Below are 121,896 nucleotides of genomic sequence, written 5' to 3'. Positions count from 1 at the left end.
CGTGTGGTGGGGGATGTCCCCATTTTGCTGAGCTCCAGCACTGTGGTTTTTGGATCTAACAATGGATCTGGGTTGTGTCAGGACCTCCTGCTCCCCAGCAGCACAAAGCTGGCTCAGCAGCCCAGCTCCTGGAGGCTGCACACATCCCAGGCAGGAGGAGAGCTGGAATGACACCAGGTGAGAGGCAACATCAGGATTCGAGGCTCCAAACTCCTCCAGGGACTGCAAATGCTGTGACACAGCCCTGGGAGTGCCCTGGTCATGGTTTCTCTAGGCAGCAGTGGTCTGGGACCTCATTTGTGAAACAAGCTATTTAAGAGGAAGCTAATTGAGGTACATAAATCCTGAAGAATATCACATCAAGCCAAGATACTATTATTAGCCCAACCTAGATAATGTTATAGAAGTGCATTAAGAAACCTCAATAAAAAAATTACTAGGAAACATTCCCCACTTCAAGATCCCAAGAGATAAATTCTCTCATGCAGAATAATAATATCCAGAATAATAAAACAAAAAAAGAGTACTAAAAATGGATGTGGAGAAGGAAGGTAGAGACAGCACAAGTTCACCTAAATGGGTCACAGCCTGTTCCTAACATTCATGGCTGTGGAGGTAAGCAATCACAGCTATCTAACAGTGGCACCTGAAAGGAAAATTAAGCCCTAATTCTGCCACCAAATTATTTTTTTAATTACATGCTACTTATGTTAATGTAAATGTTGATGGAAAGTTAATGGACCCAGAAGCATTTCTAGCAATGTGTTCTGATCAGCTCTGGTCTTGTTCCTCCATTCCGTGTCCAAAGTATATTGAATTTTCCCCTCTGCCAATTTCTACTGATCCTACCAGACAGAAAGAGCATCTATGGGCATTTCCATCCTTGTGATGTGAGCAGGCTGGAGCACACCTGGGTTTCTGCTCCAGTCATCACAACCCATGAGCACTGTGCTGATGTGGAGAGAAAGCAGAGAGACTAAAAGCAACCAGGTTAAAAAACAAAGCAAACAAAACAAACAAAAACAACCATACATACACCAAAAAAAAAAAAAAGAAAAAAAAAAAAAGGAGAAAAAGGAAGAGTGAAGTGGTAAAATGTGTGCAGTGAAGAGTGAGATGAAACAGGACAAAATGCTAAATCCCAAACAAGTCTTTAAAAATGCAAGCACTGCTGTGACCTTAGACTGGGTCATTAAGAATGAGCTTAGGTTGCAATCATTTACCATCTTCCTTTATTCTCCATCAATAATAAAGCAAAGTTACTCCAGGAACAGCAATCTTGCTTTCATAGAAGATGAAACCTGGACATTTTTAACGTGACAAAGAAACCCCACAAACCAATAGAAATTGGATTTCCATGTCACTAGGTCAGTAAAAACCAGCTGACTTCCAGGTAAAAGTAGAGGGCAATGTCCAGTATTCATTAACCTTAACATGCCAGTGATTCAGGAGGCACAGCCATTTTTAATACTGATAATAATTTTCTGTAAGCTGAATGCCAGGAAGTTGGTTCACTTCAAAGGACTCCTTACAATTTTGGTACTGGTGCACAGGAGTTAGAACAGCTATTTATAGTTATTCCAACTAATACAGAGTTATCATGAACCAGCTTTTGGTTTTGTTCAGCGCAAAGATGAAACAAACAGAGCCATGGAAAAATGTGCTCAGCGAGTCTCTGCTCTGCCAGGCTGCCACTGCAATGTTTGCAGTGTGTGTCCTGCTGCTCCTGCCCAGCACAGGGTCAGGACAGCCAAGGCTCATTCTGCCTGACCCAGGGAGGTGCAGAACACCCAAGTGTGCTCAAACCTCCAGCTGAACCAGGCAGAAACACCCCCAGCACTGCCAAAGGTGGGCTCTTCCTTCCCCTGCCAGCAGGTACACAAGTGAACACTGATACAGGGACAAGCTCTATGGGGCATTACAAAACCTAAAACCCCAACCTTTTCAGGCTGAAACTACTTCTGCATCACAACAACTCTCTCCCAAACCCCCAGACCTGTCAGCACCACAGTCCAAACAGCCATTGGTGATCAGCACTGTCACATCTCAGGTGTCTCTGGCTGCTCCTGATCCATATGGAGCTCTAAGAGGTGTCTTCTTCAGAAATCCTGAGGAAGCAAAGTACTCTGAACTCAGGGAAGCAAAAGTCAGATGAAGCAAATTTATTGTTCCAAATGTTGAAATTAGGGAGTATTTGAAACCAACAGCCACACACTTGATGAAAACCCAGCGAGTATGAATGAACAAATCCAGATAACCCTTAAATAAGTTACAAAGCTGTTGTGGGAGGGTGGATATATACCAGAGAGCCTTGTAGGTAAGCCACGGTTTAGAAAAGATGCCCTCTGCACAAAGGACAGGCAGAGAACAGCATCACTGAGGTACAAGTCCCATTTCTCTCAGGCAAATTACTGCATAGATATCTAAGGTTTCTGAACAGCTTTTACAGCATATTAAGATAACATAATGAAAATACATTGTATTTGAAACCAAAGAGCAGCATATTAGACATGCACTGGTAGAAAACATCCTTTGTGCCACTAGAGATGTTAAAAGTACCATACACAACTTGGATGTTCATCTAAAAGCATAATAATTCCCTTTGACTTCATCTTCTGTGGAAAAAAGTCTACATGATCATAAATCTGGAATTCTCAACATTCAGCTGTGGTGGGTATGACATGAACATAGAGGGTCTTCATGTTCAGGTTCTTCATAGAAATGTCCTTTGTGATCTCTGAATGAAGGAAAGAAGAGAGAAACAACAGTTAGTGCTCTTGCTTACCAAGAGAACTATGATTTTTTTTAAATTTGCTTTATTCAGACATTTTTGCTGGTTTCACCACAATGGGACTGGAACAGAAACTGCTCAGCTCAAAATTCCCTTCTGTTAAAGTCCAGGGCACAAAAGAAAGTCACCACATGTCAGAAGTGACCCTGCAAGAGCAGGAGAGCCTGTTTTATGTTCCCAAGTAGAACTTTTTGAAAGTCTCCATCAGCCCACACATCCTGACAGAGCAGCAAACTAGTTCAGAAAAGTCTAACACCATGATATGAAGTCAATATGAACAGTACAACACAATGTACTGGAAGCCAGAGTCCCTCATAAACAGTTCATATGTAAAGCAAGGATTGTACCAGTATCTGCTAAAAAACTACTGCTGGAATCTTGCTGAGTATGCCTGAAGACTTTCTTACCATACAGGAAAATACCCTAAGTCTTCTCACAGCTACATGCAGAGAGTTTGGAAAGGATAAAATCCCAACAAACCTCTGAAGGACAGAGCACACTTCCAGCAGGCTGACTCATGGGTTGTAATTACTCAATAAACACAAACACAGAGGAATCCCACTTGTGTCTAGGGAAAGTCACCTGCAGAGCTTGCAGGAACTGGAAATCTTTCACTATTACATTGTGAAATGTCAGGTTTTCCCCAAGAAAAACTTGGTGCTTGCTGACTTTGCTTTCAGCACCCATCAGCTGCCCCACTGAGAGCAGAGTGTTTGGAATACTGGGAAGTAGAGCCTTGGAACGAAAGTCACCCCAGTATCAAACACCCCAGAGGCCTCTGCACTAAGAAAGTTCAGAATGATAAACTTGGCAGGTGTAAGCACAGGAACACTGGTGGAACCCAGATTAACAAGGACTGACTGGGGTCACGGTGTCACTGCACCCCGGAACCCTGCTGACAACCCCAGCAAATACAAGATCATATAAAGATCTGGCACCAGTGTTAGCACAAAGGACACATTAATAACACCCAGACTGGCTGGGGGTTTTCAGGAGGAACCCTTTTGCAGTGCCCTGCCCCATCCTGCTTTGAAAAATGTTTCATTTTTAGACTAAACACACAGAATCTGTACTGATTTTAAAAGCCATCTGTTAATTAGAGAACTGAGAAGTCCTCATGGATCACGGTGTTTTTCAGGAGTTCTCTTCCATTGTAATACTACCCTTTAAGCAGCTGAATATCTATCCACAGAGCTATAATCCAATTCAGCAATTAGGGCTTTATTCCCAGGAACATGTTCCATCAGGATGTAAGAGTCTGGTCTGCAGAAGCAGCCAAGCAAATTATGAACTTAGGTCTCCAAATCTCTTATTACATATTTATTTTTAAGATGCTGAAAAATGAGGAACTTACATGAACCTATTTCCAACAATATTTATCACAACAATTATTTTTAAAAACTGGAAATTGATCAACCGACTGTAGGGACACCTTCCTTTCTGTGCCAATGGCTCCATGGAAGGGCTTTGCAGGGAGCACATGAAGTGTCCCCACCATCCCCAGTGGGGAACAATCAGGTACCTGAAACCTGTCTCTCCAGCTCAGGAATAAGCAACATTCACCACCTGGACATTTATTTTTGTAATATTTTCCAACATTACAAAGGGGAGTGAAAACCATGTTTTTTTCTGAAAAGCTGGTGAGTTTCTGTGCAATAGATAGCAGATGCCCAACTGCCTGGACCACAACATTTATAAAAATAACCTCTTCAAAACCAATAACTCATTTTCCAACAAGTGATTGTTTTTTCCTTTTTATTGAACAGGCACCAACCTTCCAATTTGTGGGTTATTTTCATCAAACGTTTCAAACTGTTAACAGCAAATACATTTTTATTTTTAGAATAAACCACAGAAAACCCACTCAAGAGACTGAACTTTGTTGTTCTGAAGGTAAGACCTTGAAGAGATTGATCAGAAGATGAATAGGGGATTACAAAGCTGCAACAATATAGATAAACACTAATTGACCTAATGTTTTCTAGAGGCATCAAAGTGTTTTATATGCAGCACTGATTTGTCATACAAAGAGATGTGAAGATAAAATACATCTATGCCAGCGCTTAAACTTAAAAAGTGTTATTCAAGGAGGTGAATGCTGAGAATTAAATCTGAGATAGCAGAAGTGTGGCTACAAGGCATTAGCTACACAAATAAACCTCTGGGGCCAAAATCTCTGTGTTCTGAGTTTAAAAAAGACCAAATCTGTTGTTTTGGCCTTGGAGGAGTTATCAAATCTGATCTTTCACATCACTGTGAATTGCCACTTCATACCCTTTAATTAAAATTTAAACAGTTCTAGACAATCCATGCTACAAATGTTCCAGTGATTTAATCCATTTCCCTTTCACGTGAAGGCATTTTAAAAATCCTCACTTCAACTGAGCCTTAACAGCTGTTTTGCCTGTCTGTGGATTTTCCTGTCCTGTCAGCTCCTTGCCTCTTTCAAAGCTCTGCAGTTTCCTACAGTGGTTATTTCAGTGTCTGAACAGAATCATCTGGTGTTGAACCAAACAGGAACTGTGCCTAACATCCCTTGCTCCTGAGTGCCTGAATCCCCAGGTGGGCAAGGCTGCACACAAAAATACCTTTCAGTTCATGAAAAGCAAGTGTGGTTCATCTACTTGGTTTTTACCCCTTGTGCTGAAACATTCCAGGCCCCAGTTCCCTGTTAACACCACTCAGCACGTTATTTTTGGCATTTGCAGAAACTATCACTAGAAAGTTCCATCAACATCTGAAAATCCATTTGAATTACAAAAATGGCTTCTGAATAAATATACTCCAGGTCATATGAAGTGAAAAAAAAAAAACAACAAAACAAAAAAAAAAAAAAACCAACAACAACAACAACAAGCAACCAAAACTTCACAACAAAACCCCCCACCCCTCCTTGCTCAGACTTCCACGTATCCCACCTGAATCCTCAAGGGCAGCTGAGTGACCCCAGCTCTCAGCAGCTGCACCACAGCTGCCCTCTCCTGCCGTCTCACTGACAGCACCTCCTGAGGAAGCTCAGCCCACCTGAGATGAGCAGTTTGAGCAGATGTCCAACTTCTGGACAAGGTAACATGTGATAATCCAATAAATGTCATGGATCCCTCCCAGACAGCTTGTAAACCCCATCACTGTGACACACTGCAGACAGAATCCTTAGCATCACTTCATTCAGAGAGCTGAATTCTCCTGAATACAGAAATCCCTGTTTGGAGTTGTCTAGGTTTTTACCATATAGCTTGCAATCCATTCTCTCTATCAAAAGAAGTCCCAAATCACTCTGGTCCAATTTTTCAGCACCACAGGTGGCTCAGGCTTCAGTCATACTTTCCTCATGAATCAGAGATTTTTGCTTCCCATCTGTCAGTGGTTTTGGGGGGTTCTTTAGCATTTCAGATCTTTGAGCAGGTGCTGAAGCTTCCTGCTTCCCAGGTATCCCAAATGGCTGGGCCCCACCGAGTCTGACCCACCCACACTGCTCTAACAGAGATCCAACACTCTTCGCCAGCCACTATAATTCTCCAAGACAATGCAACAACATGAATGTTAAAAGTTTGAACAGATTCTTAAAATAACCCTACTGTAGACCCACTTCCAGGAGGAGAGTCACTATTCAGTCACTCAGCAGGGCACTGCCATTCTCACTGCTGAGTGACCTTTACTGCAAGAAGAAAAAGCTTTCATAACTTGCCTTGGCCATTTAATGAAGGGAATGCATTACAGCTTAGAACTTCTACATCTGTATGTTTGCCTAAAGGATTTTACTATGCTAATATTGAATTACTGGGCAAAATTATAATCCAGTGTGTGAATAATGTGGATTTAGTAATTAAACTGGATCTCGGGTTACATGAGCTGCTTCTCAACAACAAATTCCAAGGATCCTCAGATGAGCAAACCAAAGATTTGTGCTTACCATGAGTTAGTGCTTCATCCAGGAACAACTTTAGCCTCCTGCTTCTGAGCCCAAAAACTTTTGCTGTCTCATGCAGAAGACCTTTGTAGGTTAATCCATTCTGACCAACAGGGTTTTCCATTAGGAGAGTTCCCACTGTTCCTTTCTGGCATTCTGGACAAGACAGAACAGCTGAGTCACTATTGGTAAGAAATGAAATTACTTCCTTTTATCTGGGTAAATTGAAATTTAGGGTTTCTTCTTCCATTTCACCTCTAATTACTTCATGGTACTGAGAGACAAATTAGCAATACTAACCTATAGATAGTCACTAAGTTCACAAATTATAAAACCAGAAATGTAAGTGATGACTGACAGCTTGATCAACAGAAGAAAACTTCTTTACATGGGTCTACTGGATAACAGAGTCTGGGAAACATGAAATATTTCAACAAGACATAGAAACCACTGTCACCAAGCACCTACTGATGATAAAGTCCCCTGTAAAAAACACATTTTTTGGTTCCTGCAAGCTCTCAGTAGTGTTAGAAAGGACTCACAGCAAGGCAAGTTACTAAAACAACTCAGCTGCTCCCACATGAGCTTTAAGAGTGCCAGATTAGCAGGTGGAAAACAGAACTACACGCACACATATATTTATAACCCTGAAAAGGTGAATAATACAATTAATTTTGCTTTTAAATGAAATGTTTCACAGGCTGTTTCCAATGTCCTGGTAAAGAGCCGGCTCTTCATTCAAACTTGGTCTGTTTTAGGCTCAGCCTTTTACAAAAAGCTGCACAGGCAAGCTGATGGTCAGAAACAGGGAAACAATGCCCAGTGGCTCATGTTTAACTGCTGCCCCTTATCTCAAACTGGCTCTCCTTTTTCTGTTAGGAGAAGAGGAAGAAAAGCAAAGTATAAATGTTGTTTTTATCAGAAAGTACACACTAGGAAAAAAATAAACAAAATCACCATGTACCAATGAAAACCTACACCTGTGCAGCAGAACTTGAATGGCAGCAAGCCCAGGCTGTGAAGGAGCAGCCCAGGAGCCCACATACCTTGTGGCTTTGCATTGATCAGCTGCAAGTTGATGTACTGGCAGAGCAGGGCACTGGGGGAGCTGGGCAGGGCAGGGGCTGACCCTGCTGTCACGTGCAGAGTCTTCCCACTGAGGCCCAGCAGGTCCGTCTGGTTGATCAGCTCTGCAACAGAAAGTGACACCAGTCAGGGAACCCAGGACTGACAAGGAGGCTGTCTCACTCCTGTCCCCACTGCAGCAGTGCCTCCTCTCTCATCAGCCCTCCAGAAAGGGCTTCTCTGTTGGAAAAATGGAATTTGTGCAGAAATATTTGGTTTTCATAATAACACAAAGGGGGTGCTTAGTTTGCTATGGAAGTTAGCTCCTATATAACATTTCTTATGCATAGTGACTTATGCTACAATAGTTAGCTAACTTCAAACAAGCAAGAAATTATTCACCCAAGCCAACCATTCCTATCTCATTACATGAAAAGCTGTGATCTTTGCTTGCACCCAGACTTCCCTGGCCAAAACAGCACTGGGAATGTGTTACTATGCAACATCGGGATATTTATTAATATTAAATATATTAAACTCCAGAAAAAACAAACAAACAAAAAAAATCAAGTCATGGCTCATTAATAAAGCCCCCTACATGAGGATCTGGGTGTAATGCCAGCACAGCTCATGATCCAGCACATGACTCCAGCCAGGCAGATAGAGAGACTGGGGGAAGGCCAGACCCAAACCAGGAGCCCTGTCTCCAAGGACATCAGAAGTAATCCATGGAAGAGCTGGGAGGAGAAGTTGATGAGGTTTCTGTGACAAAAATGAATTCTGAGCCTTGAGGTCAAACAGATCCACTGATGGGCATGGTATTAAAGATACACAGGAATAACATCACTCTCTGCTGCAAAGAACTCCAGAAATCAAATCCAGGGAGAGTTGATGCATTTAATTTCTTGTCAGAACTGTGTGTTCCTGTACATATGGAACAGGGACACCTGTCAGCTCCAGACAACAGGTTTTCATTCCACAGCACCTATTCACATGTCAGGGAGCCTAAGCTGTACAAAGCTCATTTTCTATCAGTTCATCTGAAAGAATCTCAAGGGGAATAATTTATAAATGTATATGTTTTGTAGGTTTATAAACTTACAAATAAAAAAACCCCTAAACTAACCACCCAGCTCCCCAGAAAAAAGTCCCAAATCCTCAAAAAACTTAACCCCACAAAAAGATGAACAGTAATCACTACTGATCTAAAAGCTCTCAAAATTCTGTCAAGTGCCACAGAATAGAGTGAGATGCACTGGGAACGTTTACAAGACTGCTCAAGGAAGCAAGAAGACCTCAGGCTGCACCTAAGATTCTCAAATGTGTATTTTAAATATCAACCTTTATGTATTTGTATCTAGATTTGTAACAGTTTAAAGAAAAAAAAGAAACCAAAAGCCAAGCACTGCTCGGGCCAGTCTCAAGCACAGGAAGGGGATTTGCTTTTGGTTTTATTTTCAGGAAAGCAAGAAAACAACTGAATTAACAACAGGAGAGGAATTACCAAGATTCCATCCAATAGAAGGGAGCCAGAGGCAGGTTCTTCCTGAACCAGCACCATTTCAGGCCATGGGGAGACAGCAGAGGGGGTGACAGAGCTGGGAACACGGCCCCAGTAACTCCCCATTTGCCATTCCCCAGCTGGCAGCATCCCCATGGATCCATGCAGGGCAAGGAGGTACAAGCTGCCAGTAATGGGGGTTTGCTCAATTAACAAATTAGCTTTTGGTATTCCAGGAGCACTGACATTTCCCAGGGAAGAGCTCAGGCACAGGGCTGTCAGAGAAGTCTGTTCACAGAACCCTCTCATAAAAGTAAGACAAAATGGATCATTTTTCCCAGATATCAGTAGTCTTCAAGGCAAGCAGGTATTACAAGTACTCAACAAAATAATTTTAAAAGTCAGTTCTCCCTGCAACTGGGGTTTAAGTGCTAATGCTCTCCCCTAAGGTACCTTACAGCCTCACAGCCTTTTAAATTTGAAGATTAAAAAAATCAGCCAGCTGAAAATCATAAAGATGAAATAAGGCATTGATCAAAAAGTTTGTAGGGGCATTTTTGCCCCACCTTCCTTGCCCCTCCATTTTTTAAGCTCTGCATGATCTACAGATGCATTTCTTCCCATAAACACATTGAAAGTGTTTTAAATACATCTTTTTCATTATGGGCTACTTCCATGAAAGCTGAGTGCAAGTCTACAAGCTTCCCAAACAAGAAGCTTAGAGTTTTCAGTAGTCTACAGGAAAAAAAGTTATCTATAAATTTTTTTACCATCTGACTTGAGCCCAGGGTCTTTCATTTTTTTATTTTTTTTTAATGTAGAAAGAGAGAAATTCTGTTTTCAGTTTCTGAAAGTCAGTACAAGTCCCAGAGCCTTGTTTGGGGTGTGCAGTTACTCAAAATCCCATGACACACTGTTGGAGAGGAAATGTTTATCCCATTATTCCAAATGCTGCACTGAAAAGCAAGGACAGGACCCATTTGAGTTTCCCTTAATACAAGAACTGCCACAGCACAACCCTAAGGAAACCTCCATTACAATTAGAGAACAAGATAATAAATTACTGCAAGTACAGTGGACAGCCCTGGAAACCACAGGGAAGGAATGAGGAGCCAGAAACATGGTTTTACTGGGTCCCAATTTTATTAACACACGTGGGAGCTATTCAGAAATTATCTGTCTGTGCGATTCCTCTCGGACACAGCAGCTGATTCCAACCCCTGCTCACCTCCAGAGGCCCTGGAGTCACTGTGAGACCTCACCTGAGGTTACCCACACCAAAGCAGATGGATTGTATCCAAAGCAAACACTGGAATTCTGGTTCTGTTCTCTGACACCTTTCAGGACTGTTTTCCTGGCACAAGCCTTGAGCTGTGACTCCCCAGGGTGCCACATCTGCTGACCAATACTTGTTTGAGATGTGACACACTGCCACAAAAGCCAATTTGATGATCTCATCTTCCCAAAGTGATTTCCATATGGTTAATAAGTGGGCAGGGAAAAAAAACCTGTTCTGCCCAGACCACTGACATATCCTGAAAGGTGAAAATCAGCATGCCAAGATGTAAGTCCCAAAATGATTCCTAAGGAGCAAAAGTGACACAGAAAGGAAAGGACTAAAGCCTTTGTTACTACAGCAGAGGAGGAGGGAAGGTTTCAACTTTCTCCACCACCACTTCCCTTTAGGACTTCAGCGTTAATGGACTTGTGGTGCATCTTTTTGTCCTATAAATGGCAGAAAAAAAAAACCCAAATATGGAGTCAAGCTACTTCTAAACTTAATGAGATGGGAGTTTCCCAACTCTTCTGGGCCTTTTGCATGTCATCTTTTACTACCTGTGGTGGCAATGAACATTACAAGTACAGACCCCCCACTCTGCAGGCACAGACCACACTGTTATCCCTCCTACTTGGAAAAGGATTTCAAGGAAAACCATTTCCTTCTCAAAACACAACTGGAACTTGAGGAAGATACTGAAGGATTTCCCCTAAATCCCCTCTGACTGAAAGCAAAGATTAATCCTTTTGCATGACAGGACTGTTCAGCTGAGCTGAGCACAGCCTGAAAGATTTATCACAGGAAGCTAATGGATAACACCAGATGGGAAACCCCCAAAATCCTCCTAGAAATATTCTCAGGACAGGACAGTAAGGAAACTAAGGACTGAGATGGCAACAGTGACACAAAGACTATTTCTTTATGGATGTCATTGCTGGACATGAACTGGTGATCCTCAGCAGCCCTGGGGACACCCCAAATCAGCCAAGTCAAGTACCTCCTCCTCAGATGTGCTTCAATAATATTTCCATAAAAAAACTCTAATAAAATGTTTTGCAGCCATCCAATTACCATTTTTATAGTGTTTTGGGGTGTTTTTAACATTCCTATGCCTTAACAAAGTTCAGGCTGCAAAAATATTCCAATAGGTTTTTCTACAAAAAGAAATGCAGAGCTCCTCAAGGTTCTGCAGGGTGGAAAGGCAACATTTTTCTTCTACAGATCACAGTTTGCATTCAGCTTAAGTTCTCACCCTGCCTACTGAGGCATTAGGGAAAAGAAAGCATGGAAAGGCTGATGGCAGCTTGCCATCAAGCTCCAGCATAGCCTGGGCCCAGTGGAAACACTGAAATAAATCACATTTTGTCCTGATGAGAACTGCAATGGAAGCAAGATAATAGATGAGCACCATTTAGCAGCAGCTTTTGGAAACATGTTTATGTGACTATAAACATAGTCTCATAAGCTAAGTATTATAAAATGGAATATTTCCTTAACCATTTTCTTGTCAATTTGATATAGCTAGCTAAATAGATATAAATTACACAGTAAATAATTATACAGTAAATGACTCCTAGCTGGTGCTAGAAAGACTTTCAATTTTCCTTGTCATACTCCATTTACCTGTGTTTCCATTAAAAACTGTCAGTTTGGAATTTTTAAGACCAAAAATGCAGGAGACAGCATCTACAAGTCCAGTGAAGTTCAAGGTATTATCTCCTTTTGGATTTTCCAGCAGCAACACACCATCTAAAACCAAAATTAAGAAATTAAAATGCAGTTTGGAAGCAATATCCAAGTTCTAATGATTTTCTAATGATGCTAATTACTTTCAGTGAGTTTCTAAGCCAATTTAAAACTGGCAACACTGCATCTTCCCATATTTTTTTTAGTGGGAAAGGGGAAAGAAAACAGAGAAACAGACTGATGTGTACTTCAGATTTATGGTGTAGAAGTTATATTTGCTTTTATTAACAAGGCAGTCTCATTTGTGTGTTACTAAAGTACCACTCAGTATTATATTGGTTAAAAGCTGACAGACTGTGCCCTCTGAGATGGTCACCAGCTTTTCCAGCTGGATTCATTCTCACTCAGGGTGCAGCTCTGTGACCATGTCCAGCAAAGAACACTTATTTCCATACATAAACTGTCAGTACATGCAAGAAAAGCTTCCCAAGTGCATTTAGTTTTCTCTCTTCTTAATATATAACTCACCCTTGTAACAACATCATTGCACCCCTGTCCACTGCCCATGACACAAGCCATTATCTAGTTTTAAGTATGCTTTTTATCTCTGTACTTCACACCTGAGCTTTTCAAACCATGTCCTCCACATCCAGGCCTCACCTCCTGCACAGTGCTACATACAGCAGTAATTACAGATTCTCCAGCACAGCCCCAAATCCAGAGAGTGTACTCCCCACAAAGATACTCAAACACAAACTCTCCCTGGAGCAGGAGTAACAACCTCTGTGCCCACAGGAGCATTTCCCTCTGAAGAAATCATGGACAGGTGTGGTTTTACTTTGAATACACTTATTTTCAAGAATTATTTCAAGCTCCTATTGGAGGAGAAGTTGCATCATCTCTCAAATGAATTCAGGCTCCAGCATTCACCATAGCATTTTCAAACTCTCCCTTTACAGCAGCCCTGAGAAACCAAGCAGGGGATGTTCGTTCCTACCTTGCTCTGTCCCATTGACACAAACTTTGAGGTTCACATAGGCACAGGCTGGGCCAACAGAATGGCACACTCCCCCTCTGACCAGTGTGATCTCCAGCTCTGATCCCTTCAGCTGGGGAAAGAAAGAGATTAGCATTATTTCAATATTGCTTATTAAGCAAACACAACAAAATATTTTCCTTCAATAAACAACACTAAGATTTTGCCTTGTTATATTAAATGTGATTTACCATAAAATAGGGATTTTTCCTACATTTTCCTTCAGTGACAGTGCTTCAGACATGAGTCTGCCTGTACCAGATGTCAGGAAAGCAGGGAATAAACAGCTTGATTTTCCCAAGTGATGAGCCGTGATAACACCCTCCCAAAATACAATCCCAAAGCAAATCTGCCTGAGAGGAACACTCTTCCAGAGAAATTCAGAGTACTGACCAAGGCCCTGCTCTCAGTCACTGCTGGGAGAAGGCTCCACTATCCCTGGGGGACCACTGAGAACCCTCTGGGTCACAGCTGCCTTGGTACCACCAGCCTTTGAGTATCTCCCCAGGAGGTACAAGTGACCCTGTCAGACCTGGAGGCACTTCAGGAAATCCAACATGGCTCTTCCAAAAACGATCCAGAAATCACCCATATGAACATTTGGTACTAAAAGACCATTTAAGCCATTTTGTTTTATAAATTTAGAGATGGTGTTTGGCAAGAGACACAGTCTAAAGGGTGACATACAAATTTGGAAGTATCATTCTTTACTGAAGTCCTATTACAAAAAACACTTATGCAGCAACAAGTGTCATTCTTTGTTTATCCATTCTACCAACAACTCAAAATTCATTTTTCAAGTACCTGCTTTTCCGCCCCAATAGTTCTGAGAAACAGCCTTTTTTTTTTTTTTTTTTTTTGTGGCTTTTAGCAAGTCTTTGGGAAAGGAGCTCAGAATTAAAGCCTTATATTAAAAATTGATCCAAGATAATTTCCCAGAAGCAGTGTAATCACATGTAATATGTAATCACAACAAATGTAAAAAGAACAGAGTGCATTTCATTTTTCTTCCAGTCCCCACATATATTCAACATTAGGCAGACTCCTGTTACTCCTCTGAATAACTTCCAGAAATTTGGTGCAAAGATCCTGCCACAGCTGACTTAACTGACACACTCACATAAAAGGATTTCTCAGGAAGGGCTTTCTCATGTCACTGCTCTCGATGTGACAAAGGAGCTGCAGCAGAACACAGAGTCAAGCACCTGCCCTAAGCAATCCATCTCTACAGGCCCAGCAACAGAAACCTCCAAGGGGCACTTGACACTTGCACTGGGATCTCAGTCATCTGTATCTCTCTGCAACATCCATTTTGAAGTCTAAGTGTGTGACAAACAGTTCAGAGGCACATCCAGCCCATAAGCACAGAAAAGGCAGCAGCAGGCACAGAGCTCCTCCACAAGGAGGTTTTCTACATGGAAAACCTCATGGAACTACATGATCTTCAAGGTCCCCTTCCCAAACCCAACCCATTCTATGATTCTGTAACTGAGACTCCTTAAAATAAAATAAGGATGAACAAGTGCATGACTTCTGTCCTTCTGTGCCTCCATTCCCCATGGACTGCACCCCCTCAGCACACTGGACTGGCAGCATTTCATAGGATCCTGGAGTGGCTTGGGTGGAAGGTGCTTTACCTTGGTGACTACCTCATCCCACTCTTCCTGCCATGGGCAAGGACAACCTCCACTATCCCAGGCTGCTCCAAGCTCCATCCAACCCAGCCTTGGGCACTTCCAGGGATCCAGGGGCAGCCACAGCTGCTCTGGGCACCTGTGCCAGGGCCTCACCACCCTCCCAGGGAACAATTCCTTCCCAATATCCCATCCATCCCTGCCCTCTGGCAGTGGGAAGCCATTCCCTGTGTCCTGTCACTTCATCCCTTGCCTCAAGCTCCTCCCCAGCTCTCCTGGGGCCCCTTTAGGCACTGGAAGAGGCTCTCAGCTCTCCTGCTCTCCCTGGAGCCTTCCCTCCTCCAAAGAGAAGAACAAGCCCAATTCCCTGCTCCTGGTTTTGCCTGAAACACTCTCCCTGCCAAGATTTCAAGGTGGCAGGAGGCCCTCTCAGCTGGATGCCCACAATGAGACAACTGCATTCCTCTAAACTGAGCTATCAACAGCCCCACAGAACCAGCTGGCAGAACAGTGCTAGTTTAGATTTTCTCTGTCTGAAATTCATTTGTGCAAATGCATGGCCTGACCTACAGACCTCTCCCAGGGTCACACACTAGCTCATCATCTCCACAACAGAAAGGACTGCTTGGTTTTGCTGACATCCAGATGACAGCCATCAGTTCTATCCTTCAAAACCAGGTCAGGTGCCTGCTGTCAGCGAAGGATTTCACCTCTACACACAGATCATTATTTATGACTAAGCAAATACATTCATCTTTCCACAATGGTTTACTTCACTAAAATATACTAAATTAGATTTGGGTAAGAGCAAAATAATTATGGGGGAACCATATTTGCACAGGCATGAAAGTTTTCATGGAAAGCAACAGTGACCAGTACTAAAGCTCAGGTACAGGTGATTTGAGGGATTCCCAGCACTGTATTTCCAGCTGCTTCCAAATTCCAATTCAGATTTGATGTTGTCAATCAGAAGTATCAAGTAAGTACTTAAAGATTTTCAGTGATTTCTCAACCACAGTATTTACTTAGTGTTTCCCCCCCATCTGTCACTTGAAACTGATAGTTTTGAAAAAGGCCAAACAGGGCTTTGTTTCTAATCTGTAAAACTTCAGATGTGCCATTAATAACTATAAAACATTTCCTTTACACACACTATTAAGATGGATGAAATTTGCCCTTTTCTTTCAGCTATTCCCTGCCTTCTCAGCCATTCTGTAAATCAAATTTCAAGTCTGATAGATCATACACTCTTGTATGAATTAATCTTTGTGGTGCAGCAGGACATTTATATTGAAGAATAGTTCATTCACAGCTCTGCTAGGAACGTCTTTTGAATAGAGTAAGTTTCAGTAAAACCATGGCAAAACTATCATCAAATATGTCAGAAGAAGCAATCAAAGAAAACAACAGAAATTGCTGCTGATTTGAAACATGAAACTATACTTTTACAACAGACAACTTCAGCAGAACAGGGCAGAAGAACAAACATCCTTAAATATTAAACAAGTTGGTCTTAAGCCAAATTTAGCCTCGAAGGAGTAGTTCTAATACAAAAGTCTATTAATCTAAGAAAATCAGAGCAACATTTTGGCTGTTCAAACAACACACTAATCCAAGTACAAATAACTGTATATTAACTTCAGACAAACAATTGCCTCAGTTATTTACTCTGGTATCCAAGCAGCTTGATTTTCAAAATCACCACACATACAGAATTCAACTCCTTTCTTTTATAAACCAAGAAAGACTAATACAGAAAATTATAAATAGAAAACAATATCTGCTCTATCCCACAAATATATATTGACACCATTACTCTTTAATTGGAGCAGCTTGTTGGGTTAAAAGCAAGTAAGATGAACTGCGCAAGCAATGCTTTTCCTCCTTACTTGGGTTGTTTCCTGGATGAGAACTTCCTTTGAGGTAGGCACCGGGTAAGGCTTCAGGTCTGCCTTAATTGTGGCAAAAATGAACTCAGCATGTTGCTGGATGACAGTGTCCAGGTATTCCCCCTCTGGCAGGGCCCTGTAGTACACTGTGATCTCATCTGTGGGGACCAGGTTCCTCTGCAGGACACACATACACACACCATTACTGACAGCAAAACCACACTCCAAGGGAGGAATACTTGTCAAGTTAAAAAAAAAAAAGCTATTTATCAAGCAGTTGTTAAAAACTTCCACAAAAGACTTAGAAGAAAACAATGCTTCTACAGAAACACCAAGAATCTTAAAACATAGGAGTTTAGGCAAGATTAAGTATATTGACATTCACTATAGTGAAAATAAATTATAGTTTTATGTCATTACAGAATTGAATTTAAATCCAGTAACACACACGAGGTATTTCATGGCCACAATCCTTCCTGGTTATATTTTATACAGAAATAAATCCTCAAGTTTTATATATGTAAAAACCATTAAAATATATAAGTCTACATAGGTGTGTATATGTACAATCTACATAGATGATTTCTTAAATACATATAATGTAAAAAATATCTATTTTGGTAAAAATTTGTAGTTTTTCAGTCTGATGCTGAAGAAAGACCCTTTCCAACCCAGACTTTTCTATGAGTCTATGATTCACACAGCCTTAACTGCACTGATCTTTTCCAAAATAAAATGTCCCATGAAAATTTTCTCTACACATCCTTTAGAGCTCTTGCAAGGGAATCCAATCAGAAAGCCATACACAAGGAGTAAATGATACAGAGCTTCATGTTTAGTTAAAAATGCAGTCTCTGCATAGTGCCCAGACTGCTGGAAAGGAAATGAAAATGCCTTGTCCCACCCCACTGATTGCTCACCTTCTTGCGAAGCTTCTGGATGCGATTGATCACTTCCCGGGCAACTCCTTCATCCACCATGGATTGGTCTGGTGTCACATCCAGCAACACCAAAACCTGAACAAATGGACAAAACATTGATGAACAGGTGACAAACTGGAAACGAGGTGGAAGTAACACTCTCAGGAGCTCAGGATGCCTTCAGAGAGCTCCTCATGTACAAAACATGATGGTGGAGAGAATGTTGAATAGCTCCAGGATTCACACATTCCTGGAACGTGCTGAACTACCTGAACTAATAAACCCAAGCCAGCTTTATCTCACCATTTTCCTATTGTTTCCAGAGGAAAAAAAGAAAGAGAGAAAATAACCAATAAAATACCTGAGCATCGGAGTGTGCCTCGAACTGGGCAGACCCCTCTGTCATCTGATACATGAGACGGAGATCTTCCCCATGGAGTTCGTGTCCTTCCACAACAATGCTGCCTGCAGGGTTGGCAGATGGAGGGCATCTCTTATCATCCAAGTAAAACCCCCAATTTTAAATTCAGAAAGCTTTAACCAAGTTTCAGACTTCAAACATGTGCCATGTATATATTGGCAATGCAGTCAAACAGCAGTTAAGCACTAGTAAGCAGCAGTGAATTATCCCACATTTCCATTTTTCACACAAGCACTTCTCCAGGCAGCAGAGCTCACTAAAACACAGGCACTTCAGCAACTGTTTGTGTAGAACCATCTGAATGGAATAAAACTTAAAAATAACCTCTATACTCCACCAACTCCGAATTTCCATTTAAGCAGTTTGCTAAACAGATATAGCTGCAAAATTCACACCCACTTGTAACTCTGGAATCAAAGGAATGCTTTTAGAATAAAACTGCACAAATACTCCGCTCCAATCTGATTCAGTCTCACAGAAAGCTTATTCTCTGTTTCATCTTGGCTTTACAGTAGCTCTTAAAATCAGAACATCCTGAGCTGGAAGGGACCCACAGGGATCCCCGGGTCCAAGCCCTGCACAGACACCCCAACAATCCCAGCTCGGGCATCCCTGACAGCGCTGTCCAAACTCTCCTGCAGCTCTGGCAGCCTCAGGGCTGTGCCCATTCCCTGGGGAGCCTGGCAGTGGTTGACACTCCCTGGGGAAGAACTTTTTCCTGTTATCAAAGGAATCTCTGACAGGAAGGAACAGTTTAACAGGAGAACAGTTTAAAATCAGTGTCTACATTTCTAAACTTTTCTTGCCAAAAAAACCCAGAAATAATAACCGCAAATTTTCTCCTCCTAACAGCTGAACAGGGATAATAAGAGAGAAGCAGGCCTTAAGCTGCCCTAAGCCCACAGAAGGATACCCTGCCATCCTCGAGGGGTCTGTCCCAGTACAGACCTGTCTCCTGGAACCTCTCCAGCTGCTCGCTGCTGAGCTCCTTGATGGCAGCCATGACGGGCTTGAAGGCGCCCTTGAGGCGGCGGCCCAGCACGGTGTGCTCGGGCTCGGCCCGCAGCCGCACGCCGAACCGGCCCTTGTCCGCAGACAGCGTCAGCGCCCGCACGTTCAGCTCCTGCAGGGACACAGCACAGCAGCTCAGCACGGCCAAGCGGCGAGGTGCAAGGCTTGGACGGGGCGTCTCTACACACCGAGTCGTTGGGAGAGCAAACAAAGCCAATGCTGAGCCCACCCAGCAGCACAGCCCATCCCACCCTCAGCCCCCAGGGTGTTCTTTGTTATTACAGGCAGCTCTCGCCTCAAAGCAGCCCCTACTCAACAGCCCTTTGGATCTGCCCCTCACAGCTGCCCGAAGAGCTAAACCCTCTGTGTGCAGCGGTGGAGCCAACGGCCTGGCAGAGCTAAGGAGAGCAAATTCTGCTGGAACAGTCCTTTCAGAACACACAGAGCCAGGAAATCATTACCAACCATTTCACGGTTGAGGCTGTACAAAATGGCCCCATTCTGTCTCCTCCTTACCTGTTCATTCCAGCTCCTCACTGTGCAGAAAAGCTTCTGGCTGTGTCCTGCAGCCAAAACAGCTTTATAAGACCTGCATGGACTTTAGGAGGGGCCCAAAACACTGCAGGAAGGTGTGTGCCCATTTTTCTGAGTTGCACATGCAGATTTTATTCCCATATCTGAAGGGAACATAGTGGTGCTGTGGGAATTTTTACACAACTGATTGAGAGGACAACATTATTTTCATATCAGGAAAGACCAAGGCTGGAATTCTTCGGAGAGAAGACAGCTGAAGGGGGACATGACTGGGGTTGGAAAACATGAGGCACAGACCTGCACGTACATTTCACTGCAATCCAGCAGGTTCTGTCTGCCAGGCTGCCCAACACTTGGAGCATTTGGTGTTTAATGCCCACTGGATGGTGGTGCGAGCTCCCATCACCATCCTACAGCATCACCAGGTGCACTTGGCAAACAAGCTGCTCCAAGGCATTTAGGAAGCAGAAGTAAATGGCAGCATCAGCATGACAGGACTAGTAAGTAGCCAAACATTTGGATTGAGAAATAATGCTTAAATACAACCTCTGAGCTGCAGCCTAATTCCCTAGGAAGTCCTACTGACATGAGGAGCCAAGAACACAACTGAATCTAATTTTATTTAATACATCTTTTAGGAAATCTAATGAAAATTATGCACTTCAGAAATTCAGTTTCAATGGGGTGCTGCTGGAAATGAGCCCATGAGTTGTAAACGACAACCTCGTGGGGGAAAAGAAATAATAATTCAAAAAATAGCACAAATTGAAAAATTACTTCGGGCCTGATTAGATAAATCAGAGAAGCCAACTCCATCAGGACAAGTTTTCTGTACTAATTAGATTAGGAAATCATTCTTTTGTACACATTATCCATTTAAAAACCCAGAATGAGTCTTAGAAAAACAGGCAAGTCTCTATCTTACGTCTGTTTACATCAGTCTCAGAGCATTGACTTAAAATAATTCTTAATTTTATCTTCCTAATTACTCAAAATTAGCTCTTTAACACATCTTTCAAGTCTCATGGGGACATACTGAGGCAAGCAGCCCTTCTCATGACAGCTGAAGAGCTGCACATGGAGTGCCTGAACATACAAGAGCCTTTAGCTGGTGCCATTTGCCCGGTCCTCAGAACAAGGACAGAAATGTCAGAAATGCTGTGCTTCAGCTAGGCTGGGCTTTCTAAGCAGGCAGCCTAAAAAGGAAAATAAGTACTCATTATGTAATAGTGTAAGAAATGAAAAACTGCTGGGCCCCCAGCCACAGCTCCTGTCAGATAATTCAGCCCTGTCACAGGCTTGGTTCCTGGGTTTGATGGAGAAGTCAATTTTCTGTTTTACGGCAGACCTACACAGGGCTGGGGATTGGAGGGAATACAAAGCTTGAATGGAAACAAGATTCTGACTGTGCACAGAGTCAAATTTACAGATAAAATCTTTCCCTAGAAGCAGCTGGGAAGAAAAGTCCTGACCTAGGCTTGTAAAAGGCCTCAAAGAGAAATGAACAAAATGCAACTGTGTCCAGTTGCTAAAAGCCTTCTGGGTTTATTTCATTTCATGATCTTGGCTATTTTTGCATGACACCTCTATAATCTGGCAAGTTCTAATATTAAAATCCATTTATTTAAATTACTTGCTGTGTTCTGAAGATGAGAGAGGAGCACTGCAGATCAAAGACTACAGCTCCTTCTGCAAAAGCCATGAATGAAATTTCTGAAGAATTGACAAGTATACTTTCCCCATTCTTTTGTCAGCAACTACACAAAATTAAATGGTGTAATTCTCCTTACCCATTACCTCTGGCATCTGCAAATTTACTCCTGGCAATCACTGAAGGTTCTAAAGCTCTGAATAGGCAGGAGGTTGATGAACAAAGCTGCAAATGCAGCCCAAGCAATGCTGCCCAGCCTGCCTGTAATCACTGACCTCTTTAGCTCTGCACCATCCAGTAAACAACAGGATTGACTGCCATGCAGTACAATAAAACACACACTAAGCTCCAGCAGCAGCTTGTTGAATTTTAAGACACATAATAAAACCAGGACAATAGACAGCACTTTGTGTTTGTGCTTCCACAAAGGCACTGAGCTTGTTTTAACTCATCTCTCCAGAAGAGACACTTTTGTCTGCAGTAGCAAAGGAATACAGATCAAAACATACTAATGTACAATCCAATTATGTAATAATTTAAAAATTGTTAGCTTCTTTTGTTACCTTTTATTAGCTGTAGAAGCTGACAACAAATTCTAGCAACTACTCTTTTGGAAGTAATTTGAGGAAGCAAACCTCATCTACCTCAAAACTATCTCTAGAATTTAAAATTCATTTCTCAGATCCAAAAAAAGGGACAAACATTTGCCTAAATTTCACAGAATTCCGCTGTTGAAGAGACTCAGATATTGAAATGATTATAATTAATAATAACAGCAATTCTGAAGAGAGAGATCATAACTGCCAAGTCTAAGAGCAATAATCAATAAGTTAACATGACAGAAAAGCTTTACAGTCCCACTTGCAAATCAATCACTATTTTTTAAATTAAATTCCTCTAGTGAATAATTCTTAGGAATTTAACTCCCATGGTAACTAAAAGCAAGCAGCAAACAGCACTGATGAAGAGGTCCTGTGCACTGAGCTGTGACTTCCTGAGCCAGTGCTCATTCCCCCAGCAGAATTTTTAGACTTTCCACAGATATGTAATTTAGGCTTGGGGAAAGCTTATGTTGCTGGAATTATATGTAACACAAGTTTCAGAGGTCCTCCTGTGCTTCACCTCCTGAATTCCCTGACTGACATGGCTGTCCTCACCAAGACAAGTGAGGTGAGCTGATCCTCTTTAGGAAGATGCACATTTTTGTTTTCTTTGACAAGGTAAAGGAGATGACCTTGGCAATGGCAACTTAACCATAAGAAGATGGCATATTTTAAGCAGATGTGCTGTTACAGATGACTCACTGAAGGGAAGAAAGGATCCTTAAGCTCCCAAGAACAGACACAGGATAAAGAACAAGCACAGGACAAGGGCCACACCATTTAACCACAAGGGAAACCCCCCTCAGATCCTTAATGCCAGTGGGAACAGAAAAAGAATTTTGTGTCACTGATCCTTGATGATGGATTTCATGGCTTTAGAGAATGCAAACAGGCCAGATCCTAACAGCCTCAGTCCAATGTGTCAGTTTGTAGGATTAAGTATTTCTCAACACTAAACTGACTTTGGCACATCACCCACTAATATCCTTTTCATTACAGCTCTCCTGGAAATTCAATTCACCTGTGAAACGTTAATATGGTCAACAGGGGAGGTTGTTCAGGTAACCAACAGACACAATCCCCTCAAACATGATGTTCTTACCTCAAGTACATACTTCTCTAAAGACCTGATGTTTTCCAGAGCCGCTGGATCCTGGTGGATAACTACTACTTCTTTCAAAGGATACTGGGGGGAAAAAAAAAAACAAACCAGAAACTTAACTACTCAAAGTTACAAAGCTGTCACACATTCCCAAGGAGATATGAGGAATTCTAACCTTGACTGGGATGGTTTTTCTGTCTCTGATCACTCGTCCCAGCTCAATCACAGACTGCAAACAAGAAACGGCACTTTCAATTTTTTTGTCGATGAGATCCTCCCTAGATTAGAAAGGACACATTATAATTGCTGCATTTTCATCACATCTCTTTGAGCAGATGGAAAACATTTTACCCCCTTGTCTGACATTTCCTGCAAGACTCAATTATGCCCTGGTTGGGGCAATTTGAAAAACGAACAAACAGGTTTTTCCTCTCTGTGGAGAAAATGAGGAGGAAATAAATTGCTGAAAACAAATAGCAGAGCTATTTTTACATCTTTTGTTAGCACCTCTCACAAGGTGCAGAGGACTGAGTCATGCAACCTATTCTAGTAATAGCCAATAAAAAGTACAATTTACATTAATAATATCATAAGAAGATGCAGAAAGATATTATAAATAGGGTACTTATAGCAACAATGAATTCCCTGTAACAACAATGCACTGGATCTCAATTTATCATCTTTTCCAGAAACTGCAGATATTTGAGCTTGATGTTTTAGAGCTTTAACATCTTTTTGGGCTCAATAATTTTAACACCCTTCCATTTTGAGGCTAAGCAGGGTTGGGTTTTTTTTGCCATTTGGGGTTTTTTGGGGGGTGAAGTGGAGAGAGAATTTGGGCTGAATTTGTGACTTTTTTTTTTTTTGAGGCAAATGACATTTATGTCTTGTTTCAAATGTACAAGTAGTGAAATGTTATGAAAATGTGTTTCTCCTGATTTGTTGAGTAGATGCACTAACTGGGCAGCTCCTTTAAAACCACTCAGGTATCAAAGTAAGAGCAGAGGTATTGGTTAAAAAGACAGATATTAATAAAATTAAATGAACACAAATACTTGCTGCAATCTAAGGAGCAGAAGTACTGGGATGAAAACTACAACTCCAGTAAGGCCTGGCCAGAAAAACAGAACTGATGAAGCAAAACTTACAACTGAAATATGCCCATTGCAGCATTAAGGCTCTGAGTTGCTTCTACCTCTTTTGAAGCTTTTGTTCTTCCAAAAGCCAGTCCCAGAGGATGCTCCCCCAACAGCTTGGAAATGTGGAAATTACAAGATGGAGTATTTTGTTCCCAGAAAGCTTCATACAGGATTATGTGACATTTCAATATCACTGAACCACATTGCAGAGCCACAACACACAAGAGTATTTTTCAAAGGCTGAATGCAAATCCACAAAATTTAATGCAACCCATCTGTTCAGACACTGAGCAACCAAGCAGGACCTCGGTGGGGTTTTAACACACGTGCTGAGTCAAGCTCAGCTGTGAAAGTGGCCAGGTCCTTCAGCTTTATCTGCACTCCTCATACTGGTAAAGTGGTATTTTCTCTAACTGCATAAAATGTCTCTTCCTATTAACTAACAGTATTGTCCTTATGCTGTATCAGAAAATTTTCAAAGTAAATGCAGTGATGTGCTTTGCAACTCCAGGTGAAACTCCAACAATACTCTGTGTTTGAAAAGGCTTTTTTCTACAAGGGGACAACTGGGATCAATAAATTCCACAACTAGTAACAGACAGAAACCCAAACAAAATGCAACACAGAGAAAAGTGGTGCAAGCTTCAAATACATCCCACATTTGCAGGATGCAGCATGAACTGCAGTGAAGAGTGACTAAGACACTTTTAAATGCTTGTGCGACACCCATGCCTGAACCGAGTCCCTGCAAACAGCTCTCCATCCTTCCCTGACTCCATTCTACAGGAGCCCAATCTTATTCCTGGCAGCTCCCTGATGAGGATGGCATTCCTTGATTACATATTCTTCACAGCACTTGCCCAGGGAACAGAAAATCAGCACCATCATTATGTCAATCTCCAGCTCCCTGTTGCAGTAACTCTCATTATTAAAGCTCTCACAAAGACCATACACCCTCCTCAAAGCATGCAGCAGCCATAAAAAGATACACCATTAGAGAAGGCTTAAATTTTTAAACTGTAAAGTATCAAGGTCAGGTCCCCTGTCCTTGAGGGTTTTCACACTCAGCTGCAACACTGAAGGGACATTTTTTCTCTTATTTTCAGATACCCAGAGCAGACAGTGCTGCAGGAACTTAATCCACTGCAATACCAGTGATCTCTCTGATCCTTTAGGGCCTTTCACAGGTAGGCACTACAGCTTTGAGCCAACACACAGTTTGAGGAGTAAAAAGGGATATTCCTGCCCACAAAAGGAAAATATTATGAATTTGGAACATGCATTCCTCCTAATTGCTTTCCTTCCTATCTCCAGTCCTTTGAGCTAACACAAATCTACTGCCTAAATATGGAGGGAAAATTCCCAGCTAAAACTGAGGGTGGAGTGTGAAGTGTACTGCAAAGGAAATGTTCTCCTACAGCAAAGAGAGTAAAATTCTTTAGATTTTAATCAAAATATAAACATTCTTGTGCTCATAGAAAAAACATGTTCACTAGCATCCTAAAGTTTTTTCAGAGAAAAGGAATATTTTATTAAAGCAGTTTTATTTCTTATTATGCAGTTTTAAACACAAGTGAGGGAGCACTGTTCTGTGAAATAAAAAAAAAAAAGAAATAAAATAAAATAAACCAAACCCACAAACCCCAAAAATGAACAAAAATCCCCCAACAAACAACCAAACCCCAACTTTGCCACCTAAGAGATGCCTCTTACCTGACTTGGGGGAGCATGAGGTAGTGAATGCTCTCAGTGTTCTTCTCCTGGACCGAGGCTGGATCAATGAGTGTTTTCAGATTCTGGTACATCAGCTCAGTGATAAATGGAGTATATGGTGCCTGTAATGTTGCATTCAATCACCACTTTCCTTTATTGCTTGGACATTATAAATCAGTAATACCATGAATTACATAAGGGCAGTTCAGCAAAAACAATGCTTACACAGTGTCTGCGACTGGGATGTTATTCAAAATGCAGACTGAAATAAATAATGGATTTCAGACTACTTATTTACCTCCTGCCTAATATTTAAATGTTATTTTTGGGCATCAGGGAAGAAATTATAATGTGTCTTTGTCAATAAGGTGATACAGACCTTCTTTTTACTACCATGGGGTAGACATAAGCAAAGAAGAGGGCAAGATGGAAAATGAACTGTACTACACAAATATGCTTTTGTATTAACTGCTTTAAAGTGCTGTTGAGAGTGGGGTGTAATTCCCTTACCATGAGTCTGCACATGGAGAACAAGACACTAAACAAAGTTTCCAAGGCCATAATGCAGTCCTCAGTCCCATTCTCGCCCTAAATGAAGAATTCACCAAGAAAAATAGCCATTTTAGGATCAGGAAATGCACTTCAATAGGCTTCAAAAGTTTCCTATCTTAATACAATACACTTGTTTTCCAAACTGTATTAACACTGGTCAATTCCACTGAGCAAGTTATTATTGGGCATTTTGGTTGGTTTTTCCCACAAAACAGAGAGGAGAAAGAAAAGTTAATTTTTGTGCCACTCTCAGGCACAAAATGACAGCATTTAAAGCCAAGACCTTGTGCAGAGCTGCCATGAATGCCATTCCCAGGGACTGCCAGGGCCTTGTTGCCAGGGCAGGAGTGCAGCAGCTGATCCCTACCTTGAGCCTCCTGCGGTTCATTCTGACGTACCAGTTGGTCAGAACATCCACAAACTTCACCAGCCGGGGCACCACCGTGTACAGCCTGTAAGCTGCAAGGAAAATGGTTCCTACAGGTCAAACCTGCCCTCTGCACTTAGAAACCACATCATCCTTTACAGCCCTGGTGTTAAACACAGCAGAAAGCTCCAAAGAGTGACCAAATATTGATCATTTTACAGCTTTATTTTGAATATGCACAGCATCACTTTCATGCTCAAGACAAACACATTCCCCCCTCCCAAACTCTTCCCTAATCCCACACAAACAGACATTATGGGAGCCTTATGCTTTTATCTGACTGGTAAAGAGGATAGTGGATAAGAGACTATTAATGGCAAGGGATTGGGCAAATCCTCCATTTGCACATGCTGCAAACACAGCCGAGGCACTGTTAAGTTGAACAGAAATTACTGCAGAATCGGAAAATAAAATTTTCTTAATTACTGCCAAAGCTTCCTCCTTTTGCTCAGCAGATTCAAAATTCAACCAAGTCTCCCTGAATTAATTATAGTTTTCCACTATTTTTCTAGGTAACAGGGTAAGCTAAAATGCAAAGCAGCAGCAAGGGTGATGAGGTAAGAGATAAACAGAGCTGTATTTTCAAGTTCTGTGTAACTGAAATAATGGAAAGCTGCCAGCACCAAGGTCATCCTCAACATCACTATGCAACAGGGAAACAAATTTCAGCTGTTCCTGAGAAAATTGGGGGATAAGGGGGACAGACCTTACACAGGACTCCATTTTCTAAAGAAATTTTCTAAGGAAAACTTTAACTTCTCTAAAAGCCAAGAGCTTCTTGAGCTCCATTCTGAAGCAGGTTCATTAATCAAGCAGCTATTGAATAAAATGGATCTTGGCTTTAAAAGCTCCACCACACTTTTCACTGTGTTTCATAGAACAGAAGTGTTTTTAAAGGCAAATAACTGGGATTTAAACCTAAAAAGGAATGCCCAGAAGATCCACACCATGGTGGGGAAGACATTATTTATGGGGGAATTTGTATCTCTAAAACATCCTACCCTTTCCATTATTTGTTAGGAGAGCTGATATACACAAATATTAAAATAATCAAAAATCCCACCCTTCAGGGACAGTGTATCTTTAATAAGAAATACAGTATTAACCTGTAAAAATGTATTTCTCTTCTCAATAGCTGTGACCAAATTGTGAAATATGCTCTTTGTGACTCAGGAAAAAGCCATGGATGTACATGGAGACACTACACACTTCTTTCCATTTTGGTCACCAGGCGAAAAGATGTTTTACTAAAATAAGTGCTTGTATTGGGTACTTTAGTAGAAAATAAATGCCTAATAAGGTTTATTGATTTCTAATACAGAATATTAACACCCCTGAAACACACCAGCTTTCAGCACAATGTAGCTTGTGCCATTTTCCATGAATATTGGGAATGGGGCTGGGCCTCTTCTTCTCCAGCTGCACACACTCCTGGAAGGCAAAGCTCTCCCATGTAGGACCAGCAGAGAGCTGTTCCCTGTCTCTGGAGTTTTTCCAGGCTCTCTCAAGCACCCAGAGTTGGAGGGGGCACAGGCTGAGCCCCTTCCCTGCCCCTCAGCCCATCCAGGTGAGGTCAATCTCACTCTGACCCCACCTGGGCTGACACTGCCACCTCTCCAAGTGCCAGGACAAACTGGGGCAGAATTACCATAAGCTGGACTTAATGGAAACATTTTTCCAGAGGCAGGAGCTGGGTGTAAAATTCAGCTCCACTAACAGGCGCTGGATGAAATGGAAGAAGCAGAACCCAGCTGTAGCACTTCCCTGGTCACTGGGGTCTCCTCAGCAGTGCCAGTTTCAAACCTGTGTCTTCTTACACCCCATGACCTCCAGCTGCAGGAATTTCTATTTTTATTAATCTCATTTATCAAGCACTTGACATTATCAGTCACCATTATAATCTTCCCTTGTCTCTTCCTAACATTTTTCCTACTTGAAGTGATACAAAGTAGAAAATATTTAAAAAAAAAAAAAGAGGCTTGTAAAAGAGATTAGAGTATCATACACAGTACACAAATTCACTTCATCTCATTAAGATCTGCCTGACTGAATCCAGAGTTTATGCAGAAAAATAAATTGAAAAATTCTGTTTATTAATCCCTTCCACATGAGACTGCCACTCATTTGATGAGCACATGATGTTATCTTCATCTAACACAAGACAACAGTATTTCCTAACAACACTGCCTTGGAAGTCTGCATTGTCATTTTCCAACAGGAACTCTCTTCTCCTGCTTGGAAGTATCTTCTTAATAAAGATGGTCACTGACACATCCCTTTTTGTCAGCTTCATCTTCCTCTCAGAAGTCCAGAACAGATAATTCAAGTTTCTATCCCCATATTCACCTTCCTACAAATATTTCTATTTAAACCACGTACTGATCCATGATCCCAGGTTCACAAACTCACAAAGGAATTTTCTGCTGTCCCTCAGAGTATTTTCCTCTTCACAAGCAGCACATAAACTTGCACAGGCTCTGCTTATTTCTGCTTGGCAACACATAAAACTCAACACAAACCATCATCAAATTCCAAGGACAACAACTTGCAAGCCATATTTTCATCAATGAGAGCCAGCTTTTATCATATTGCTAGGTTGGGTAGCTTGAGGATTCTTTCTTCCTTTAATGAAATGTTCTTAGATGAGCTCACATGAACTCTGCTTGTACCAATGACCTGGTTCAGCTGTCACAGCCAGATAAAACTGTACTGCTCGTGGTGACAGTGACCATCCCATCAGTCAGAGGGGAAAGCAAGGGATGAGTGCAGTGCAGGGTTCTCCTGTGTCCTGCTGAACTCACATCCGGCATTCAGCTATTTCCTTATTACCTGTTATCCCACTTAACACCTTCCTTCCCAAGCCCAAGGCTTCTAACATTCTTCTGAGGGCAACTTAAGATCACAGGCATTGAGGGGAGTTATTTGTTTATTCATGACCGGGAGTGACAATGGCCAAATCCATCTTCTTTCCAGGATCTGGGTTTCCAGCGACCTCAAATGCACCAAAACCTCTCCAAATCCCATCTGCAAGTTTATCAACTACTTCAGGGGGTTCTTACAGCATCTTCTCTTTGCAATTAAGTGTCCCAATGTAATGTGAGCATCAAGAGGTATGGGATGATGAAAAAGACAACATGCAGGAAAAAAAACCTGGACAGTATCTTCTTACAGCTATCCTAATACACTTACCCTAATTCTGCTGCACACACTCCCAAAGCATGGTTCCAAAGAAACCCTCTCCAAGGAACTATACCAGGGAAAAATTTATTGCCAGTGCTCATATACCCATCAAAATTATTTTATTCAGCTGACTTGAGCACTGCCCATTTTATCCCTTTTTTTACAGCTTCTTCAAATTCTATTTGGCTTCCTTTTCACTGCTGTCTTTCAGTGACTATTATAATATTATTAATTGCTCCAAGCACAGCAGACGTTGTTACAGCAACAAGCTCCATCACCGAGCGCACAGGATTAGCTGTGACAAAAAAAGCCTCATCACTTTTTGAAATCTCATGAACAAGCATAGCAAAATCTGACTTAACACCCATGAAAAGAAGCGTTCCATGGATTATGGCAGCTGGTTAAATATTTCCTTCCTTTTATCAGAGTCTCTAACAGAATTTGGGAATCTCTGTGTGGAAAGGCAAGTTCTGCAATCAAACATGAAACACCCCCAGACCCCCTGAGCAAAAATGCATACCTGCCATTTCAGCTTTGAAGAACTGGATGAGAGACTGGGTGAAAGAAAGAATCCATTTATCCATGATGTTATTGCTTTCCTTAACTGTGTTCTCATTGTAAAGGAATTCTCTTCCCTCATCCTATCATCAAAACACAAAGCACATTTCCAAGGCATCAGGGTACATAATCAAACTCTATATCCAATTACCTGTCAGCTACCACTATTTTGGCATCTTCCCTGAGTTATACTGATCTCCTACCAGCAAACATTAAATTCCAGCCACAGGTATGTAAGAGAAGGAGTTGTGGAAAACCTGTCTCACTCCTGCCTCACCACCACCTTTAACTGCAAAGGAGGCTGGTGATTTGGGCCTCTTAAAGCAGATAAAAAGTAGTACCAATCCTTTTCCCAGCCCCTAGACACAGAGTAGGATCCCTGAATTTACACAGCTCCTTCATCCAGGAGGGTCTGTGGCATTTCTAAGGAATTCACTATGCAGATGGATTCTATTTGGAGAGTGGGCCTACTTTTTTAATAACATGGGACAATCTCAACACATTGAAACACAGATGAATGTAGCAACCTGAAAAATAGGTGGAATTTTTAGCATCCAACATGCACACAATGCATTTTTGCTGCTTTCCAGAGCACTGATGTTTGCAGTCATCTGAAAAATGGCATCACTTTGCTGCTTTGCATGACCTTGCAAGCAATACCATGTCTGACTCTTTCCTACATTCTTACAACAGGCTGGAAAAGAGGTTTTTTGGTTTTTTTCTTTAATTTACATTGTTTTTTTTTTTAATTTACAAAAAGTATTTTACAGCTGGTTTTAAAAGCCTTTAAACGTTCCCTTCCCTCAGAGTCCAGATGAAAAAATCAGTTTGAGTTATTAAACCCAGACACTACAGATCCACTTTCACAAAGAAGATTCATAGGAAAGAAATGTAGAAGAGGAACAATCCCAGTGTGAGGTCAGCAGTCATTAACCAACTACAATTAAAGGGGGAATTACAGTAAGCATTAAATTATTATACCTGACCCAGGACACTGGGATTTTACTTTCTCCCTTTCAGGAAGCAGAACACAATGAAGAAGTTGCTTAAACCTGAACATGAAATCTAATTTAAGCATTATCACATCCAATAGCACATTCTTTTGCCTAATATGGTGCATAGGAAGGATTTCACTATTTAGAAAGAAGAAATCCATCTGCTGAATTACCAAACCCATCTCCTTAAGCACTTGGATTTTCCATCCCCAATTAAGCTGACATTGCAAGATTTAATGGGATCACAGCAAAAAGCTATAAAGTTCAGTTTAGGCAATTAAAAGGTCACAAGGATACACAAGTGTATTTTGGGGGTAACATCTAAGTTTGTCTAATGAATACTGTCTAGGGATCCTAAAAAAAAGACTTGTTGAATATTAGTATCTGGAGTTAGCAAACTTTCTTCCCCAAAGAGGTTGCTAAAACAGATAAACACAATTGCTTAAGTCAGCTGTTTACTGTACTGATTTCTGAATTCAGCTGCCTTTATTGATTCAAATAGCAGCTCTCCACAGTGGCCAGGCTGCAACTGAATTTGTACTACAAGTTTTGGACTTCTCATTTAGGTCCCACTCTCCCATGAAAGTCTGCACTAAACCTGCTGTCATTAATTTCAGCTGAAAGATTAAAATTGGTTTCAATAGAAACTATACAAAATACACATCAAATCTTCAATTTTAATGAAAAATTACTATAAGAAAGAAATTTCAATCTTGCTTTCACACTGAAAGTGTAGAAACTCCTGTCACTCATTCAGCATTTTTAGCAGACTTCAAACGTAATCTACAAGTCTAAAGCATTATTGCTTTTGTGATTTGCCTTTCTTTCCATTCCATTTCAGAATCTTTTTTCTAAGTTGCATTTAAATATAACTTTTTTTAAAAATTACTGTCATGTTACAGAAGACAATCTTCTTGCTCTAGCTAATGTATTCAGGACTGAGTATTCCCAAGTTAAGCATTTTAATGCAGATTCATAATTAAAGTTCCTGTAAATGAGTTAGCTCAAGAAACTGTCACAGCAGCCACTACTGCAAATAACTTTGCTGACTGATTTGCAGTTCTGCTCAGTTGTGTGGTGCTGAGCACTGATCTCAGTGCAGAGGAACCTGCAGCCCAAGTGACAGATCCTGCTGGACAGGGGCTGTGCTGGCCTCACCACACAGAGGAACAGCAAAGAAAAAGCAGCAGCACTAAGGCAGGATCAGTGGGAACTGCTGCCTCCAGCTGCTCTGGAAAACCCACCCAGGTTCAGCAGGGACATCTCAGAAGGATCCCCTCTAGCACACATGGCTTTAACTGGTGCTCCCAGGGGGTGAGGAGCAGCAGGTAATTGCTCAGTGTGTCCTGACCCCTCAGACACCAGGTCTGGAACTCCAATTTTGCAAGTCTGAATGCAGCAGCAGCATCCCACAGATGTGAAGTAAAAGGGACTCAATAGCATTCTAATCTGAGAAATGAGAGCTGTCATGTCTTGGTAGTCCCTTACCTTCCTCTTCTCCTTTGTGTTTAATAAGTTTGGTCAAGAAGAGAAAGATGCAGGGGATTACAGATTTATAAAGCATGGTACAAACAGCAAATAACAAATTAAGAGCAAGTATAATATACAACCTGATTGAACTTAGACCAAGGAGGTAAAGATCAGACAACCTCCAGAGCCTAGACCTCCCTTCAGTCTGAATTTCCCTACAATGCTGATTCCCTTGGACCCTGAAGAAGCAGCAAGTCCTTGCCCTCAGTCCCCAGGGCTGTACCTTGTGCTGCAGGATCTGAACGTTCTGCACCAGGAAGCGATAGGCGTTGTACCAGGGCAGGAACACATCCTTCAGGATATCCCTCACCCCCTCCTCCTTAAACCTCAGGTTTTCTGCCCTTACCACGGGAGAATTGATCAGGTACAACCTGCAAAACAAGAGCACAATACTTCAAAGCTTAAAACTGCACATACTGATAGGGTTTCACAGGAAAAACTCCAAAGATGGCTGTATTGTAGACATGTAACAAACTGAACATAAAACCATTTACCAGTAACTCCTCCAGGAGTTTTCATGAGATGCTGCATATGGAATTTGAATTTAAATTTTCTTTTTTGCTCTCTGTGCTAACACATGGTCAGATGCCATTACAGTATAAAACAAGCAGAGAGTGCACGGTTCATGTTTAGGATGGTACCTGTTGTTTTGGTAATATTTTGAATTCCTTAACCACTAGCCAGTATCCTTCTACTCAATCTTGTTCACCTCCTTAATTATGAAAAGCTTTGGCAGAACTAAGGAGCAAAACAAACCAGGCAAATCCAAGGGAAAGAGCAGATATTAACACTTTCTGAAAGACAGCCCCAAGAGGTAGCAAAGGATGTACCCCCTGCAATACAAATTGTATTATATCCAGAGGCAGCTCTGAGGGACCAGAGCAGAGGCTCCAGGTGACAGCAACTACTTATACAAGGGACAGCAATGTCCCTCAGCTTCTTTGCTGTCTCCGAGTTAAAAAAAAAACCTTTATGCTTTATCCCACCTTCTCCCTCAAATAAACATCTGTCTTCAGAAATAAACTGGAATCTATCAAGTTAGCTCAAGAGGAAACCAGGCTTTATTCAGGTGTCAAAAAATATTGAATACAAACCTGATTAAGATACACTTCATTTAATTTTCCAAATATGAAAACCAAACTAAACATTTTTTCGTTTTAAAGATTGTGGCATCTTTCAATCCAAATTTACTAACACATTTTCTCACATTTTTAACCTTTTAAAATCATGATTTTAAAGTAATATAACTTTACAGGCACTTCCTTTAGAAGGCTTTAAAATCTTAATGGGGTTTGACACAGCACATTCAAGAATATCAGACCATAAATTCTTCAGGAGAGAGAGCTTCTTGCATTAAAACTAATAGATAAAAATCGTGCTCCCAGAATAAACAGACAGTAGTGCAGCACAGAAATGGGCTTTTTCAGTACTGGATTTAAACAAAACAAAATTTTAAATGCAGATTCATAGAATGGCTTGGGTGGGAATGGACCCCAAAGATCACCCAAGTGAATTCATACTTGAATTTGAATTATAAACTTACAGAAGTACAGAACAATTAATGGCAATGAACTAGTAAGTCCTAAATTACACTAGAATTTAGGTCTATCCTTAAACCACACCTTCCTGCTATCACAAATATTATATGCCACAGTTTGGTGGTGGTTTGGTATTGTTTTTTTTGGGAAGGGTTTGTTTGTTTTAATAAGGCAGCCCTACCCTGCCTTACAATATGTAAATGTTACAAGAAGAGCAATTTCCTCAATTACTCCAATTCAAAGACACATTTATTGTATGGTCAGAGAAATAAGGCCCGCAAGAAAGCCAGAGTTCCATCAGTTTAGTTACAGCCATTCAGTTAGACACTGGGCAGAATATAAAACCTTCCTCAGATCAAGCCAATGTTACTGAGTTTGCTGGCAGTGCATGAGAAAAAAGTGAATTATCACCTCTTCACCCCTCCGAACTAGCAGCTTGTTGCATTATTTCTTCTGCATTTGAAGACCAGGTTGAGAGGAGGATGCAACTCCTCCCTTCTAACAGCAATCCTCACCCCAGGACAGAGAAAAGCAATACTAGGACCAGCAAATTCTTTCTGACACAGCTCAACTTGGACAGGTTGCCAGCCCAGGTCTCAGCAATATTGAAATGTAGCTGGTTTGGCCCTTCTAACAGATTTCACTCAGGATTCAAATTTCACAAAGCCTCAAGTTGGGCTGTTAAATTTATTGTGCTGTTATTTCTGCTGTTTGCCCTTTCTACTCAATTCCATATTCATTTCACCAACTTATATCTATATTTTCCACTGATCTATTTATCAAGCTACTGCTGAGAATACTTCAAAGCTGGAGTTAGAATATACATATATATTTGTGTACTGCAAAAGCTAAAGTAACTCTGCAGGGAAACGGTGCCAAGGAAAAAACCTCAGTTGTAGCTTTTGCTATAAACAGAGAACATCAAGCACCTCAGAAAAGGCAGAGAACTGAATTGCAGAGCTCCTTCCAGAAATGAGCCCAGGTTGCAATGCTTTTTTACTCTCTGTGTGGGTGTAGGTATAAATAAATGTGACATTAAAAAATGAGTACACTGGCAGAAAAATGAATTAGCTTCTTAGAAATTAAAAAAAAAAAAAAAAGGCATGAAAAATGGAAGTGTAACTTCTGGTGCTTGATTTTTTTTGTTTGTTTATTAAAAAGGCAGGTTTTGTTTTTTTTTCCAACAGAAACATCACCTGTGATTTAAAAAATCTCCAGTATGAGTAACTCCAATCCTTTTCACTCTTATTATTGCAGCTACCAACTCAGTGCTACCCTGTTTATTTATAAAGAGCAACCTTGATTAAATGTAAGAACTCCACCCAACTCTCCATCTTAACCATGTACTGGGACTTTCAAATGCTGAAGCTTGTAACAATTAGAACTTCACATCAATTCTGTTAAATTATCTAGAAACAACAACCATCTTCCCCAAATAAACATTCAGCTTCCATTTAGCCCATCTGTAACACACAATGTGTGAGAGTTGAAGGGTTTCTTATATACACAAGAATTACAGGGCTCTGGGGAAATGCCCAAGTAGTGCATTCCTGCAGTTTTAAAATGTCTTTTCTGTACCTTTACCTCAAGTACCACCTGATGCATGCAGTCAGTGCATCAAGCCAGAGTACCAAGTGACTGTGTAATTACTCCATGTGTTCCTGTAATTTTAATGAACCACTTGAACTGTGTTTAATCTGTTTGACCAGGACAATTTATCTACACACATTAGGCTGCTCTACTTCTGCTCTTCTGGTGCCACTACTATCAGGTGCAAACGATGAACTTCCATCTACAAAAACAAAGCACTTTCTCTCTGGAAAATGTATAGTGCAAACAGGAAATAAATGTTTTGTGCATTATGCACAGACCCTTCCCTAAGCCAATGATTTAACAGTGACCTTGTAGTGTTGTTAGCAAATATTTTATTCCCATTTTCACTGGCTCAGCTCAGACTATCAGTGCTGGAAGAAGCAAATCCCTTGGGCTTTAGGAAGGGACACATGCACTGCATCTATTGCCACTTTTTAGAGTCATCCACTCTTGCAGCTACTTCTGTCACAGTGGTCTAGAAGCTTCTAAAATTAACTTTCTTCCTGCTGCTAATTATCAAACTCCCCCAAGCAACCTCTTGGTATGGATCTGCCATGAGCAGAGAGCCAACACATCCCACAGAACATCCACCAGAGAAACCCTACCTGAGTGCATCAGCTCCGTAACTGTTCACAATGTGCATCGGATCGGGGTAATTCTTCTTCCTTTTGCTCATTTTTTGGCCATCACTAGAAAATATCAGAATGCAGGCATCAATTCCCAGAACTCTTAACACTTATTTTAATGGATAAAGAAAAAAGGCCCTTCAAATCCAGCTCAATTTTTCTGTCCTAGTATGCTCCTGGTGGCACAGACATAATTCTTTATATCTATATATTAGCACATCGTTTCGGTAGGACTGTTGAACCTACAAAAACAACTGAGAAAACCAAAATTCAACCCAAGAGGCTTCCAAGTTATAAATCTAAGCAGGAAATATGTCCTTCCTACCCAAGCTGAGGAAGGATGCACTTGTTTTGAATCGATTCCTCCAGCCCACTGACAAAGCTTCATTGAAAAATAAAGGCAAACAAATATAATTAATTTTAAATTACATCTAAAACTATATTTATCATCCCCTTTACCCTGCATAACAGGTGTAATTTCTTTCCTATTCTTGTTATTCATTTTCTCTCTCCAAGCAGGACTAACCCTGCTGGAAAGAACCCAGTGCAGCAGATGCTGGGATGTGTGAGCCTCTCACTCTCAGATGCTCTTATCTCCTGCAGCACAGATATCAGCCTGGCAAGTCTTAACAGCTCCAAAGTCCATTTCACATTCCATTTACAATTTGCAGGTCTTATCTGAAACATTATTTGACAAAAAGCCTACTCAGGAAGGAGCTGATTGACACCAACCTGGCAAGGACAAGGCCATTCACAATGACATTCTTGAAAGGAGGCTTCCCAAAAAGAGCAGTGGACAACACCAGCAAAGTGTAGAACCTGAAACAAGAGACAACACAAATTTGACTTTACAAATACACCAAGCTAAAGCCTGCATGTCTTCCATTACCAAATAAATGTTGCATTATGTTGCTTTCCTCCAGCAAAAATAAATTTTAAGTCTGGGAAACATTTATGTGGCAGAGTCAGAAGAGGAGCTTATGGAAAGTAGATCTTCCTATTTGAAGCATATCATGCTATTTGCTCAGCTGGGATCTACTAGTCCAGGAGGGCAGAAAAATTCTAATAGGAAGCATTAGGAAGATCATGAGGAAGATAACTGCAGCATTTTCCCTCTTTAGTAGAAAAAATTGAATTCTGCCCCTGAACAAGTTTCCTGTTTGCTCATTGCAAACCTGTGAGCACAAGATCAGTCAGGACCAAACAGAGCACTCAGGACCAGCATACTTGTGTGTGTTTGCTGTGTGTTCTTCAGCCTGACAGACAATGGAACATAGTATAAAAGTATAAAAGTTACCAAAAATGGGACAAGCCTCTTTCCAATCCTGCCAAAGGTTTGACTGGAAGGAGGTTGTGGTTGCCTGCTTTAATCAGCCATAACTAGGAAGTAAGAGAATGTTCTCACAACAAAGGGCAGCAATGGTTCCTGCCCACTCTATTTGCTGTGTTTACAATCACTCTATAAACTTGGACACTCTGGAAATCAGTGCTGGAGCAAGCACAGGCACCTATTGCTCACAGGCTGATATATGATTATATCTGGGAAATTTAAGTGGAAGTACAGGATGATGTGATAATTTCACACTCAGGAGCCAGAGCCTTCACCAAAGGAGGGCTGTGTGAGCTGCTGGAACTGCACTGTTGGTAATTACTTTTAAGAAAGTAACTGGAGGGTGGGCCACAGCTTTCCTGGTTCAAAACAGGCATCACACTGACAACTGCTTAGCAACCTTCAAAGAGAAGGTGATTATAGAAAAGCTATAATAAGGCACAGGAGGTTATGTCTCAGAACTATGTATTTGCATGAAGATTTAGTGGAGAAACACTTAATGGGGGGGTGGGGGTGGGGGGGGAGAAACCATCTGTATGTTCCAAAGTTGTTTTTATCAAAAGGCAGCCTATAATTGAAAAAGCATTATTCTGACACCTGAGGATCCTCTGCAGAGGTAGCTGTGTGCATTTATTAAGTGACTTCCATGACAACTCTCACGCTTATCTCAGACAGGCCCCTAACTCTCAAAATCACCTCAACTCACACTGCAGTATGCAAATTCTCTTTATTAAACTGCAGTTTAATTTAATGAATTTTAACCAATATTACTCCACCTACACACAAACATTTGCATTCAAAATCTGTCTTGATTTTTAACTTTCTTAAGAAAACCCCTAAACACAAATATCTGACTATTTACTCAGGTGTCTGACACCTCAAGCCTACAGGGCTGAAAGTTCATTACAAACACAGCAGTTTTTCCTCTGTACTTACTAAAAAGTTCCTCACTGACGAACTCCCACCACTTTCTGCAAACTGGTCACAACTTCTCCTATTAGAGCACCTGAATTTGCAGGTAAAAAGCACAAAGCAGAACCAACTAGGGGAGATCTCAATGTTCTTAAGGAATTCCTAATTCCCTGTATTAGGGAAGTTGTACAGGCAGACAGTGGACACTGAAAAACAGGATCCAAGGATACATCACAAATTTTATGTGCAAATCATCAAACCCAAAGAGCCTCAGCACAAGGTTCCTTAGTTGATGACAGCTACAAGACTGTCTCTGAAAACCTGTGATCCACATATTCTGATGGAACTCTTCTGATTCCTCCTCAGGTTGTGCTTTTAAAATTCACCTCATTCACTCTGAATATTTTAAAGCAGTGTCATTTTTATCTGCACCTTATTTCTGAAATATCTTGTCCACAAACACATTTGTTTCCTGAAAACTTCCTCAATTTCTCTGCTGCTTCACCTCCCATTCACCAAATCTCAGACTGTTCCTAGATATGTCCTTACAGATAAATACCTGTCACTCAACCAACAGCAAAAAAGCCGTAACAGGGACAGAAATCCACTCCTTTGCTCTACTTTCCATGGAGGAGAATACAGGGAAGGAGTCTTTTCTCTTTTTTTTCTTGAACATGTGTGGGTAAATTCATGATCCTGTGGTTCATGCCAAACCCTCCAGCTGTGAATTCCCCGTGGGCCACCACATTCTGACCACGAGCACAAATCTTGCCACATATTTCCCTATACAGAGGCAGAGCCTTTCCTACCACTCTGCCTGGACTGCCAGTCTTGCAACCCAGCCACTCTGAGATTTTGTCCTGTGGCTTTAACAAATATAATTCAGCTGTTTCTCTATCCCTGCAGAAAGTCATCAAAAATATCACTTTCCTGGACAATCACCTTTGTCACATTAATTTTCCCCTTGTCTCCCTTGATTTTTTCTCCTCTTCTGTGGAGTGAAGCAGAAGCCACCAGACCTGCACCTCCTGAACCTTTCCCCACCTCCCAGTCCTCACTTCACAGCAGCTGCAGTCTCTGACCTGACACAAAACCAATCTCCATTCTCAATCTTCACACTCTGTACAGGCTGTGCCAAATACAAATCACATCCTGTGCTCCCAGCACCTCAGAACTCACCTGCTCATTGTTCCCTTAGACCTCACATCTTAATTCCTTCTGTCTCTCACAAATCAGAAGTGCTCTACTACAAATCACCCAACACTTGCTGGTGGCAAAGCCCCAGCTCATTAAAAACCTGGGAGAGGTGGGAGCAGAAGGAATTGAGGCAGCTGTTTTGATTTCCCACCACAAACAGGTGAAACACACCTGGCTCTGGGTAGGAGTCCCAGGAGCTCTTACAGTGATGTTAAGAAAAAAAAAAAAAAAGCCATCTGCCCCAGACTGAAAATGGAAAGCCTCCTCTTGTACCCTGACTATGGCACACAAGTCTGAGGGCTCACACCAAATGTCTTCATTCTGAGTTCCTCCATTAAAAAAGAGAAAAACCAATGTTTTCTAATTTTTTCAACTAAAAAGAATGAAGAGGGAAAATTAAGTTTTTAATTCTCCTTTTGCTACCCAACAGTATTTGATTGTATATTGAGGTATTAGATAATTTTTTGCATCACAATTAAGGGATTGAAAAATGAAGATATTTCACTACAATAATGAAATTTAGTTCTATTTTGGCATCCTGCCTGCGTTGGTTGCTTGGTTTGTTGGGGGGTAGAGGAGTGGGCAAAGGGAAGTGCCAACTGTATTCCAGAGGAATTTATTTAGCTCTAATACCTCAAGTCACTGGATTGAAAAGTTCTGCTTGGACACAGTCAAACTCACTAATCCAGAAAACACAAAAATTAATCTTAATCTGTCAATTTTCACAGTCAACCTCAAACTTCAGACATGGACTAAACACTTTGCAATGCTAGAATTAAAGCTATGTAGGCATACAAGTATGTATGAGAACATTAACCACATAATATCATTTTTGCCAATGATTGAAAAGAATTTATCCAGAGTGAAAGAAGCAGATGCAGTTTACAGCTAAAAACTTTAACTTTTTTGTAAAATATATAATCGAAACAACATAAGGTTTAATTTTTTCTGGACTCACATAAAACCAAAATTCAAATTTAATCTTGTCATAAAAATTACCAGGCTATCAAATCCTGAACACATTGACTTCCATTTCAGCTGACTCACCTGCAGCTCTGTGATCATGCAGCTGTTGAGATTTTCCTTACTAGGCCAAAGATGTGCCCTATTACCTAATGATGTTTTTCATAAAGGTTGGGAAGTTTTCTTGCTAATATTGTATTTCTACAACTTTTTTTTGTCACCAAGCTTTAGACTACCTTGTGTTTTAGTTTAAAAAATGAATTATACTCTTACCTGTACAGAAACAGCCACGTTATCTGTACAGCATTAAAGATGTGAAAGTATTGAAGTAAATGCATTATAAAATGCATTTAATAAATATACCAAATATATATTAAATAAATATATTAACAATAAATATATTACTTAAGTCAATATGTTAACAGATAATAAATATTAATAAATAAATGTATTAATTGTTAATTATATAAATAAATATATTGATTATTAAAGTAGATAGTAAAGCACTGAAGTACTACACATGGGGCAATAACCTGGTGTCTCAGGTTTAGTTGGGTGTGTATCCAATTACCATCTGTTAAAGGTGGGGCAGTTATCCTCTGCTAATTGGGCAATTTACTTTATCCGTTCCACAACCCATCCTCCCTCCAGGAGATCTCTTCTGTTCATAGCCAGTAAGTGTCCCTGCATGGCTGAGAAAATTCCTTCATCCCATGGGGAGATTCTCTGCCCACGGTAGGAGCCAAGTATTCCTACCTGGATACAATCTGAGATTTTGGAACAACACAGCAGCCTTTGCCCCCTGCATTCCCAGAGGAAGACCACGCCCATCTAAAACACCACTGGAGCTCCAGAGGAAAACTCCACCATTCTACAGGAACCCTGCTCCAGCAGAAGCACAGCTGGCACTGCAGAAGGGCTGCAGCCACCATGGAATGGGACTGCTGCCACCACCCTGACCCACAGGGTGTCAGGGCTTGTTCTGGTTCTGGCAGTGGTTTGTTTTCTGTTTTTTTACTACTGCATTTGTATTTTTTAATTTTCCTAGTAAAGAACTGTTATTCCTACTCCCATATCTTTGCCAAAGAGCCCCTTAAAATAATGCAGAGGAAGGGGTTTCACGTTTTCCATTTCAGGAAGAGTTCCTGCCTTATTTAGCAGACACGTGTCTTTCCAACTGAGAGACCTGCCACCATAAAAGAGGAAGTTACCATCCTCGCGTCTGGTCGATGCCCTCGGCGATGAAGTCGGCGGGGAAGGCGTCCTCGAGCTCCCGCCTGTTCTGGAAGGGGTAGTGCACCTGGGCGTAGGGCATGCTGCCGCTCTCGAACCAGCAGTCGAACACCTCGGGCACGCGGCGCAGCGCGCCCTTCCCGCGGCGCGACGGGATGCTCAGCTGGTCGATGCTGCGGCACAGACACCCCGCGTGAGGAACGCAAAATTCTGAACCTTTGCTTAACCTTAACAAAGGACTGAGTGAGGAAAAGCAGGCCTGGGAGCTGCCCTCGTGGCTGGCTCCTCTTCAAGATGGATGCTTTGCCTTTTATACCCCTTGGGGATGCATCAGCCAACCCTGGCCCCTCCCAAAGTCTCTCAGTCAGCTCCTTCTTTGCTGTTTATCGATGGAATTGCTTTCTTGCAACTTGAATGGAAATCGGGTGTTGCCATGCTGCACCCTCTAAGCAACAAGCTTTTCCATTCCCAACTGCCCCATGGAAGGGGCACGTGTGCACACCTTTCTACCTGTCCTAGACACCCCAGGCTGCCTGATGGCAGCACTACAGGGGGGAAGGGAACTATGGAAAGAAGAGAGGACATCTAAACTATAACGACATAACTATACATCACTAAAGCTTTTCTTAATATTCACATACTATTCATCCCTTGAGAGCAAATTATCTCATTATCCATCTATAACACCCAACAAAACCAAGCTAGGAGAAGTTCATCTCATGCTGGTATATTAGGATGACAGCAGCTTTGGCTTTCATGCAAATGACTCCTCAAAAAGGTCCTTCAAAGCATTTCCTTTGACAATCTGTGATTTTTGTATTAAGATTGGTCAGCAAGTGTTTTTCAACAGAAAAAAATAATTTTTGTATGTGTTAATTACAAGTCCTGTTACAACTCTTCTATTACCTAAATCTGTTTCCCAGGATTTGGGCAAAAAAAGCCCAAGTTTTTTTTATGTCTGCTTATCGAATTCTAATACCCAGTGGAGAGTCTCTGTGACCCACTTTTCTCGATGCAGATCCGTCACTTTCACTCCAGACAGCTCCTCCAATTCTGCCACTGAACCAACACAAACCACCTGTAGGAGAAATTACAGAAATTTAGCCACTTATTTGTACACAGCAACTATTTTTTTTAATGTCAGACAGGAGACTTGCAATACCCTCTTGTAGTAGTTGACAGAGCTGACAAAAAAACCAATAAAAATTTTGTACAAGGGTTTCCTGCCTCAAATGATGTTAAAGACCACTGCCCTGATTTAATACAATTCATGTTACAGGAACTGGAGACTTGAAAGCAGCAGCATATTGGCAGGTTATCAAAAAAATGTGGGATTTTTGCAGGTGGAGGTGGCTTCTCCAAACCAGACACAACCAAAAACTTCTAAAATTTCAATGACTGACTTTTACACAAACAGGAGTTTTACATCCCAGGTTCCTCCTCTAAAGTAAGCAGCTCACTATCCGTAAGTGTTCCATCCCAGGTAGACTAAACTGTACACATTAAAGACTTTTTATTTAAAGTGAAGAAAGTGTCACAGCTACCAAAGGGGTTGCTAAGAAAAGACTTTTCTTAGTTTTGTTGCATCAACACACCATTAAGAAAAATGCCGATTTCCACACCAGACTTGCACTGACATAATGAAAAAATGATTCTGAAAAACTGTATAAGAAAGCAGAAAAGCAAAGCTTTCTTTTCCTTTAGGTTTTACTCAAATTGAGCCCTCCCAGAGCCCTGTGGCCTCTCTCATCTGGCAGGACTCAAGAGTCACAAGCTGCAGTACAGGTCTGGATTTTGGAGATGCTGTCCCACATGCCACTCTTCCCATTTAGAATTGCCATGGAAAAACCCTAGGGTCTGACAGATCTGACAGGGAAGGAGTTAAATGTGGCACCATAAAGAAGCTGTAAATAGGCCAGACATTTTTCACATGAAATAACTTTGTAAGTTGCTCTTAAGATACAAAAAATTAGAGCACTGCTCAATTCCTTTAGCTAGTCTTAAACATATGCATATGTATACACATGGAAATTGTGACTAACTGAAAGGTTTTGGTGTATGTAATTCCAAAAAAATGTCATGAATTACAGAAAAGACAGAAACTCAGTCTGACTTGGGTTTTAAGACATGATTTTCCCAGTCTGATTCAAGTGCTGATCTGCATTACTAATCACCATTTGCTATTGTTAAAGTACTTTGGAAATGTGATGTTTTCATTGCTTATCTGTCTTTTTTTTTTTTTTTTTTTCTGTAGGAAGTGAGGCAGGACAATGATTCCACCATCAAGGTACAAGAGCCTGCAGAATGCACACAAACTACACCAGGGGACTGCTCCTAGGTAAAAATACATCTTCATCAACAAACTATTTTTAACCCAGAGCTGTTCTTCATTCTTGTGGTCTCATAAGTAAACACATGGGCTCAAGTGAGCAGCAGCAGGTGCTTAGTTCAGCACTGCTGGAGGAAGAAAAGGTATTAACAGAGAAATGGGTAAAAAATGCCCTTGGATACACCAATTACATCACCTGCCCTAACCTTTGTATCTGAATATACTTTCACACTAAGCTCTGGGAGAAAATCTGCTCATTATTTGGTGCTTTTTGAACAAGTACTTCAATGCTAAAGCAAAATTCTGAATACTGATGCAGAACTGCACCCATAAAACACTCATGGAAAAATAAACCTGAGTTCACATGAAAAATCCACCAACCCCCAGAGTAACACAGATCTCCCCCACTGAGTAAGACTACCTCTGTCCAAGGCAGAAGGAAGGAGCTCCTCTGTCCCAAGGGGAGCTCATTAGATACTGAAAGGCAAGAGGAGAAAGCAGCAAACAGATGCTAATCAAATTCCATCCCTCATTAGGCTGCACCCCTGGTTTCTGCAAGGAGCACACACAGGCTGATGCTCCCCAGTTGAAGCTCCTGCTCTGGATACATCCCTTCAGGAGCCATGCCTGCTCCAACAGCCCAGAAGTGGCCCAGAAATGCACCTGGAAAGTTTTCCTCACCCTCAGGAGACAGAGCCAAAGCCCTTCTTCTGCTGGGCAAGACTGAGGGCACCCAGCCCAGGGCAGGGTTACCATGTGTGACAAGCCAGGAAATGATCAGGGAACTTGCAGTACATCAATGAATAGTGAACACTACAATTTGTATGCAAGTCCTATAAAATGAGCCCATATCTGCTTTATCAACTTGGGTGTTATATTAAAAAATTTTATTATCTAATCCAAATGAGATGTGTTTCTCCACTGAGGAAATCGTTGGAATTTGAAAGCTTAAAATGATAAACTGTCTGCAAAAAGGTGGCAATAAACACAAGCTTCAAAATTTAACTTCCATTATGTGTCTCTACCTGATAATTATGCTAAAAGAAAACTAAAATAAAACTGTGTAAAAACAGCTATTGATCTGTAATAAAATTCATTTTAATACCAATTAATTCACCTTACTGTATATTAAATAAGGAATTGTTATTACTTCTCCAGGATTTAATATGCAAAGCATAATTGCATGCAACAAAGTGTTCTTCTGAGAGCAAGACATGAAGAGGCTGCTGTGCAATCCCACACCAGGCTGCAGTTAAGACTGGAGTCGGGGAATTCCGAGGGAATATCATTACTGGGAGAGCAGATGTCACCTAGGCTTTAAGTTCCACATCAATTCCAGCCCTATTTGTTTTTCAAGCCATATCTTGCACACACAAAAAGAGAGAATATTTAAAAAAAAAACCTAACTTGAAATTTAGCTCAGTTCAGAAGCTATTCTCAGCTATTATTAAAGCACAATATCAGGCTCTGGAGCAAACAGAAATGTGTAACATCTACGGATAGAAATAATAGACCTGTTGGTATTTCCATCATTATTCAGAACACCAAGCCCTGAGGAATATTTGCAGCTCGTTTCAGAGGAAAGGTCAATCTTCCAAGTTAGACATCATTTTGTTATTAAAATCTAACAAATCAAACCTAAAAAAGCAAAAAAAAACAGTACACACAGGAATACAGATATGGGGAGACTGAACAGAAAATGAAATATTATTAGAGGCAAGGAGTGGAAGTAATGAAACCTTTACACAATCTTTTTCAGCTGTGGAATCAAATACTCAGCCACAACACTGAAAGCCTTTTTATTATCCAACAGAAATTGTTATATCAAACAAGGGACTTAGCAATGTTGGATGAATGTGAAAAAAAGTGTATATAAATTGTCAGTCCTCAAACCAAACTTTAACTGTTACATGTGAGACAGAAGCACTTGGTTTGTCAGTAATTTACAAACACACTCACAGCACAAATAGAATCCAAATGCCAAGGCTTTCTTAGATACTTAAATCCTAATTGCAGGAATAGTTCCCTCCCTCTCCCAATATATCCCTGCCTACCAAGATTCCCAGTGAAGAGGAAATAAAAAATGCTTTATGGTGCACATCTAAGCAATGGCAAGTTTAAGATCATAAAATAGTTCTCTAGCAGATGTTTTCCTACTCAAGGTCTTTCAGGTCTAAAATGAAGAGTAAAACTTTTTCAAATCAAGGGAGAGAAAAATAAAGGCTTGGGATGCTGCCATCAGTATTTACCTTCCCTGGACACCTTGACACTGATTACCATTTCCAACTTCTAGCATGAGGGAAGCTTTTCATGTGTATCTAATCGAACTAACCCAATGCACAAAACAAAAATAAATAAAGAAGGAAAACACCACGTTAAAAAAACCAGACCCGCTTTACCTTCAGAAAGTGTTTTAAAACCATCAAAATTGTGTTAAGTGTTCACTCATGCCTTCTGCATTATGCTACCAATGCAGGGTACCTTACAACTTGACAAAGCTCATTTCTAGCACTACCACTATACATTTTCATCATTCCACTAAATTCATATTTTTACAGTCTGCTACATTCACATTGGTGGCATTACAAATATCTATCTTCACTGCTCTGCTGTGGTGGACTTGTTTTTACACCTTCAGCAAATCATTTGGCTTGAAGTAGCCAACCACCAGAATATCAAAAGCAGATTTAAAGGAGTTACCAAAAAAAAAAAAAATCTCCTTGCCATTTTCTCACTGCATTTATTATTTCCTTTATATTTGCCATCACTGCAAATTCTTCTGGGAAAGACATGATTAATTTTAATGTAAAAACCAAAAAAAATTGCTTGCAGTTCTCAAGCACAAGCAAAGAATACCTGTACAGGCACACAAAAGCACCCATAAATATGCACAGATCTATCACCTATTACACACATACAGATGGGTTATACAGATATGCTGTTACAACATGTAAATAGGACTTCAGGCTGCAGCAGCCAAAGATACACCAAAATAAGCACGCAACAAGTACAGGCAGGATTTTTGCCAGCTGTAAGCTTTCATGTTCCTCCCTCACCTCCTCCAAATCCTCGCTGACCCACAGAGGGATGGGGGTGCCCCAGTAGCGGTTCCGAGAGATGGCCCAGTCCCGAGCGTCCTTCAGCCAGTTCCCAAAGCGCTTCTCCCGCACAAAATCTGGAACCCTGGGCCAGAAAAAAAAAAAAAAACAAGAGCATTCATGTATCATTAGGTTCCATTTAAAGCTAGTAAGAATTGGTTATATTTGATTTTATCCACCAGAGTAGTTAATTTCAGCATTGATTGACTTGGAGCACGTTCATGTTATAGCACTGGCTGCAGCAAGGCCCGTGGAGGTGCTGCCAAAAAACACAACACTGCCTTTTTCTGATCTCAGGTAAGCTGCAGAAGTGAAAAACACTATCTTTATTGTACCATAAAGGAACTCAGGAAAACATGTGCAACATAAAATAGATTCATTAGGGATGAAACAATGGCTGAAGTCCTCAGGACAGGCCAGCACTGGAGGATTATGGCTAAGAGTGATCACAACACTACTGTTAAATTACATACAGAAAAAGGAACAGCCACTGATTTTGAGGCTGAACAAAATACCAATGATTGAAAAGCCTGGAGCAATAGCATCACAAGGCACTTTGGATTATGTGTAGGCATCCAGGTACATGCACATTAATCAGGTTGATAGATCATACAAAAAATCCTTTCCAAGCTATTTATCATCTCACTTTGAATTAACCAATTAAGCAACAAAACATGCCCCCAACCACAGAACCCTATCAATGCTTGCTAAAGCCTCATTTTGAGCACTAATGGGTACTAAGGGATGTTAAAGACAAATTTTCATTGTATGAAAGTGTCTTGAAGCTCAAGGGTTAACGCCAGAATCCAATGCCCTGTGAGGTTCCTGGTTGTGTAACATGGCCTGGTTGGATTAGAACCATTTTTTCCCAGGATGTAAACAAACAATTAACTATTTACCCAATAATTATAGGCAGATGAAGGAAAGCAATGGGTTTCACAGTCAACAATATGCTCCCCTCATGCCTAAAGGTGCATTTCAAAATACCAAATTCAAATAAAACTCACAAAAAGAGCAACCTTAAGACAGTGCCAGACACACAGAAGCTGTCAATGAGCAGCTCACAACAATACAGCAGCTCTGGAACAGAGCTTTGAGCAACCCAAGGCAGGTTTTGCTGGGTTTGTTTTTCCAGTCTAACTAAAAAGGTCCTTCACAAAGTCTGAGCTGGATTAGGAGAGCCACAGCTTCCAAAGGGGGAGCAGCCAAGCTACAAAGCACACAGGGTCTCTTCCACCTGTTCTTTCTGAAGCTCTTGGTCCTCTTGTCAAGTATTTCTTATTAAAGAAGATTTTTAATCACAGATCAGTCCCAAGAGTAACAAAGATGCAAGGTTCCTCTAGAGGAAAAATTAAAAGAAGGTATTCACATGACACAGTGAGGTAGGATTTGGCCCAGTAGCAGCACATTTACAAAATAAATGTGAACAAAAAAAAATAAAAAGGCAAACTATTGATGAAAATAAAAGCCACTCTCTTTTAAAAGTTTTATCCATGATGAAGCCATGTGGAGATCTAAAGGCTTCTTGATGCCAGTGCTGTCTCAAGTGGATAAAAAGTACCCTTAAAAGCCTCACTAAATATCAGCCTGAGGTTCCACAGCTTCCCTCGCTATTTCTGGAGTTACTTTCAGCTGCAGAGTTGTCTTCTGTAACACTTCTCGAACAAAAATCTAATATAAAAATTTTTTAAACAAACTCAGTGACTCATGCTTCACATGACATCTGTAGCCCTGCTTTGAAATTTAGAAGGTATACAGGCTTTCCCAATTTGGTTCAGCGTGGGACTCATTACTATTAACTTTCTGTGCTGACCTTAGGAGACCCTCTCTCCAAACACAAGTGGAAACTGTACAAAGTTCATTAGCATTTGCCCAACATTCCACTAATGTGGAAAACTTCTCTTTACATCACTCCTAAACTAGTTTCCATTTTTCAGAAGTTGTTAGACACTGATTAGCTGAAATTATTAGTCCCATTTAACATAGCTAGAGGCTGATACAATCCCCCAATGACATTAAAATGCTAAGAGTTTCAACTCTGCCTCCTCAAAACACGCCTGAAAAATTAATTTTATCCCCAAAGTGGACACTAACCACAAAAATGTATGTGGTGTGATCTCCCTCTCTGAGCTATGAAAGCATATAATTTACCTCTTCTGGTAAAATTGTCTGACCCTGCTGCCAGTTTTCAGTGGAACATAAAACACAAACCACTTCATCTCCTCAAACCACATTTGCAACAATGATCTGCAGCTCTTTAGAGGTACAAGGCAGGAATAACACTGGCACAGCCATCAAGTCAAATAAAAGGAGCCTGTATCTCACACCCATTCTGAGCCCATCACTCAAGGGAAGTGTTATTTAAAGCAGCTGGGTTTTGCCAGTGCAGAGATGCTGCCCATGGGTGCTGCCCAGGGGCAGCCACAACCTCCAACTGGGATCAAGCTGGAAGAAGGATCTGCAGCAGGAACAGCCCTTCAAGTCTGGAGCCCATTTCTTTTACTTATTCTCACTAGATTTTGCTCCAGATAGATCAGCTTAACACTTACCTACATATCACAAGAGAAAAAAATAAAATCGGAGGCACCTTCTACTCAAGATTTGATTAGGCTGGGAAATAAAACAGTATTCTCAATGATGTCATTATTAACACCTGATCTTTATTTACACCATTTCCAGGTGAGTGCTCTTATAGAGTTTTTCAGGTTCTTTTCATCCTACTCTTGGATATTTTATTGGTATATTTCTCCTTCTAAATTTTCATAAAGACATCATCTTGCCACAGGCATGCATTAGCTGAGGGAGTGCTTTTTACTCTTCCATCCACACAAAGCATCTGGAAGAGAAATGAAAAGCCCTCTCCCATATGCCAACGCACATGTTTCTCACGTTTAACCCCACATCCATCACAAACCCCCTTCAGGCTGAAAGCACAAATCTCAGGTTCCTGCTGGTGACCACTGAGTTTGCAGTTGGGTGTGACCAGAGGGTGCCCAGTTCTGCCCATCCAGACCCCCTGGACTGGCACTGGACACCTTCACATCTCAGAGAAGATCAAGCCCCAGCACCCAACAGCTCCATGAGGCTGCGAGGGAAAAATCAAAGCAGCCCCATCTCTCCCAAAACCATTGTGCTGCAGCTCCTCAAAATGAGCTGTGAGAAACAGGTTTTTTTTAATTTCCCAACTGGCCTACAATTCGTTTGACCTTCAAATTTCTCTGCAAAATGACACAGACAAGATTTCATACTTCTTTCTCTGACATTTAGCAAGGTTAAGGAGACTGCTGCCTCAGCAGGTCAGGGAGCTCTTGATTCATGGGTGTGGAACAGTGTGGGACAATTGCAATTTCTCCTCTTGGCACCCAGGACAGGGCACTAAATAGACTTCAGCATGCAGACACTGCAGCAGTTGGAAAGTTCAGGGAACTGAATTCCACAACACAAAGGAATAAATATTGTTTTGCCAAATCATAAATTATAGGAATAATTTGAATCAAAGTATGTCAGTTCCAACCTGTTTGAATGCCCATGTCTATCTTACTTTCCCAGCATCAAAACTTTATCACACAAGTTAGAGATAATGAAAATTATTCATTTGCTCCAAATTTCCATGTACATTTTTGACTGTTTGTTCTTATTTTTGAAGCAGATGTGGGGTTTTGCTTAATTCATGCATTGCTAAGTCCTCTGCACAGGCAACTCCCACATCCTTTCTTGGTAGCTATTCATTTTCTTCATGTCTAAAATAAAAATTCCATTTGAGAAGCCAAAAAAACCCATGAAGAGCAAAGCAAAACCCAGTCTTTTAACAACATTTATTAACTTATTACAACAGAAACCATCTTCTTTGCCTCCTCAGTCTATGCACCACTCAGCACCCAAGTCACACAAGCAATGTGGGCATGGATTTGAAAACAGCAAATATTGACCATCCTCAATCCCAGAGCAGAACTGAGTCTGCTGACACTGAGCTACAACAGGCTGAGCCAGTGGGTTTTCAGCACAAATAAATACTCAAGTAACAACATCAATTAAAAGAAATAAATTTGCTTTCTGACTCTTTTTTCCAGAGGAAAAATGTACAGGATGCAACTAAAAAATATCCTAAATTATCACATAAACCAGAAGGAAACTTAATAAAAGGACAAAGACATCTGCTCCTTTTCTGTAGATGTATTTTGAAGCATATTTTCTTGTGTTCATAACACAACTGCAAATAGTGAACTCAGTTCCTTATTCCATCTGAGAGCTCAGATGTGCTCTGAGCTGGCTCACTGTGCCCCAGTCATGGGATGCAGGAATTGTCTCAAAGTAGCACCATTCCCCTTTTCTGTAAACACAAACAGCACTGCCAAAATAAAACACTGCCCCTGCACCAGCCTTATGTTTTATCATCAGTTCAACATAAAAAGCTGTTTCAGATATTACATAAAGATAGGCTAATCCTTTCTCATTCTTCATTGTTCCTCTCACAAGCTAATTTTATTAATAATATTCTCTGCAAAACCACAGCACCTTTATGTATTGGGTAAGATTTACTTCATAATTGCTAATTAAAGGAGTTAAGAGTGTAAAGTTGATAAACAAAATACTGCCTTAAGCAGTGGGAATTAGGGGACCTAATACCAGATTAAGAATTCTAATACAGCTTTGGTTCTGAGAGGATGGTCCCAGATCTGTCCTGCCCTCTGGCAAGCTGGCAACTTTTTAAGTGCCACCTGAAATCAGGAATCAGTTTGAAGTCTGGAAAAGAGAAATTTACTCTTCCAGAAGATAGCTGAGTTGTATCAGCAACACCAAAGGTGATGAAGTAGTTATTCTATGTCATCTAACTAAATATGTACAGATTTATTTAAATTCCTAGCATACCAACTGGGGGGTTTATTTTAGGTGTAGGACTTGGCTTTCTTTTTAAACATTAACCAACCCTTAGAAGACAAAGGCTTGAATTCCATTATGTTAATTTACTCTAATAACAAGCCTCCTTCAACATGCCCTCAAATTGATTTTTAATGGTTTTTAATTCAAAGAGATAAAATAAGCAACTATTCATGCCCTTTTGACACTTTAATTAGTGCCAATCTATATCATGGATCTAATTAAACATGGGGGGGACAGGAGGAGGAGAGGGGAAGGGAGGAAAGGTCAGTGTGTGCCTGGCAGAATTTCCACTGCAGCAGCTCTGCTCCTCAGCCTGGGAGAGCTGCTGCAATGGTGCAACCCCACACGAGCCTGGGCTGCCTCCACCGCTGCATTTGCTGCTGATGGTGCAGCCTACAGGGGTTGATGAGCTGGGCTTTCAATCATTTTGATCTCCCAATGTTTCTCTTGCCTCTTTTCTCCAGGTTCCCATGGCAACCCCCACGTTGTGGTGTGACTGCAATGCTGCTGCAGATGCAGCCCCGGCACCGCGCTCGGACGCGGCGGCGCAGCCCTGACCTCCAAGGCTGGCACACACCCCACTAAAACCCTGCTCCAGCTCCCTTCCACCACCCAGGCACCCTGCTAACTGCTGCTAAAATTCCTGATCTCACCAACAATCCCTGCAGCCCAGAGCCAGGGAGAAGGGAAGCTTCCGCTCTCCTTCTCTCTGCACACTTTCCTTGGGAATATTCTAAAATGTACTGGCACAACGTACTTTTGTAGGACATCAGCACTCAGGATCCATTTCAATCCACATACATCAATACATTCGCATTCCTGTGACAGTGGCAGACATTTAATACATTGATCATATCACAGATTTATCAGCTGCCCAAGAAAATCGTGCTGGAGTTGCTTAGTGAACTGGCATTTGGGAGTTTATTTCATAAGTTTTTCCTTGAAGGAAAAAATAAGCCTTTCGTGACCCTTCAGTGGGACTGGAAAGGTACCTCTGCATTCATGGCATCATCAGCAATCTCTGCACAAGAGGCTCAGAGAGGAAACAGCAAAATTAAGGCGCAGCAGAACACAAGCCATCAAAATCCAGTGAACAAGCCTCCAAATTCACTTCTAATCCTCAGCCATGTCTGATAACAGACAGTAATAAAACCCTCTTTAAATTAGACAAACACAAGGCTAACCCTGCAGCAATTTTTATCACCTCCTCCTGTAGGCAATGGCACTATTTTGGATTTTTCCTCGGGAAATGTTGCCATCTAGTGACTCCACGTTGCCGTACACATCACAATTGCTACTAGAGGGAGGATCTCATTCGTAGTCACGATTCCACAGTAAGAAAAGTGTGACTGATGACTCAAAAAGAAGAGTTACAACTGCATGGTGATACTAAAGAAAAGAAAAAAATGAAAAAATCTACACACACCATACATTTAAAACTGTTCAGATGAAATGTATTAATATTGACAATTGAAGAAAGAAAATACCTTTAGACTTTCTACAAAACAAAAATAAGCAGCAAAAGAAGGAAAAGGGACTCACTGATTTTCTTCCATTGCTCTACAATCCTGTTATGATTTAAAATTCTGTTGTCCTGCTACAGACTCAGATTACTCATGTGAGCAAAGAATGACCAGTTCAGTTAAATAAACATTTTCTTTCTATTGTGTACGGACTCCACAGCCCATCTCTGCATAGCCTCAGGGTTTCTGACAGAAACAGGCATCATTCCTGATCACATCTCACCTTTCCACAGGTGGGAGACAGTTTTGTGGTCAAAGATTAAAATGACCAGGACGAAAAGCTCCTCCAAAGCTTGATGTGCTCAATGGATACATAAGAAGACACCTGGGCTCACCCAGGAGCTGCAGGGAGTGTGTGCAAAGCTCTCACTTCAACTTCACTCCCAACAATGTGCTGTGAGTGGCATTTCCAGCAAGAACTAACAGCTTAAGTGATGGAAGTCAGGAAAATAATACCTTCAACCATACATCAAGTTCCTTATTACAACACCTGAGTTCTTCAACGGTGAGAAGATGCCAGAACAAAAGGTTTGGCTTCTTTGAAGTCCCTGACTGTCTCCCATCACTGCTTTCCTTCCACTGATGCTCATTTTTCCACTACTCCAAGTGCTGCACATCTTATGCAAACAATGTCAGAACTGCACAATGTCTTTAACATCAGAAACTTGGCAGCAGTTACAGGTCAATGTTTCAGGAGTTACTGAAGGAGAACTTTAAGTGAGGGAGGTTTAAAAGAAAGAAAAAAAAAAGTTCAAAGCTGATATTTAAATACAGAGTCTTTTCTATCAGTCTGCAAGAATGGGAATGTAACATCCACTGCCAGAAGGATGAGCTACAACAGTTTGGAATTCTCATTATAAGTTGTACAGATTTATTGCTTACAGTAACTTATAAATTTTCAATTTACACCAACTTTGAACACTGATGACAGGAATTAGTCCTATTTTATAATTATAATCTAAGGTGGCCTGGTTTAGTCTGTGGGTACATAAAAAACGCTCTTTTAACACACCATTTGAGAAAATGATGGTGACAACGATTAAGGCTGAAATCCAGACAGCACCTTGGTGCTGCATCCAACTCTCCTTAGCAAGAGAATGGAAAGCCAAGGTCTGACAAGCCTGGATTTTACAGCAGCCAAATCTGCCCCTCTTCATCTCAAAAACAGCAGTAGTGGGTGCCTGAATGCCAAACAGAAAATAACCTTTTTAATTAAATTTTCTTTAAATAAGATCTCAGTTACAAAGTAAAGAACATTCAGTAATGGAAGTTCAATTAAAGGCTGAAGCACAGCCCCCTAAATACTGTTCCAATTGTGCATTTTCATCAACATCCAACACAAGCTAATTCCCAGTCTGACTGAAATAAGGATGCAACAGTGCAGAGAGAGTTTCTTGGCTTCTGGTTTTACAAAAATGCTGGCACATTACTCATGCAACCATTATTGGAAGTGATGGTTAAATTCATTTTGAAAAATGAAAATAGAGTTACTGGTTTTAATAAATTTTGAATGACTGTGGCCTTATAAGCTGGGTAATTCACTAAAAAACTAATTAGAAATGCAATCAGGTTGCAAAGTTTGTCCAAGTATGTTTAATCTATTTCATCAGAAAGGATATCTATCAAGAGGGCAGCTATTCTTAAGGGACAATATACCTATCAGTCATTTATAGGAATAAAAAAAGCAATGCAGTCAAACCCATTTTGTAAAGGTTAATATAGTCTGAAAAGCATTTATCCCAATTTTTCTCATTTTCAGGACATGCTGAAGCCCCAGAGAGTCCAAAAATAAATTTTTAAAAAGCTACATATTATTCCTGTGACACTTTCAGACATCAAGTCTCTTCAAAAGCAGAAAAAGTAGGCTTTGGGAAGGAAGGAGTTCCCTAAATTTAAACAAATTAATACTGCAGAAGGCCAGCAGTCTCAATGCCAACTTCAGAAGCTACAGCCCAAACAAAACTGGCATCAATGGAGAACACATGAAGAAAACCTCAAAAACACTCCCTTATTTTTTATAAAAGTTGGATTTTAAAAGCCAACTTCAAGATTACCCAGTATTCAAATTACTATGAAATCACATAGTGGAAATACATATTATTTATTAATAATTCTTTGATCATACATCTCTACTTGCAGCTATATTCCCAACAAAAAGTTCCCCAAAATCCTTAAGACCATATGGTTTTAAGAGGAGTCCTGAGGAATCAGTTTTATATTCAATCATGGAATTGTGTTTAGACTGAAGGACAAATGGTTCCTGTAATTCCAAGCATTTTGAAAATTGCCAAATTATGTCATTGCCTGCTCTTCTCACCCAACCTTTGCAACAGCAGCTCCAACATTTGCTTCCACTTGTATCCCCAGTACTCAGCACTTACAAAAAGTACCACTGAAACCCAAATATGTGCATGAGGCAGGGCTCAAACTGATCAGTAATTCTTACTAATTAGTGGTGGTGGTCACTTAGCAGCTTCTTCCTGAAGCTCTGCTTCTGGAAAAGCAAAACTCATCCATTCAAGCACTTCTTAACAGGATCATTACATTTTTTCTTCTGTTCATGTGAAAATTAAGTATGCAGGTCTACTGTCATCCCAACAGTGAAAGCATCTTGAGGAAGCTAATTAAAGCTAAGAACAAACACTTTCACCCCCTCTCCAGCTTATTTTTGCCCCAAAGGAGGATCACAGTATGTTCTGCTGTGGAAAACAGAAAACAGCACTTACTAATCCCTAAACTCTCCTGACACAGCCAGACTGGGCATGTGCTGCTTGGCAAAGCCAGGCTGCAGCATTTCTGGGCAGGCTCTATTCTGGATCACTGACTTTTCCCACAGATCCCAGGATTTACACTGCCTGTACCACGTCAGCAGTTATGCAAAAGCTGCTCATGGAGAATTTAACTGCCAGCTACTGTCCATGAAAAAAAGGCAGCACAAGCTGTAATTGCTCACTGAAGGTTGAGTCACCTTCTTTACAAGAGGCAAATGAGGTGGGAGAGGGGTGGAATCCCAGCTCTCCCTGCACCCCTCATAAGGAAAGACTGAATGAGGTTTTAATCTCCAAGCTTTCCTCACTCACTGGGAGGTCTCAGCCTCCCAGACACAAGTGATGGATGACAGGAAGGGAAATAAAAATGCAGCTTATGAAAGTGGAAAAGATAAGGTCCTTTTGTTACTAACACACCACAAACCCAGGACTGACTCCCTAAAAGGCCACCAGCACCAACAGTTCCCTTTGACTGCACTTAAAAATACATTTAATTTGTTATCTAAAGCTCATCTGCTGTTTTCTACATAAATCTCACACAAGTATTTTTCACACTCCCTATATACATGTCAAGATCTCATTTCTGCCATTAATAGAATTTTTTTATTTAAAACTGTGTAACTGAGTTTACCTACAACAATTAGGGCAGCTGGGTTGAGCTTTTTGTAGCTGTTTGGGGGGAGAATGGGTGTGGATTTTTTTCTTCAAATGCACCTATGATGAAGTAATCAAACTTATCTGTAATAACTAGATGAAAAAACCCACAACTTGTCAAAAATCAGTTTAATTTGGAACAACATATACACAGCACTAAGCTGTCTCTATTACTGTCTCAGGTGGAGCCTTTTGGGAAGAACATCCCTGCTTCTGGAGGAGGATTCTCCTCTGCAGTTTCTCTCATGCTGAATTGATTAGGTTTGCATAACATGATTGGAGGGCACTTTTAATGACCCTGTAATGTATTTCCCTGTAAATTACTAGGAAAGAGATAACCTAGATAAAACTGAGATAAAACACTGTTTAGAACTGGTCCCAGTAGCACTGTCTGAAAAGGAGTGGAAATAGGAAACAGAGTGAGCACAGGAGCAGTGGAATTGCTTTGGAGAGATCCAGCATACACCCCCTACCCCCCAAGTCCAGGGAAAGGAATGAATCAGATTTGTGCAGGGGCACTTTACCAGTAGCACTGGGCATTATTCTCCAGCAGCTTCTCCACCATGTGCTCCACTCTGACAAACCAGCTGGGCACAGCTTTGTAGATCAGTGGAGTATCTGACCTGTGCAGAGAAGAGAATAAAACAAACAAAAACATTTTTAAATGCTACATTATTTATAAAGTGCTCTTTAATATTTATTTTTGCACATGACAGTCCCCTTTCCACAGACTGAGCTCACTGCTGCTGAAATATTATCACAGTTAAAGGTTGGGGTTTGTTTGGTTTGTTAAATTACATAAACTGTTACACTTATGTGAACTACTATCTTGAAATCCAGTACTGAAAAAAAAACTTCACAGCCTTCAAACCCAGTATTTCAAGGAATTTGTATAGCAAGAGCAATCATGAGACTGTTCAAACGACACGAATTTGAAACTTGTGCTCCTACATAGTACAACATGATGAACTTCAGTAACTATTAAAGTGAGTCATATTTCAGTCTTCCACATGAGCTCATTCTGCATCACTTTTCATGTGTACATGAGCCTGAAAAGCCAGGGAACATTATGCTGTGCTTTTACTACCTGCATTTAAAATAATAATCACAAATCATAAGGACGTAACAGCACCTAGGGTTAACCAGTAGAAAGTTCCATTGCAGGAGAGGGAAAGCAAGAAATAAGCATACAAACGAAGTTTTAAATATATCTTAACATATTGCTTACTTCAATAAGTACTAAAAGAAAATCCTTATGGGAGGAGAGCAGTTTCAGAACCTGGGATTGCTTAGAAATGGAAACATGACTGGCCAGAGCACAGATTGAGCAATTTCCTAAATTACTTGGGAAAATCAATATCTCCAAGCATCTGACTGCAGCATCCCAACCCAGTCTCTGATTTATCAGTTCCATAATAACTGCTTAAGGTCTTGAATAACTGTTCAGGAAGCACATCCTTCTAAAGGATTCTGGGAGCCAGCAGTGGGCACAGGTCACTAGCAGGAGCTCAGACATTTCTAATCCTTCACATCCATCCCGTTATTCCATGATGAAAGGGGAGAAGAGCCCTAGGGGATAGGATGTGTCTATGGATACAGAGAAGCAAACAACACTAAGACAAGAAGCTCATTCTCCTTTCACATCAGTCCACCCCATAAAATGTTTCTGAAAAATATTACTTTTGTTTAAGTCACTCTGGTTCTTGGCAATACACAAAAATTCACCAGCAAAGATCCTGAGAAACTCCTGTTATCTCCCATGTGCAGTCAGCACTACAAATGTCCCATGTCCATGTGCAGTCAGCACTACAAACAGCCAAAGTTTAATCCATTTTACTTATATCCACAGCAAGAACACATTTGAAATCCACCAACTACTGCAGACTATGATGTAAATTAAAATTGCTACTGTGCCAGCACTTGCTAAAGGTGCACCTGGCTGACCCACAAAAGAAAGAAAACCCACAGCAAAGGTTGTTCAGACCTGAAAAGCTGAACTCACAGTGCACAAAGCCCAACAATAGAAAATGCATTGTTTCTTTTAACACTGTATTTCAAAAGACTTTTCATTTTGACTTTAACCTGTATGTTTCCATGTGCTTAAGTGTTAAAGTACATATAACCTTAAAGGAAATGGTGAAAGGTCAAAGTAACAATAATGTTGTTGTGTCCTAGCTATTAAATGCAAACCTACTGATGGTTTGTTACACAAATTTAAGTCCTAACAACTTAAAAAAGGGAACAGTTCTGTTCACTCCTCACACAGCAGCAAGATACCAATAAAAAATAAAGCATTCCTCAAACTATAAGGTGTCTTGGTTTCACTGAGTATCTTGTTTCAGATGTGCTGAAGAATGATAAATCTCCATCACAAGATCTCAAAGAACTGGAAATAAGAAGAATAAAAAACTGATATTAAAAATTTCTCACATGGTCTTAACATGTTGGGAAGGAAGGCAATGATGGCAGCCAGCTCTGCGAGCGGACAGCAGCTGGGGCTGGCTGGCCCAGGGGCACTGAGCGGCTTCAGGAAGGGAGGATCCATGACAAAGGCCCAGCCCGGGAACCTCTCCCCACCCAACACCGAGGTTGTAACACCTGATAAGCACCCACAGGGCTCTGCTCCTCCTACACGAAGGCAACAATAAAGGGGAGAGTGCAAAGTTTCCCTGAGTATTTTTCTTCTGGCTGTACTACCAAGCAGTGCCTCAGCAGGAGACTGCAGAGAACAAAACAATAAAATCTGCCCAAGCAGTGACACCTCCCACGTTTCTGCCCATCATGACTGGTGAGAAGCTTGAGGAATCCAGATGCAACTGGATTTTACTGTAGAATCAAATGAGAAATACTCATTGCTGGGTTTTGTTTTCCATCAACACAAGAGGAAAACCACCCAGACAAAGTCTGATGCATACGAAGTTCCCACCTAACCATTCCTCTCTGCACCAACTGAACTAAGTTTTGTTTCCCTTACAGACAGATCCCTTAGAAACACATCAGAACAATCAAATCCCATTAATTGTGATCTTATTCTGTTTTCATTTAGGAAGGAAATTATCAATAACTGAGCCCATGCTTCTTGGCTTTGCCTTCTCTGGCTTGGAAAAGTCAAAGCTCCACATTTGCCAGTGGAAGAGCTCCCCAACACTGTTCCCAAAGGAATGGCAGGCAGGAGCTGTGAGGGACACTCCAGGTGTCACAACCAACAGCTGCTGAACTGCTCAGACCACACAGACTCCCAAGATCTCACACGTGCACAGAGCAGTTCTGACCAATGTCCACCATTTTCAGCAGTTCCAATAAAGACAAATTTAACTGAGGACTATCTACTGTATCCTTACCAAGCTGCTGTGTTTTTCTTATTTTAAAGTTTAGTTGACAGAAAATTACTACATAGAGAAGGACCCTGATTTCATGGTACGTAAAAGAAGAAGGCAAATTTCCCAACATTCCAAGGATTCAACAACTGCTTGGTTTCAAGGAAAAGCAGTAGTACCTTAAGAAGAGTCTGATTGCAAAGTTTTCTTACATTAATCAAAATAACTTATAACTATGTTCAAAGTTAAGAACTACTCTTCTACTTTTAGCATATTCCAATTATGGTTTGATTTGTGATGGCAGTGAAATGAGCTTTTCAAGTAGAATCCATTGTTCAGTCCTTCCCACCGGATAATTTGCTGCTAGGTGCTGCCTGCAACTTATCATCCATCAACAAAAATGTCAACAGAGTGGCAGGATTAAAGAACTAGTATAGAATCAGCACTTCTACATCCCTGCTTTTGTCTCAGAAGGCCATGACTGGATATTTGAGTTGATACACAAGAAAAACACAAGCTTTGCTTGATTTTGGGCCTGCCATTTTTCAAAAACTGTCCCAAATCATCAAGGACATAACACTTGAAGAGCAATTTCCCTTCTTCCTCTAGGCAGCTGCTAGAAACAAACCAATCTTGCTGTTCAAGAGAAAGCAAAGGTTATTTTTGCTATAAATTAAAGATAAATGTACCCTGCTAGAACACTTCACCTGGCAGAGTCAGAGCCAGACAGAGATGAGCTTTTATCACAGCTCTTTCAGTACAGGTGCTGTATACATCAGATAGGACTAAACATCTTCAAGCCATTTCAGATAATTAAATTAGATATTTTAATTTAAGCGTGTCTTTGCTCATAATAAGAATTTAATACTCTACTAGAAGATTACTGAAGATTCTATTTTTTTTTTTAATTTTATATTGTTTGGTGATTTTTTTACAACAGCAATTGTAGAAATTTCAAACCTGGGAGGACACTAATAAGAAGAAGCTTCATTTCTATATTAAATCTAGAGTCTAGCCTGTATTCCTCAGAACCAAAATTTGTTTGTTCACTGATACTGAAGGCCCATGGAGAATTCCACACGTAGACTTCCCCCAGAGACATCTACCTAGGGAGACATTTCCACATTTTAAGCAGCTGGGCTTCTTTCAAAGAAATAAGTCATCTTACAAGGTTCAAAAGAGCTATATTTTAGCAATTTTATTCAAAACATACAAAGCTTTAATACAAACATCTAAAGATCTTCTGTGATATGCTTATTTTGATACAATTCAAAGGGTATAAAAAAATCCTTTCCCATCACTCAGCTGCTTAAAAAATAACCTTTTTTACAAGAGGTGGTTAGTTAGGAGCTCTACACCAAGATATGAGCAACACAAACTACAAAAACACATTTAAAATCATAAACTAAATTTCAACACTGCACCTAAATTTATCAGTTTTATGGGAAAAAAAAAATTCTTTGATGACTAAAGCAAAACTGGAGCTCTCCTGAATTAATAATCTTGGTTTATGTTACTTTGACTTTTGTCACGAAAATGAATGGGGAGGGAATATGGGAGAAAGGTGTCAGAAAGCTCAGCTCAAGGCAGGTGCAGGTGTGTGCTTACCTCCAGCAGAAGGGGTAGCTGTGCTGGAAGGTGGTGCTGTGGATCAGCCGGCCCTTCTCCTTCAGCCATCTGATGATGTGCTTATCTGCATCCTAAAAACACACATTTGCCTTGGAATACACAATTCACTCAGCTACCACAGGGTTTGTCTCAGATACTCAAATTAAACTAAAAAAAAGCTATGCATAACCCAGCATTTACACACACACAAAAAGTTGCTATCAAGCTTATACATTTCCTGCAGGGCACTGTAAAATACTAAATTTGCAAAGTTATTTGCTCTCCAAGCCTTGTTGATTTACAGTGCCTTCAATGTGTCTCTGCTATATGGATAAATTAACATTTATAAATTAAAGCATCAGTCCTTTTATACCCTTAACTCTTTCCATATACACATAACTGTGTGTAAAATTCAAATTTTCTGAAGCACCAATACAAGCTAGAAACCACATTATTTAATATCCTAATGACTGAGTCTTCTAATTTTTTGGCAGGCAATCACATAGTGCTTTTTATCTAATATTTAAACTTCCTGATACCACATTCCTCTAAAGTGACTGAATTTCAGAATTCGAAGCATATTTCACAGTACCTCACTAACTGGGATTTACATGCTAAACTGGACGTGAAAGCTGTATATTGATAATTTTAGACAATCCACTGAACATACAAGTGTCAATACGACATTAAGGGAAAAAAAATACAAATATCTACGAGTGAAAAATTCAGTACCATAAGAAAATTTTCCAAGAGCTTTAAATTCAGATTTTTACCAGCAAGAAACTAAACATGGAGCCTCCAGTGTCCTCTTATTTGCCTTAATGCATAAAGCAGGAAGGAAAGATAGCTGATAGAATCCTCAACTTAATTGGAAAAGACTTTAAAGTCTTGTATTGCATTTGTTTACAGCAACATGCTTTGCTATCAAACTGTAGCAGCAGGGCTAAGAGCAATTTGTTTTCTCAGGACATGGAATTTAAGAGGCACTCCCTGCTAGGGACTTGTATCAGGAGCAATCTGGAGCTCCTATGGCCTCCTTTTCCAGGGATTCTCCTACATCTACTGGCAAATTCCCACTGCAACACAGCCCACAAGTGGGGGAAATGACTGCATCTCTCCCTTCTGGGGAGTCACGTTACATCAGCTGGCTGGGAGAAACTTAATGATGGCACCTGGAAATTCAGAGTTACCCGGAGGTGAGGGAGGCCCTGCACATGTGTCTGGGGACTCTGAACATGGCATTTCTGTCAGGAAAAAGCTCAGAGTGAGAGAGAATCTCTCTGGAGCAGCTGCAAACAGGATACTCCTCTGCCCTCTCACCACAGATAGACAACATTACTTGCATTTCAACTTTTTTCTCAGCTGCTTAATAAACAATTCCAACCTTGTTGCAAATGTTAAAACACATTTTAATTTCACCCAGATACCAGTCACACATTGAAAATAAGCCCACACAGGGAAAGCAAAGAAAGCTTTTACCACATATGAAATGTGTCTTCAATAAAGTAGTAATTTACTGTCTCCATGCCCACTGACCTTCACATACTGCCCAGCAAAGTCAGCCACTTCTGCTGTGAAGCAGCCTGATGCATCAACAGGACACACAGGGACAGAGTCCTTCTGAATGATATTAAAATCCATGCAGACTCTGTAATCATCCTGCAAAAGAGACAAGCACCAAGCTGTAAGAATACAAAATACTGGGTAAGATATCCATCCCTCAAAACAGAAATTAAATACTGAACAGAAAATGTGATGACTGGACAAGAAGAGCAAAATACTCAACCTTCTCTAATCCCAAATACTTAGGAGAAAGTCCTTTTTTATAGGATTGTAGTTTTAGTCATGCAGAAAATTATGATTTCTTCAGACTGCCACCTAGTACAGGGGATTTGTGCATGTTTTTCTATGCACATCAATGCATCTACACACACATGTATTTTTTGTCTCAGTACACACATACACACACGGAGTGAACAGCTCCAGGCAAGCATTGCATGGCAAAGGAACTCCAACCACTCCACCCTGCTCTTGTCCCAGCCAGAGCCTGGATCTGCCCAGCCCTCCAGCCAACAGGGCATTTTTCAGAAAGCAGGTTGGTTTAGTCAAAATAATTCTGGCATTTCACATAAGCAGTCCCATTTTCTGAATGTCTTAACAATCCAAAGCCTTTAAACCTGTATTTCTCAATCTTTTTTGGCCCATAGGCAATGGTACTGACCAAGAACCACACATGAACATCATCATATTTTTTTTCCTGGCCAGTCTCCACTTAAATTTTTAATTTCCTGTGGCAGTAAGAAGAAAAAAAGAAACAGTTGCTTCAGACTTTCCTGAACATGACTGAACGAAAATGGCATCAAAGAACAGATTAAAACAAAATAAGTAAGGGGATAGAAAAGTTAAGATTTTACCTCGCAGTCTGAAGTGACAGTAAATCTGTATCTTACCCAGTCACAGCAATGTCTGACAGGATACACAGCAGCTGTTTGACAGGAGCTGCACCAAAAGCACCCACTCAGGCTGCCCAGGGACACACACCAGAGGCAGTGTGTAAATACACATCTCACAAGCCAGTGCTCCACAGCTCCCTGCCTTCTCCTCCCCTGGCCCTCACCAACACAGGTGAGGCAGCCCTGGAGTGCCAGGGCAGGGCTGCCATGCCCTCTGTGGCCTCATCCTGTCCCTTCAGCTCTCCCCACTATCCCTGAGGCTCCCCCAGGCCAGACCTGTTCTGTTTTAAAGAATGCAACTCATCCACAGACAGGAAAGTTGGCTGCTTCACAGATCAAAGCTTTACACACAGAAACAAATCCCAGCACTGCCACCAGAGCACAGCCCTGTCCAGAAGCTGCAGAAAGCATCACACAAATATTCCCCTGCCCTTGTCACCCACTCCTGCAGTTAGGACATGACTGAGATCAGCCCTTCTCTGCTGGCCTTGCCTCAGATGCACTGAGGGGCTTACAGCACAGGCCAGATGACAGAGCTGATGCCAGCTTGGCAGTGAGCTGTTCAAGCTTTGAAGCAGCAGCCAGCACACAGCACAAAGCCTGGCACACTCAGAGCCCTGCCGAGGACGGCAGCACAACAAACCCTGCCCCGGGCAGCACCTGCCCCAAGGTGCTTCAGCTCCACTTGCAGCACTGCTGCAGCTGAGGGCACACAAAGGCCTGTGCTGCTCTGCCGGTCTGTGTCACCCTGATTTTTTAAGGTTTTCCAAAGCCTTCTGAGTTTACATTCTTGTAACAAACTTTCTCACACAACTTTCTGTAAATAACCTATTGTTTTGCATTCCTTCATAGAGGTGGAGAAATTCCAGTGTCGTTGGAGAGGTGGCACGTTCACGCTCCAATCCATTGGCTCCTTTAGAAAACTATAAATGTTAGAGTCAGAGAAAATAAAAGTCTCTTTATTGTAACAATAGCAGTGACTGCGTCGTGCTTTCTTGTGTCTGCACTCAGCTCCCTGCTCCTGAACAACCTGAACATGAATGGAATCAGCTGCCATTTGACTTAATGAAGACTTCCTTCAGTAACCACAAGGCAAGAATATATTCAGGCAAATACAAGTAATCCACAAGCGCTAAGCTCAAATAAAAGCTAAGATCAATATCAGTTTTTTCCAGGATAGGAGCTACAGTGGTCATTCCTGTACCTCCAAATCCCTCAAAAGATTACACACAGAAATTGTAATATACAAAATTAAGAAGTAGAAACTATTAAACAGCTCATTTGTGAGAAATCAAAAGCTTTTTTATGTGAAATTTTAACAACAGAAACCAAAGTCAAATGTTCACCTTCAGCACCTCTTAGCAAAAACCAGTATCACTTTTGCCAAAAGTGTCAAGTACTGAAAAAAAAGTGCATCAGTAACAGATCTATGAAATTTGTGTGTCACAGCCTGAACAGGCACTAGCAGTATTGCAAATTAAAAATTCGTATGCAAATTCAAGTGTTATTAAAGCTTTTTAAGTTGACTGCAGGTACATCTACATATGATGAAATGCCTGAGCAGCTGAATTTTAGTGTCATGTTAATCTGGAGGTACAATGAGTTTACCGTGTTTTTAATACGGGTTTGTCTTGTTCTGTGAGCTTTAATTTTGATGTCTTTTGAACTGAAATAATAGAGTGCTCTGATATGGTGTGGCAGTTTGTATTTGGCAAAGGCATCACATGAGACAATGAAGCTACATCTGGAACTAAATGAACATGAATTTTTACTTTTAATTTTTTTGGAGGCAGATACATTGCTGAGCTATCAGCAACACAGAACATGTATCAGTAAGTAGGATTAAAAAAAATAAATAAAACCCTGACTTTCCAACTTTATTTATCAAAGGGACTCACTTATATTGATGGGAAGGAACGGAGACAAGACCCAAGGCTTATTGTGAAGGATTGTGTTTTATTCTTCTCCTCTGACCATCCTGGTCCAGTTATTCCTTTTCTATTTACCTTCACCTCAACAGGAAGGTGCAGAGGAGCCAATTAACCAGGAACACAACCCCATCTGCTACCATGAACCACCTCCCATTTTTCAGCTAAGCCTGTCTAAAGGCCAACATGCAACACCAGCAGTATTCCACACAGTCTCCTATATAATAATGACACCCTGAACTTACACCAGGACCTCTGGGAGCTTTTTTGAACAGAAATAATCTGTGGGCTGTCAAAACTGAATTACAGGCACCCCAAAAAGAAGCCAGCAGCTTTAAGTGCAACATACACTGTGCACTTTCCTTCTGAAGGCAGCACAGCTCATTGACTCAGCCCCTGTACCCAAAGTTATCTACTCAAACCTCTCCTTAGCTGATGACTGCAAGGTTTCATTTGTGATGTCTGTGCACTTTTTCCTCTCACAATGTCTTATGTATTTTTTTCTTTGTGAAGCATTTAACTGTTACTCTCAGGTTCAGGTTTTTTCCTAAAAAAAATGTTTTTCAAGTAATTGCTGATTTCCCAGGAGAAAGAGATTTTTTTTTTCCTCTGTGTTTACAAAACTCAGTGGGCTTATTAAAAAATCAAATAAAACAGGGCAGATAATCCTTGCTCTAAGAGGTCAGTCAAGCTTTCCAACAAGCTGTTTCCAATAAGTTTAACTGGACTGTGCAAATACACAAACCACTCCTAGAACAGCCCAGGGAAAGCTGCTTCCAGAGCTCCTTCCCTGCCAGCAGCTTCTTCCCCTCCTTTCCTCCATCTCCCTCACCAAGAGTTCCTGACTCTAAATCAACTCTCACTCCTCTGGAACATCCAAGATTCAGCTCCAGGGGAGAGTGTGAGGAGCAGAAGTGGGACAGGATTTACCCTCCTGAGGACACTTGACCAGCCACCACCATTTTCTCTATTAACTGCTAATACAGCCCACTCTAATTTTCTTTATTCAGAGCTATATTAAGCTGGAACATCTTTTCATATCAACCATCATCCTGACAAGGGAAACACCACCACAATGGATGTTCCCTTCAGCAAAATGCAGGGAAGAAAGGACGGAAGAGGATGGGCTATTTCACAGGAATACAAAGAGGCCTGTTGCTAACGCCAAGTTTCTCTGGAAATTATGACAGAGCTCATGGTCCAGGGATTGCTAATTGCTAGGCACTGCAAGTTTTTTGAGGGCATCTTTGGATAATGGCTGAAGACAGGACACTCTACAAAAAGGACAATGAGCCTAAACTAGTGCATTTAATTCAAGTGTCTAAAAACTGAAATGATTAAATCCATGACAAATTATTCCTCTTAGCTTTAAAAAAGAACACACTGAGGGAAGGGACAATAAAGACAGAAAAAAAAAAAAAAGAATGGAATGCAATAAAATCCTTTCACACCAAGGGATAAAGTCTCAGGACAAAAGCAGTGAAAGCATTTTCTCATTCTCTAAAAGCCCAGCAAGTAATGAAATTGAAATGCTGAAGAGGGGCAGTGTCCTGAGCAGAACTGCTGTTCCCAACCAAGATCATCACTTAGCAAAGCCAGTTTTCAATACCAGTGCCACAGATCAGCCCTTCCTCATGCTATAGCTTCAGACTCTGATAGAAGCTAAGCTCAAGTGCACCCAAAAGACCCAGTGGAGAGTTCAGCTCACACACCACCACACAAATCAAAGCAAGGGACACAAAAATCTCCAGCCTAGTACAGGCACCAAGTGGAAGAGCTCATAAGAATACAAAGCTACATTATTATCTTACATTTTTAAGCATCAAATGGGAAGATTTGCTCGACTGAACATCAATCATCCTGAGAGATTCTCAGGAGCTGGAAAGCCAAGCAATGTGTGCTGGCCAGAATTAGCATTACAGATTTGTGGTTCATACTTACAGCACCAAAATAGGGAGCCTGATGGACAACTCCTGTGCCTTCCTCCTCCTTCACATAACCATCCACTACCACAGTAAAGGCACCTTTTTCTTTGCACTGTAACACAAAAATATGGTTTTATACAGGGATACATTTACACATATACAGCAAAAGAGAGTTGTTCAAACCTGGCAGAGGCACGAGCCACACCAGAGAGGGAAGAACTGGTCAAAAATCAGTGACACAGTAAAATGTGACATCCTTAACATGACTTAATGACTTCCCATAGCCCAGACACCTGTGTACTTCATTTAAAGAGTGTCAAGTATGATTAAATCTCACACCTCTCCAGAAGGCTTCCAAGTCAATTACTCTTCAAACCACAGATCTTCACACAGTCCTGTGCTTAAGAGACTGCAAATCAATACACTCCTGAATGTGAGGACACAGCCAAGAAAGGTACAGGAGTTTCCCTGCATTTTTGTATGTCCCCTATACCTCTGAATTAAATAAAAAATCTGCTTTTATAGTCACACATTTTCTTTATTTCCTCCAGAGAATAAGAGCATGGTAAATACCAACTAAAAACAGAGAAGAAAAGAGAAGAGAAAATCCAGAAAAAAATTGCTAAAAAAAGATATGACAATTTTCAGTGTGTTCAGTATATAGATAATGAAAAATAAACAGTTATTTACTATTCCTTAAAACAAAAATAGTAAAAAAAAATACTGGAGTCACAGCTGAACCAAATATGTTACAAAAGATTAGGTTTGGCTTGTTCTGAAGGGAGCTATTTTGAGATAAGATCTCCATTCTAAATAAAAAATTGTAGATGTCCCATCTGCTCCTTACAAGTACAGCAGACTCACAAAATTTATCCATTCCAAACCTCAGATGCACAATGCAATTTTCCAGATTCAGCTGTATTTGACTTGCCTCTAGAAATACCAGAGCTTGCTCCCTACAGAGGTTTTCCCACCTTTGCTGACTCCTGCACATCTTTCAGAACAGGAAGTGTCTCAAATGGCCAAATCCCTTACAGGAGCTCCCAGCTGCTTGGCCAGCAGTGCTGCACTTCTCCTCTTTGAAAAATGTAATCTGTTTTTAATCGGATATTTTTTTACAAATTAGAAAACTTCTTGAGGCCCTCTCCTATTGCTACATGTTATTTTACCACCAATGATGCCAGACCTAATGCAGTGCTTAAAAGCTGCATTCCAGATAAATCTGATGCATAAGCAGGTTTTTAGCAAAGACTTTTAACTCTTTAGTGGGAAACATGACATGTCTGTGATTGTTATCCAAGTCATTCCCTTGTGAAGACAAAGCTGCACTTAGGTAGACAACACTCACCAGATGAGAAAATGAGAGAATATTTGTTAATATGTATTGAAGTTTCTCTGCAATCTGAAACCAAACTTCTGCTTATCACCCAGTGTTTACTCTGAGTGTATTTAAAACATAAAGGAAAAAATTAGAGAAAAAAAGTCAATACTGTTTTTCAAACTTTCACCAGGATTTTAAAGTACTTTAATACAACCAATATCTTTTTATAATATCAACAAGAAATACTCAGAATAGGTTTTATTTTTGTCTTTATATCCTGTATCAAACACCAATCTGGTTCATCTTACCTGAATAAAATATTCAAAGAGTGGTTTGTATTTCTTGCCTTTAAGAACAATACCAGGAAACCTGAGGAGAAAGATTTACAAGAACACAAAATTAACAACTTGAAAACTGCTTTTTTTCCTATTTGCTTCTTCACCTTCCTGACAGAATTTTATTTCAGAAGATGAAAATAATTTCCTTAAGTTTACTTCCCACCTCTGTGGTAACTTGGAGAAAAACCAATGTCTTTTCATGCATCTCTGCTACCAGTCAACAACTTGTACCTGATGGACTTCAAACAATCAATGTAAATTAATAAAGGAATTAAGCATTAATGACAAGCCCCTTATGGTAAAGCTGGGCAAGAATCTTCTGGATAAAACACGATAATCATAACAACAAAGCCCTAAAGCCCAGCATGTCCAACAGAACTAAATAATGATCCAAAACACCTGAAGTATTATGTACAGAAGATTGTGACACAGGATATTGCAGCCTGTGAAGCTCAGATGCTTCATTCCTTATTCTAAACTGGGCATCCAGACTCTCCACAGGCATCTCAGGGAATGATCCAGCACAGACAGGACCAGCTGAGCCAGACAAGACATGGAAGGCAGAGATGGAGCCTGCAGGTCTGGCTCCCTTCAGGCCCCTGACAGCAGCTGACAAAGGCAGTGATTAGGTTGGGATTTGCAGCTCAGAATGCCCCTGAAAGTGCTTAAATCATCCAATTTCAGGGGGAAAAATCCAGCTAAAACTTAACTTAATCTAATAGATGGGCTGGCTCTCTGACTGTGTCCCAGGTGTGGTCTCTCCCTGCTCTATCCTTGATCTACAAATTCCAAACAATGGTCAAACCATAAAACACTTGACTCCTTCAAAGTGGGGGATTCTTCAAAGCTGTTTCACTGCACAGGAAGGACCTGCAGCAGCATTTACTGCCAAGTTCAAGAGCACGACTCCTCAGCTCAGTACACACAATATCCTCTAGGAATAGGGGAGATTTCTATTTTGAGCCTCAGCTTTGCAGATGGTTTTTATGTTTTCATATTACAAACAGCCTTAGGAATGTTTGAGGTGCTTAATCAGGATCAGATGAAAGAAAAGCATCCCAGTGCTCAGCCACGCAGATGCAGGAATGCTCAAATACAGAATGTGAAGCATCACAATTTGCTTTAAAAAAAAAAGTAGTTATATTCTTATTTACCACAAGTCAGAGAAAGGTAAAGGTTGTGGATCACATTCCTGATTTTCATTTTGGGATCTGAAATACTTTGCTTGTCAAAGTCCAGAACTTCAAGTTGAAAATTTATACAATGGTGCCTTCTTGTGACCTAAGTTATAGTAGTTAAATTTGTTTAAAATTCAGCAATCCTTCACTCTCAGATCAGAAATCTCTGGTTTGGATTCTTTAGCATCCAAAAATAGACAACAAGGGAAAACAGTGTGAAGAAATTAAATGCTTAATATGCCAAAGGACTGAAATCTAACAAGGGGAGGGAAATGCTCAACAATCACATCCCATCTACCAGTGCTAAATAAAACAGGAAGCCACTCAATGGCCAAAATTGGGGTAATACACCCAAACCAGTTCATGGTACAAAGCAGCCAGTTCAGGGGACTTCAGGCACTGAACATTTTCATTCAGACCATTCCCTAACCTCAGCCTGATGCCCGGTATAGATTAAGTTGCATCAATTCCTCCCTCAAGGGCCTGACTGCTTGAGAATTTAAAAGTGAGCTAAAGGAAGAAAAAAGTTAAGAGCAGAAGTGGTAAAGCTCATTTCCATGAACTTAGATACTAACAGATCTAAATCTTTTACAGATCCATTCAACTACCAGCTACCTTTTAATTGTCTCACATTTTACATTTGAGAAAATGAATTATTACATAACAGAAAAACTAGAGCATGACCAAAACCAGAAAAGAATTCAGCTTGAGACCATAGCACTAATACAAAAAGAATTAAAATATACTGCTCTTTAAAGAGATGTGCTAGCAGCCTTATAGATAGGCAGAGGTGTAAAAAAAAAAAGGAAAATTAAAAAAATAATCAGAGATTGGGCAGGTGAGTGGTGGTGTTAGAAACACAATTAGTCAGGGACATAAATACAACACCTGAAATGTGTATGATTGCCTTACAGAGCAGGCTCTTCAAATTTTTGATGAAGACAGCACATCAAAAGAAGGCCAAAACGTTCTGTGTATTCCTGATATAGAATGACTGCAGTCACACTGAAGTTAAATTTGTAGTATTGCATTAAAAGAAGAATTTGGAAACAAAAGACAACAGATCAACAAATTTAATATATGAGCTATAGATATTGCTTTTTTTTTAAGCCTAAAGCAAATGTATTAAAAAATACTTAAGAAAATAAAATGGTTTTGATAGAAGGCTTAGTTTTTAGACACTCTGAACAGGTTTCGAAAGACCAAAAACGAACAGAGTATCTGTATTTCCCAAGAGAACTGAAGCACTGATGCACCTAAAACCTACTGAGACAGGTCAAGCAACCTGATTAAACTTCCAAGTGATTGAGAGTATTTAGTATGAGAAGTGCTAAAGAACATACAATGTGAATTTGTCAAGAATAAACCACACAAAGCCAAAATTTTCTGGGCAGACTTGCCAGCTTAGATAGCAAGCAAGCAGATCAAATTTAGGTTTTAATGTTAGTGAGAGTTTAGACACTTTATCAAGCCAACATACACAAAATACTGGAACTGGAGGATACACCACCACTTCCAGAAAAAGCTGTTGTTAATTCAGTATCAGACCAAAAGAAAATTCCCAGCGGTGTCCTGGCAGGACCATCCTGACACTGACACTGTTCACTGGTTCTGCTTATGACTCAGAGGGGAGGAAAAACTCCAGAGATCAGAAGTTCAGCCAAGCCTGAAGAATGACAGCACTGAACATCATCTTTAGAAACTGAACACCCGCTTAAATTGGTACAGACCAAGTGACAGATTAAGAGCATTCTCATAGAGGGGGAAGGACAGAAAGCAATGCAGAAACAGAAAGTTATTCAACTGTCACACTATGAGCCATCAGAACAGGAAACATCTTAAACATTCCAGTTCTGTATTTCCCTAATTTAATGATTACATACAACTGCTTGGCTGAAATATCCTCTATTTTTCCAATTTACAGTTTTCAACTGCTTGATAAAAAGACAAAAATAGAAATAAATGATGCCAGTGAAGATGGGGTGTTATTCTCAAAAACACGTCTAGTCTTAATTTTTTTATTGTGGTTATGTGGGGTTTTATAGGGTTCTCTGGGTTGTTTGTTTGAATAAATGAGCGAACAAATATTTGTTGTATTTGACCTCTTTAACAGGCTGCTGGTTTGTACAAAATGTTTAAGAAAATCCAAGACAGATATTTTGTCTAAAAGAACTACAGAATTTAATACTTGTACCCCCTGCCCAGTCTGATTTCTCAAATAATTCCTATTTTTCCACCTAATCAAGATGAATAAGCAGCCTGCAGAAAGCAATGACTGCCACTAATTAGAGAACTAATATTTATTTGCTAAAAACAATGGGATTGTTTTGCCCATTTCCCTTTAAATCTTTACATAATATGTAGACTAAGGAATCTGGACCACACCTTCAGCATTTTCTCAAACTTTTACCTTAATGTAAACATAAATGAGAGGGGTGTACAATGTAAACTTTTTTCCCCACCATAATACAAGGACCCAATGAAACTTTTTTCTCTTTGTAGCTTCACATACAAGACTAATTTGTTCCAGCAAATTTCAATCCCTTTTATATATTTTTGCAATATAAACACAGATGCAGGGAAATCCATCTTCTTAAAAACACTTCTGATCTAGAAAAACACTGAAAGCTAGCAAGTATAACAATTTATGTACTTGCCTGTCAAGTATCTGATATTCACTGTCAGATTTGTACAGTGCCACCAGCCTGGACTCCATCAAAATGTAAATCTTCCCTGTGGCTTTATCTAGAATATAAAACAAAACAGGAGTTTTACAGATCTCAGTTTAATCCCCTCATTTGCACCATTATGAAACCTTTCAATATATGCAAGATCCTGTAACAATATAACTGCCCAGAATAATCCTTTACTACTTTCCAGCTACTTTTTCCCCACACAGCCAGTTAAGGAACATTTTCCAAAGGCTCAGTTTAAACAGAAACCACAGGATAAAACCCAGGCCACTGATTTTCAGTGTGCTTTGTTGTTGCAGAGGCAGAAATACCTTGTCTATTATTGCTGAGTCAAATAAAAAAACAATTGAGAAGTTTCAGTAAATTGTAACTGAAACAGAAGGAATGATTGGAAGATGGACAATGATTGCATAAAATCAATATTATTAAGTTGTAAGGTAATGATTGTAGTTTATGCAGCCTTCCTGAGATTTGCTATTTCAATTATATACTCGGATTCCTTTATAAAAGAAGTTTATGCCAACAAAGGAAGTTAACATCAAAAATGAGTGAAATGTTATGAAGAACACTAATTTTCTATCCCCAACCACCCTGATTTCCTAACTTCAATGACAACTTTTATTCAGGTTGCTACCCTGCCAACTCAAGGTCACTATCCCACAGCACTGAGCCAGAGACATCCAAACCCAACTCAAGGCCTCAGGCAAGTGAGGTTATTTCTGAAAATACACAGTATTTATTTTTAAGATGACCAAATTTATGTTGAAACTTTTGAAAACTGAAACATATTTAGTTCTCGTCAAAGAAAGAAAACCCAAACACGTGGAGTTCACTGCAAAGGCCTGCACAACCTCATGTTTAACACACAACAGATTAATGTGGTTATGTTGAAACTGGAAATTCCTACTCACCATTTTACTTTATAAAAAAAGGGAAGAGGTGTTTGTAGATGAAGGTGTAATTAAGACTACAAACACACACAACTTTTTATTATTATTCTTTATTTTATCTATCAGTATTTTGTAAGGAATAGTACTCTCAAATAACAAGAGCAGACCAGCTGGAAATCATCAGCCACATCCAAAGTGGATCTCATCCTTCAAACTATTGCTGGTTCAACCCCAGAACAGTTCTGTAAATTTAACACAAACCAGTCTAAAATACAAAACATAAGTACATATCCACAGGCACTGAAGGAAGAGGTGTTCAACACTTGCCTCTCAGTTTTACATATTGCAGTTCTGGGTTAACACAAAGGGCCAGATTGCTGGGCAAGGTCCAGGGAGTCGTGGTCCAGGCAACAAGAGCAACACTTGGATCTTCTTCCAGTGGGAAGCTCACGGTCACTGAAGGATCCTGAACATCCTGAAAAACAATTTAACATGCCATGTTCATCTGTAATGGAAAAGGTGAAGCGGCAGCATTAAAGTCAGAATAAAGCACCAGTCACTGAGTTCCTCATTACACCAGTGCAACAAGGCCACAGGGTTAAAATCTCCCATTAGCAGGGAGACTTGGGGGATTTGCTGCCAAAACACCAAAGATAAATGCAGTTCCTATAGGCACCTCTTATAACCCCATTTTTGAAGTTTAGAACCAACCTCAAGGGTCAGGTAAACCAGCAGTTTCTCAGATACTGCTAAATAAAGCCTTTTTCACATTTTCTTCTGCAGCCAGGGTTTAGGAAGAACAGCCATCACATAAAACAATTCATCTCTAATTAAGAAGCTGTTGTTAAGAAGGGGAGAAAAAACATTTGGGATACTTAAAAACAAAAGTATGTCAATATTTAAAAGTAAAAAACCCTCAGGGAAGGAGACCTTCAAATGAGTCCTAAAAATCCCCTGAAAATAAGTTTTTCTTTCAGCCAACTACAACCCTATTCAGTCACTTCACATTTCACATATGATGAAAAGCTGCTTGCAAAAGCAAGTCTAATCCTGCAAATGTGAAGTTTTCCCTGTGAAATTCTACATGCCAGCTCAGAGGGTGCCACGCACACCGACCCTAAGCTCTAAAATAGGTCCTGTGGCCTCGGCACATCTCGTGTGAGGCGCTCTGGTTTCCATCCAGCATCATGGAACAGTTAATGGCATCATGGGACAGGCAGCTATTTATGTCTGAGCTGAGGGCTGCTCCAGAGGGAATTTTCTGTGAACATCTGGTGCAGTCAACAGTAAAACATAAATATTACATAAGCCATGGGCCGTGCTCAATACCAGGCAGAGCTGGAGCTCTCGGTTCTGGCGGTACCGAGCGTGAGGCAGCACTGCAGGCTCCTCACTTTGCTTTCTGAAGCACTGAGCTCACCAAGGAGATTAAAACTGGCAAAGCATAAAAACTACCATTCAGGCTGACAGGTAATGGTATTGTGTAGTGTTTTATCTGTTAGAATTTCACCTGCAGACACCATTTCTTCAGTTTAATGCAATACCAGCTGCTGGCATTGCTAACTCAGGTGTGCTTCAACTCTGGTTCTGAACGTGCTTCTTGTGTCCTGTTGCTCCTGATCTGTGTCCCAGCTCTCAGAGGATCAATAAACAGTAGCCAAAGGCTGCTTTCCACTGTGAGAAAGGCAACAGCTGCCTCACACCCAGAAATGACTGTGCTCACCAAGAACAAATCCTCTCAGCTCACAGACCCACAAAATTCCAAACACCATTTCTGGCAGATGAGAAAGGTAATTTTTGCATGGAGTTGCAGAGCAGCATCCCACACACACACACACCTCTGGTTCTAGAGTAAGAAACAGCATCTAAATATTTCATTAAGACTCAAGAAGAGAAAAGAGCTTCAAAGCTTTATGGAAAAAGAGAACTTAGATACACAGACACACAAAGCCTCCAAAAAAGTCTTTGTCCTAAAGAAAGCTTATGTATCTGAGGCTGTATGAAATGTCAGCCAATAAGGGCAAGAAAAGTAATTATTACAGTTGTCAGACAGTCACAAATATCAAGATATCTTTGGCAATCTCTTTCATAAATCACAAACAGTTTTTTCTTCAGTATAAATACCCTTCAGCAACACTGAAAGCTCTGGTATCTCTCTGGTATCTGTGGGCTGCATTGTACTCCAAGTCTATTTAAACATTTGCTTTAAAAACACTATCTTTGGCCAGAAAACTGGCCTTTTTTAAGCAAGATATAGAGACCAGATGTACAATCTGTGCTAGCTCTCTGCTCTCACAATGCAAGTGAAAGATTTATGATACAAGTAAATCCTAGGTCAGGATTTGAAAGGATACAAAACCTCTATCTACAAACTAATGTGAAATTTGGAAAATTTGGACACAAAAGTTGTGCCTTCACATATGTGAACATGAGTTTGCTGCAAGTGAGAAGCTTCACTTGCTTCATCTTGTCACTCATTTTTAAAGGAAACATTTTATAAACCACACTAACCCTGCATTATATTGGGCAAAACATTTCCCGGTGTTTCCCAATGTAAATTAGTAATTCTTAGAATCATTATTGTACAGCTACAGAGTCTTTGACATTCCTTATGAATCTTCTCACAGAAGATACAAACCCTGCCAAAGACCCTCTTCTTGTCAGATGTGCACAGACAGGGACAACTGCAGCTCTCCTCTGAAAATTCAGCATGAAAATCCACCACTGCAATAAAGCCTTGAGAGCACAGTGAGGGAGGAGTTTACCACAACCAAAAAAAAATGTGTACTTTAAAAAGTAGTAACCAAGAAAGAAGTCTAAGATCAAGTGATCCAAACAAATACAGCAAAATATGATTAAAATTAACCCATTTACCTAGACTTTTACTACTGATTTGCAGTGTAATGACATGCTCAGGTACCACCAAGCAAAAAGTGCTAAAACTTTTCAAGTTCAAACAGAAGAAAATAGAGAAATCTAGTTGTAGCTTACCTTGTAGTTCTGATGGGACTCAAAGTTGGACAGGGGAGTGTTGCATGCAGTTGAAAAAGGCATGACCTTAACCCCTCTATACACCAGGCCTTTGTCATAGAGCTGCTTGAAAACCCACCTGCAAGTACACAAGGAACAAGGAATGACTTGGTGTTTCACATTTAGTATATAAACTGCAAAATGGGGTTTCTGCTCTAGCTGGAGTTTCTTTCTGAATAACATCTTTGTTTAAAAAATCCACCATAAACTACAGATGATATTTGCAAGTCAAAAGGCAGAGAGGTAATTGATTGCAACTGCATTTCTGGCAGATTTTTAGCTTCAGGTGGTACTAGCAGCTTGCTATTCCATGCATTGGCTGCACAGAGATTAACCAGCAATATGGATTTGTGTTCCATCTAAATACCTTCTCAGATTTACTGAATACAAAGATTACCTGAAATTTGAACAATTAACAAGGCTGAAATCAGTCATAACTTAGAGAAGAGCTGTAGTGACATGGCTGCTCACCTCTCACACGATCTTAAGTTTCTGCTGCAACCAGTGCTACAGCAGAGACACAGATACAAATCAGAGTCACCTGCAACCCACCCCAAGTAAAACCTGACAATCTGACAGCATTTTCCACAGGAGGGCACAGGTAACCATGAAAAATAATGAACTCAGTTTTCTGGTGCTGCAATTTACTGTTCTACGTTGAACTCAGATCCTCTACCAAGACCACAGTCTCACACCAAGGTCTAACTCTGCCTAAGAAATCATCAGTACAGCCTGGAGCATAGCTGGACCCTTATGTTTTCTTGAAATAATCAACACAGCACTTAATATTGCAAGTGACAATTTGAGTCGGTGCTCAAGGTGAACGGAAGCTGGAAGAGAAACCCTTCACACAACAATTCAAGGTGTCCATGTGATGGACAAACTCTGAATGCTCCAGGGTTTTCTCAAGGATCATCAACATTTCTTAGCTTCTCATGTCTGGCTGACTTGCACACTCAGTGGCACAGCCTGCAGGCTGTGAGGCAGGAGAGGGCAAGCCTTAAATAATCCTGCCAACTTCAACTCAAAAATCAGAGCTGCTGCAGAGCCTCGTCATTTTGAATTTCACAGAAAAACTGCTAAACTCTGCTGACTTTAAAAGCTCCTTTATTCAAACTATGTTTTCAGACCATCCTGATCCCTTTTCTGGGTCCCTCTGCAGATAAATAGCTCATTGCTAAGCAACCAACCCAATCTTGGCAAGCAGCACTTCTTTCTGCAGGCTGTCATTTTGTGCTAGAGAATCTGGACCTGTATTTCAGTCAGTGTCTTGTCGTCTATGCTTGAAATTATCATCTTCAACAAAAAAACACAAGTAGACTATTGCACTGATTTTATATGTGGCCCAAAATAAGAAAATCAAAATACATGCCCTGGCTTGCTGACATGGAAGTCCTGTGATGCCTTAATCAGAATAATTATTACACCGCAGGTTAGGCAGCTGGAGGAAATACAGAATGTCACATGGAAATATGTGCAGTCCACTCAGATCCATCCATGGGCCTCCAGTAAAAGTCCAAAACTCTCCTATGAGTGGTCACTAACATCGGAAAAATTATATGATCCAAAGTCTGAGATGGAAAAAGCCTCTGAGACCTTCAGCAGCATCAAGTTCTGCCAGAGGAGCCAAACACAGGAGTCTTTCAGAGCTGTGCACTCCTACAAAGGTGCCTTACCTTCCTTACACACAACTCCAAAGAAACCTTGTTCAACCAACAAATGTCACCAACAGGCAAGATGTGGCTGCCTGACCCCCAACCCAAATCTGAAACACAGCAGTGAATGACTATTTTACAGTGGAGACTTTAAGTTTATCAACTTAGACTTGTATAAATCTAGATCAGTCTTTTATAAAAATGATCCCTGAATATAGTTTCACCAGCTTTTAGCATATAAATTTAAGCTGGCTAATTGCACAAGTTTTTGTGGGAGTTAAAGTAACTTTAAATGTATGCTTACCCCCTCAAAGCATAATTAATGCAGCCTGTGACAAATGACAGCATTCCTGTTGAAGGTGTTCTATTTGCCTTTCAAAAACAGTAACTAAAACACCTATAGAAAAGGGCTCCACTTTACTTTCTATAGAACACTGCCTACTAACAGCACACAGAAACTACTCAGAGAAACACTGAATATTTATTTCAGCTGTAAATATAGCTGTAAACTCAGGGAGCTGCTCAGGAAAGGTGAGCACTAGTGGAGCTGCCAAGCTCTCAATGCAGGCCAGCATCTCCCTCCTGTGGCAATCCCATCCCACTGCACTGCCTGGGCTCCAGCTGTGCACTCAGAGCAGGGATGGGCTTCAGAGAACATCCCTGCCCTGAGCACCACAATCCCTGCCCTGAGCTCCTCACTCTTTGGAGTTTGCCACAACCTGTCCCTTCACACAGCTATTCCAGCAGAAATAAGATAATTATAGTTGAGTCAAGACTGCTGTTTGATGCCATAGCCCTCATTATCACTACAAAAGCTCATTTGTTATCTTAAAAAACACCTGAAATGGTTTCCTTAATAAAAAAGCTGCTGGGAGCTGCTGGTGTGTGACCAGCAGAGCTGCAGAGATGATTCCCAAAGCACTCCCTGCAGCAGTGCCCACCTGCCAAAGATGAGATGGTTCTAACAGTAAGAGTCACTTACAGGTGGAGATCATGTTTTGAGTAAGAAGTCATCACAATATTTTAGACAACCTCACAAAACATGATTTAACCCTTATGTTTGAAAAATGTTGACACTTTGCAAGAAAGGGGCCCCAAGTTTGTAAGCCAAAATGGAAAATGCAATGCCTTATGGAAAAACAAAAAATCTAAAAAAACCACAGAGCTCCTTTCTAATGAGAAAAAAACCCATTTGCTCACAGAAGTGAGAACTCAAATCCTGTTCCTCTAATTTTACTACGTTTCTCCTCATATATAGATAAATTTAGTTGCATCCTCTTGGCTATGGGAGCAGCACTCAGACCTTTACTGAAGAAAAATGCAGTTTAGGAAAATATGAAATTCAATGCATATTTCAGCTTCTTGTTAAGAGAGACTCTGGTCCCTAAAGGTGCAAGGAATTTTAACTTTCAAAGTGATAAGTTTGTTGTTCCTGAAGTGTCATGAGGTTCAAGCCCAGTCAATAATAAAGCCCCGCTCTCCCCAGAACACTCAAAAAACCAGAACCTTCCTGCAGAGTTTGTTTGTCCAAGTCACACACGCAGCACACAAACACCACATGGCTATAATCCAACTCCTGGAAGGGGAGCTTTTGCTTCCAAAAGATACTGAATCAGTCAATGCAGCACTGCAAACACCCCTGGCATCCCACACAGCACCCAACATCTCTCACTACCCAAAAGCAAGCTGCACTTCTCAAACACCAACATCCAGCTCACATCAAATTTGATCCTGGAGCTTCCCAAGTCCTTAATGCCATTCCTTTGAGCAATCAAGGAGCTCTGTTTGCAATCATCAGTATCTAAGGGTTTTCTTAGAGTTTGAGAACTCCAATTTTTGCATAGAACTAACTCATAACTAACACTGAGATTCATTTTCAAACACATATAAAGTGCTTTCCCCCCTTTATTTTTTCTCTTTAAAGAAAAAACAGCAGGAACTGTAAACAGTTCTGTGGCCATTAGGACAGCAGGATCTACAGGTCTATGATTTCAGCATATCCACGGTACTTTAGGTAAATGGACAAAATTACTGCTGTGCGACCTCACATCAATTCATATCAAGAGAAAAGGACAATTTTATAGCCTCTGTAGATCCACCAAACAAATCCAGGCAGGCACAAACACCACACTATGTAAGAAGCCCTGTCATTTTAAAGTTCAGCAAACACTGCATCCTAACAGCACCATGGGAAGCAGAGCTCCTGAGGAAAAGGTTTTCCTATAATTCAGGGACAACACTTGAAAAACAAGAGGAAATTAAAATGAAACCAACATCAAAAACAGATGCTTATGGACAAATAAAAAAATCTCAAAAACACTGGATGTGAATCAAAAAAGCATAAGCCTAAGTGGAACATGAATTCCAGTAACAAATACAACCTATCTTTAGAATAGCAGTTGGAAAGACAGCTCCTGAAAAAAGTCAGAAAAAGTATTTTTGTTCCAAGGCCTTGGAATTGTTGAGTACAGAAATTGTCAAATTCTATGTTAAACTACCACTGAAAGCTTTAAAATCCTGGCATACAGAGATCATCCTGTTCCAGGTCTACCCTCCAAGCTGTAATCGTCAGAACTGTGTGTTTGTTGAGAGATTCTGGATCAAGACAGAAATGCAAAATACCTGTATAACAGAAAACTTGAATATCTAAAACTGATGCTAGACTTATCCTAAAGATCATCCACAGGACTGCAATGTTTTCCTCCTCCAAAATACAGGTAAGGAAATACAACAAGAGTGGAATGGGGAGAAGGTAACAAGGGACTAGAGAACTTAATGCACAAAAGGAATACAAGAATGAGGGAAAAATTACAGGTAGCTCATAGAAAAATGGACAAATCACATTTCTTATCACCAGGATCTCTAATCATTAATCACGGACTATAAAGAATACAATAGTGAATTCTATTAGGAGAAATCTATTTCTAGAAATCTATTGGGAGAATTTCTGTTCAGAGATCTGTTACTCTGAGATCATTCTTGTTTAGTGCCAAGTGCTGGGCCTGTCTCAGGGCAGGCTGGGTGTGAGCCCAGCTCTCCCTGGCACCTGCTCCCAGAGCTCTGTCACCAAGGGCTGTCCCTCACAGGCCCAGCCCGCAGTTGCTCATTTGGGCACTAGATGGTGACAGGAATCTGCTCAAGCCACCCTCCAGAGGAGCAGGAGGAGAGGCCAAGCCCTGGCACCACCCCGGAGAACAGCAGAGCATCCCCTCATCCCACCAGCTGCTTCACACACACCACACCTGTGCAACAACCCAGCACTGAGGACACTCATTTATAGTTATCCCAACTCCAAAAAGTTTCTTTCAGACCACCTCAGTAAGAAACTCAAGCCCCCATCAAGCTCCTCTCCATTTCACTGGATGGGTCTTGTGACTGTACAAAAAAAGGCAAGAACATTTCATGTTTGTGCATGACAGCTCAAGAACATCACTCACTGCACTGTTCCAGTGAAGGGCACTTTTTAATTGACATTGTCCCGGCTGCAGGACAAATGGTACAGAATTAGAACTTAAAAGTTCTATTTAAGTTATTCAATATGTGCACTGTTGACTGGATCTTAACATGCAAACCCAGTGCAGTTTCACCTCTCACTGACACCAACTTTCAATCCTTCCCTGTAAAATTCTGCCAGGATACCACAGTTCTACCAATGTTTTGTTGTAAGTCAACATTTAGCAGGCAGCAAATTCAGTTTAGTCAGTCATCATATGACATAGCATCAAAATGCCAACAAAGTATTCATTTCCACCAGACCAATTCTAAAGATGAAAAAGAAATGCTCTCTAGCATTCTGAGCTTATTAATATTGTTTTGTAGAGATACTGAACAACAGATGTATTTGGTGTCTGAGTCCTAAATACTTCAAAGCTAAATAATTTGGATCAAATCAGCCACCACTGAAAACAACATTTATTACAAGTATTACATTATCTCACCGAACTCAACAGAAACAAGGAAGAAAACACCACATGTCACAAAGAAATTCCAGTTGAGGCCACTCCAGAGCTGCAGGAAAAGCTACAGACCAGAAAAAATATAACCTAAACAGACTGGTTTAGCTGATTATATGACTAAAGACAAACTCCTCACCATATTTTAACCACAAAACCTACAGCTGCCATGCCCACTACCATTTTCATAATAAGTTGTTGTTTTGTTTTTTTTTCTGGGCCTAAAATCAGCATTGTACTCCCAGACAGAACAACAAGGTAAAACTACTGGACAGGCCAATATGGTCTCCAGGGCAATCAATGCAGAAATTAAGCTGCAATTTTTCTCTTTTGTACATGGCTGGACACAAAATTTTAATGTTCATAGTTTAGTTTTAGTGAACACCTAGAGCTTTTTTAAAGAATTTTAAAAGGAGCTCAGAAAAAAATGGAATAAATTGTGTGAGAAGCATGCTGGAACCTACATCTCAAATTAACATTCCTGATGGACATGCAAAGTAACTTCAGTAACACCTTCTGGGTCTGATGATTGCCTGACTAACCATCCAATTTATTTAATTTTTAGGAAATTGTGCATTACCCTGACAAAAGCACCACTCTAAGTGCAGTGACAGAACTCTCTTTAAACACTATCTCCTCCAGCCCTGAGACAGTCCTAGGAGACTTTCCAAAAAAAAACCCCAATTTTTAAAAACAGAAAATGCATTTCATTACATGATTTAACAGAAACTTAACAGTATCAGGAAGCAAAAAAGTACAAAATTAAGAGGCTGTCTGCCTACATACTTCCTGAAATTGGAGTTTTCAGATCGATATAATTTAGAGTTTGTATCAAAGCAGGCATTAGAGGAGGTGATCTCTATAACACAGGTCAAAGACCAGAAACTGCCTTTTAAAGAGGTGGTGGGAGAAACCAACCACCAAAAAAAGGCTTGTGCTGCTGAGAGAGACCCTGCAACTAGCTCAAGACAGGTTTGGTTTTTAATCCAGTTAAGCAGGATTTAAGGTGCCACTAAGTATTTTTGTAATTTACAAATGAAGGTTTCATGTCAGTTTTGGCTTTATAATTATGCAGGGTTTCTTCAGCTGAGTGAGTTAAACATCTGCTGCCCTCCCACCATCTTTCCAATGCTCACTGAAATCTCACTGGCACTTCAGTCCTCTGCAGTGGCTTCAGGGACATCTAAAAGGTCTGTCAATCCAGTGTCATAACTTCAGGAAACTAACTACACAATTAAAGCTGATTACCGATGCTAATATTACCAAATATTCAGTAATACTTTATTATGCACATAATTTGCTTTTTAATGGCTTTTTGTCAGCATACACTTTGATAAGCCTCTCCCTGCAATTCTTACCTTACCATTCTATCACCCAAACGACTCACAGCTGCCATTTCTTCCCTGTGTTAAACCAACCTGATCATCCTTAACCTTTAAGGTTGTCTTGTCTTTTGAAATCCCAACAGGCACCTTGAATACATGGCCAAAACACCCGAATTTTATTAATCTCTGCACCAGGAGTCCAAGACAGTTGTCAAACTGTGCTGCCAAGAAAAAGATAACAGCAAATTCACAGCCTCTAAAATCAGGCTTGAAGAAGAGTTTGGAGCTAAACTGAGCTTGGACAGTTTGCTCATTTACAGCTGACAGTGTGAAGAACATCAAGAATGCAGAGCTAGAGTGTAATTTCCTGAACCAACCAAGGACTACATTAATAGATCTTCAGAACTGCTTTTAAACGGGCACAGAGCAGTAAGATTTCAGGGCTTACTAAAGGCAGTGTTATTTTATTTTATTGCACTTTACTTTGCAAAGTCCTGCTATCCTGGAGAAGGAAAAAATGGGACAGTTCATTCCATCACTTGGACATCAAGAGATTTCACATTAATTTAATTACTCTGCCTGATGTTTTACGTGCATTTGGCATTTTCTGAACAGTTCTAGTGATACATGGATCAAAACACGTTTGCAATGAGTTAAGGCTTTCTCACATTTCAAATCCTACAGCACTTACCACACAGACTCCATGAACTCGGGGTAAAGAGTTTTATAGTCATTTTCAAAGTCAATCCAGCGTCCTAATCTGGTAACACTGAACTGTTAGGACACAAAAAGAGAGGTTGAAAGGCATCTTAACAATGCATTGCCACGATACATTACCAACATTTATTCTGTAAAATAAAAATCAGCTGGATTTTAAGTGCAGTGTTTGTGCCATCTCAATGAAATAAACCTATAAAATATTTTAGCCTGATAATAGTTCCAAACAGTGTATTCATACAGGCAGAAATAAGGAAGGAATGAAACTATGAGTATGGCTATTTAGAACCAAGGTCACAAAACAGGCAAATGTGTTCAACACAGCAAAAATGGTAGATCACTTGGATCACTCATCAAATAGAAATGGTGGATCACTCGAGGTTCAGCCAAGGTTCAAATGCCTGAAAACTGCTTTTCATTACAGTGGTCTCACTTCTATTTTTAAGACTTGTTGCAGAGACAGTGAAAACCCAGAAGTCTATCAGCTTTCAGTTCCATAAAAACATGATGTAACTTGAAGACAAAGAAATGCTGAAAGAAATTGATACATGACAAGTTATCAAACTATTCCAGGGCCAGCTGCCTTCTCTGACTTCCCAGAGCCATGAGAGGGCTGCCAAAGCCACAGGAGTGACAGGTGCCAGCCCCTGTCTCAGGACAGGTCATGGTCACATTCAGGCACTAATGAGGAATGAGCCAGCTGTGAGATTTACTGGGACAAGTGGGATTTCACAGCCATCCAAACCCCCCAGCTCTGCAGACAGCCAAGCCAGGGACACTTGTCCTGACACTGTCACACACAGCCCACACTGAATGTCAAAGCAGCAAAGTGAACACAAAACACATTCATTCCCTCACCTCTACATTTTCACACAACACCTGAGCTCCTGACATGGATCAGTTTCCATCCTGATCTTTAAGCCACTCTCACACTCCATTAATATGATCCATAGCCTAGAACTGATTAGCACAAGGATTCACAAAGTTGGAGCATTATGTTTGGTCTCAGCATTGTAAGATCTCACACAGCCAAGGAACCTTTTCTCTTTTTTCATAAGGCTCAAATTTGCTAAACACTCTAGGCAGAAAATAAACACTAACAGGAATGTTGGTAATTCCTCTCCCAGAACTATTCCAAAATATTTGAATTTATTACAAGTCAAAAGATATTTAAACAAATGCCATTATTTTAATTTATCATCTAAGATACACACACACACACACAAGTTTATGAACAAAACAAAACACAAAATCCATTCACCACCCAAAAGATCAAGTTGGACTAACCAGCACTGCAAAAACACCAGCTGCTGAAGCACATCATGTTAAAAGGTATGGAAAATGAACCACAAATGTTCCAGGTTTAGCTGTAATAGAGTTAATTTTCTTCTTCATAGCTGGTACAGTGCTGTGTTCTGGATTTAGGATGGGAATAATGCTGTTAACCCACTGCTGGCTTAGGTGCTGCTGAGTTGTGCTTGCCCTAAGCAAGGAGCTCTCAGTTTCCCAGACTGTGCCAGCCAGGAGCAGCACAAGGAGTTTGCTGGGAGAAGAGCCAGGACAGCTGATCCCAAGTGGCCAAAGGGACATTCCATAGCACAGCACTGTGCCCAGCAGAGAACTGGGGGGACCTGGCCAGGAGCTGTGAATCACTGGGCTAGATACCACTCAGCAGCCAGACTGGGCATCACTTGGTTTTCCGGGCTTTTATTCCTCTATTCCTTCCTCTCTCCTCTTTTACTATTATTATTGTCATTATTAGCATAATTATAATATTTTATTTTGTTTCAATTAAACTGCTCTTATCTCCACTCATTGGTACTTGGCTGCCAGCTTGGGTTAAACCACTGCAACAAACCAGAATGAATCCTGCTATTTTTATTTCTAAAAGCAACAAAGAATTATCAATGATGGGTTTGAAATACAACATTTCAGAGTGTAATATGAAAAGAAAACAAACTTTCTGCTTTTCATTTAGCCACTCACTGAGGTTTAGGCCACAGTTCTCTACCCAGGGCACCTCTGGTTTCTTCAGACATTGGCCATAACTTCAGAATGCTCCCAAGGGCAAGAGGCAAGTTATACTCAAGTAAGAAACTCCTATCCTATTTCCATGAAAAGAAATACAGCAGGAGTAGAAACATGCAGAGGAGTGTGATGAAGTAGAAGAGTCTTTGCAGGAGGAAAAGATTAAAATAATTAGGACTGTTCTGCCTAGGGAAAAAAAAATATGGTTAAGATAAAGCTTTATTGGAAATAATTTTAGAGAACTGCCATTCTTCAAACTTGCAGGCACCAACACTCTCCCAGTATTCCTGGGATGCAAAGCTGACACCAATATTCTCTGGGAAGACTGAGGGTTTACCCACACCTCTTGTGACAAAACCAGATGTGAGAATTTCTGTTCTTCCAAAAATACAAGCTGCTGCCCTGCACTCTGGCAGTTGAAATGAAAAGACTGTGGGGAAGGAGGAGCAAAAAAGCAGTGAGGTTAATGTTAATTTTCTTCAATGGCTCCAATAGAAAACCAAAATCAGATCTTTCCATTTTCTACACAAGAGAAGACACAAAGAAAGAGACAACGCTCAACATATCTGTTATGTGTATCTCATTAGACACTTTGAGCTCCAGGTACCCTGCAAGTAACCTTCCCTGGACAGCACAGCAGTGTCTGCTCTGAGCCACAAAGGTGGTCTTTTTGTTCCCCTTTCAGGATCACAGGGGAGAAACACAGGAGCTTAAAGACAAAAGTTTTATGCACATAATCAGACAAAAGGATGAAGTTTCCTCCACTTGAAACACTTCTGCACAAACACATTTAGAAATGCTCAGCAGAAGGTGGACTGAGCCTCCACTCACCTCCCACTCCTTGGCGTATCTCATCACAATCCCTCTGCACTCTTTGTTGTAAGCTGCAATCCCCATCTTTGCCACATCCTCTGGTCCTTTAATGCCTAAAGTCTTGTCAATCTCATATTCCTGAGAGCATGGAAAACAAGCAAACAAATCATCGATCAAAAGCTTTCAGTATTTCCCTGGATGCTTTACATGTCCTATACATTCTAATGAGGCTCAGGGGCCTCCTTTAACCTTTTGATATTTCACCAGAACTGCACCTGAACTAGGCAGGGATTTAAAACGCTCACCCTGGCATGACTGTTTCTTTAGTTTCTTCAGAAAAAATAAACAAAACACCAGTTTCTGAAATATGACCCAAATAAATACAGGTTCATAGCAATGACCAGCAGGAAGCTCCTGAACTCATGACACACAAAAGCCAGAGAAACACTGGACAAGGAACTTCGCTTTTAGCAACAATGTCAGGTATAAAAGCAACAGAAATATGAGTGATAAGCAGGGAACAACAGGGAAAGAGGAACCAACAGAAGTATCTGCAGGTAAATTAATGACACATACCACAGGTAAGCCGTGGCAATCCCAGCCAAACCTTCTGTCAACATGAAAACCACTCTGATGAGCAAATCTGGTCACAATGTCTTTAATGGTTCCTGCAAGAATGTGGCCATAGTGGGGGAGCCCCGTGGCAAATGGGGGGCCGTCGTAGAAGTTAAACCTGCAACACAAAAGATTCCTCATTCAAGCAAAAACTGAGCAGCAGGCCTTCAGACAGGGTGACTCCATTGCTTATACTACTTGTGTTTCACTTGGAAAATATCCATTTCTTCCACAATCACTCAGCACAGGTGCCACGCTGGCAGTGGGACTGAAGGAACATTCCAGCCTGTTCAGTTCCTACCACTGCCAGTTCTACCAGGATTCCCATGGAACTCCACAATGGGAAGAGTTCCTTGCTTACCTCCCCATTTCTCTTACAAACCCACCAGGCAGGAAATTACAGGTTTATTACAACTGTTTGAACGCTGCTGATTCTTCACCAAGTGAAATATAAAGGGACAGCAGCATGAGCCAGGCCTGCTGCTGGCAAAGGGAGCAGCTGCTGTTTACAGATTCAAGGAAAAACAAAGGGCAATTACAGCCAAGCCAACCCTTGTCACACACAGTTGCTACAGCTTGTAACAGATTCTTACCTAGGTCTGTTCTTTGATTGCTTCAGGCATTCCTTGAAACAATTAAGATTTTTCCAGAGCGTCAATATCTTCTCTTCCTCATTTGGAAAATTTATGTTTTCTGGAACTTGTTGAACCATTCTTTCCCAACAAGGATCAAGAAGAGAAAAATACGTACTGAATAGAAGTGAGAAAAAATAACTCTACATATACAACTTATATCTTTCAAATCCATGCTACCAATCCAAAGAGCCTGATTCATTGCAGGCATTGAAGCAAGCACTCCATTCTAAAAAAAAAAAAAAAAAAAGCCTAATTTTGACTGACTCATACCAAAGTTTTGGAACAGGAAAAGGATTCTCCATTCAACTACGATTGTTCCCTTTTTTATCATGTTTTTGTTTCTGTTTCCCAGAGAAAACAGTCAAAGGGTAAATTATGTTTTGGATTCAGGTTTGGAGTTTTTTATTCAGGAAAAGCTTCTGAGTTCAACTGACCCTTCAGCACCAGTTTGTATCAGAGAGTTTCACTTTAAACTACTGAAGAAGGGGCTCCTTTTCACTGTACATTTATTCACACTGTTTAGATGTTTAAAAGAGCATTTTCCATCAGGCTGTGCCAGCAATCTCAGATGCCCCTAAAAACAACCAGACTGCAGAGAGCATGGCTGAAAAACACTGCAAAGATAAACATGAGTTTTGTAAGTACATTAAAACTAAGTCCCAACAGGCCACGTCCATGCTGTAAAAGCAACACATGGAAGAGGAATTCTCAACATAATTAGGAACACACAGCAGTTGCCTGGTTCCAGACCTGCTATGAGATAGAAAAAGGGTCAGATTTCCATAAAATGCCACTGCAAGAATTAAACAAAGCTCTGGGGAATAAGGGTGGTCTGAGACATCAGCTCCCTAACAGGAGAAAATTGGTTATGAAGGTTGTAACAGATGATGCTAGAGAATGAAAGGGTTCTTCCACCTCTCACTTTAGTGCTGCTGCTCCTGAGCGCACTTACAACAGAAGTAGCAAATACAGCCTTGAGCTTCACTTGGCATTAGAGAATTGCAAGTAATGGCACAAGGCTTGAGTTTTGGGTTTACCCAGGTTTGTAAGTACTAACCATAAAGCAGCAACAAAGGCAAAAGACAATTCTTTCAGTGACAGTTGAAGCTCCAAAACATTTGCTTAAATGGAACCTAGAACATCACAAAACTTTCCAGCTCAAGGCTTGAACCCCTATGAAAAAACGTTCTACAGACCCAACTCCACCACTTTCTGTATTCATGATAAATCATTCTCTTCACCAATAAACCCAAATTATCCTTTATCATATTATTATAATTGAGAATCCCACAACCTGGTGCACAGGCATCACAGCATTTGGAGGGGAAATCAGGGGCTGACAAGGAACACATGCACACGGCCTGGATGTATTTTAAGAGGTAATAACCAGCCTGAGCACAGTGAGTTACTCTACACACAACCTGTAGGAGAGTTCTCACCATTCTGCCTCAAAGCACTGATTAGGCTGTGTCCTTTCTCAGTGATCTGATCACAGAGACAGTGGAAATGATAAAATAATTCAGCCTTAAAGCTTTTATCTCCCACATGCCAGCTGACCTGAGGTTTGAGGACGTGCATGTTCTACTCAGCTCCAGCTCAGCCCTCCCAAATTAGTGATAACTGCAAAAGGTTTGGAGAGTGGCCAGCTGTCAGGTCTGAAGAAAGCAGAGGCAGGCTGGGGTCTGGGGTGTGCCTGTGACAGGGCTGAGGAGGCTGCTCACGGGTCACAGCCTCCCTGCGTAAGTCACAGGGTCACTGTGGGCCCATCCTTCCAACTGAAGCACTGCACGGGCACAGCAGCCTCCAGCAACCACAGGGCACAAACCATCCACACCCTCTGCAACAGCACCACTTTACTGCAGCAGAAGCAGGGGGGAGAATATACTGCTGGGAATTAATATGCAACCATCACTAGCGATTATTTTTTCCAAGTTACAAACCAGAATTTTATGGGAATCTATAATTTTAAACAGAATTTTAAACAGACTGACTTAAAAGGCAAAAGCACATTGAAAATCTTGCTACGGCTCAAACTCAGCTGAGAAAAAAAGCCAAGATATAACAATCATTTTATAGATAGAGGTGTGACTATCTCTACAGCACAGAAAAAAAGCTTATTATAAGCAATCTAGGTATTTTAAATCACAAAATAATAATGGACAACTTCATTACTTCAACACAGACTGAGCAAAAACATCACAAACCATATTACAGAAATTATACTAACATGTCTAATAAAACCCTACTTTCAGACAACACTTCACATTTACAGAGATCAGTAAACACATGAAGGGTTTTCTGTTCATTTTCTGCTGACAAGAAGTCTTAAAGACAATGCAACATTAAGCAAGTTTTTATTAAGTACACTCACTTTTCTAGAGGACAACAACATTCACTAGCAAAGGTGTCAAAGTTTGGAGATTGTACTACAGCAGTCTGAGAATTAAGCTGGGCTTCTTATCTACAAGAAAAAAAACATGCATTAAAACCATAAAAGCAAGCTCTCATGTGCTTTTTTTAAAACTTTTTTTATTAAAAACAATAAAAATTAAAATAGAACATCACTATGAATGAAGTGAACCCACATCTGAGAAATACTGTTATACTTTCTATATATCAGGAATACGATTAAACAAAGTGGATTTCATTATATGAATCATTTCGTTGACAGAGAAATGGTAAGTATAAATACACATGATGAACTAAAGGTGTACAAAAGGTTTCTGATTTCCAGGGGTTTATGATCAGTCTCTTACTGGTTCCAGTCACCTTCTCCCACAAACTATTCTGTAAAAGAGACCAAAATTCCTTCCAAAAACAAGGAGCTTCCTTTCTCCTCCTACAGGTGCCTTCTCCAAAGTTAAACAATGCTGTTTTCCATGCACACCTGGCCCCCCATTTCTGCCTTTTTAGGTATTGTTTAGGTACTTTTTAGGTACTGTTCTGGGGTAATATCAGTCTAAATTGTTCACTCGAGAGTCAAAATCCTCCATTTCTAGAAGGGGTGGAAACAACCAAGTTTAAAGCAAAAGGAAGGATGGATGGGAACAGAATGGTGAACTACAGAACAAATGTTGCTTCTGTAAAAGCTTGTGCTGGTGTTTTATACATGGAATAAAACTGCAACATTAGCCTAGCTGTCCCCCTGCGAGGGTTTCCTTGAACACTGAAAGGCCAATTAAAACACTGCTAAAGCAATAAGTATACTCATCAATTGATGCTGTCTTTAGATGTAAAAAGTTGATAGATACATGCTATCAGGAACACAGTTTACACTGTATCTTGTGATGGCATAAGAAATTTCTGCCATCATCATCATGCTACCTTGATTAAAAATGTAACATATCATTGTGAAAAAAAAATCTAGGTTATCTTGAAATAGCTTTAAACTACGTCTTTTTAATACAAACTCAGAAACCAGTGTCAGCTGAGTTACTGAGCACTGCTTTTATGTGACAACCGGATTCTATTATCTGACAGCTGCTTTCTAAGTATGTCACCACCAAGCTGAATTAAAGCTTCCGTAAGGCTCCAGGAGTGTGGAAGCCAATGTTTGCTGGAGATATCAGTCACCGCAGCTGCAGCAATAACAAGGGTGCATCCATCAACCCCCCCTATTAAAAGGATGCTGAAGGGAATGCTTAAAACATATTACACATTGAAGGGACCTTAAGTTCTTTGTACAAATAACTAATGAAACCAAGATATGCGAACTCTTAAGCCCTGCAATAAGGCATCTGGCTAACCTTTAAGAGTACATCCCACAAGTACCCCCTAAACTGCCGAAAACGCAAAGGATCTGTACAGCGCCCAGGCAGTAAAACACACACACACGAACGCGACACAAACACCGAGCTAGCAAGGCCGAACGGCGCAGGGAGCTGCCAGCCCGGCCGGACCCCGCTCCCGCGGAGACAGCACAGGCACGGCCGGGCCAGGAGCCGCCGCTCTCCCGGACACCCCGAAGGTGCCGCCCAGCACCGGCTGCCCCGCCAGGCACCCGGCCCGCCCTCGCGTCTCGGAGCTGCCCGCAGCCTGCATGAGCCAAGCCGGGCTGGCCGGGCCGTGAGGCGCCGAGGTTTCGGGTGGGTCCGGGCAGGGCCGGTCCGGCCGTGCCCCCCCCCGCTCACCTCCGTCCCGCCATGATGCAATCGCGCCCGGCGCAGCATGGCCGGAAGCACCGCCGGCGCCGCGGCCAATCAACGCGCGGCTCTCTGCGGCCGCACGGAGGAGCTTTGTAAGGCGGTCGCCCATTGGGCGCGAGCTCTCCGGGGCGGTAGGTCGCGGCGGCGCGAGGCAGCTCGGGAATCACTTCCCGCGTGCCCGCCCCGCGGCCCCTGATTGGGCGGGGCCGGGCGGGCCCGGAGTTCCCCTCACGGGCGGGGGGCCGAAGGAGCCCGGTCCGAGCGCGGGATTGGCCCCACCGCGGGCCCCGAGCCCGGAGCCGGGCAGGAGCCGGGCTGGGTGGCCTGGAGAGCCCCACCGGCTCTGACCCAGCGAAACCGCGACACCGCGCTTCTCCCAGTAACCGCAGGCCAAGGGCCTCCCCCGAGCTCCTCTCGGGAGCTCGACCTTACCTCCGTTAAAGGGATACTCTTAAATATCTCAAGATACCAAGTCTTAAGGCTGTAACTACCACAGAAGTCCCTCCTCTGCTGCTAAAATAAAAAAAAACACCAACTTGTAGATGGGTTCCCCCATATCAAAGGAAACTTAAGGCTTTGAAAAAAATATTGCTGGCTGGCAACCACTGAGAAATTACAAAACAGTTCATGATACATTAAAAAACACTTCCTCCACTTTTCCAGTGCTGAAAACAGCTGTTGAAAAGGCTCTCGACAGGGAAAAATAGAAGTGAGCCAGAAAGGTGAGGGGAGGAGGTTTCCCAGCCTGCACACCTGAATCCTGCCCAGAGCAGAGCCTGGGGAATGAAGGCCAGGTCAATAATGGCACAAACAATTCATCTGCCTCCAGGTAATGATTGCAAATTGCTCTAAAAACTTGCTTACTCATGGAGGTGTAGGTACCAATAAAGGTTTCAATAAAAGCTTTAGTTTTGGATTTGCAGGATGGGTACAGGATGATTTAACAGATCTGTGCAGGGCAGTTTCAGTGGGTGGATTAGAGATAACCTAGATGTGAAGAGAGGCACACTAACTGGAATTCTCTCCCGCACAAAGCAGCACAAGACTTCTTTCTACACAAAATTTCCTACATCCTTCCAGAACAGCTAAAAGAAATGCAGACTCAATCTGCCCCAAGCTCAGAGAAACAGAAGAGAAAATGGGAACTGAGGCCAGACTGAGCTGTGCTGATCAGCCACACAGGAGAGACTGGATGCGTGTGGTTGCCAGGGCAGAGTCCCCTGTACAAACACACAGTTCTGGGATGTTCTGTATCCAGGAGGGAAGTCTGGAATGGCAGAAGTTTATTCAAGCCACACTGCTGCCTAATACAGCTACGAAAAAGCCTGTGACAACTCGGGATGTGGATTCCACCACATGATGTGGCATTTCTTTATAAACATCCTCATGAACTCTGAAAGCGCTGCAGTCTCCCCCTGCTCTGGCGTGCCCTCAGATCTGAGGCTACAGATTTTAGACAGCTGCTGCTTGCTCCAGTGCCAACTCCTTCCATTTTGGCCTTTAGTTTGTAAAACACACAGGTGGTAACACCAGCTGAGTTTAAATGGAATACCATATCATTCCGGAATGCAATTTGAAACAAACACTGCTTATAAATACACACTCTAAAGTAGTGAAACTGACAAATGGGGGCAATTTGGTTTCGGCAGCGTCAACTCCCTACTTAGCCCAAATCCAGACTTTTACCTTATCTCCCCCTGTATATCATGTAGTGGTGGTTTTTTTTTTTTTTTGGTTTTTTTTTTTTTTTGTTTGTTTTTTGTTTTTTTTTTGTTTTTTTCCCTTAACTGTTAAATTGTAATAAAATGTTACTTGCATGGGAGTTGCTACCCTGGTTCATGCACAGCCTTTACCTGGGAGCCTTTGGGCAACACAGAGCTTGTTTTCCATGAACAGATTGGCAAGGGGGACGGGGTGAACAGGGAAGTCACAGTCAGATTAGTTACATACACGGCAGAAAGACACCACCCAAAACAGACTGGAAAATGAAGGGAAATTTGTAAGGACCAAAGCCCAGCAGAAGTAATTGGGGCATTCCCCAAACTACAAGATTGAATGTCTCTGCTCTCATTTTTCACTCTAGACTTATGAAAAAGCACCGATTCAGCCGGAGAGGTTAAAGGGAAGAAGAAAAAAAGAGAAAACCACCGTGAAGCCCCTGGAGGGCACTCCCCTGGCGTGAAGTGCCCGAGGGAGAAGGCGCGGGCACCATTTTGTGGGACCCGCGGGAAGGTCGCCGCTGCCCGGCGGTGGCGCCGGCCGCAGCCTGGAGCTGCAGAGGAAGGGCGGCCGCGGGCACTGGCACCGAGCGCCGCGGCTTCTCCAGCGCCCGATGCGGGCTCAGGCCGCTCCTTCTCCCTCCCCGCTGCCCCCGCGTCCATTTCACCACCACCACCCCTCCCCAGCGCCCCTCACGGGCGGCGTACGCGCTTTGCGTAGGGGTTTGCGTAGCGCCGCTGCAAGGGGCGGGCGGGCAACGGTGCTTGCGCGGGGAGCTGAGCGTAAACGGCCTTCGTGAATAGGGGATGAACAAAATGCGCCCGCAGCTCTGAGCCAAGCCAAAGCGCGCCCAAGGGGGAAGAGATCCCGGGATAAGCCGGGATAACACGGGAGATACGCGCGCGCGGCCTGCGGAAACGCGGAGTCCCCGCGTTCCCCGGGCGCGGAGGACCAAGTTTGGCGGGGACAGGCCGGGTGAGGAACGGCTGTGCTGCCCCGGGCCCCCCCCGCGGGGCGGCCGCAGTTGGACTGCGCCGGAGGTGATAAGTAGGAGTTGCGCAGGAGCGCGCTGGCAGTGGGCGCGGGGCGGCGGGCGGTGCGCGCGCTCCCTGTGCGGTCCCTGGATCCCGGCGCCTTCTCCCCTCGCTCGCTTCGCTCCCGGGCCCTGCCCCGGCCCACCGTGCCCGGCGCAGCGCTGACAGCCCGGCAGCGCCCGGCCGGGGAGTAGGCGAGACCATCTCCGAAGAGGCGGCTTGGAACCCGTCAAGCTGCCCCGCAGCCCGCAGCCGTTCAGCCAGGCTATGCGCTGCCAACGGGCTCCGCTCAAGAAAAAAACGGAGCGGATCGTGAAAAGGTAGAGGCGCCCGCAGAGGCCCCCGCAGGGCTCTTGGGAAGCGGCCGCTCAGCCCGGAGAGAAGCGGAGGACGCGCCGGAGAGGCGACGGCGCAGGAGCAGCGCGGCGGGGGCGTCCCGGCGGCTCGGAGTATGTGAGAGGCCGGGGGGCCGCGATGCTGCGACGCGCGGAGTTCATCGTGAGCCCGCCCTGGGAGCCCGCCCGGGCCGAGGGGGTGCCGGGGGGCGCCTCCCCGACGCCGCTGAAGGTCGGCGAGCCCCGGCGGGGCGGCAGCCGCTCCCGCTGGCCGCCCGGGCGGCGCGGGAGGGTCCCCGGCGGGGCGCGGAAGCTGCTGGGCAGCCGCACGCACAGCCACTTCCAGCACTACCAGCACCAGCAGCTGCAGCAGCAGCACTGCCGCGCCTTCCGCCGCTGCCACCGCCCGGCGCGGCCGCGGGTGCTGCTCTCCCTGCGGCCCGTCAATGTGCTGGGCCGGCGGGCGCCGGGCATGCGGGCGCCCCGCAACACCAACCAGTTCCTGATGCGGGAGAAGTACCAGCTCATGCACCTGCGCTCGGACTCGGTGGGCACCGAGAGCGGCGGGTCGGACTGCGAGATGGACCCGCTGGACATGGACTCGTACCTGGGGGTGCTGGAGAACGCCCGCGGGGCGCTGATGGAGTGCGCGGGGGAGCCCGGACCCGCCGCCCGCTCCCCGCCAGCCCGGGCCGGGGCCTGGGCCGATGCAGCCGCGGGCTCCCCGGAGGAGGACAGCCAGCAGTACTTCCCCTCGGAGGACGATGTGATCGAGAGCGAGCTCTTCATGGAGAGGGACTTCGACGAGTTCTGCAGCAGGATCGCCTGAGCCCCGGGCCGGGGGCGAGCAGAACCCCCGCTGGCTTGGAGCCTTTCCGCCAAGGAGGGTGGGAGAGGTTTATTTATTTCTCAGCCATTCCTTTGCGTTTTTGTCAGGGGGGTTGGCTAATTTTACAAATGTGCGTGTGTAAACCGAGGGGAACCCCGGGAGCCCCCCTTGTAAATAAAGTGAACTTTTCTGAAGGCTACATCAAAGCGGATCGCGCTTTTTGGGTTTTGGGGGAGCGGGGAGGCCGCAGGGACAGCCAGAGCCACCGACTGGGAGGGAGGGAGGGGACGGGCAGGGGGGCGGTGACGGCCAAAGTCGCGGCGGAAAAGTTCCACGCATCTCTGGCACTCGCCCCGATTCTGGGTTACGACGGCGAAGTCGTTTAATCACCCCGGCGAGCGGAGGGCGGCCGAGGAAGCGGCCCTTGGACACGGACACGGCGGGAGAGCGACCACAGCTCCAAACTCGGCAGCTCCGAGCGGGCCCGGGCGGGAGCCCTGCCCGCCCAGCCCGGTTCGGCTCGGCAGAGCCACTGTTCGGCCCTGCAGGTCTTTATTGACCCTCCCTCGCTGGGGAATGCTGGGGACACTTTGGCCGGAGCTTCCATGGCTGCCCCGTGCTCCTGACAGCAGGTTTCTTTCTCTCTTACCAACTACAGCAGAGGGAGAAATGTCTAGAAAGAGGTTTAAAGGGCCACCAGCTGAAACAACTTCACCAGAGCCAGTTAGGATTAAGTTTTAAGTACCGTGCAGGGAGCAGATCGGATCAACGCTCAACTCACCAACTCCCTGAAAAGGGAACGAGAAGCATCATTTCCACTACAAACGGTTAAAAATTACAGCAGGTAACACATTCCTGGGACTTGTTGCCAGGGCAGAAGAGAGGGACATTGTTTTAACAGGTCTGAAACAGGAGATGCTGTGAGGCCAGAATTTCTCATGGTGCCTCCTGCTTTCCCCCACGTGCAGACTCGGTGAAATCAGTGTGCCAGAAGGACAAATGGAAGATAAATTTGCAGATAAGTTGTCCCTGCCCGTGGCAGGGGGTTGAAACTGGATGATCTTTAGGGACCCTTCCAACCCCCAAACCATTCTGTGGTTCTTTGGGATGTTTCTTGTAATTACAGACACAGAGACAGGAATTAACTGTTATCCTTACAAAGGAAACCATTTTAAAACAAAATATTTGAAATTTGTAGTACCTTAGCTGCAATCCTCTGGAAGGAAATGTCTAAAGACACCATTTTCTTACCCTTCTTAAGAAACAAAGCTGCTGAATGCATTAAGACCAACATCGTGTTTGTTTTCTTTGGAATTAGCCAAGTGGTCTGTACATACAAACTTCAGTCTGTTTGATGCAGGGTTGCATTACAGCCATGCTTATTCTGGGAATTTCACTCCATGGGAACTTCCTGGAGAGGCACGAAGTGAAATAAACCTCTCACATGGGTAAATGAAACCTAAGTTTGCACCAGTTTGGTCATCAGCAAGTTTGTATTTTATTAATGAATCCAGATCTGCACTAACATGTTAAATTAATGGTTTGAATGCATGTTTTCTTTCTTTTCCCTGACTCGTGATTTGAACAAGTACGACAAAACCTCCCTTAGGAGCACTTAACTTGGAACTTGGCCTTCATGCTGCTGGTGAATTTGCATCATAATATGGATGTGCTTGGACACAAGCAAAGTAAAGCAGGAGTGTAAATTAATAAAAAAGCAGAGGGCCATAATTACAGGTCAGACAGAGCCTGACGGAATTACAGAGATCTTCCACTGGGGAAGGGAGACCTGTGTTCTCTCCACCAGACAGAGACTTGCCATGAATGATCCATTCCTGTTGAAGCCCTGGAAGTTCATCCAGGCACCAGCCTTGCTCCCGGCCAGAGGGAGTTCTCTTACAGGCCTTTCCTTGGTGTGTTACTTGTGTTACTCAGATCTGGCTTAAATGTAATTTTTTTTCCTGTTTCTTTCTTTTCTCACTCAAATTAGGAATTTTCTGAGTGTTTGGAAAGTATCTGCCTTGTAATTGCTGCAGACACAAATAACCCCTTACTATTTAGTTTGAAAGTACTTAACAAAGCTGAAATTCCAAATATAACCAAGTTCCTCAACATCAAGGCTGGGAAAAGAAACCAAAAGCTGTTGCTTCAGAAGATCACCTATCAATCCAGTGGCCAACAAGCCTGATCAACTCAAACTTTACAAAAACAAATTTTATACGTTCCTAGGATTTTTCCTTTATAGACACACTTCTCATACAGGTGAGGTTTACAAATTTAAGCAAGTGTGATGACCAGAACCTTATATATCAAGCCTTTACATCAGTGAATTTTTGTTAGGGGTACAGCTGGAAGTCACTTATAAATAAATACAAATGACTGGGAAGTCCAAGGCAAACAGGAAGAAAAATTGAGGCCTTTATTACAACACAAGTTCTGCTGTAACCTGTGTAAGATATTTTCATGGCCAGTCTGGTCACAGGATGATTTAGGATTTTGTAAAATTGTTCCTGGAGAAAAGAAGGGTTTGGTAATATTCTGAAGGAGGCAGCAGCATTTATTATTCATTATTGCCATTTCAGCACACAGCTGAGCAGGTGCATTAGCAGTTTGTGGGGCTGTTTGAAGTCTCCACCACGGCAGAAATGCAGCTTTTTGCTGAGGAACAGTGATGCTGTTTTCTTTCACAGTTCCTGAAAAGTTTTCAGCCACATTCCTAGAAGAAAAGTAACCATGAGTGGAAGAAAATGGTCAGCCTGTCACCTCTCATTTCCAGCTGTTGTCATGGATCTGAGGATGTTCAATACAGCATGAGGTAATAAAAACTATTTTTCTAACTGTCTGCTGTAAAAGCAGTGATCATTTTGCTGTCATATGTTCCTATTACATTCAAATGTCTCTGGTTAATTTCTCTTGCCTCTTATATTCTTTTCCAGGCAAAAACTGATGGCTAATAAAATTTACAGTAGATGTAATTTATTTTAGCTGGGTGAGAATACTCTTTTTCACCATGCAGGGAAAAAAAAAAAAAAAAACTTCAATCAAACTGGGTGCAGCTCACCACCACTCCTGGCTGTAGTGCTGCTACATCACAGCCAGCCACAACAGGCCAGTTTTAGCTGAAAAACAAGAAAAGTAAAGTCTCATATGAAGAGAAGCTTCCATCTCCTGTCAACAAACACTTTTGCATTTCATGTTATCTTTAATGTTAATGATCCTTGTACCCTGAAATTTTATAGCAAAAAAAGATCAAATGTTTTATGCAATTCAGAACAAGGAAATTTTGTTCAGAATTAAATTTTGATTTATGTGCCACTCATCCCCGTGTTTCTTCAGGAAAGGAAATCCAAAGTCTAACAGCAGCAGATTTGAACTGAAATAAACAAACACACTGTCTAGCAGTTATTCCCAGCCAGCTAAAGGTCTTTTCCAGATGATGACTCCTTTGTTTAATAGCAACAACTTAATCAAAAGTTGATTCAAAATAATTAAAATTCCAAGCTCCAGAATAGTTCTTTTAAATATAACCAGCAACTTCTGCCAAGAAAAAAACAGCTTCCTTCTGGCATGCCTGAGCACTTCAGTCAGGGTGAGAAGACTCAAAGAGGGAAGTGCTACAGGAGCTCTGTCCTACCAACATCCCTCCAGAGCCCGGCCCAGCTGGAAACTGAGTCACTGATCCTTGCTTCAGTAAGTGTCCAAGGCCCCAGAACATCAAGGAAATGTGCTAATTTTGCTGTTTCCAGGGTTCTTGCAAGAGTTAAGTCAGGGGTAAAAAATGTGCCAGATCCTCACAAGTGAGTCAGGACAGCAGTGCTGCTGCTGCTGCTGCCAGGAGCAGGGCAAAGTGGAGAGTTTCCTCCTGGCTGCTACCACAGACACTTGTCCAGGCCAGCATTTCCTAATTATCGTGCTCCACGCCTTTTCACTCCACAAATGAACTCTGTTCCTGTCCTTATCAGCCCCAAAGCAGGAATCCTGCAGGCAAAGTGTGCTTCTTCCAGCCCCAGGCCTGCTCCCCTCTGGGCCATCTCCAGCGAGGTGTGTCCACTCCCCACTTTGGGAATCACAGAGAACATCCTCTGCCTCCTGTGTTTGCACAACTTGTTGCCACAGAATCCTCAGCACAGCTTTGAACGGAGCAGGGCTGTCAGCTGAGCCCACTTACCAGATCAGTGAAGGATTCTGCTGTTTCCCTGCCATGCAGAGTGAAACCATCCTTGTCACCCTGGGCCTGTCTGCAGTGCCCACCCTTGCTCATGGAATCTGCCAGTGGAGCAGGAAGATGGCTGATAACACCTCAGCTATGTGGCACCTACTTGAAGTCTCACTGTGTTTACTGCAGTTGAAATGCCCAGCAGTCTTTCTGCACAGCAAAACCAACAAAACCATGCTCCAAATCAGCTGTGTCCTCAGCACATTTCTCTTCCCTGTAACACCTCACTCCTCAAAGCAAGACTTTGATGTCTTTTTGGAATAAGCTCCCCAAATTCACCCTGGATTTCCCCACACACTGACTCCATCAGGCTTGTGCAATGCCTCCAGAGCTCTTGAATTAGAGGAGCTGCTGAACAGCCAGTCTTTATCTCATCTCACCAATGGTTTTATAACCTCTCCTGCATTCCAAGCTGTCTTTTCTCTGAACTGAAGGCTTCTGGCATAATCATCTCGTTCTCACACTGATCAGCCCTGGGATCCACACAGAATTGTTGCAAGGGTTGCATCTCCTCTTGCAGACTCTCTAATCAGTTTCTCCATGAGTCACCGATGCTATCTAAACACTCATTATCTACAAACGAAATCTTTGTGTTTTGTCCTGTAAAATTACAGGTGACTTGTACCTGAAAATGTCTTGCTCCTAGGAAGGTCATCTTTTATAAATTAGATCACTTAATTACAATTAAAAGTTACTTGGTTGGTAAATTAGTTTTACCTACCTAGTTTTAATTGATCTGTTGTAATGAATAAATGTTTTCCCCTTTTTTAACTGTCTCCAAGAAAATGCAAGTAAATGCAATTTTAAATAGAGAGAATTTTGGTTCAGTATTGGGAAGGAAGGAATATGTCAAATATTGCATGCTTGCCAGGTGGAAAACTTCTTGTGGTTAACTGAATGTAGGTGCTCAGTTGGATTTACTATCTTCTATGTAACAGAATAAAATCGGATCCAGCAGTTTGTAAACAAACAAAAAGGACTTGCTTCCAAATGGGAAAAAAGGAGGAAGGATAATAATATCACAACTCTCAGGTACTCCTTATCAATACCCAATACAGAGAGAAAACTCATTTATAATGATTTGAGAAGCCAGAGGGTGAATGGGGGAGGGCAATACCACAGTCCTAGAGTCACATCATCCCCACCTCAGCTTCTGGAAGAAATGCAGTGCTGGCCAGAGTTCCAGCCAAAATCCACCCCTGGAAACAGCAGCCACTGAATCCTGCTTTCCAGCAGGCTCGTGCTTGGCTCTTGACTGAATTATTTTCAATATTTTGATCACAATTCTGCATCACGAGTTCATCCCTCTCTGATGACTATCTGAAAACTGATAGAGAAGAGAGACTTTAACTGAGAGGTAAATCTGGGGCTTTCTTTTGTGGGTTCTTTGATGCACAGGTTGAGCTCATATTGCATTCTTTAATGCAACACCAGTCTGTGTATTTCCCCATACAGAAAAATGACTGATGTGTCCTACCTTTGAGATCTCTACATTTGGCTCCATTATTACATTTGGCTCCATTATTATAAGGGACAGATGAAAGGACACATGGAGCAGCATGAGAGAGAGACAAAGCTAGGGAAAAAAAAAATCTATAATACATATTTCAAAACATCTGCACAAGTGTTATTATCCTGTAGCTTGTGTTAAAGAACTTCCAGTGTTCAGCTTTACAAGTACACACAAGAAGGTGCCATCCCTACTGAAACTTGCTTTTTCCATTGAATAGTCCTGATCCATCTACACCAGCACACAGTACCAAAGCAACTGCATGAGGACAGGGACACCACATACAGGATTAAAAAATATTCTGAGTGGGTCTCACAAATACCAAGGAAATGTTGGATTAAAAAAGATTATTTTATGCTGCTTACATCAGTTTTCCTGCATCCCTATTTCATTGACATATGTTATGAGAAAAGATAAATCATATTTCCAGACCTGCTTCAATCCATTTTGCAAATAAGAAAAGCCCAGTTGCACATTTCAGACCATCAAGAAATTCTCCCTGTGCACAAGAGAACACATTTTTCCCCTCTTGTAACCAATTGCTACAAAATTCAGCAAGTATCAGTTATCTACCTAAGGATATGTACATGAGAGAGCAGGGTAAAGCGGCCAGAACATCAGACAGCCTCACACAGAGGTTTGATGTTTCCCATTTTTGTTCAGAGAGGAGAAATGAGTCAGGCATACTTGACTCTGGTTTGCCTTTGGATCTCAAACATGTACTATTTAATTATGATTAAAATCATGCAAGCATGAAAGAATCCATAAGCATGCATGAATTATTTATTTGCTAACACTTGTACAAGGAAAGTTGGTCCTAAAGAGCTTGGAAAAGTAAAGCCAGAGATTTACTCTACCTTTACCATTCACACAATGCAAGCGTTGCTGTGTTCTGATCCCTTTATAGGCCAGGATTCAGCATGTCAATCTAAAGTCTATTAATTACAAAAAAACAAACGATCAAAAACAAACAAACAAACAAACAAAAAAAAAAACAAACAAAAAAAAAGCCAAAAAACCAAAAAAAACCAAAAATAAAAACACAAAACAGAGCTGGACACTCACAAAATTAGAAGATTTCATTTTAGTAACAATTTTATACTCATTGATTATTTTGGGGTAGGCTTGAAGAGGAACCTTAGAAGTAAAATTCCCCCCCTTTCAGAGCTCTCTTGGGGGATAACTGCCTAAATGTGTGCCATTGTAAGGGTAGAGATCCAGCCTTAAAAAGCTGAAGCAAGCCTTCTCACTAGTGGTCAGAAGGGATTCCTCACATCTCTGTTTTCTGGAAATCCTTTCTTGTGGTCACATTACTCCATTTTGTTGAGCATCCTCCTGCTCCAGCCTTCTGCTGGAGATCACATTTCTTCCCTTTCCTCCACATCTCTCATTGTCTTGTTCTCCTTACCCTAAACCCATCCTAAACCCTTCTCTCAGTGGGACTGTAAGAGAGGGTGATCATCAGAACAAGAAACAGCTTCCACTTCCCAGTGTTTAGATGCGAGGATCAAAAATAATCACAAGCCAGCCAAGTTGAAGCATAGTGAGAGCAAGGCTCCTTCCACCTGGTGTCTGACTCCAGGAGGAAAGCACACATTTGCTTCCTTTTTGTCCTCTCACATCCCCTCAACATGCACGTTGTTATGCTAAATGTTCCCATTAGTTTATGGGTCTGTCATCACAAATGTGTCTCATGCCTGATTAGGCCAACTGATGCAATCTGTCCCCACCTCTCTTCCTGGGGCAAGGAGCAGGGCCTATGTGTATACTGTATACTACTTTCTCTGAACTAGTCTAAATTTAAGCCCCCGCTGTGTTCTGCTGTTTTGTGATTTAACACACGTGATAGTTCATACAGGAAACACTAGAAACATTTAACAACTATCAAAAACACGGAACAATGCTAAAGCTGCTTTACTATCACCCATGTTTCCCTCAGTTCCTTAGGCCAGGAAAGCTTTAGCACTGGCTTGCAGCATACCCTTGTGCAAGGCAGGTCTGCACTGGTGCTATGCAGCCTCACACCAACACTTTGGACCTCATTCAGCTCTGCCAGAGCAAGGCAAAGGCAGCAGGAGCTGTGTCTGCACTTGCCAGGATGGAGCCTGGCCCCGTATTCCTACAGCTCTCCAGCCTCTGCAGAGTCCTCCGAAATCTCTGGGGTTTGGGCTGGCTTTGACCAGGAGGTGAGACCTTGTCCCTGTGTCTGTCAGCACAGCCTATGAAACAAACACCACTGCAGAGCTCTACTTTGTCAAAGAATATGCACCTAACTTCTGCTTGACTTTTTTTTCTCTTTTTAGAAATAAATCCATACTTACATTACATTCCCAACACCTCAGGTTCTACTTCAACATATTTTGTATTGCTTCCACATTCAGGAAATATAAAACCTAACAAAAATAAGAGCTTAATTGTGCAATAGTATAGCGGGAAAGGAAAAAAGTTAGAGGTCTACATTTAAGCACTTTCAGCTTCTCTGAAAAACTTCTTTAAACCAAAATCCTTGCACAAACGATGAGTGTAGGTGAGTGCATTCTAAACATTTGATGATGGCCTATCTAGTAATATTAGAATTACAGAAGAGATCTAGGCAAATCAATTTCTGTAGCAATCTCAAATTCTGTTTATATCTAAACTACCGCTCTGCTTTTCCTTCATAAATAAAGTGGCCAAGCCCAAGACAAGCGAAACGTTTCACAAATCAAAACAGAACCTCTGTAAAATGTACCTGGAATGCAGAGCAGTTTTGCACGGCCTGGGAAACAGAAGGGCAGAGTGGAGCAGAAGCTGCCCCCGGCAGTTCCCCGTTCAAGGTCTGCCCAGTGCTGCGGGCAGGGCGAAGCTGTGGGACACCGCTGGCAGCACTTGCCGGGTGCAGGATTTGTCCATCTGCACACAGAGCAAATCCCTGTCCCCTCTCAGCAGGCCCCGCATGTGCTACAGCTCAGTTTCAGGTCACAATCCACTCCTTCTTGTGGAAACAACCCGTCTGTAGCGCAAACAAAAGAACAACACAACCTCTAATTTTAGAAGGTGGCTTGCCTGGGATCTGCATGCACTCATGAGAGGTGACCTGCTTTTTATGTGCCGGGCCAGTGTTTCCTGAGCCACTGGATGTTGTTTTGGAGACACTAAAGTGAGACCCGGCACAGCAGAGGGGTGGGAAGGGACGATCTGCTCCCCCAGGATCTGCAGCACTGTGCCCTCCATGCTGACACATCATCCAGCCTGTGATGGGAAAAAGGGGCAAAATATCCACAGTGCTTTAACTTTTGTTAAAATATAGCTTTAAAATCTAGTTAAGCATGAGCAAGAAACAGTTAAGTTCACACAGGAAAAAAAAAAAATTGGCTTTTGATCAGAAGGAGGAGCTTGGCTTTCAGTGATTTTGAATGAGGAGTAAATCCAAGGTATGGTGAAGCTTCCTGGCCGAGCCTGGCCACCCCAGGGTTCCCCTCAGCAGCCCCAGGGTGGCTCCCAGCGCCCCTCTTCAGCAGCCAGCACCCTTTATTTCCATGGCTGGGGGGGACACAGAGTCGGCAGTGCCCCCAGCAATCCTCACTGCTGCAGGCAGAGGCATTTTCAAGCCAATCCGGCTTTGATCACTAATTTATTTGACTTGTGTAAATTGTGAAGGGATTGTTTGTGCTGTAAGGGGAGCCAGGGGAGCCTGCACAGAGTCCTCGACTTTGCCAAAGCTCCCAGGATGGGAAGAGTCCAACAGGTCCCAGACGGCCTCTGCATTGCAGATTCCTTGAACCACTGAGGTTGGGAAAGACCTCTGAGGTCAAGTCCAGCCACTGAAGCCCTGCAGACATGACCCCAGTGAAGTTCAGTTACAGATGTGGGGTCAGGACCCTTGGCACTGGGCACAGCAGCACCAGGGCTTAGGAAAGGCTGCTCTTGCTGCCCAGTGGAATTAAAATCCTGCCATAGGGATTCCTGCCAGGAATCCCAGCCTCACATACAGAATGCAACAGAGCTCAGTGCTATACACCATTTCACCTCCTGACTCACTGCCTCTACCCTCACACCCATATGACCAGATCGGTTAATGTTTGGAGGGTGATTTTTCTAGAAATAATTCCTGTTGCTGCTGAGCACCTGCCTTCACCCTCTCCTCTCTAAGTAACTCTGTGTTTTTCACTTTCACATCTTCATTACCTTTTCCTTTTTTGTTTTTTTTTTTTTCAGTCATTAGCCTCGGCACTGGGTTGTTCTTTTGGTTTTGGATTATTTTTCTTGTTTTTCCCCTTCTGTGGTTTTGTGAGGACATGAAAGGCAAAGCATGTGAGATTTACAATAGAAATGGCTTAACAACCTGAACCTTTTTTGCCTCTGATCTAGTGGTGGAAAAGGCAAGGCAGGACATGGACATAGACTCAGTAGGGCCAGAAGGAGGATGCTCATCAGCTGAAACACAACAGAAGAAAGTTACACTTACTGAGACCTGAGCTTTTTAACCTTCCTGAGGTACTGAGAAGTGCTCTCCAGCAATAGCTTTCTATTGCCTGTTTTATTTCTCACATTGTGGCCATTATTTTGACTGCCCCATTACTCAGTTCCTCTCCCTGCATTAGCCTGGATTCTACTTTGAAAAAATACTTTTGGATATCAGAAAAATATGGCATGGAAAATAGGTTTGAAATTTAGGCAGAGCAAATGTTTAAAAGCTTCAGGAAGCACTTCCTTTCTAGTGGAGAAAAAAAAAAGCACACAAAGAAATTATTTTTCTGCTTGTTTCTCTGTCTTAAGGTTTATTTTCTACTTCTCCCAGTTTTCCAGGATTTCAATAGTCCTAGAGGATTCAGTAGTACAGGTCTGTCCAGGTCTGTCTTAGGTCCATTTTGACCTGCCAGTACCAGCAAGGAGCCCACAAGAAAGATGGAAAGAAACTTTTTACAGGGGCCTGGAGAGACAGAACAAAGGGGAATGGTTTCAGACTGACAGAAGGTAGGTTTAGATTAGATACTGGGAATAAATACTCCCTGTGAGGGTGGTGAGGGCCTGGCACAGGGTGCCCAGAGCAGCTGTGGCTGCCCCTGGATCCCTGGCAGTGCCCAAGGCCAAGCTGGATTGGGCTTGGAGCAACCTGGGACAGTGGAAGGTGTCCCTGCCATGGCAGGAGGGTGGGAATGAGATGGGCTTTAAGATCCCTTCCAACCCAGGCCATTCTAGGATTTTCCAATTCTGTGTTGGCTGTGAAGAGATCCTTCAAGGCAGGGAATCTCTCCAGTTCTGGAAGTCCTGGCCTTGGCCACACTTCCACAGTACACCCCCTAGAAGGGTTTTGTTCAAGAACACTTAGAGAGAGAAACAGCCCTTCTTTGGCTGCACAGTGTTTGCACAGCAACTGGTATTTTTACAGGCACTAGAGCTGCTGCACATCTGTCCCCTCTGTGGTGTCCCTGACGCAGGTGCTGGGTGCTCCCGGAGGGAATGGCTGCACGTGTGGCACTCCTGCTTTGGGATGGGCAGCACAGCCAGCTCCTTCCAGAGGCACCAGCTCCTGCCTCACACAGCTCCTCTGCTCGCCTTCCTGGAAGTTTGGGCCTGCAGGACAAAAGGGTTGTGTTTAGAAAGCAGCAGAAGAAAGATTTTTTAATTAACACTATAAGTGATTAGGTAACAAGTGGCATCAAATTCAGTGTATTGTAAGAAATCAGAATCCTGTGTTTCCAGGTGTTCTGGACTGGACAGCAAAGTATGGAGTATTCAGAGACTGACAGTCAATTGTTTCCACCTCTGCACTCTGTGTTCAAACATTTGGTCTAGAGTAAAAGTCATAAAAATCTCCCTTGTGTGTGTCCCTCTCTTCACTAAGGAGGAGATGTACATGTCTGAACATGGCCCCAGTAATCTAGAATTAATATTTTATAGTCACATTTTAAGGACATGCACATAAATAAGAGGCTAGCCTAACTGATATTTATTCAGAGCTGCTGCCATAATAGGAAACCAACTTAATGAAAAACATCAGCAACTATAGCTAACAGGGGAAGGGGAACAGATAAATACAAAACATACACAACTGTTACTGTAAAATTTCACTGTGACAAAGAGAAGCACTCCTTTTCCAGCCTACATTGGCAGCCTAGAATATTTGCCCATCACTAAAAATCAAATTAATTTACTCAGCTGTTAGTAGTTTAATCAAAATGTTAACAAAACCCTGTTAATAGATCAATTCAGGAGGGCCCCATAGCTCCCTGTTAGAGTAACAAAATCCAGAATTCCAGCTTGGTTAGAAATTGGAGTTTTTTGAGACAATTTATATTACAAGTGTTGCCTCAGATGGTATTTGTGATCCTTAAACATCTCCCTTAACCTCCCCAGGCCCCAGCTGGAAGGCATGGAGGAGGAGGTTATTTCTGAGGAAGTAACACTTGTTCCAAGCTGAGATCTCTGAATGATTATTTGTGAAAGGCTTTTTTTTTTTTAATAGATTTTTATTAAAGCTATTCTCACAGTACAATTCCAATGCACCTAAGAAACAAGTTTGAAAAATGCACTCAGAATTTTAATAAAGTAATTTGTAACAGAGCTAAAAAAGATTCTCAGGTGACAAAAGAAGGGGGAAATAGGGAAAACACAAATTCCCTGCTGGAGGACTATTTCTAAAGTATTTTCCCTCACTGATAATGGGACAGACCTTGTTACTGCAGACCAGGAACCTGTTTCCTAGAACAGCCACTATAAATATGACATCACATTAATTAATTTTTTTTCCTCTGCATGAGTGACGTTACAATGGAAAGTCTAAGATAATATGCTTGTTAACTTTTCCATTCTTTGAAGCAGTAAACTGAAACATTCAAGCAGAAGTACTTGAAATAAGCTCCACTTGTCTCATTTTTTTCCTGGGTTATCTGCTCAGCATAAGAGACAACTTGTTTCTCATGCATGAAGCAACAATTCCATACCAAATGCTAACCTGAAATGTTCTCTTCTGTACCTACTTCACCCTAAAGTGGCTCATTCAATCACAGGAGGCTTTTAAGCAGCTGGTGGAGCTGTAGCCATGACTAAGTGACAATAATGAGACCAGACAGTTTAAAACCTTGATATTGTTTCTGCCTCATACCCAAGCGGACACCCCATTGAGATCCTTCGACATTTACCTCCCTTTATGATACTGCAAAAGGCACAGCTCATCAGAAACAACAACATTAATGAGATTTCTATTGGGATTGCAATACATTTTTCTATTAGGACCATTTGGACACTACTATTTGTCTAATTATTTCTCTCCTAATTAATTCTGCTGGCAGTTGCAGATCTTCAGTTACATAAATACTCTCCTGTGTTTGTTCAATTAAGTGGAAAGATTCCTGTAACCTAATATGTTAACATTAGGATAAAAACAACTGCATAACCTCCACTCAATACAGAAAATCCTGGAGCTCTCTAAACAAAATGCCTCTCAAAGCTCCTTATACCTCTTATTTTTTTCCCATGTAGTTTCTCATAATTTTCAAAAGCGTATTCCAAATATTTTCTTCCATTCTTCAAAGCTGGTGAAAGGTATTAGACTACCAGTGAGTAAAATATTGCATTTCTTTGGAGAGCTACATGGCAAAGAGCTTTACTACAACTTTAATACACCAAATGATACCACTAAAATCTTTAAAGGCTTAAGGAATAGAGTTCAGCACTCTGCTACATTATCCATCACCCATACACAGAGCTGGGGATGACAACAAAAGTTCTGGTGTATTTTGTCTTCCTGTGTGAGGACAGAGAGAACTCATTTACCCAGTTCTTTGGAGGAGCCAATGTCAGTCCTGTCTCAGCAAATGGAGCCAATATCCACTAATAGGACCCACAGAAAAAGGAATTTTCCCAGCAGGAAAAATAATTTAATTGTGCAAAAGGACAAACCCTCTACAAGTGCCCACGTGGCCCATGTCAGTGTTCCCTGACTGTTCCAGCTCCTGTGCTGACTGACCACTTCCCATGGCAAGTTTTCCTACCCAAAAAACCCTTCCCACCTCCAACTTCAAGCTTGCACCTTTTTAAACAATTACTAATAACATAGAAGAACATCTTCAGTAATTCCACATCAGTGGTTTCTGTGTTTTCCAATGTGTGCACAACAGACTGTTTGCTTTGGTTTATGACTAGTGATTTACATTGAAAATTGCCTTTGAGGTTATGAAGGACATGCCAGCAGGTAAACACAGCACTACAGGCAGAGTTAGCTTTTAGGAAATGACAATCTCAAACTTAGGGACATATTTAGGACAGCCAGAGTTACACAGAGTGTCTCAGGAAGCTAGCTGGTGGCTGCAATTCAGTTATACCATGGATTTGGTATCTAAATGTTCTTATCAGGAAAGTCTTCCATTTCAGCAAGGTAAAGTAGAACAAGTGTTTTAACTCCAGTGGATTTTGACAGTTCTCATGATTACTGCATTTCTGAAACAAACACCTCAGAGCACATGACAGGCTGCTCACAATGTCTGTATTGGTGTTCCCTTATCACAGACTTATTTAAGTTTCCAGTTAGAAGCCATCAGCTTGGAAAGAGCTGATTTAGGGGTATTTTAATGAGGTGCTGACTTAGAACCCAATTTTAATACTCAGAAGGAATAAGAGCTGGTAAGGACCAGCCTTCAAGGCTAAATGACACACATTTTTCAGACTATAAACAGGATTATTGAGTGTTACAAAACAGAATTAGACTTTTCATTCTCTGGGACTGTAAAATTATTTCAGTGTGGATTAGCTCTCGGTTTTTCAAACATTATCAACTGTAGGAATGTGCCCCCTGTTGACAGAGTAAAAAAGTTACCCTTTGTCTCCTTACAAAGGAAAAAAGCCCAGAAGTTTCTCTCCTCAATTTGGTTAAAAGACAACTCATAGGACCTTGGGGACTTCACCTCAAACTTAAGGATAGCTAACTGGACAGAAGCCAAAAAGTCCCACCTAAGCAATTCACTAGAAAAGAAGAGAACAAAAGAAGTAAATCGCTTTTGTGTAGTGTTGTAGCAGGAGCAAGAACCTCTTGCCTTGGCTCTGTTTTTCTCTGTAAAGAGCTTTTTTATTCTGTTGTTTATTAAAGCTTTTGTTTGCAACACTGTCGCAGGAGCCATCCTGCTACTTTTATGCCACCTGAGGTAGCTGAGCTATCAAGGGTATAATACTCGTCTCTGAGAGCTTATAAGACCTGTCTTGAAGAGACAAAGTATTAATCGACATTAGCAATTCTATTCAATACAAGAACTTCCAGCTGTGCAGTTAAGACAGCAATTAATAAAAAATCATGCCCATTAAACAAAGAGCCTCACAAGATAAAGATGACACTAACTTCTTTTCAAAAGTTATATATATAACATCCCAGTTAATATAAAAATCCTGTTTAATTGTTCAGTAGTGAAGTGCCTCCTAAGCATTCCTGCTTATTTGGAGTTGTACAAAGAGAGCTACTCCCCAGTAGGTTTGTCATGGACTTGACATTAGTAAATAATATATGTTAAATATTGAATAGGGATGCAGCAGATTATACTCAGAACCAAAAAAAAAAAAAAAAAAAAAAAAAAAAAAAAAAGCCTTGGATTTTGATCTCAACAGTTATGAAGCAGGAGAAAACTTTGCTAGGAGAAGGATTAGGATCCTTACAACTTGATGGCAGTGAAAATAAATGGTTCAGAATGTTCTCTGGCCTGTCTTCACCACAGAGATACGACCTTGGTTCCTAAATCCAGGTGTAGACACTTCTTTCCCCCACACCTAATCTAATCCCTGGTATTCAGGACACCAAGAGAACTTCTCTGCAGAGTTCCTTTTCACACCTTTTAACTTCTGCAACCACATTTTTCCTTCCAGTTCCTCATGTTTGGAACACAGCAGGTTTCCAGTGCAGGGCAGAGCACAGGCCTGGTGCCCTACATGCCAACTTCAGCCTTCCCCCCTAACACAAACCCCCTCTTGAACCTCTTCCCTTCACTCAGATCACCACATAATCCTCCAAACACATTTCAGCAGGAATAACAAAACTCAAACTCAGCTGCAAATTTTAGATTAGAAGGCTTATGGCAAACATCTGTACACTGTATTAAAATATGCACCTTTCTTGCCAGCCTCATCTATCTGCCTGAGATAGTCTGGCTGGTGTACATCTAAATAAAATTAGCTCAACTTGGATTTGATCTCAACTATTACTTAACTTTTAAGTAACACAGACTCATAGAAGGGGTTGTGTTGGGAAGGACCTTAAATACCATCCAGTGCCACCCCCTGCCGTGGGCAGGGACACCTTCCACTATCCCAGGTTGCTCCAAGCCCTGTCCAGCCTGGCCTTGAACACTCCCTGGGATGTAGTGTTCCCACTCCCAGCTTCTCTGGGCAACCTGTGCCAGGGCCTCACCACCCTCACAGGGAAGAATTTTTTTTCTAATATCTAATCTAAAACTCCTCTCTCTCAGTTTGCAGCCATTTCCCCCTGTCCTGTAACTCCAGGCTCTCGTAAAAAGTTTCTCTTCATCTTTCTTGAGGGCTCCTTTCAGGTACTGGAAGGCCATAGTTCAGTCACCTTGAAGCTTCTCTTCTCTGGGCTAAAGTACGTTGGTTTTGCTTAAGAGTGGAAGGGTTGAGGGAGGTGCATGTGAGAAGACATTGGTATGTTTTTCTAATTGTATCAGCTGATTTTCTTTTTCAAAAGACGTATCTCTATTTTTAGAAAATTATTTTTCCCAAGTACATGCACTGGACATGTAGTCAGTGAATAAATAAGTACCTGGGCTTGCTTCATTCACTACTGAGGCAGAAGAGGCAAGGCTCTTCCCTTGTGCTGTAAAACCTCAGTCTGAGGACTGCAATTCAGTTCTCCTTCATTAAAGAGAACACAAGAAAAATCATTCATCTGATGACCAGCAATTCGTGTTGTGATAAAACCAGTAGAAAACATTCAGATATATCCTGATTGGAGCTCCTGCTGTCCTAGTCATCAAAATGAAAACATGCATGGTCCCAGAAGTGCAGTTCTTCTCCAACCCCAAAATATGTCCTGTGCTACCCCATCTAAAGAACAGAGGACAATCAGTGGTTAAAGCAAGTATGGGTAGCAATCTAGTAGCACTGCTATAAAACAAGCTTTAGCATGGTCTGCTGATAAATCTGCTGTCATATAAGATATAAGAATAGCCCTTGTCCTAAAAACACTGGAACAAGTAGATCTAAATCTTGTACCAAGTGAAGATGAATTAGAAAACCACATTAACCACATGAACTTGCCACCTGTCTCTCACCCAAGCCCTGCCACCTCCACCTCACAGGCAACAGAAGAGCCCTATCTCATCACTCAAAGACTCACACAAGTTAGCTCAGATCACCAATTTAAGTCACAAAGCTGCTCTGGCTCACTTTGCCCAGAGCAGGACACTCACATCATCCCTCCAGATGCCTTGCAAAAGGCAGCTGTTACCGATGGGGAGGGGATTAGGAGAAGCTGCAAGTCAGGGGGAAATAAACATCCAATTCCAGCTTTATGTATCAAATGAACATTTCCATAGCAACCACTGACTCAATGAGCCCAATTTTCAGGGCTGGATTTGTATTTATTCAAGAAAAGAAGCATAAAATGTTAATTTGAGGATGTGACAAAAGGGAAATACTCAGCCTGTTGCAAAAAACTGCTCAGCCATAAATTAAGAACAATAGTAGATGAAAGTGTTTGTATCTGTGCATTTCTTTGGGGCTATACATTCGTTCATTTCTTTGGATATGATCTGTTCAAATACCTCTACACTCAAAAATTTTAAAAAGTTGAAGTTTAACTAAAACATGTAAGAATAATTCAAAAGTAACAATGAATTACCTTTTTAAAAACGCCAGCCTGACCAAGTTTACAAGCATATCTTCTCCCTCATTTTTCAAGGTTTGTTATGATTATCCATCAGGAATGAATGTGCTCCACAGAGTTTAAAAATACTGGGGGTTGGACTAGATGACTTCCAACCATTTTCTCTATAGCCAGAGGTGTTACACGATCTCAGAAAGATCAATGCAGTGATTGAGAACATGGGCCCTCTCCAGCCTGGCTTACCCAACCTGTCCATGATCCCTAGAGATTGGCCTCTCATAGTTATAGATCTAAAAGACTGTTTTTTCCACATCCCGCTGCATCCACATGATGCCCCTCGTTTCGCCTTCTCCGTCCCGAGTACAAACTTACAAGAACCACTCCAAAGATACCATTGGCTTGTTCTCCCACAAGGTTTAAAAAATTCTCCTACTATCTGCCAACACGTTGTAGCCCACACGCTGTCTCCAGTCCGTAAAAAATTCCCGCATTCCGTTATCCTCCACTACATGGACGATCTGCTCATCGCGGCGCCAACGCAAAAACAGATGAGAGAAATTTGCAATTATGCTGTTGCTGAAATAAAAAAGGCCGGACTAGTGATCTCTGAATCAAAAATACAAGAGACTGCCCCCTGGAAATATTTGGGTTGGAGACTGACAGACCAATCGATTACCCCCCAAAAGATACAAATCCGAACTGATGTTTGCACTCTGCAGGACTTACAACAGATTTTAGGGGAAATTAACTGGGTTAGACCTGTCCTAGGAATAACTGCTGATGAGCTCGCTCCACTTTTTGAGTTGTTAAAAGGGGACAATGACCTCAGATCCCCTAGATCTCTCACTCCGGAGGCTCATAAAGCCTTGGAACACATTACTGAAGCTTTGCAGAACAGGCAGGCACATCGTTATGTTCCCGGTCAACCCTTTTTTCTTGCAATCCTCGGGGAAAAGTTGAGACTGTGCGGTCTGATCTTCCAGTGGGACCCCTCTCTCAAAGATCCATTGTTAATAATTGAATGGGTGTTTATTTCCTACAGGTCACCAAAAACAATCCTCACACCATTAGAAATGATGTCACAGATCATCATCAAAGGCAGAGCAAGGCTCCTCTCAATAGCGGGCTGCGAGTTTGCCATTATCTATTTGCCTATGAAAAAAACTTACTTCGATTGGGCAATGCAAAAGTCAGAGGACCTGCTGTATGCCCTGCTTGATTTCCCAGGCGCTTGTTCAATTCACTACCCAGCACACAAAATAATCAAAGCTAAACTATGTTACAAAGAAAAACCCATGGTCAGTGAAGAGCCTCTAAACGCAGTCACTATCTTCACTGATGGGTCTGGGCGAACACACAATTCAGTTGTTACATGGCAAAATACAAACACCAAAACCTGGGAACAAGATGTTCAAAAGGTTAAAGGCTCTCCTCAAATTGTTGAATTGGCAGCAGTTGTAAGAGCATTTCAGCTCTTCCCAGAACCTTTCAACCTGATCACTGATTCGGCATATGTTGCTAATGTTATCAAAAGAATTGAGGGATCTGTTTTAAAAGATGTGAGCAACGACAAGTTGTGTCTTTGGCTCACCTGTCTGTATCAAATTTTATCACACAGAACTAATCCCTATTTTGTCTCTCATATCAGGGCCCACTCTGGTCTTCCAGGGTTCTTGGCAGAGGGAAACGCACGAGCCGATGCTTTGGCATCAGCAGCGTCTGATGGGGAAAGTGCAGCACGCTCTGAAAATTCCACCTCAGTGCTTGCTGCAACCACCTTACCCAACACGATTGAACAAGCCAAACTAAGCCATGCATTCTTTCACCAAAATGCACAGGCCATCAAACGAGACTTCCACATCTCCCTAGAGCAAGCACAAAATATTGTACGAGCTTGTCCAAGCTGTCAACAGGCGCAACCCCTCCCTATTTCAGCAGCCACCAACCCACGAGGGTTGGAGAGTTTACAGAAATGGCAAACAGATGTCACTAAGTATCCCTCTTTCGGGAAATTTAAGAACATCCATGTCTCTATTGATACATTCTCAAATGCAATTTTTGCCTCTGTACACACAGGGGAAACAGCTAAGCATGTCTGTCAACATTTCTCACAAGCTTTCTCCTATTTAGGCGTCCCCCAAGAGATTAAAACTGATAATGGTCCCTCATATACCTCCCAGGAATTAGCCACCTTCCTAAATGACTGGGGCATTCGCCACACATTTGGCATCCCCCACTCCCCTACAAGCCAAGGAATGATAGAAAGAGCACACCAAACCCTAAAACGCATTCTAAATCAACAAAAGGAGGGAGTAGAGCAAGCCACACCCCAAAAGAGGTTAAGCAAAGCCCTATACGTATACAATTTTCTAAATAGCTCCGCAAATGAACCTGATCCCCCCATTTACAGACATTTTCTAAACAACAAAAAAGCAAAGATAAAGGAACACCCTCCAGTTCTAATAAAAAACCTAGATTCAGGACAAATAGAGGGGCCATACACCCTTATAACATGGGGGAGAGGGTTTGCTTGTGTCTCTACAGGCGAAGGACTCAGATGGATCCCGGCAAAGAATGTAAGGCCTTACCATACACCGAAATCTAGCAATGCCCTCACAAATGGCAGTGACGTTGCAGGTGTGAATCAAGAGGAAAGTGCCCAAGCTTGAACTGCAAGCCAAGAGGAGGGCTGCCCGCCAGAGACAACCCAAGACTATGGACATTTGTTTTCACATGCATGTTACTTTTGTACCCTTGTTACATTTGTTCTCTTATTTCAAATTTTTGTATTGAAGTTTCACCTATAGGTTAACCAAAGACAAATGCCTGGGTAACTCTGGCCAAGACTGCAAGCTCTGATACCATATCTCTAACTGATACAAAGCTCTAATAGACTTTTTCAACCTAGTCAATTATAGAACCTTCCCCAAAAGGTTTTTATAACACTACCTCAGTTAAATTCTTCCATTAGACTAAAGTATTCAAATGGTTAAAATGCTCAATCAGTAAAGAAATAAACGCCACCTTGATTACAATTAATAATCTAGCTAAACAGTTTATCTGAAGGTTTGAGCTCTGCATCTTGGCTGAAGGAACTCTGTAAAGTAAGCTTGATTGTTTTTAGAGTAATAAGTGTAGTTTCATTAGCAATATGTTATGTACCCCAAGTTGTGCAAAAATAGTAATTAAGTCTGTATTTACCTTTTCAAAAGTTTAACGAAAAGGGGCAATTGTTGCAGAGGATAGATAGATACGATTGTTATTTTAGCTAGCCGGATGTCACTTCTACCCTTGGATGAATCCTGGAGTGAAATGGACTGTTCCTCCCACCCTGCAAAAGATTGTGGTTCATCCCGCACCTCTGTACCTGCCCCTAAAACAGAGTCTGTAACCCCATTGGCCCATGCCTTGTCCCAGCCCACCTAGGAACCCCTGAAAAGGGGGCTCCGAGCGGCCATGCGGCCTCTTGGCCCTCTCCTCTCTTGGCCCTCTCCTCCCCTCTTGGACTTCCTCTCTCCCTGGGGCTTCCCCTCTCCTAAACCCTCCGTTTCTCTCTCCCCTCCCCCATCCTCCTAAGCCCGGCCACGTGCTACGCCTGAGAGCACGAGGCTCGAGCATCCCTGAATTCTCCAATAAACCTCTTCCCCCAAGAGCAAGCTTCAGAGATCTCTGCCTCCCTACACCCCCAACCGTGCAACAGGAGCCTACTCATCCCACACAGAGGAAAGAATGACTGGTTTGTATTTTGTCCAGCTATTTGTTAATTAAAATACATACTAATGACAACATATTAACCAAACTTCCATTGTCACATACTTCAGTAATCACCGTAAAAACAGGTCTCTTACACATTCAATTTTAAAACACTTCAAGGTCATAGAATTTACTGGCAACCCAAGTATTACCAAACTTTACATTCCTAGAACTATAGAAGATAATATGAGAGCAAAGCAAACTCTACAGATCAGATGCCATGCCCAGACAATCAGATGAAGGCAGGGCATCAAACTATCACAGCATCAACAAGTCTTCATCTGAATTTCTGCCGTTTATATGCAGCTAAAGGAACAAGTCAGAAAGGCAACGCAAAAACAGATAAAAATTAAGATCTCCTATAATTAGCTGATAATTCAGCTGAAATGAGACACCACTAACAGCTGTTAGGTGTTTAGTTTTGCTATCTTCCCTTTTATCAGCAGCACAAAAGTCAGCACTTCAACAACTGATGTATTTTCCTGTCTGAAACCTGGTTTCAGAAACAATTGCAGGACAATGATGGCTGTTTGCTGTGTCCAGAGAGCCAGATCTAGAACAACTGGTACTCCACAGAATCCTTGAAAGCCTCTGGAGTAAGTGCTTAATTAACACATCCCTGAAGGCTTTCTGGGATATTTTAAAGTTTTCACATGCTGCAGAAGAGAAGCTGGACTGTGAAATGGATTGGGACAGTATTTGGCTATAGCTGTAGGAGGTAATATTGTAAATATTCTCTGTAAATATCCTCTCTGTGTTCAAAGTGGCAATGCCTCTTAAATGCCAGCAGTCATAAGGCTCAGTGGATCAATATATAGTCCTTTTATTTGTGAAATAAGCAGTTGGAATAACCCTTTGATTCTGATTTCTTCTCCAACAAGAAGGCTGGCAACCTGCTCATACAAAAGATCTGCTCATTTTCAGTATTTGCACATTTTTGGGGTAGTCACTGGAGCTGTTATTTGTAGCTTGTCACCCTGGTCAGGGATGACAGAACAAGCAGTAATTTGACTCAGGGTACTGTTTATAAACAAAAATAAACTTACATGGGGGGAGGCCAGATATTAAATAGTTACATTATTTGTGATAAATGAACAAAAGTACAAAATTGACACTATTTTCTAAGGGGCCAAGGCTGGCATCTTTGCTCTTCATAGAGGACAATTTTCACTTTCTGATCTGATAATAATTTTTCTTAAAAATAACCACCAGAGGAATAAGACAGAAATCAGGGACTTCAGATTGCAGAGGATGGGTCAGATAACCCAACAAATTATTTTCTAGACTTAAAAAATATCAAATGCTATTGAGATAAACAGGTGGAGTTTTTTTTCCCTTTAACAGTAGAGATTAATAAGAAGTTAAAAAAAAAAAAAAAAAAAAAGCAGCTAAAAAGAGAAACCCAGAAGGGCAGCTGAGCCCAAAAGTCCACAGAAAGCCTGCAAGAGCCTGACACCTCAGTTTTATTTGTATTCCTAAAATCTACTCCTGGTGCCAAGGCTATGGAGTTGATGTGCTCTATTTACAGCAGGAGAAGCCAGAGCCCAAGACAACTGCAGCAGTGCCAGGCCTGGAGGTGAAGGCACTGCTTTGTTACAGGGGCATTGCCATGCCCGAATCCTCAGTGAAGGAAGAAAATTAGCAATGGTGACACCACTGAATAAACACAAAGCACATTTCAATGGTCAGCTGAAGTGCCCGGAGGAGACAGATATTAACCACCCTCACACTCATCCTCAGGACAGTTTTGTCTCCACATTTGACAGTTCTTCCTTTGAATGTTGTTTTGTTACAACTCAGAAGCTTAAAATAACAGTGCCCAGTGTAGTTATTAGACCCCAAAACAGCCCTCTAACAATTGCCTTATGTATTTCTCACTGTCATGTCCCAAGACTTTTTATCTGAGGTCAGAACAAAAGAATTCCAGCCTCCTGCCCATGATAGAGAGGGGGAGATTTTGAAAGGATATAAGGACAACCATTATCTGTTGGGAGGTTACTGATGAAGAACAGGAAGTTCAGGGGAGATGGAAAGAAGTCCAATTGCTTTCCAAGAATAGGAAGAAAAGCTTTTTAAAGCCAGTATACTCAGTATACTTTGCCACTTTATCTTTGCTGCTCTCCCAAGACAAAAGATTTTTCAGTGTGACTTTATCACAATTGGTTTTGTATCTAGAAAATTAAATGTCATTGTTCTGTAAAATTATAAAGCTGCAAAATCTAAAATTTAAAAAAAAAAAAAAAAAAAAAAACAAATACCAAACCAAAGAAAACTGAAGTATTTGTCAATTCAAGTGCAAGGTAGATCAAGTGCTACCTGCCAGCATCAGTTGGCAGGTTCTGCCAAGGTGCAAAGG

At 41.7% G+C, this 121,896-nt stretch overlaps 1 protein-coding gene and 1 non-coding gene across 8 annotated transcripts; both read right to left on the bottom strand.

The window, feature by feature from the left end:
* Positions 1-2,147: 2,147 nt before the first annotated feature.
* Positions 2,148-106,737, bottom strand: IARS1 (isoleucyl-tRNA synthetase 1). Of its 7 annotated transcripts, XM_021530477.4 has the most exons (35): positions 94,324-94,362; positions 92,565-92,654; positions 90,152-90,271; positions 89,520-89,676; positions 88,962-89,081; positions 86,077-86,159; positions 78,414-78,531; positions 75,750-75,897; positions 74,497-74,584; positions 70,632-70,692; positions 69,019-69,114; positions 64,233-64,355; positions 62,697-62,788; positions 58,296-58,394; positions 47,904-48,030; positions 43,523-43,596; positions 42,497-42,691; positions 37,616-37,702; positions 36,863-36,946; positions 33,350-33,497; positions 30,564-30,684; positions 26,804-26,895; positions 26,395-26,472; positions 25,885-26,006; positions 23,208-23,310; positions 23,033-23,116; positions 19,081-19,255; positions 18,073-18,176; positions 17,712-17,807; positions 16,792-16,968; positions 13,230-13,341; positions 12,170-12,295; positions 7,748-7,891; positions 6,705-6,857; positions 2,148-2,737 (listed from the first exon to the last, which is right to left on the bottom strand). In XM_021530477.4, exons 3-35 carry the CDS (start codon positions 90,268-90,270, stop codon positions 2,655-2,657), a joined length of 3,789 nt encoding a protein of 1,262 aa, XP_021386152.2. In that variant the 5' UTR covers position 90,271; positions 92,565-92,654; positions 94,324-94,362; the 3' UTR covers positions 2,148-2,654. The 7 variants fall into 7 exon arrangements, with proteins under 7 accessions (XP_021386152.2, XP_085446291.1, XP_085446290.1 ...); XM_085590165.1 differs by lacking the exon at positions 42,497-42,691; XM_085590164.1 differs by lacking the exons at positions 92,565-92,654; positions 94,324-94,362 and adding an exon at positions 91,751-92,535.
* Positions 91,879-92,012, bottom strand: LOC116184109 (small nucleolar RNA SNORA84). Its single transcript, XR_004148849.1, has one exon. It is a non-coding gene; the product is annotated as a small nucleolar RNA SNORA84 (small nucleolar RNA).
* Positions 106,738-121,896: the final 15,159 nt, after the last annotated feature.

Source organism: Lonchura striata, chromosome 12 (assembly GCF_050655825.1).
Source record: "Lonchura striata isolate lonStrDom1 chromosome 12, ASM5065582v1, whole genome shotgun sequence".
NCBI classification, from domain to species: domain Eukaryota; kingdom Metazoa; phylum Chordata; class Aves; order Passeriformes; family Estrildidae; genus Lonchura; species Lonchura striata.
The sequence above is the reverse complement of the archived record's forward strand: the minus strand, read 5'-3'. Positions and strand labels throughout refer to the sequence as shown.

Excerpts from the sequence above, each read along its gene's own strand:
- IARS1 (XM_085590161.1), bottom strand. The coding sequence starts at position 90,270 with ATGGTTCAACAAGTTCCAGAAAACATAAATTTTCCAAATGAGGAAGAG. Across the intron at positions 78,532-86,076 it reads GAGTTCATGGAGTCTGTGTG|GTGGGTTTTCAAGCAGCTCT; the intron begins GTAAGTGCTGTA and ends GTGTACTTGCAG. Across the intron at positions 17,808-18,072 it reads AGGCACACTCCGATGCTCAG|GTTTTGGTGTTGCTGGATGT; the intron begins GTATTTTATTGG and ends CCATTTGTTCAG.